This window comes from Lagopus leucura, unplaced genomic scaffold (genome assembly GCF_019238085.1).
Source record: "Lagopus leucura isolate 7727_CA_CO unplaced genomic scaffold, USGS_WTPT01 Super-Scaffold_100002, whole genome shotgun sequence".
NCBI classification, from domain to species: domain Eukaryota; kingdom Metazoa; phylum Chordata; class Aves; order Galliformes; family Phasianidae; genus Lagopus; species Lagopus leucura.
Window position 1 is genome coordinate 31852194 of NW_024962263.1, and position 113458 is coordinate 31965651.

Consider the following 113458-nt stretch of genomic DNA (forward strand, 5'->3'; position numbering starts at 1 on the left):
GAGGAGAGGAGAGGAGAGGAGAGGAGAGGAGAGGAGAGGAGAGGAGATTGTTTTTTAACAGTAGCAAAATATGAAGTCAGCTCAGCCACCTCATCTGATTGCATCTTTAGTCCTGCTGAATATACACTGGTAAAAAAAAATATGCTGAGTTTTTCAAACCATAATCTATGACAGTCAGAACTGTGCCTTTCTCACTCTTACAAGGTTGTATGAAGGTGCAGTAAAGTGTAGTCTGGCTCAAGACGCTTACAATCTCTTTTGCTGATTAAAAGTGGTTTTGCACCAGTGCCAGGTTTCAAGTTGGTTTTGAAGACAACTACAGTTTCTTACTTGAAGTGAAGGACCAATGGCTTAATATTTAACCTGTAGCTGTTGTCAGCTATTTAACCTTGTCCAGAAATGAATAGGTAATTCCTCCTTGCTAACAAAACTTTAGAAAATCTTAAAATGACCTTGTGCCAATTTTATGGTGGAAAGTCACAGTTCAGTAAAGCTACACAGCTAACAAGTGCTGACCTTTTGTTCCTAGCCACTTGAATACATTAAAATCTTACTGAAATACAATCATGCAATGTTAGACAAAAAGGGTAGGAATGGATAGATATTCTGAACTGAAACAAGGAGAAAAAAAAAAAGGGCTGTAGTGAGGATCAGACAGACACAGTCAGAGGGAGCTAAGCCCTGTTTTTGTGGCAGGCCTGAGAAAGAACAGTTCTAATTTTATCTCACTGATTCTTGGCTGGTTGTAACATTTTTGTTATCAGAACAGACTTTATTTGGACAAAGAGTGACTAAGAAGGGGTGATTTATTCACATTAACAGACGGTCACTACTAATGACTCATTAACAAATGATCAGAGAGGGTTTGTAACCCTGCAGACCTGTGAGGATTCGCAGAACAACCAACCACAAGTCTGCCTTTAAAAATTTGTTTTAGGAAAGCAAGTCAGATAAGGAGATTGTTAGTTATTAAGCACCTAGAAGGAATAGTGGAGATGCCTATTCAAGGAATGTGAAGATTGAGATTTCTCAACCTCTTTGAAGTCATATTAAATGTGAGACTGTGCTGCAAATCATGGGCAAAGGACCTTGCATGGTCCTCAGCCCTTAACAGCTTGGAGGTGCCAGCCTCACTACTCACGCATCCAAAAGAAATAAATGAGATTTTCTGAAATGCATTCCACATACCATAAAATCTGTCTGTGACACTGAAGACTGTACCCTGTGAAAGCTATAAGGAATAATCTTTTTAGCACAATGCTCTCCTACATCCTCACAGTAGTTTCAACACAGTTGGGCTTATCTGGGCAAGAAATCCCACTTCTTGCATCTCCTGGTACTGCAGCCCTCCTGGTTTCCACCAAATGCCATCTGTGCAAAACCATGCCACTCTTTTTAGAGAAGCAGAAAGAAGCTGCACAGATCCTTGCAGAGAAAACTTCATTGCCTTCTGACTCATCATGAAACAAGATTTGCTCTTATGCAGAATCGTTCTTGAGAGCACATAATCAGGTGGGATTTGAAATTTTGGTGCAGCATTATCCACTGGGAACAGCTTACAGTCTCAGCCATAATTTTGTTTCGGAATGTTTAATTTCATTATACTTCTCTGTATCTCTGGACTGAATTAGGTCCAATTGAGCTCCTGTCCTCTTCTTCTGTAACCATATAGGCATCACATCTGCCTTAACCAGAGCACAGGCTCTGTATTTTGAACGATGTGAATCTAGCTTTGATCTCCTAGCTCTTGTAAGTGCTAGTCTTCAGAGTCTCTTCATAAGTCTCTAGGAGCTTCTGTAAAACACAAAGTGTCTGAATGTTTCTTCTGATCAAATGCTGAAAACAATGCAGCTCACGAATTCTGCTGGAACAGATGTCTTCCATCTTCCTGTTTACCCTTCTTAGGGCTAACAGTCTAGTCATTAATTCTAAAAAAGAATTGAGACTGTTATAGGGCTCTTTAATTTGCACCCAGCTCCTTATAATCCAAAATAATTGTTCCAGAAACCAAAAATAACTGACGCACATATCCAGCTGTCCTTTTGTTTTACCAGGGGTGACCTCAACACTAGTGGAGACAGAAGAATGCAGCACTATTTTTTGCTAAATCACAGTGTCCCATCATATTCCCTCCCCAGTTATAAAATTTGCTTTGTCTGGCCACCTGGAATGAGTACCCAGCAGTGGTTGGAGCACATTTCACATGGTTTAGTTTAGTTTCATCCAAAAGGAAGCTGCTCTTATGAACCTTGGGAAGACCCAGTTCATAACACTCCAAAATATCTCTGTGATGCAAATAAAAATGTAGTAAATGGGCACAACCAGGAAGATCATTTCAAAAACATAATTCTGATCTGAGCTGTAGCATTAGTGACAACATATTTTGAGTGAGTCTGCTTCTGTCTGGGCTTAGCGAAGCAGAAATAGGTTTAAATGATATTTAAAAAAGGGAAAATTCTGATGCAGTCTAATCTTTGATGGCCGATGAAAACTTGAAAGTGCCAGCACTCCCTCCTGGCAGAAATTTTTTTCTCACCGTGAATACACTCTGTTCTTAGTTTTAAGGGACTTTTTTTTTTATTATTTCATTCACTTGTCAGAAGGCCATGGAGAAATCTGAACCAAAAACTTTAATCAAAAACTACTGGGATGAGCTTGGCCAAGCAATACCAACCAACCAAATTGCTGACTAAATCTTGTTTTAGACTGGACATCTGCCTGACAGAATGAAATCTTGTAAAAATATCTGAAGGCAAAGTCTAGGAAAGAATACCCTTTTCTGTTTTTCTGTGCCTACTCTGAACTGCGTGTTTGAAATATAAGGTCACGGGTGTGGAGTTGTATCTATATGAGCCATTGCCTATTAAAGGCTGATGCTCTCCCACACTTTTATTTCTGCATTTGTAATACAGTGAGGGAAATGACATGCAAGAAAGAAACCTTTCAAAGGCTTCATGTAGAGCTACATGAACAGAAAAGTTACGCTATTTGAAGTCAGTATGTTTTATTGCAAACATGCAGTGTACTGAGGGAAGGGTAGAAACAAACCAGCACTTCTGGTTTCTATAATTCAGGCTTTGACTTTTCAAGAACTTTATGGAAATTTCATAGCAGGCTCAGCATTCTAAAAATAACGGAGAACTTCAGTCACTGAGGGGCTTACTTTGTCAGTGATGTATTCTCCCCCACAAACTACACAGAGAATTATGGCCTTTTGAGAGAACTGCAAGATCTGGGATCCTTCTGAGCCAGGACAAAGACTGAGATTCAGAGACAGCAGAGGTAAAGCACTTTTTGCAAAAAACTCCAAAATGGAAACTCCTTCTCTTTTCTAAAGACTAAAAATAACTGAGAGATGTATAATGAGTGCTTACTCCTACACAGATTTCCAAGTGTTTGAATCCTGAACCCCAAATTTCATTCATTTCATAGCAAACTTCATATGGAAAGAATTTCAGCTGCTGCTGAAAAGAAGATGTATTAGCTGTCTCCCAGAAAAGCTCTGCTCTATTTCCATGACCTTCAGATAAAGTTAATCTCTATAAAGATTTTGCTATTCTGTTTAAAATTTCAAATATATCTATACGTGATGCCCTTCCATCTAATGGAATTGTATACAGGCACTAAAGAGGTGAGTTAGGGATGGCGGTTTCCCTCAAGTATTTGTTTTGTTGAATTATATACATATATGCATGATGGTAAAGACTTTAAAAATGATTCAAGCTTCTCATTAGCAAAAGAACTCATATTTAATACATGCTTACAAACAGAATATTCTAGTATCTGTCTGAATAAATTCAATACTTCCATCTAACTGCTCAGATCAGATGCTGTGCAGTACAACAAAGTATGTAACTGATAACTCTTACAACAAAGTATGTAACTGATTACTCTTGATATGAAAGTTACATAATAAAAAATTCTTGTAAACCAGAAAGTCTAGAAATTTCAGGATGTGTTTCCCCTTGTTGTGAGAGTACACAGATATTCTGAGTTTATTCACAGTGTGCAATGACACTGAAAGGAGACTAAAAACTTGTCTGTTTTCTAGAATAACCTCTAGGTCTTAGGTGAAGATTTTTCCAATGTACTCTTTGAATTGTTTAAAGATGATGAAGGTGCGGATGATGGCAAATAGCCTTTGGTGACTGAACAACTGAACAGTTTTTGTGTATTTTTACAGTATACTAAAAGACTTTTTATTGTGTAATCCTTCAGCAATTTCACTTTATATGCTGAGGTTTCTGCACCTGCACAGAAGTGCTTCCTGGTGTTCAGATGAAATTTCTTGCGTTCCAATTTGAGCCCATTGCCTCTTGTCCTTGCAAAAAGGACCAGTGAAAAGAGCTTGCCTCCATACACACAGATGGTAATGACGCACTGGAACAGGTTGCCCAAGGAGGTTGTGGATGCCCCATCCCTGGAGGCATTCAAGGCCAGGCTGGATGTGGCTCTGGGCAGCCTGGTCTGGTGGTTGGCAACCCTGCACACAGCAGGGGGGTTGGAACTAGATGATCATTGTACTCTTTTTCAACCCAGGCCATTCTATGATTCTGCATCCTCCTGAATCTTCTTCAATAGTATCAATGACCAAGGGTCTTCCAAAAGTGCAATTTTACTTCTTTTACATATTTTGCGCAGTAAAGTCGTTGTTTTTTTCTTAGCCAAGTGGAACTGCTCTCCAGTCAGCTCATTGCAAAAAACATGCCATCTTCTTGTCACTTGAGAGTGTTCATTCCATGCCCCAGACCCGGATGTGGCATTTTATTGTGAGAAACTGTTCATAAGTACCACAAAAATAAAAAGATGCGTATGAAAAACAAAAAAAGACATGAGACAGCTGTAAAAAATAATTCTGCAGCTGTTCATCACAATTTCCAGCTCCACCATTTCCCCCTACTTCACAACAGCTGCTGCATAAACCTTGTGGCAGATTTCCAGAATCTTCAACAGAAGCTGTTTTACCCTGTGAAAAAAATTGACATTTCATTTTTCCAGCTTTCAGAAGAAAACATCATCAGCTTCTGCTAGATTTAACCCACAGTGTCCTAATCCTGAGAAGGCTCACTAAAATTCACCTGGAATTTGCCACACAGAGAGCTGCACTAGAAGTTCAGCACAGCCACCACTGCATAACCCAAACAGTGAGAAGAAGAGTCAGCGGTAGTAAAATTAGTAATATTTAAGTTTTGAGAGGTCTAGTGAAAAGTTTAGCCTAACCGAAAGCACATTCCTTCCAGACAAAGTCTATCATCCTGTGACTCCTCCTCATACATCTTGCCCTCAAGATCCTTCCCCATCTTTGTAGCCCTTTCCTATTCTCTTGTACTTCGGTCTGTTCACGCAGTGTGAATTATAAGCTATGTCATCACAAACATTTTCTTTCACGTAAACGATAGGAATTGCTGGAAGCTGTCAAGGGTAGAAGAGTGGGATGCCTGGACAGACGTAAGCAAACTGTCACAGATGCTGAGTGGTCACATCAAGATGTGGCTGCCTCTAGCTGCTCTGCTCTGCTCTGCCTGCATGATGTTATTGGCCTATCTGTCATAGTAGCTGTTCATTTTGCTCTTCCCCATTCTCTCCATAAATGAAAAGAATCTTTCAAGATACCTGTGTTTTAACGTCAGTGAGAATGGAGCAGTAGTTATGGTATTCAGCACAGCAAAACTTCAGTACTATTTGTGTCTCTTAGTCCTCTGATTAGTTGAAGTTAATTTCAGAAACGTCAAAAATAAGGATGGGCTCTTTGGTAATCATTCCCCAGAAATCTGAAGGATCTTGTGTCACATCCAGAGTATTAGATAGCTACAAGAAATATGTTTGAAAAGAATTCAGGACAGTACCCTGGTCACTGTATGGTCACATCATTTCCTATTCTGTCTTCCCATGCCATGTTATCCCTTGTTTTGGGGGAAATTCTGTTTAAATCCACAAAAACATTTACATGGTGGAAGAAAAGGAAATTGAATGAGTAAATTTTTTCAATGTGCTTGCAGAGAGTTACCTATCAGAAGCAAATTATGCTCCTGTGAAATATCACTACATTTCATGTAGTGAAAAGTGGCTGGGAAAAATACTCTTGGACACTAGCGAAGAAATAACAACAAAATGGGAAGAATAGTGAATGTAAAATTAAACCAGTCAACCAGCAGCACACACACCCTTACATGAAAACAAAGGCAGCTTGTCTCCTTCCAGCACACTCTGCCAGTTCCTAATGTCATGGTTGGTTTGGACCGCTCACATTTACAAAACAACGTACTCTGTAAATCAAAATTGAGTTTGTGAGCTCATTAGATAAAATTCAAACAAGGACTCAGTCTGCTTTTAATGAACTGATCTAACTTGTTAAGACTCTAATTCACTACCTCATTAACTCACTAATTCACAAATTCACCGAGACATTCTTCTGTGCTTTTGGTAAGGTGTTTCCCCAGCCAAGTGCTCATCCCTCATGGTGTGGGCATCCTCTGTATTGCACTAGGGAATGAAGGAGCCTCAGCAGCACTGGATCTACCCCAAAGCCTTTCCAGGTGAGCTGCCATACCTTGTAGCATGGACCTTAGGCCTGTCCTTTTGCTAAAAGTCAGCATACTTAGAAGAAATTGCTCATGGGGACTGTTGCAATCACACAGGAGATGATGGCTGCAGGAGATATCAGCTGCAGGGGATAAGGGCTGCAGGATGGCCCTTATCTCTTCCTTCCCCTGGTGTCACCTGAGGAAGGTGTTGTTCCACAGTGACAGCACTGCTCCAGCATACACCAGGCCGTAGCACAATATTTGTGTTAGGTCAAACCAGGGCAAAAGAGTGAACAGCCAAACTTACCCATAAAGATGCATCAAAATCCCCCACTGTTCTTCCAGTGACCTTGAGGTTTTAATGTTTCTGAAGAACACTAAAAGGTGTTTTTATCTATATTTGAATACTTTTTTTTCCTGCAACCCATTTCTATGCTGAGCTTCACTCTATCTAACTTATTCATGCTTTTTCATGTTATTCATGTTTTTATTCCTCCTTTCCAAAAGTCCTCACTAGCTCTGTTTCTTTCCATGACAAGTATCTTGATACCCAGTTGGTTATGCACTCTCTTCTGTCATCCCAATTTGCCCTTCCTCCTTTCTTTTTTTACTTTCTCCTGGCCTACCACAAGAATTCCCTTCCTTTTCTCTCCTCTCTCTGATGTCTGTCTTGCTTGTTCTTTCCCAGCACACTGCATTCCCAAAGCCAACACATGCCTTCTACTCCAGGCTCTTAATACTTTTTCTTATCAACTTGCCCAGAAGTTGCGTCTCCTCTTCACCTACCCTCTCTCTTTGGCAATGATGCATGAGACCTTCCCGAGGCTTATCCCAGTCAGCCCCTCAACAGTTCCATTATCTTTTCGTCTCTCCTTGGAACCTGGGAAAGCGTCAATCACCTTTCACCACCCAAGTCTTATGAAAAACACAGATAATTCAAAGAGAAAGGAAGTCAATGTCTCACATCCAAGAGTAAGAGTTTGTTAACATTCTGTCCTTCACAGAAACAGAAACCACTGCCCTTGGAAATAAAAATGACAGATTATATCAGACAAGAGCACATCTATGTGGAGACTGTGCAAGACAGTGATGGGAAGACAGTGATTCTTAATAGCGACTTTGGTCTTGTTTAAGAAGAGGAATCTGAAGGGTTATGCTGATTGGAAACAAGGAAAATAAAATATGATTCAGTGAGGGATTAGACAGTTGTCATTAATAGCATAAATACATATTTGAAAGTGAAATACTCAGAAATATCACTTTTGCATAGCATTTCATTCATATATATTAAAGCTTTTGCTATTTTGTATTACATGCACTGTTCTGATTCTGTATGAGCAGAATATACATAAACCAAAATGTAAATGCTCTAAAGTTTCACAGAGTACTGATTACTCTACTACAGAAAAAATACAGAAATGAGAAAGCCTTGGAAGAAGATGAAGAAAGCTGTAGGGGCTAAATTATGAAGTAGTATCCTCAAACAAGATAAATTATTTTCATAGGATTTTCTTGCTTGTAGCAACAACAGAACTTCTTTGCTGATGATTCCTAAGTTCTCTGAGGCCCTCTGGGACCTGCTGTATATGGAATACTGCTAGCTTCTTCCAACAAATGAGATGTGTGGACTGTCACTGCCTTGGATATGAAGTTTGTCTTTCTATGTGAGAATGTAGGCTGACATAAAACAGTGAGTGTAAAGCATGGTGTAAAGCAGTACACTAGGCCATAGAGGGTCAGGATTCTAGGTTTACCTTCCCAGGTTTGGCTGTTTGCTGTATTTCTAAGGCAAAATTGGAATGCAGAGCCTCTGTGGACTAGTCCACCTCTTTACATTTTGACCTCTATTACAGCAGCCTGATTTCCCATTTGAATACCCAAAATACAAAATACTGATTTATTAATTTTCAATTCAAAAATTTCAGCTTAGAAATGTAAAAATGTGTAATTCCGTCTTGACTTGAAATTAACTTGTCCCTTGGCCTTATCTCAATACCTCAGGTGCAAGCAGTATTCACATTCTTCCCAAAGATCTGAGCTTCCCAGGCAGATCACCTTGGCTGTTGCCCATGGCTTCCGCTGTGCAAAGTGTCACCTTAATGAGAAGGGAGACTGTCTGACTCAAACTAACTTTCACTAACAAATAAAAGTATTTCAAACCAAAATGTCTCAATTTAAGTCAACCACACCTGAAATTTCCTAATGAAAAATAAATTATTTTTTTTGGCCTGGATAATGTAAGTAAAGAAAAGGAATCAAGCTGTTTTTAGTACAAGATGATTTTTTAGATATGTATTATTGTTGGAGTTTAACTGGAAAGTAATTTGATCTGTGAATTGATAACATCTGATAACTGTCCTTTAATTTCTGCATTATTTTTCAAAAACATATCCAGAGCACTGATAATTTATACTATCACAATGGATATCTCCAGAGAAGAAAACTTGTGTCCTAAATTAGTGATTTAGAACAACCCTGACACAGTTCATATACATATCTACAGTCCAATAATCTTTTTGTTTCAGTTTTTCTGTCACGTGTACTATCCAGAGCTGCTGCAAAGTACAAACAATGTGTTCAGCATTTTTTCCCTTGATCTTTTCTTTTTATGTTCACGATGGCGGTATGAAGCAATTTATAATGAAAATATGCAATAAGAGAAAAACTGACAGGACATTTTTTATGGAGCATGTCAAAAACTTTACAGTTGAATCTGGATAGCAGTAACCATGAAGTCACTGCCGTACCCATGGCATATTTTAGCAATCTGTCCACAGAATAGTTAAGCTAAGGGAAAAGGATTTTATTTTAGCTTTCCACTTTCCAAGAAACAATGGAAATAAGAAATAAAAATACGAGCTTTGGAGAGTACCATTATGATCACCTCCCTGTAAAGAGCAATTGGAGATAAGAAAGACTGGAATGAGGAAAGTGAGACCTCAGGAGGACTCATGGAGGAACAGGACAAAGGAAAAGGCAATGGTTTGGATTCAAGTAAGTGAAGGACAGCTACATAGTAATCCAAACTAATTTCAGAAACAGAGTGCTATTCCTGGGAACCACAGGATCTAGTTCTAATTGCAGCATTTTTTTCCAGTGCTTTGAGTATGAGGAAAACAGGAAGGATACAATTTGCAGAGGTAGATCTCCAAATTACAGAACTTTGGGCCAGATGAGGAGATCTGCTACAGACCTAGATATGGTTCATATGAGTAGGAGATGTGACCTTCAGGCTGGTATGCAAATAAATAAACAAAAATTACATAGTTTTCTGCACAATAAAGAAATATAATGATTTAAAACTAATACTTAACTGTATTTGCTACTGGGACATAAAAATAGGTCATTGATTTCTTTCTTCAGTAGACAAGAAATGTTCTAAAGAAACATCACACTCTCTTATGCGACTACAGAGAAGTAAAGGAGGCATTATGGTGTCCTAACACAGTGTAGAGGGAAGCTTCCAAATAACGTTGTTATGGGGTTTTTTTTTGGTCTTGCATATGTAAATTTCTTTTACTTTTTTTTTTTTTTTTTTTTACTATACATCTGCTTTCCCTGACAAATTCATTTGCCTCTATGGAGAAACATATTTCTCTCTTTTCAGATACAGGCAACCTATTCTTTGATGCTTTCTCACAGCTTCTTTCCACTCTTAAAGCATGTTTGCCTGCCAAGTTTGCTCCCTGCCTTTTTTTCCCCATAGCATCTAGTTCACAATTCACAGATACAGATCTGTTCAAGATCTCCTTAAGTCTCTGCCATTTAGCCAGGTGTGAGTTTTCTTCAGATTGTAATAGGAACAGTAAAAGTACTAGTAAAACTACCATGATACGTAGAACCAGAGAATCATAGAATGGGTTGAAAAGGACCTCAAAGATCATCTAGTTTCACCCCTCTGCCATGGGTAGGGTCGCCAACCACTAGACCAGGCTGAACATGTTCTTCTGTTTTAGTGTTGGTGATGATAGTGCGTTGTCCACTGTTCTTATTGAAGTTCTTTTTCATCCCAAGTGCTTTTTCAGGTAATGGTTTCAACTGCTGCCCTACGTCTTCTGCTGTGTGTTTTCCTAATCAAAGGAACATCGCACCTTTTTTAGTTCCCCTAGCAGTCCATCAGCCTGAAGTCAATGTTTTTTTATTCAACACATAACATCTTTTTCTTGCATCTCATATAACTCTTCCAGCAGAATTAGATGCTACCATTATGCCTCCTACAACCAGCCACAGCAGAATATTTAGTTATCTGTGCACTAAAAGCAGGATTCTTAGAAACACTGCACAAAAGAGAGGAGTGAATGAAAAGTAACCTCGGGAAGCAGAATATGGAGTGTTTTTTAAGTACCATTTCTTCATGGAAGAGATGTCATTGTAATTAACGGGCTACTGACATGATTGGAGTATATTTAATAATATGAGAGGTAACCAAGCTACAGTGATGTTTAGTGACACAAAGGACTAGTACCACATCAGTAGCTGAACCCTTGATGCTTTACTAGACCTTAAAAATTAATTAAAGTATGGCTAATGAGAGTGTGTCCTTCAATTTAATTTGTTCCACAAATGAGTAGAAGTGAAAACCAGTAAACCAGAACTGAAGATCAAGTTTGGAAGGGCACACATAAAACCTTTTCTACACGTTCAGTCTCATCAACTATATTTGATACACTTAAGTGATATGTACACCTTTTCTGGCACGCATAACAGAGAACATTTGAGATAAACTAAGCAGTAGTCTTCGCTGTATTGAAACTGCTGAAAATGTGCCAAACAGTAACAGTATACTCACAAGAAGGATTAGTCAAATTAGTAACATTTCAACTTATTTCAAGAAGCAAAAACATCACCTAGAATGTCAACATTTGCACAAATATTTGGAGTCCTTTTGTTTCCAACACGGAAAAGTGAGGACTACCTGCTGTCTTACATGAGGCAGGAAGGAGGTGGTGATGCTCTGGTCTAACCTTCCTGATGTGCCCAGAGAATGTAAAGAGCCTCATGGGTCAGCGGGTTGGGCTGCATGCCAGAGTTGGAGGGAGGGAAGCAGACTGTGCCAAGGAAAAGGGTGGTGCAAACTGCTTCCCCTCTCAAACAAGGAGAACACGTGACACTGAGTCAGAGTTCCCAGGGTGGTTCAGCTACAGTTCTCCTTTATGTAGATTGAAAACCGGTGTTCTGGGTAGGATTTTTGTTTTGTTTTGTTTTTAGAGAGAAATCATTTTGTGAAAAGTATCTGCGCTGGGTTTCTGTTGGTTTAGTGTAATAAAATCATGTTATCGTATTATGTGAGGATCAGAGCGGCTCCCCGTGAGATCCAACAACACAAGTGTTTGAAGAGACTTTTCCATTTAACGCTGAGTTACAATGAAGTGTAACTGTTATATTAGTCAACATTCAAATCTGCTTGGCAACTAGAAAACCCTGCCATTCTGTTCAGTCTCTATGCATCTGTCATCAGCATCGTTTGTCTCTGCTGTGATCCTTGTATTTTTTAACAAGACTTTATTAATAATGTCTACCATTTTTTAGCCTGATATAGTTTCCCACTGCATAAATGGTAATACCAGTCAGCATAAAAGTAAGCCTGTAACATCTTTGTACCTTATTATTAATGCATATATTAAGGAACCATCTACTATACACACACTATCTTTTTGTGCATGTAATGTGTTTGGCGCATTTTGCCTTTGCAGACAGAATTGTATTTTATTTATAAGTGATTCTTAGCTGCCTCTTATGTCGCCCTCAGGTCATCTTCCCTTAATCAATTTATTAGAATATCATAAGAGATTTTAGTTTAGTACAGGAGCATGAGACAGACAATACTAAAAATGCTCTCTGATAGCAATAGAAGAAAATGGATGGGCTGCAAAAGAAAGGTACATCCAAATAGATTCTGGATAGAGTAGATGATGAGTTGATGATGCCAGTTAAAAATATCATATACCAATGACTCAGCTTCTACTTGGGCCACTTCCTAGCTATCCAGAATGTTATCTGTTAAAAAAACATGAGCTATTATATACATATCAATAAAACCACAGAGTGAATCTAATTGTTAGAACAGAAGACTGGAGAACAAAGGCTTCTGCTTCTGCCTTGGTTGCAGATTTGTTGTAAACCAAACCTAAGTAAATCAAACTCTTCATGTTCCTGCAACTCAATCTGTAAACCAGAGACAGAAAAAAATATCTAGCTGTTCTGTACAACAAAAGTTTTGCCTTTAAGAAGTTAAAGGAAAAGCAAATTTCTCCAAGTTAGTCCTAAATTACTAGTTCTTTTTGCTGTAGGTACTAGTTGCATCCTCCTTCTAAGAACTGCCAAAAATAATTTAAATTTCACTCTCTTCTAGAGGTTTTTTCCCTTTGAGGAGGAGTGGAAAGGCACCAGTCACATAAAGGCATTCACTGTAGAACTGCAAATGAGTCTGCACAATGTTTTACCCTTCACTAGTCCTCTTTGTCTCCTTCTCTTCGGAACTCGGACTGCCTTCTTGGAACATCTTGTACATTAATTTATAAGACTTTCTGTTTTATTTCCACACTTTTAACTCCACAGGTCACCTTGCACCAGCCTGAGAAATTCGTTTAAAAGGAATGGAAAACTGTTATTTTGGTTAACAAAAAATCTAGCTAAAACTCAAAGCTATTTTTTTTCCCTCACATCAGAATTTTAAAAAGGCATTACTTTGGCAGTAATGACATGAATGGTAACTGCAAAGTTGAATTGTGTAAAGACTGGAAGTGGAGTTTAACTGGAAAGTACAGGATGCCTTATCATTTACAAGGGCTTCCGAGCTTTACCTACATAAAATATGCTGAAGCCATCTCAATTTTCTTACAGTACATAAATAAGCTTCATTTTCAACTTGACAACAGCCATAAATAAATGTAGTATACCTCTTCTGAAGTAGTTACAGTTAACATCAGCCAGAAATGTGTAGAACTTGAGCAACGTTTATATTAAAAACCGAGTTGGATGTTGAAAGCTGTGCCTGGAAGAGAGTAAGCACCAGAACCAGTTCATTGCAAAGAGAATACAGCAGCACTCTGCAGACAAGTTTCTTCCCACTTCACATTGTAGCAGCACAGCTTATGGGCTGATAGTGATAGATTACCCAGTTATCTATCTGGTCATCCTGATCAGGGTATGGAAGGGAAACACCTGAGGCAAAGCTCCTCAAGCAGTCTTTTTACACCAGTTAATATTTCAGTTATGCTGAGTGAATTTCATTTCATGTAAAAACTGACAGAGAAATAATCTAAGAACAGAGATTTTATCAGCAAGCTTTTAGGTATTTCATATTGTGTTGTTGGATGGCATGATCCATGAAAATATATTGAAAATAACAAAGACACTAAAAAGTAATGAAATTAAATTATGACAAAATGTTTGCATCATTCAGGTTTGAGATAAATGTTGCCCATTATAGAAAATAAGTACAGAGAAAAAAACACAGATTAGATAAATAAGAGATTTAAAAATCTTTTTAGGGATAATTAATAAGGAAGGGAAGCTTAGGAGTTGTGGGTTTATACTTCTTGATGTAAAAATATGTTTCATTAACAAAGTCACTCCAATCTCTACTCAGAAGCGTTTGCAGGATTCATAATTTTTTATCAGAAAAAAAATCTTTTGAATAGGGTATTGGAATGGTACTACATTTTTTCCCTGTAGATATCTAACTTTAAATTAATCTGATACATCCATTTTTATGCATTATTTTCTACACCTATTGATTCAAATAGTGCCATCTGTGATATGTTTGCATAAAATTAATTTCAGTCTCACTATGAAATGTTTGTTGAAAATAACCTTGAATTTACTTTGGAAAATGTTCACTGTGGAAATGTGATAAAAGATCAACCAAGTAAAAGAGACCTCCAAGGTGTCTATAAGCAACAAAGTCAGGCTGATTTTGAGCTTTCAAGAAGCTGAGTACAAGAAATTTGAGGAAATCTTGTTTAATATTTTCAAGTTGAGGCTACAGTGGAAAAAAAAAAGAAATGTGTGACATTCACTGTGTCAGGCTGCTATCAATTACTTGATAGGTTGCCAGCAAAAAAACACAAATGGTCTTCATAGTCTTCCTAAGATATCACAGGTACCTGTGCCATATCGCTGCTACTACATAAGTAGGTGCAGCTGCACAAAGACACTTCAGATTTTAAAAGGCTGACTAGTTCAGATTTTCCTGCCCACAAATGTTGCATAGTTCCTGAGTATTCCAGATGCTGTGGCATTTACATGAACCATCAGCTTTTAATTTAGTACTAGAAATAGTAACCTAACCCAGTACCTCTTTGGTTTTTTGAACGAAGGTGTTGCGTACACGTTAACATTAAGATTCCTGTCCATGGACTATCGGGGAATGTAGCCTGCCACAGGATTCTGTTTGAATCAAATTTAATAATTCACTGCTTTCACAAAGTATTCAACTCCTAGGCTGGAAATGGTGATAGTGGAGGTTTCCTTTCTATGTGTTATTCATGAGCAACAAACTCCAGACTATCCATATATATTCAAATTATAGTTTAGCTAAATGTTTTACAGATATTTTTTTCTAAAAAGAAAGGTTTGGATATTAAAATCTTTCTTAGGTTGTTTGTCTTGCATGTATATCCTCTGTTCTTTAGTGATGAAGAACAGGGGATGGTCAGTTATCTCTATTTGCTTATAGTTTAAACGTGTCTGTGACAACACTGAATCCTTCCACTGAATAAATTAAATCTTGCTGAAGAATTCCTTCTCAGACTGTATGATTTACAATGAAATGGCTGAGGCTTAAGATCTGCGTGGCTTAGGAAAGTATGAAAGGTTTAAATGTCCATTTTGGATCATACAGTTTGTGGGTTTTTTTTTTTAAATATGGAAGTGTATCACTTAAAGTTTATGGCTTAGCATAAAGAAAAGCAAGTATCAACAATACAGCCTTGATCTCAGATAAAAATCTGAAAGGAAAGGAATGGGCTAAATTTAACTTTTCTATCATAATTCCCTCTATTGTCTTCTGCCAAGGCTGAATTTAATAGTCTTACCTTTTCAGCTAAAAACTCCTCTAAGTTTCCCTTCAATTACCAGTTTCAAAATCTTGTCTATCATCCATCAGAAAAGGATAAAATTATACACAGAAGCATGTCTCAACCAGAAATCATTAATGCACTTAGCTAAATCATGCTTTTCATTCCTTTCTTGGAGTAGTGTGAGGTCATGTGTGACTCATGTGACTTCTGTCCTGGGATGCTCTCTGAGGCTAGAATCTATAGGAAGTAAATGCCGGAGAATTTAATACATCAATTCCTCTAACAGCTGACCAGAGAATAACTCAAAAAAATATGAGAAGTTATCAGATGATAGGAAGCTGAAAGAAGTTTCTGAAAGAGAGACTGTGAGACTAGAAGAGGCTATAGAATGTAGACATTAACAAAAAAGCCTTTCATTGGCCTGTGACTCTTCCCAGAGGGCTCATGAGATGACAATCAGCTGGCTATCATGGGGACAGTTTTAGGATGATGACTGAAGCTCTCTTACCAAAGAGCTTCATTCAGTGGGATCCTAATGAAGAAACTGTAAGGTTGCAATACAGTTCATTGGGTTTTATTCTTTTTTGCTAGAGAACTGCAACCAAGTACAACAGCACCAACTAAAAGCAGGTTTGCCCTATTAAAAATGAGGAAAACTGCTGATTCTAACCATATAAGCATATTGCTCTGTATAACCTGGAAAATAAACTCCTTAGAGATAACAGTATCAAGATGTAAATTTCAACAGGAATGAAGAAGGAATATGAATAGATAAGTACCAGTATGAATAGAAAAGTAACAGTATGATACAAGCTGCATAGCTATAATGAAATTTCATTATGTAGATTAAGCCCATTGTAATTTGCCCAGATACACCAAATCTCTGTTACAAGAGTGGTACTCATGCCTTTGGGAGCCTATAAACCGTACGGGAGTCAACTCTTTGAAAGAGTAAATAACAGCAGGACAAGGGGAAATGGTTTTAAGTTGAGGGAAGGAAGATTTGGGTTGGATGTCAAGGGGGAAGTTCTTTACTATGAGAGTGGTGAGGTGCTGGAACAGGCTGCCCAGAGAGGTTGTGGATGCCCCATCCCTGGAGGTGTTCAAGGCCAGGTTGAATGGGGCCCTGGGCAGCCTGGTTGGGTATTAAATGGGGAGGCTGGTGGCCCTGCCTCTGGCAGGGGGTTGGAGATTCATGATCCTTGAGGTCCCTCCAACCCAAGCCATTCTATGATTCTGTGATTCTGTGAATGCTTTACTCTTTGAAACTCATATTTCGGATATGGCTTTTGAAGGGTTTTTAGAGAAGGAACTAAAATGATGTATGAAGACAACAGTACATTTTCAATTTCCATTAGGAAGGTTTTTAAGGGGGAAGACCATGTATTAAACTATCTCCAGATACTGAAAAGAATATTAGGAGTAAAGAAAACCCACACATTAATACTTACATTCTGATGTGGAACATATCAATTCTGCCATTTTTTTTGGAAGAAATGTAAACCTGCAGGAATATTAATCAACAAATTATGTGCTGCTCCACATCACATGTTATAGTTCCAATTCTACTCTATGTAAAAAAAAAAAAAAAAAAAAAAAAAAAAAAAAAAAAGCAAATCACAAGTATACAAGTAAAATATTGGTGCTGAAAATCTTTTTTATTCAAGAGTCAGGTAAGAATTGCAAGAATACAAGGATGTCTTTGTATCAGGGTGAAGACAAAACCTGTCTCAGATTTCTTCAAAACAGGACACTACCCTGAAATTTTCCACAGCCAGACATACACATGGGAAGAGAGAATCTAGTTTCAAAGCCATCTTTTGAACTTGGCTTGGGTAGGGATTCAGTCTGCTTTTGAAGGCTGCATATGCGATTGGGATGCAGCCTTGCACTGGCCGGTGTGGATTTTTTCCCCTTGTCTTCTTATATCTGCCTCACCCATTTCTTGGAATCCCAATCAGATTTCCTTCAAAGTTAAGAACAGGCTCTGCTAGAGCTAAAAGAAATATCATCCTACTTGCTGCATTCCCTCAGCACCTCAGTCCTCACTTCTGAGGAGGCAGAGAAGTAGATAAAGCACAGCTGTAGCACAGGTCCTGCTGAAAAGGCTGGGATCCTTGTCCTGCATGTCAGTGTTAGAGCAGACAGAGAGCAGTTCAAATCAAAATGAATACCTCTATATATATGTAGGTAAAAACTCTGAATGAGTTCCTGGGAATCCAAAGGCCACTTGTGGACTGAATAGCAGCTGATGAGAAGTCTGGAGCTCTGAAAACAGAAACTGTTTCTTATTGACTGCTTTCTCTTGTCTTCAGAGAAGCAGGACTTTTACTACGATTGCAAATAATTGGGACCAAAGGAATATTTGGTTATAAAATTGCATTCTCCTCAACCAAAACATGCCACTTCACTTTCTAATCAATTGCTGGAAGAAATTAACTGTGAAGCAGGGGGGCTTGGACTCGGCAGTGATTTCCTTCTATGTTTTGCAAACTTGCTCTTGTTATCAAACAGCAATGTCTTGAGCATATCTGAACGTACAGTCCTCATTTGCCAGTGCACTCATCTACATCATTGGAAGTGTTGCCAAGTAAGAGCTGACATTAGTAGTCCACAATCTACCACCCTACTGCTTAAATATCTCATTTCCCATTGAAAATTTTTGCCTACTAGGGCCTGACTATATTATGACAAGTTGAAATGTCACTAGCAATTCAGTATAAATGCCAAGTTATGTGAAATACTTTTAGCAGTATTTTTTTTTGCTACTTACATTATCTGTTCTGGAACTTTTTGTATTTTGTATAAACTCATAGAATGAGTTCCCTTACCAAAATCCCTGTGTTCCCTTGGCAATAGCTTGCTGCTTCCTTTTCCATTTCAGCTGTACTTACAATTTTCTGCTCCAATTCTGATACTCCAGCATGTACTCTCCTGCTGCCAGAAACAGAATTGAGTCCTAGCAGCTGCCTGTAAGGGGCTAGGCTAGTGATTTCTCCAAATAGTAAAGCAGTCTAATTTAGGAATAATACATCATCTATCTTTAAGATTAAAAGTAGTTTGTTAGCAATGATTTTTAACAATGGCTTTGTTGGGCTAAAACCGGTTTGTAACTGAGAAATTACAGGCCATGTTTTAAAAATAACTGATATTGAAACAATATATTCAGCTTATCTTACCACATCCAGGCTAATTTAACAGCATCACATGGGGAAAATTCCTTAACAAGTATCAACAGTTCAGAGGTCTGTGAGGTATGAGAGGTACAGTGTCCTTGGATGTCCCTGGTTTCTTTCTTCTAAGAAAGAAAAAAAAGGTAGGAAGACAGAGAAACTGGAATACCTGATATCCAGTGAAATGCATTCTTACACATGAGAGCGGTCTGAGCAGAATCCATGTGCATTAGCATCTGTGTAATTTTTACTACTATCTCTTTAGCATCATAAAATGCAGATCAATGGGATTCTGGTAGCCAGCCTGCTCGTGTATGCGGCACTTATGCTTCCTCTCATATTTTTCACATATTTTTCCTACATTCTAATGTACAAACTAACAGGATGTCTGTATTTTTGAATCCTGAACATTGAGAAAGAGTACATTTGAAATAATATGCAAATAATTCAAACTTCTCAAGGAATGCGATGTTTATTGCATGACTAAGCGGTAAATGCAAATTTGAAAAGAAAAGAGCTTCTAATCTAAGTATTCATTTGCTGATGAATTAAAATCACTAAGTTATTCAGCACAATTCCCAGTGAAAAAGCTGACATATCACTTATTGTAAAGCCCACTGCTATAATAGGAACGTCATTGTTTCCCTTTCTGCTGGTCTCACACATTCTTTTTAGTCTTGATTATTTGTCACCCTGTTAGGGACTTCTTATGGTAATGAAATCCCTTTGTCCGTGACGAAACCTGAGTCTTTTGCTGCGTTTTTCCTTCCTGCATAGGTTACAGTTGTGGTTATAAGCAGTGTGGAGGTTTCTTCTGAATCACACAATCACTGATTGTTCTAAGCAGACACATGTTCCTTGCTGTTGCTAGGTGGCAAATTCTCTTAAAGATTTTGCAGGCTGGAGATTTCTTCAAGCCTTTAATCCGCTATATTTATTTTATAGCCCACAGGAATGGTTAAAAAAACACTCCATACTAGCATGATAAAAGACTTGAAACAGAGAAAAAAAAATTCTCTGGCAGATTCATCCAACCCTGAGCTATAGGTCAGCTTAAGAATTTCAAATGGGGTGATTGCACTGTATCGGGAGGCTGCTCGTACCTTCTTCTGCAATCAATGTCTTAGCTATTATTTAGAACAGGATCCTAGATGTAATCAGCCTCAGCTCTTGTCCTATGAAAAATGCAAATATATAAAAGAATAATCTCAGAGACTACAAACAAACAAACAAAAAAAAAGCACAAACTATGGTTTATTATCCAGGAACTGATCCGGTAACAGTAAGCATGGAGAGTCTTGAAATGTACATTAACTGATAAGTCTATACAGTGGTCCTGTACTCCACCACTCCTGGGCCACTATTTTATAAAAATACATTGTAATTTCTACTCACATTTGAAGATGAAACTGTGTTTTTCAGATGTCCCTTTTGAAATAAGGCCAAATTCACAGCTGAAACTAAGCTGATGGGACTCTTAGTCTCCAAAAGCTGCCACATGAGTGTCAGTAAACATTAGGTTCAAGTCCATGTACCAGTAACATTTATAAAGGGCAACATGGGAAAACTATAAATAAAGGAAAAAATTACCACACTTAATTACAGGACTGATTCAACTTCTGCAGTATCTCATAAGTGTGGGAAAGCCAAAAGCCCCTGACTGTCAGACAGACAAGACTTGTGAAGGTAGTTCGTGCAGCTGGAGAATGCTAACATCTAGCACAGATTTGCTTCTTCTTGCACATCCCCCCTATTCTCACATCACTTGTTGTGCCCCCCTTCATCCTGCCATTTTCTTTTTTTCCTGTACCTCACATCTGCCCTGCATGCTAAGCTCTGAAGAAATACTCTTCAGAGGGTTCAGAAAATTTAGTTGTTTGTCTCCAAATAAATTCTACAAAGTATCTCCAAACAAAGTCTTCAGTAAACTATCCTTCCATTAAATTTATGCAAAACTGTTCTGTAAGAGACTACAAAAGGCATTTTCTTGGCTGTCCCATCCCGTTTACATCCATGTAAGCATTCCACCTTCTTGAGACAGCCTGAGTCTTTACCACAAAACAAGGGTAAGAATCATTCCATTATGACAAAGGCAAATTGCAAACCTTGCGATTTCTTCTGAAAATTAAATAATTTATGAGACAAACACCTGTCAGAGAACCACACCGAAGTTTTCAAATGTAGTACATTCATATAAAGCCAAAAGCATAGGACAATTACACTTACAGTGGACAATTTGTACAACTCTAGCAGTATCCACAGCTGTAGATCTTTCCCTGCCAATAAAGCCTCATAGAAACATTAAATAAAAACATGTTGTAGGATTGGAAATTGTTCCTTTATTCTTCCCTGCCTCAGACACACATCGACTTCAATTCCGAGTGGAAGAAACTTCAGTGAGAAGGTGATACATATTCTTCGAATCCTGATTTTAGCTATCTCCCTTTAATTCTGATCAGTCAACTGAAATTCTTGCATGCTTCACAGTCAGCTATGCCACAAGTAAGTTGTGCTGTATATATAGCCTCAAAAATGATCTGCTCATTGCAGGTAACTGGTGACAGGACAAGAGGGAATGGCCTTAAGTTACACCAGGAGAGCTTCAGGTTGCATATCAGGAAAAATTTCTTCTCAGAAATTGTGGTGAGGCAGTGGCACAGGCTGCCCACGGTGGTGGTGGAGTCACCATCCCTGGAGGTGTTCAGGAACCGTGTGGATGAAGCACTGAGTTTAATGGGCATGGTGGTGATGTCTTGGTGGTTGGACCTCATGATCTTAGAGGTCTTTTCCAACCTTAACATTTCTATAATTCTATTCCACACTAGGATTTATAATCAGCACTGAGTCCTTACACTTCTTTGAGATCAAGCAGGAGTAACTGTATTCTCAGGTGCTGTGTAAAAGCAATAGTCAAGCCGTGGTGGGTTACTGATAGCTGAATGTTCAAACAAAAGGCATTTCTCTTGTGAGAGTCATAGCAAACAGAAGTGTTTCAGTAGGGTATCACATTTGGCAGAACAGCCAAATAACTTTTACTTGCTGAAGATTTTGGCAGCTACCACATCATAAATGCAAAGAGAGCCTCAGTTTGAAATCACCCTCTGGCTGTATAGGCATGCAAGAATTCTGAATAAAAATAGACACTAACTGTAGTCCTTGGAATATTTCTACACATTATTTTTATATCTCCTTCTTCTTAACATTCCCTATAATAACTGTTACAGTCACACTGTTAAACTAGTAATTCACAAAATGACAAAAAATGTATAGTAAATATATAGTCACATAAAATAATTCTCCATTTACAAAAAAAAAAAAAATCTCATTTTTTTGTAAAGTGAGGTATTTTTGTAAAGTGAGGTATTTTACTACAAGGTAGGAAGTAAACATAAGAGTTTTTTTGGTTTTATAAAGAAATGTAATGCATTTTGGAGTTTATAGCCATTACTAATCAGGATTAGACATTGCAAATGATTCTTGTCTTTTTTGTCTCTTGTCTCTTGACATTCCTCAAAAGCCAAAAAATTTCAGTCATCTTTAAAATGACTGATTTCACAACTTTGCTCTAAAGCATCTGCACCGAAATAAAAAGAAATATGACTTTGTCAAGTTATAAAGACAACTGGAGGTAACCAGGGGAAAAGTTTAATTTTAGAGAAGATTTCCAAATTTCATCTGGAAAGATGATTGAAGTGCTTTTCCTTCCCACACTGCTCTAACTTCATTCTCACCTGGAGGAAAAAGAAAAGGAGCTTAAGGTGAGCAATCTGACACTCAGCCCACTCAGCTCTGCCTTCCAGACAGCAACTGCAAGATAAGAAAGCAGTGGAGGCACTGCTTCCTCACCTCTGGATATTTGGGATCTTCTCCATGGGAGAATAAAGAGCAATTACCCTCATTTGGAATTCAACCTTAAAGTGTTATTAATTTAGATAATTTCTATGTGTTATCTCATTACTTGTAAGTATGAGTGGAAAAATGCTCATTATCAAAACTTACTGAAAAGTTTTCTGATCCCATCAGCTGGTCTTTGCCAGGATTTCCTTGTTTTCCCTGCAGTTTTTTGCCTACTGCTCCCTGTGGCCAGAAACTTTTAGGCTCCCCTTCACAAAATGCAGGTTCCAACCCGTCTGGACTGGTTAAATGGCATCTGCTCTGCTGCATGCTTTTGCAGTACTCTCACACCAAGGGTGACAACTTGTTTCCTAAGGGTTAGACACAAGGTTTCTTCCAATAGAAAAGGCTTTTGTCCTCATCAAGACCTCAGAATGACCGGATCAGTAAAAACAGTTTAAACTGTTCCAGTGCAACAGATCTTACTTTGGGCAACATACATCTTAGCTGGAAGGTAGCAGCAGATTCATCACACTGGGGCTAACTAGAACCTCTTTGTACAAGCTGTAATGCAGGTGGAATAAGATAAGCTTTTCTGTTAGTAATTTCATGTAATTCCCAGCATCCGTAGTCAGATGCCTAACTGTGCATAAAGACTCAAAGCAGCCTTGCTTCTCAGAAGTACTGTCACTGTCGGGGTGTGGGGGATATCACTTTAGAGGAAAGACAGAGTTTTGGCTCAGCACTGTGCTACTGTGCTGGATATTAATCTTTCCTCCTACAAAAGTTGCTTCTGATAGATAGGGAAAAAAATTAAAAAGATAAAAGGTTAGACTAGGGAAAACTATTTTAACCATTGTGGGGGAAACCTATGCTTGTCATGGTCATGGACAGAGAAGCAGAAGGTGTCACATCCTTGAGTGAAGTCTGGAAACAATATAAGGAGAAACAGATTACTGTGTTCATGCTATGAAAGTATGAATCACTTCCTTCCCTTTGATCACTAGCAGAGTTATGAAGTTAGAAGCATAGTCTAGGAGGTGCTACCATTGTCTTCTATTCTTATATTTCAAGTGCCTTTCAGACGAAAAGTAGAGCTAAAAGGCAGTAGATGTGGGGAAAGTGCTGTGGCCAAGTGGTACACCCCTTGCATATGGGAGTCAAGGACATTCTTTCTGGGCTGATGGACTGTTGCTTTCCTGAACCCATCACATGAAAACAATCATATGCAAAACATGCTAGTGCTCTGCAATGCAAATTTAGAGTACTCCTTCAGAAGTATGTGTTGGCATGCCAAAGGTGTGGTTGTAATTTATCACACTGGCTCATTCAAACTGTCTTAACATAATTAAAAAGCACAATTAGGCTTCAGGCTATCACGTTTGAAGATCTCCTCAAGATGCCTTCAAAGATGTTAGTCTGAGGCATGCTATAGCTATTCAATTGCATTCAGTTAGAACTATTGCAGCAGGCAGGATTCAGAAGCACAGTATGTAGTTTCCATATTTAATCTGGAAGTACTCAGAGAAAGAAAGTGGGAGAACTAGATAATGTAGTCATTAGCACGGCCTGCTAATGTTGCTTCCTTAGTGAAAACAAAATGAAAGCATGGATAGAGAGTTGTAGACTGGGAATAGGACCTCTGCCTGCTGAAAATCATTGCAAAGTTTCTATCATTTGTCCAAATAGTGTAGAAAATTATTTTTAAACTGCTATTTTGCTATTTTTTTATACTAAACTTGTTTTCCTTTTCAATGTGAAGTTAAATATTTACAGTTAACCTCTGCTAATAACTTTGTTTTGAATTAAAAAAAAAAAAAAAAAAAAAAAGTCTATCAGACATAGGACATAAAAGGAAATCAAATGACCTGGAAAATAATGTGATAGTATGTAATACAATGAACAGTATTTGGGAGGAAACAACAACATCAACAAGAAATCTCAAGTGTGCTCTAACCCACTTTGATCTAACATGACTAGCATTTATTTCAAGTCAACACCATCATTTTGATGTTTTTCTACCATGGTAGATTTAAGTGTTTGGTTCTCTCCTATAACATTTAGTGTTATATAAGATGTCATTTTAGAAAATATGAGATCGTGCTGGAAAGCAATTTCCTGAAGTACTAGGAATAGGGTCAAATCTTTATCTAGGGTTGTACTTGCAGTTCTGGCAATTTTCTTTTTTAATAAATATGGATAACTCTGTAGGACAGCAAATGCTGTTCTTCATCTTATGTCGAGGTTTGAAAATTGGGTTGTGTGGAACAGGTTGGATATCTTCTTAAAGACAGAAGATGATACAAAGTTCTTGATCCAACAGTGTAAAAAAGCCAAAGACACATTTACGTGGTTGTGTCATCTGAACCGTGAGCAGTCAAACATAAATCACCAGTGCTGAGGAGGGAACTAAGGAGTCATCGTGATTTACCAGGCTGGACCTTAGGCAAACCTTGTTGACTTGTGCATAGCGCTGCATTAAGTTACCCTAGTGCTGAATGAGAGCTGCTTTGCATCTTGGTAGCTTGTGCCACAGAGCTCTTAAGCTTTCTGAATTTGTTTCCACAAATTTGCATAGACATAGAACCACAGAACATCCTGAGTTCATCAGAGATCATCAAGTCCAGCATCTGACCCCACAGAAGATTATCAAAAATTGAAAACCTATGTCTGAATGTGGTGTCCAAACACTCCTTGAACTCCAGCAGCTTGGGACCCTGCCCACTGCCCTTGGGAGCCTGTTCCAGGGCCTGACCACTGACCACTCTCTCGCTGAAGAACCTTTTCCTAATTCCTTCACAAGGAGCAGGGATGGGGGATGGGAAAGGAAGCCATCCCACAGGCAAGCCTACTGGATGTTAATGGATGGTCTCCCAGCTAATTCTAGCCATGGAGGTTGTGGAGTAGATAATGAGCTGGGTGCCTGGACCTTCAGTGTCGCTCCTGTGACCACACTGATGCGAGCCCTGGCACAATGGCATCATTCTAGGCCAGCTGTCCTGGAGGCAGATCCATTTCCATTAGGTCTTCATCTGGAGGTGAAGGGCCTATGGTGGCATTCCACCTGAGCCTAGCGCAGCAGACTAAAGAAGAAGGGTCTTGTTCTTCTATCTTCTGGCATACTGCTGGGGGATCTTTTAGGCTAGCCTGCAGGATGTCTATAGTTTACTCTTTCTGAGTTAATGGTGAGTGTAGGGTCTGTGGTTTGAGTAGAGAGTTTGTCTCACTCTCCTGCAACTCCTTTGCTGTGATCGCACTGCACAGAGCACAGAGAAGCTGAGGTGGTGCCAAGTCATCTCTGTGGGAGATGGATCCATGGGCTGCTCAGCATTCCCCAGATGTTTGCATGTACTAATGTATATATTTTCTGACTGAAGTTTTTTCTTTCACTGCCTTTCTTCACTGGATGATGGGAAAACTTCAGGTTCACAGAATCACAGACAGTCCCAGTTGGAAGGGTCCAATGAAGATCATGGAGTCCAATCCCTGGCTTGCCGTAGGATCATCCAAAATTCAAACCCTGTCTGATAGCGGTGTCCAGACACTCCCTGAACTCCGGCACTCAGGGCCGTGCCCACCGCCCTGTGGTGCAGCCCCTTTCCCTGACCCCGAGCTGCCCTCCCCTGACACAGCTCCAGGCCGTTCCCTGTCGCTGTCACACAGAGCAGAGCTCAGCGCTGCCCCTCCGCTCCCTGTGAGGAGCTGCAGCCGCCATCAGGCCTCCCCTCAGCTCCTCTGAGCTCCTCTGGACTGAGCCAACACAGGGACCTCAGCCACTCCTCATGTCTCTTGCCCTCTGGAACCTTCACTGCCTTTGTAGATCTCTTTTGGATGCTATCTAATAGCATCAAAAATTTATTGCACTTCTACATGCCTCATGCCAGGATGTGAAATGGCTGTAGACCCAAATTAGAAAAGCAGGCATTTGTGAATTGATGATTTTTGAATACAGGTTGTAAGCTAATGTTGGGAAGTGAGTTTAGCCCATTCCAAAACCAGAAAGGGGGGAAAAAATAATAAAAGAACTTTTATTCCTTTAAAAGTACTTTTGCCTTCTCTGTGCTGATCGGCCACCCACAAGAGCTGCTTTTGCATGAAGGCTGTGTTTAGCAAGATCCAAACCGCAGCCGCTCTCTGGGCACAGCCCACGTTCAGGACACATACATCCCTCGTCCCCGCGGCTGCCGCGGGGCAGTAAACCCCAAACCACTCAGGATTCCCACAGCCGCACCGGGATCCCCTGCATCCCATCCCGACGGCCTCAGGGCACGGCTCTGTGCCCACGGGCGGCTGAGGGCCGCGGATGGGAAGGGCAGGGGGCGCAGACTGACCGGCGGGGCGCAAGAAGGAGGGGGGGGCCGAGTGCTGCCGCTTTAAATCCTATCCCCGGGGGCGGGGAAGGGGCCGCCGGGCGGGGGGGGTGGGGGGCCGAGCGCGCGTCCCGGCGGGCGGGGGAGGGGCGCGGCAGGGGGCGGGGCGGCGGCGTTCGGGGGCCGCCGAGAACGGGCGAGAGGGCGGCGGGAGCGGAGTTTGGCCGAGGGGGAGTGAGGGGCGATAGCAGGGAGCCGGAGGCTCCCGCCATGGCCACGTCCCCGTGCAGCAGCAGCGGCGTCTCCTCGTCGTCCTCGTCGGGGCTGGGGGCGGACGCGGGGCTGGAGATCCGCACGCGCTCGGTGGAGCAGACGCTGGTGCCGCTGGTGTCGCAGGTAGAAATGCGCTTTCCCGCCCTCCCGCTGCCCGGCCCCGCGCGGGCTGCGCGGCTCCGTCCCGCCGCGGGGGCCGGGGCGAGGGATGCTCCCCTCCCGCAGTCCGGCTCCCAGCAAGGTCGCGGGGCCGTTGCGTAACGCCTGGGCTCCGCTCCCCCGCCCCGCGGAGGGCTGAGGGGCGGCTGCGGGGCTCCCCCGCCGTCCGGACTGTCGCGCTCGGTTGTCCCGCCCGGCGTTGGCGCTCCGCTCCGGGCGTGTGGGCCGGGCGGCTTTTGGGAGCTGGCTGCGCGGGGCGGCATCGATCTGAGCTTTCATCGCACTGGGGGTAGCGCTTGAATGCTAAGAAGTTAAATAATGTGTTAACTGTGACCTCCGAACGTATCCCGCACGGTCCGGGCCGATCTCGAAGCAATAAATCGGGTTTTGAATGTTTGTATGCTAACAGCTTCGGTCGGTTTTGTTCATTTGGTCCTTAGTTCCAAAACTGGAGTTTGGAATGCCCAATAAAGCTGTTCTTGCTTGAAGAAACTGTGAATGAAAGTAACGTGTACAGTGTTTGCTTGATAGCGTTTTTGTACTTTGAACGTGGATTGTAAAAGTTAGTTAAAACCGATCTGTGCGTCTGTGCAGAACCTTTTCGCAGCATGTAGCAGCAGTACAAAAACCCCATTAGTCGGAGTGATGCGAAATTGCCTTTGTACTGTGGCAGTCCTCTTGGAAAGATGCCGTAGGCAGCCCCGTTTTGCATGGGCATGGGCAGCCTATCGGAGAGGGTTGTGACCATGGTTCTGTACTTACGGTAGTTTCTTATCCCAGTCAGCTCAGAGAAACCCACCTCAGGGGTTCAGCTGCTTGTTCTGTAGCAGAGCCTCAATACACTTCAGTGAACTTTCTACTCCTGAAACAACAGAGAGGTAAAACATGGAGACTCCTTTTAGGAAGCTTAAGAGCAAACAAAAACCTTTCCAGTTGCCAAGGCTGGGCTTAACAGCTTCTAAATCCCTCCTTTTGACAGGTTTGTGTGATGAGGCGCACATTCTTATTTTGGAATACTCCTTAGGAGAGGCTGTCTTGTATCTTTGTGTATGTATGTAGGTTGCTCCGAAAATAATGCCTCCTGTTAATTTCCATGAACACTCCAACAGATACAGAGAGCACACTATGATTGGTAAAGCAAATTCTGAGCTGCAAAACAGTTTTTTAACATAGTCACAACCATTAGCTCTGCATTTTTGCCAGCAGTGAACAGGAGCCTGCATGTCACACTCAGAAATATCTGTACCAGCGAAGGTGACCCACTGTTGCTGCTGCTGAATTGGACCACCTACCTCCTCACTGTGCTCACATCCACTGTTTGGTCTCCATAAATGTTCAGCAAGCACTGATGAATGTCAACGGGTGCCATTTTTTCACAGGGAGGAATTCAGGCATCTTTTCTTCATATGCACTTTCATGTCAGACGCCATTGTGCCAGACTGCCCCACCGCTGCCATCTATCACACAAGCAATAAAATGTAACGGCATGTTGGTGGGAAGATCCAATGTCTACTGCCATACCACCAACATCTGCCTCTAATGTGTGAGCCATCAGAATAAAACAGGAGGCATTAGTTTCAGAGCATCCTTCATAGTTGGCAGTGCCTATGTTAATGACCACAAAACCTATGATCATCTCTTCCAGACATGCTAAGCATCTTTCATTAATACTATGTTAGGAAGATGTCTGAGCATTTCTAAAAACTCAAAGCTTACTGTTCTCCTAGTGCAGTGCTCCTGACTTGGAACAAGCCTGCGCCTTTGGAACATGAGTGCTGAGCTCCATTCAGATTCAGGCTGAAGTTACTGATGGTATCAGCAGTAGTTCCCTAAACTGGCCTGATACAGTGCCCTACTTATTGTACAGGTTTCAGTTATTTCCATACTTGCTTCATGGAGATTTTTTTAGTAGACATCTCATTGTCTTTGTTTGAGGATTTATGCAGAAATAGTGCTTTATCTCTTATAATTTGTTTCCTATGTTCTGCATAAGCTATGTATCTGCAGCAAGTGCAGGACTTTGGCTTTGCGCTTGTGCAAAATACTCTTGCAAAGGGAATTATTATTCATGCTGTGAAGTAAACTTCATAGGTGACAGTTTTGTTAAAAGCTGGAAAGTGCTATGTGATACTTGCGTGCTACTGAAAAAAAAAGTGAGAATGTTGTTACTGCTTTTCACTACCGCTTCTAAAGGAACAGGAAACCCTAGGTAGCCTCACTTGCAACCTCTTTTGGTTAGCTAAATCTTTCATTAAGCCAAAAAAACAAACAAACAAAAAAACCCCCACCAAACTCCCTGTATTGATTCTTATTTTAACTCATGTCATACTGTGAATGTGCTTGACTACCTTCTCTTACTCAGCATTTATTTTAATGGTACTTTTCCATTTGCTTTTCTTAGACTACATAGTGTCAGAGTAAATTTGCCACCAGCAGTGGTACAAGATTCCTGTTCTCCCAGTTGTCAAAACTACTCTTAGATTCTCTACTGGATATGTTCATGAATAAACTTTTCTAAAAAGTTAGTATTTACAGAGCTAAATTAGATCTTCTTTTTATTTAGATCTATTCTTAGCCTCATGCTTACCTCTCCTAATAGCTCTGCAACTGACAAAAGAAGACTGTAGACTTAAGCCACAGTTTGCTAACCTTTCTTTTTAGCTATCCACATATCTGTGCTGTGGAGGGAATTATTCTGCAGTACTGTACAAAGCATTTGGCACGCAGTTCAGAAAATATGGCTTTATGGGTCAAACCCCGTTGGGTGCCTTTAGTTCTGTGTTTCACATGAAAGTGGCACAGTGTTCTAAAATCTAGACATCTCCTTCACTGCTGCTGCAATTTCCAGACTAATTAAGTTGGTTTTTATTTTTCTATGGAAAGTTTTTGGCAACGTAAGTCAGGAAGGGTGTTTAAAGCGGTCAGTGCTGACTCATTTAATAACAAGTCATTTGAAATAATCGGGGAAAGGCAAAGACAGGGAAAAAGCACTTTCCAGGATGTGGCTCCACCAGCGACTTCCTCAGCTGCCATTATGTATGTACCTGCTTGCTAGTCTAGCAGTAAGCAGGCATCTTCTCAGCTGTCTGTCTGTATGGGTCTGTTCCAAGAAAGCATTCTGACAAACTGTAGACCAGTTTTTTTTTTGTGAACCTTCAGAGTAAGGCACTTGAGAAGTTCAGAAGTGGAAGCCTGAGCTCTGTCTGGTTTCTGAAAGAAAGTCACTTCTCGTAGTTGTAGGGAACCTACCTGCCTGTGTACAGACTCGTGGGATAGCAGCTAACTCCTCAGCTTCAGGCAGTGCATTTTGCCATAGGCACTTTGAAAAACTGTTGTGTTCACATGTTACTGAATGTGATTTTCCAATTTCTGTGATTTGTGGGTGATACTGTCAGAGGTTTGGGGATTTGTTTGGCCAATGTAGTCAAAACTTAAATAATTAAAAAAAAAAAAAGTCAAAGACACAAATGTTTCTGAATTTGTTCTTGTCAGTTTCAGATTCTGAATAAACAGCCAGTGGTATGTGCCTTGAGAAGGAAAAAAAAAAGAAGCCTGTTCTTTACTATGATATTGTTTCCTTGGTTTCTCTGAAGCTAGCTGAAGTAATTCCAATTTCAGTAAACATTACATTTTTATATACATACTGCTCTGCCAGCATCCAGAAAACAGCTCTTGCACTCTCTGGTAAAAGATAAATGTGGATATTAGGAAAACATGTGACATAGGAGGGGTTACAGGAAGCATGTTTGCTTTCCATTGAGCAAAGAAGGCTAATGGCAGAGCTCACTGTTGTCTGCAACTATGTGTGTCAGGCAGATATGGTGAAGGTAGGTCCTTCCTAGAGATGCATGGTGATAGGCAAGAAGAAAATGACAGAAATTGGAACGTGGGAAACCTGAGATATAGGAAAAGGCTCTCTTTTGCTGTCCCAGTACTCAAACACTGGAAGACGTGTGCAGAAAATCTATACCTGCGTTCCTGGAGGCATGAGAAGCTCACTGGGCCAGACCTTTAGCAACATGCAGTAATTGGACCTGGCTGGAGTATGGAGCCAGACTACATGTCACTGGTAGTCTCTTTCATTTTATGCAAATTGCATATTTTTTCATTGTAGCCAGATATTGCACTGAAAAAAGTTGTGCTGCTGAGGAGTAATGGTCAGTTATCATTGCATACAGGAAGATAGGAGTATTTTCGCATCTGTATCACTCTGATCTCTAGTGATTTTCATCTGACATTTTTATCTGGTTGGTTTTGTAAGATGCATCTGCAGTTCTTTAGTTGGATCTTATCTTTACTGCCATGAATAACTTGGGATCACCAGCAAACTTCCATCGTTTTATTACAAACTTATCACCCCTCTCTCTTCACGATCATGTAGAATAATTCATGTTCCAGCAAAGGTTTCTGTGAAACTGCCATTGTTACAATGGGCGATCATTCACTTTCTGCCTTTCTACTCCATCTTTCTCCTCATTCGCTGAAACCCTTTAAATGGACTTTGCTGAAAGAGAATTAAGAAGCAGAGTCTATCCTTAGCCCTATAATCTATGACCTCTCCAGAGAGCTCTGGTTATGTTGTGAGGCAAGATTTCCCTTCAGAAACACCAAATATCGAGTCTTTTCCAGTATGTAATTTTTATTTGGGTGTCCATTACTTCTGTTTGCCTCATCGTTTGTATTAATGTACAAGCATCAGGCAACTTCTATACCTCAACTATCAATCTACTTTTAAGAAGGAGGTTGCATGGAAAAGGCTGATATCATCTGTTACATCTTTGTGTTCCTTGAAATACTAGTGAATGGTATATAAAGTTGTTCTAGTTCATTGTACCTAATATTTTCACAGCCTCTTCTACTGTCACTTTGAATCAGTAACTGATTTTATCAGGCTTATGCTCCTGAAGAAACCAACTATAAGAGCTGGTAAGTTACTTTGTTTAGTGAAACTGCTGTTATTCTGCATGGAACTGAACAAGCGTATTCCATCAAAGAGACAGGTATTGTAGAACTGCAGCCATGGAGTTCAGCGTGCTACTTTTGCATGACATTGAGTGTTATCTGTAGATTAATATTGTGTTTGGGAAAGCTTTTTTGTGTCCTGTTGGCTTAGAAGACCTCAGGTGCCCGGTAACAGCTAGATTGCTTATGTTGTACCCAGTAGCAGCAAAATGTGGGACGGCAGCTCGCGTTCAGTTCTGCACCATGGATGTGGATCTTTCTCTGTGGCCTTACTGAAGAATATTTTGTCAGGATGTGGCAAAGTTGCTTCATAAGGCTTATTTGTGGGGACGCATGCATGTATGGTGCCAAAACCGGTCAAAACTTATGTGAAAGATTCTATTGTCACTTATGTGATAACTAACACATGTGACACATTTTAACAAATATTTGTTTCTTCTAAGCACATGTAGTGTTCTTGAGGATTATTCAGTCATGGATTTGTCTTAATGGGTTTTTACTAGTGACTGTAAAACAGTTATATCCCAAGAGCACACTTAGAATCTATCTTTCTATCACTAGTTTGCAAAAACTGGAAAAAAAAATCCTGCTTTTCCTCAGCATCATGCTTTAGTCATGTATGCAACCTAATGTTCAAAAGTCTGGAGTTGTAATATTATATTGGACTATATTATATTGGACTCATTCACAGACATACTTCTGAGCTTTTTGCATATTGAATATATTGTCTCTTCTTCCTTTAGAGCATATATGTCTACTCCCCCAATTTTATGTTTGTTATTGTTTTTTAATAAAACAAATAAAAAACTAAGTTTTGTTAACTATATCCACTAACTATTTTATATGTAGCACAAGACAATTCCTCTCCACTTGCATCCCAGGCAAGCCAAATGTTGTACATCCATGCTTTAGAGACTAGGTAGAGGATTGTCTCTTACGTTCTTTGGACAACTTTCCTGAAATTAAGGAATGTTTATTTTTGTTTGCTTCCTGAATGTGAAAAAGTCTGAGCTTTTCTCCATTTCGGCTTACTTGCATTTCTCATGCAGCGGGTGCACTGAGAGACTTATTCCATGAAGCCCCCTGCCTGCCTTGTTTTGCTGCATGTTTGGGATACTTCTAGGCCTTTCTCTTCTCCAGAAGGTTTTAACATTTTCTTGTGTTGTTGACTGCGCTTGCTCCAATGTGGTGCCAAACATTGGGAGTTGTTCCTTACGGCTCTTCTTGGAGATGGAAAAAGTAGAGCAGTCCATGTTTGTCTTAAACTTACTACTTTCTTCAGTGCACTTGAGGGGAAAAAAATCTAATGAGTGCTTCCCTTTTAAAATGCTTCTTGGGTACAAATATTTCTCTTTCCGTACTTTAAGAATTCTGCCAACCTCCAAGCTTTGAGCAGCTCCACGATTTTCTTCTTGTGTGAATTAATTTGGTAGTCACTGTAGACTTGGCACTGTTGTAGAGTAATAAAATTACGAATTACTGTGTAGAGGCTTATGTTGTAACTTGTACTGAGTGAAGGAAACTTCCTGCTAAACTAGACAGAATTTGGTACTGCAGGGAAAGTGTGCAGTGATTGCCATCGTACACATTAACTTTGCTGTTGACTCTGGAAGCATGTGGTATGCTGCTTGTTTACAGAGCTGTACCTCATTAGATTCAATTAGCGACTAACTCATTGTCTCCTCCTTTTGGTTCCATAGGTATTTTGGATTAATTTATGACTTTGTGTTTTGTATTATGAATCTTTTATTCTGTACAAACATACATTTTTCTGGAAAATGAAGCTTGCAGCAATTCAGCTGTTCAGTCTACCCTATGTACTCTGTGCCCTTTAAAGAGACTGCTTCTTTCTCTTTGATTTATGCAGGAAAGTTAACCACATGAGTTCATCATCTGACTGTAGATCCTGTGATCAATTCTGTCGTACCACAGCCTCAGATGCATCTCTGGGCTGATGCTGTTGCAGATTTCTCATCACTGAGGCTTGTTCCTAATTGACTGTTTAATTGTTGAAGCTGAGTTGTTAAGAATCGGTGAAAGGGAGATAGTTGCTTACAGTTGTGGTTTTTAAGGTATATTTGAGAGCATAGGAATACCTTAGGATATTTTAAATAAGTGAATATTATTTTAATGTTATGTTAGTTTTTTAATATTAATATCACAAATGATATTCTGCTTTACAAAGAAAATTGCATTGGAACATTTACCACATGAAACCTTAACTGGTGCAATTGGCTTTGAATTCAGCTTAGCGCCTCCATTGTGATATTCAGCTTTGGTAACAAATGAATTGCTGTAACATTTCAAGTAATTGAAGCAAGATACTTCATAGCGACTTTGCTTAAAATCAGCTGCTCTTTTTCAAAGGAAGCTTATCTTTTACACTTGTGAGATCTGATTAACGTCTTTTCTATAGATTAAGCACATTTTTGTAGTTCTCCAGCAGAGTATTACATCAAAACTGCCTCACAGTGGCCCTGCGCGTAAAGAATGAGAGCAGCTTTCTTGCTACTCAGCATTGTTAACAGATGGTTTTCGATTAGGTACTGAAATCCCCAGCGGATGAATTAAGAATGAATGATTGCAAACAATTCTGATTATAGATCAATAAAATTGCTGTATGGTAATATGAGACCATTGCTTTCTGCATTGCAAAGCGTAACCCTTACTAGCTAAAGCCTCATCATTTCTACTTGTTGAGTTGTACTGCCTTGTTTAAAGCTCAAGGGGTAACTGAGCAGTAATGTAGAATCTGGTTCTATTTTTTAATTGATAATTTGTGTAGTGAACCAGATGATTTCTTGTTTTTATACATTACATGAATAGTGAAATGTTAGGATAACTCCTAAACACAAGTTGCAAAAAACATATGAGCAAATACTGTGATTCTTTCAGAATTATATGGAAAAATATTACATGGTTGATTTTGTCATCAAGCAACACTTTGGTATGGACTTTTTATATTAAGCAGAATGAATGTAACCACTTATAACCGCACATTATGTATTTTCAAGTAAAAATGAAGGTGAACATTAGTTCTAGTAACTCAGTGTTGTAAATGCCTTTTTCTTATTCACAGGGATCGAAGCTATTTGGAAAGGACGTACTGTCCCAACTTACAAGGATTTAAAATGTGGGAGTTAAAACAGTGTAAGGAATGTGCCCTTTCATTATCAGAGTTTATTATGTTTTGAAATTCCTTCAGTTGTAAAATTGAAGCATATTTAAATGTAATTTACTCGTGAGCTCTTCAGATAATGGTTCCTAAATTATATGCAAGTTTTGTGTTGCTGTTGTTGTTTACACTTCTCTAAGTGGATAATAGTTACACACAAAGCCTTTTTCCAGAGTACATTGTACTTCTCTGTTAATCCCTAGACAAGCACGAGTTTTTCAAGAAGCAATACCAGATGTTGCTCTGAACTGAAGTGGTATGCCAAAGAACTGCAAAGGTAGCTCCTTCTAAAAAAGGATTGAAAAACTATCCTGTCTGTAACATGCAGTACAAGGCACTGTGTGACTGGCATTCATATCAGTGAAGCTGCCTATGGGGCTAACAGGCAACTATTTCCACATCTGCAGGATCCAGTCCCGACTTGAATTGGAAGAGGTCTCGACTGCAGACTGTATCAGTGTGGTATTTGTGTTACATCCTATGTTACAATATCTGAATTCTTAGTTCCCTAACAGTGACTTTTTCTGATTGAGAAGATCAGAGGTGTCTCAGGCATTGCTTGCACAGAGGTTTAGGTGAGCTAACAGAGGCAAGTTAGACAAGAAAGCCACAATAATTATTTGGCATTCAGTCTTTGGTTTTAGGTTTATCTGATCATGTTTGTAAATTGAGTTATTTCTGAGACTTGCATCTCTCTGGTGCTGAAAATGTGTGCATCTGTTTTGACCACATCTGAAAGTACACCTTAAACAATGGGCTTCCATCTGAGTTGTTCTTGTTTTGTTGGACTTGCTTTTGCCCAGAATTTCAAGGTGCAGAATTAAAAGAGGGTAATAGCTGTATTTTTGAAATCTATCCATTCAGGTTAGAAGGTACTGAACTGGAGAGCAACAGGAGGAGTTGTTGTTGGCTTCTGTACCATTAAGACCAATTATTGCATTCATTAGCTCAAGTTCATTTTCTAGTGAGGAAGTTGTGCATTTCAGTAAAATTTCTGTGTGGTGACTGTTAGAATGCAAAGGCATTAAAGGCCATTTTATTTTTTGATACATCTTAGGATGAATAAGTACATATACCATGATGTTCGGGGCACTTGATTTACATATTTAATCAGAAAATGTTAAATTAGACATTAGAAATTAGTTAAATTTGAATTAAAACAAAATATTTTTCCCAACTTAAGTGTCAAATTGCTCAGAAGTGGGAATCTCATTCTAAATTTCCCCACATCTTTTCAAAAAGGAAATGGAATTGAAACTTAAGTTGTTTAAAAATACATATCTTCCCCACTGTCACTGGTTTTTATAGAAACCTTCTTTTGGGCAAGAAGATAAGTCACTTGTCTGACTTGTAAGGCATATAACAAAAAGATTGAAAACTTCAGTGTTGTTAGATCAGTGGTCAAGCATCGTTGAACATTGTTCAGGGTTCCTTATCTTCCTCTGCTCTGTGTGGGGTGGCGAGAGAGAAAAGAGTGTGGCAGGAGTGTCAATTTTCTGCCAAGTATCTTTGAATCAATGATTTTCAAGGAGTTTGTGAAAACTGCATTTTACGAAGCAAGTGAATTTCTCCTTTACAGCAGTGTTATTTTAGTAACGTTATTAGGATATTTATCAATTCCACATAATGTGTAAGAGTCCATGGATTGTAAAAACTAATGTCTGTTGTTTGCTGTGTTGTTTGCTTCTGTTTCTTCAGAGTTCCTTTTAGCAACTTCTAAAAAAGAAAAGAAGTTAAAAGTTGGAAATAATCACACAGAAAAAAAAAATAATCCAGACTTTTCATTTGTTTGGAGTGGAGAAATCTCAAAAGCCCCCAAAACAGTCTAGAGGAAATAAATTGGTGTCATAGAAGTCTACATCACTACTGAACAAGTTCATCTGTATCTTTGCTTTTTTGGATAATGGTTTTGATGGTGTTGGGTTTTAATCTTGAAGTTTAAAGGACCCTTGTTTTTCTAAAAATGCTTTCAGCACAAAGAAAGGCCATTCCCTGCTTTAGTACAGCCTTGCATTGAATTCAATCCTTTTGTTCACTAAACAATTCCAAGAATGTATAACAAGTGTATAGTAATGAAGCTAATTATCTGAGGTGTGTATTCAAATTTGGAGTTCTGAGTGAACTCTTGTCTTTCCTTGCAAAGTTTACAGAGGTCTGAGGTAGGTTTTGAAGCCTAGATCAGAAAGATGGGAGTGTAGAGAGCTTTTCTGACCTCCATCAAAATAATACTGTCTACATGTGAAGCTGTTTTGCATGAGAAGTACAAGTTTAAATGTTGTTTTAAAATGCAAAGTACAATTTGCAGTTAATCAAAACTCTTGATACAAGTGTAACATAGCGAGTAGTATCTCGTTTGCTTGTTTAATATTCTATTTGGGTTGTTTTTGTTGAATTTTTTCCTAGGTACCTGACATGTTTAGCCCCTGTTGGAGACACTAGTTTAAGTAGGCTGGCAATCTGATTTGGTAGGGCTCTTCTTGTGCTGTTTGCCATCTTCTGCTTGTCACTGCCCACCCTGGATTATTCTTTCTTCCTGTCCAAACTTGGCTTATCAGCCATCAGCTTGTCAGGTGCTACATGTGAAAGATTGCCAGAGGTTCCTATAAGCACTTGCCTGCAGATAAGTGAATTAGCTTACAGGTTGTCAAAGTGGTTTATTTCATTCGCTTTCCTCAAGGCTTTTGAGAAAGAAAAGCAATAAAATGCTTTTGGAAAGTCCTCTTATAAAGATGCAACTACAACAATCTCAATACTGCAAGTACTGCATCCAGATATGTAGTCCTCTGTACAGGAGAGATGTGGACCTGTTGAAGCATGACCAGAGGAGGGCCACAAATGATTTGAGGGATGGCACACCTCTCCTGTGAGGACAGACTGAAAGAGATGGGGCTGCCTGGAGAAGAGACCCTCTGGGGAGACCTGAGAGTGGTCTGTCAGTATCTAACAGGAGGCTATAAGAAAAAAAAGGCAAATTCCTTATCAGTCTGTTGTGGTAGGACAAGGGGAAATGGTTTCAATCTAGAAGGGGGGAGATTTAGATTGGATATAAGAAACTTTTTTTTTTTTTTTGAACAGTGAGAGTGGTTGAGGCACTGGAACAGATTGCTCAAAGAGGTGGTGGATGCCCCATCCTTGCAGACATTCAAGGTCAGGCAAGGTGGGACTCTGAGCAACATGTAGCTGTAGGCGTCCCTGTCCATCGCAAAGGAATTGGACCAGGCAGCCATTAGAAATCCTTTCCAACTTGAATGTTTCTATGATTCTAAGCATAAAGGAACTCAGTATTCTTGGTCATGCAGAGTTTTTGTACTGTCTTTTGCATCCTGTTTATAGGCAAAATATGTAAATATATGGTAGCAGTATTGTATTGCTTCTTGCAAGCTGTTCTTTTACAGAAATAGTGTCTTGAGGCCCTGTACAACGTGTTGAGGTCTGTGGGACTTGTGCAAGAGGGGGTTGGTTGTCCTTTCATACACAGGAACAAAATGTAGAAGAAAATGTTCTCTTTCAATTGTTCATAAAGCAGAGACAGATGTTTCAAATACTATTTTCATGTTAAGTAGAACATGGGTTTCTACATTTAATTAGTGCATCAGTAGCTAATGCAGTTGCATTTCATAGAATCACAGAATATCTAGATTTGGAAAGGACCTATCATTGAGTCCAGCTCTTGGCTTCACACAAGACCACCCAAAACTCAGATCATATGTCTGAGAGCACTGAACAGACACTCCTTGAACTCCAGCAGCCTATTCTATGCCCACCACCCTCTGGTGCAGACCCTTTCCCTAACTCGCAGCTGCCTGGAGCTCAGCGCTGCCCCTCCACTCCCTGTGAGGAGCTGCAGCCACCATCAGGCCTCCCCTCAGCTCCTCAGCTCCTCTGGGCTGAGCCAACACAGGGACCTCAGCCGCTCTTCATACCTCCTACCCTCAAGATCCTTCACCCTCCTTTGGGTGTTCTCAAGTAGCATCCAAAATTTCATTTTTGTGAATCTTTTCTTGCTTTTAAAAACTTTCAGAGTTGAATTCCTACAATTAAAACCTGAGTAGGAAGATAAGGCCTTCTAATTCTTAAAAACAAAAACAAAACAAACAAACAAACAAAAAATACAAGGGTGTGTGTGTATGTGGATATTTTGTAGATGAGTGCTCAAAATCTTAGAAAATAGTAAGACTTCTCCTCATGCCTAAACATGCATCTGATTTTGACAGACTTGATTCCTAGGACAGGTAAGCAGGTAGTCCTTCCTCATCCACCTCTTGAGTTCCCTGAGGTTTGTCTTCTGTGATGAGAAGCATTCCTGGCAGTTCTGCTTGTAGGCCTTTAGGAGTGAATGTCCTGTGTTCCTGCAAGTATGGTTGTATTCTGTAGCAGAGGTAGATGTTAGAGCAATGTCTGCTGCCTTCTGGCTGAATGAACCAGACCTGTCTGTCCTTGGGAAGTTACATAAAACCTAATGAGATACAGTGCCCAAAAGTAATATTAGAAGTCATTTCCCACTCCCTTAGCTCCCAGCTTAATATGAGTTAATAAAAGTTTGAGCTGTGAGGAGACTGCTGTGGCCAAAGTTTTTACTTATCCTGTCAACTGCAACTAAACGTACTTTGTGGCATGCTCCTGTTGTGTTTATATCTTCTTGCCTAGTATGCAGTGCTATTGCATTTTCTTAGCAAAGGCTTTCCATTGCTGTCATTGTATTTATTTCAAAAATATGTTTTCTACGTATATGATATTAATGGAAGATGCGAAGGTGAAAACATGCGATACATAAGATGAGCTGTTAATCTAAGTCTGCTACAAGACTATAGCTAATCCTCAATTTACAGAATAAATACCTTAAGTATTTGCTCTAACAGGAAATCTGATAAGGTGAGGCAATAACAAACATTACTCATGTAGGCCTAAATCATCCTACGTACAGCGTGCAGTGTGAGGAGGCGTGTAAGGTACCTTCCATCATAATTTCCCAGTTTAACTTCTGTGTTTGTGGAAATGGCTGTGAAATAGCTACATTTCCGTTGGTTTTATATATAGTAGTCTATAAACACTTCCTGAAACCCAGTCTCTTTAAGTATCACTTCATTCAGTCATGCAAGACTTAATTACACTGATAATAAATAGACACTATGATATTTTTAGTGAGGCGTGTTGCCATGATGCTTCCTGTGCATGAAGCATATAACAACTTAAATGCCTTATCTGAAAGCCCTCCAAAAGCTAAGAAAACAGCTGCTTGGAAACTGCCACAATTGAACTCATTTCCTTAAATATCAAGTACAGCTTGGTCTGTTATGGCTATATGTTTGTTCCAGTAATGTTGTGGGGGAGAAGGCTGTTTTCCACAAGATGATAAGCGTTGTAACTGACAGTTTCTTGAGATCACACAGTCTTTAAGCTGATCATCTCAATCTCACACAAGTATTTCATGTAAAAGTATGAGTTCTTATTCAACAGAATGTAAACATCGTTGAAAGGTCTGTTTCCTTTCTAGCACATGGCAGGTAAATTCTTAAGTAAACAGTATGTAACGTATTTCTCTTGTTCAGCGAGGCTTACAGGTAATCTCTGCAGTTGTTAACTCCTGCCCAGACACTACAAGTGTTAGTAACTGGGTGATACAGTATGTAGAGAATTAAATATATGGGAGGCCTTAAGTTTAAAGCAGAGCTTAGATAACGCTCTTGGAGGTGCAGGGTATATATGCTTATATATAAGCATATATACGTATATATATACTTATTTTTCTATGCAAAATTTACTGTATCAGTACAGGCTACATTTGCCATATCTAACGTTGTGGTGTTGATAACACTTTAATAGGCATGAAGGTATTTATATCTTGATATAGAATCATAGAATCACCAAGGTTGGAAAAGACTTCCAAGATCATCTATTCCAACTGTCCACCTATCTCCAATATTTTCCATTAAGCCATGTCCCTCAGTACAACATCAAAATGCTTCTTGAACACCTCTGCGGTCCGTGATTCCACCACCTCCCTGAGCAGCACATTCCAGCATCTGACCACTCTATCAGTGAAGAATTTTTTCCTGATGTCCAACCTGAATCTCGCCTGATGCAATTTGAGGCCATTCCCTGTAGTGCTATCGATAGTTATTTGAGAGAAGAGGCCAATACCCACCTTGCCACAACCTCCTTTCAGGTTATCGTAGAGAGTGATAAAGTCTCACTTGAGCTTCCTCTTCTCCAGACTGAACAATCGCTTCCCTCAGCTGCTCCTCATCAGAGTTGTGCTCCAGACCCTTCACAGTTTCATTGCCCTTCTTGGGGCACACTCCAGGACCTCACATTTGTAGTGAGGGGCCCAAAACTGAACACAGTACTCAAGGTGCTGCCTCTTCAGAACTGATTCCAGAGAGGTGATCACTTCCCTGCTCCTGCTGGTTGCACTATTCCTGATAAAGAGGATGCCATTGGCCTTCTTGGCTACCTGGGCACACTGCTGGCTCTTGTTCAGCTGAATGTTGACTAATACCTCCAGATCTGTTTTGTCCACATAGTCCTTCAGCCACTCTGCCCCAAACCTGTAGCTTTGCCTGGAGTTGTTGTGTGCATCAGATCACTTGACTGATGTCTATTGGTCAATGAGTTTCCTTCCATTCTAACATTACAGTGATTACTCAAGTGGCTGTAATATAGCTAGTCCCAAAGAAATTATATTACCCATCTGGGTGTTATCTATTCCAGGAAAGATCTGCAAAGCTTTACCTGCACTTACAAACTACTTCAGTGTGTGTTACAGACTAGATGATGCTGGTGGTGAAACATGCTACTGCTTCTTGCTTCAGCTTACATAGTGGGAATGGAGGGGGCTCTCTCTGTCTGAAATCATGCAGTACTGGTGATTTCTTATCTTCATAAGAGTGCTGAAGAGGTGAACTTCACCCATGTTCTCAAATGAAAATGTTCTAAAAACGTTTAAAAATGATTAAAGCAACTGAAAGTGACATCTTAGTGATTTTTGTCATTTACATACCTCTATGGTAACATATGGGATTAAATGCCCTTGAAGATTTGTAACAGACCGTGGGATTCCTTTCATTCTGCAGTGTTAGTTTTGAATGCATTTTTTCAGGGTTACACAGAACGTGTTTAAACTTCTGCTATTATGAAATGCTGAGGGAGGCAGACTTGCAGACAGGATGTGCATCCAACTTGTATTCTATTTGTTATTCTACATACTTTTGAAAAGTCATTAACTCAGTGAGTGTTTGAGTCCTTTGTTTACATAATGTTAGGTTGCTGTTTGCTTAAATATCAGTTGAGGAAACAGAGTTGTGACTCTTTAGCGAATTGTTTTTTTCTCAGCATTTGGGCTAATGTTCTTTGTACTCTTACTGTCTGTGGTCAGGTACTGGCCTGATGGGATTGGTAGATTACCCATGGGTATTGGACAATTTGCTGTATGATGAGCATTCACAATGCAAGAATTCTGGAAAATGCATATTGCAGTTTTTTGTGTGCTTTTAAGATCCGTTTGACATCAATCTGAATTTCCGATGAAGTAATGGTAATTGGAGGGGAGGAATTAATCCATTTTGGTAATATCACTCCAATTCTAGAATGAACCTGAAAGTGTTGAGATATGTTTGGTTTACTCTCTAATAGGATTTTGTTTTCATCTTAACCTGTGTTTAAGGATTTTTAGGTTTTGAGGAGAGAGGTTGGTGAACTGAAGGACTCTTAGAGGGACAGATTTGTTATGTGAACTGTAGAAAGTGACGTTCCTTTGGAGCTTGTGGTTTGGGTACAGTAGTAGGTAGTAAGTAGGACAGAGGAAAACATACATAAGAAGGTACTGAGTAGATGATGCATTTCAATAATGATGCTTTATTCTAGGACAAAATATTCTTAATTCCCGTAGCAGTTCTTGAATAAAGTAGCACTATTTATTGGGAATGTTTTTAGTATTTTCTAGGGTTTTTTTTTCTTCTTTTCTAGGGGGAGGGACAAGGTGGTGGTGGTGCAGTGTTTTCTGAAATACTGATGTTTTTTTCAATTATAAGGTATTTGATATTGCTAGTATGAGTAAGTCAGCTCCTGGCATTTAAATCTAGCCCCAGTAAGATCTTCACACCTGAAATTTTTTTCTAGAAACAATACTTAGTGATATCTTAGCTGGAGGCCTTGGACATTGACCAAATTGTGAAGCAGAACAGATCTTACACTGTTTCCTGCGTTTTCCTTGGGTGTGATATGAGCATTACAGGCACAGCTTTTATGCTCTTGCTCTACAATAGACTTGACTGGTAGGAGAACCTAGGCAGTTTAGGAGGAAAATACTCCCTCAATTCTTTCGGATCTGGGACAAGCTGAAATCGTAGCAGATGAGCAAATTTAGTTATGTTCTTTCCCCCCCCTTCTCTAACAAGTTAAATGATACATTGTGGTTCCATTCTGTATTTTATTAGTATACTAAAAAACTGTCTCTGAATTCTGCTCAAGACTTGCCAACGATATTAAAAAGACATCTTGTATAGAGTTCTAATAGTTGACTCTTACTTGTTCACAGATAACTACTCTTATTAACCACAAGGATAAACCAAAGCGTTCTGACAAGACTCTGCAGGCAATTCAGCGAGTGGGCCAAGCAGTTAACCTGGCAGTTGGAAGATTTGTTACAGTAGGTGAAGCTATCGCCAACGAAAATCATGAATTGAAAGAAGAAATGAGTATTGCTTGCATTGAAGCAAGGAGAGCAGGTACGTAGTTACTTATGAAATTTGTAACCTGTTGTGCTTGTGCCCAATTTGGATCAGTATTTGTATTGTCTGAAGTAACATAAGAACTTTAGTGTGTTATTTAATTGTTTAATCCTCTTCTGCTGTTTCATTCAAGGCCTCATCTGTTACCTTGGTCACTTGCTTAAATTGTTGTTGTTTTATCAGCAGACGATGGAATTGTGTGGTGGCTTTGATCTTTTGCCAGAAGTAATTACCTGGCTGCTGTTGTTTTGTTTTTTTTTTAAATGATGCTTTTAGAAACAAAGAGCAGAATGTTGAGAGAACATGTTTAGAGTTTATTGCTCTCAAGCTAAAACAGTGGGGCATTTAAAGTAATTTGAGGTCACTGCTTTCTAAATCTGAATGTCTGAATGAAGGTCAGTGTCAACCCAAATTTCATCAGCACTCAGTAAGATGACTCACATCATTCATCTGATGACTCCCCTCAGTAGAACGAAAATATCAAACCGTATTCCTCTTTTTGCTGGATACCGTTTTTGTTGAAAAAATCCATTTGTTGAAAAAACCCAGACTTGCTGGGTGTATGGATTTAATTTGAAGTATGGACAAGGGATCAAGTTGACTGTTGTCATGGTCCTCCTCCTAGAAGCCACCCTGTATGGAAACAGTGGGTTATATTTTCTGATACTGTAAGGCAATTCAGTGTCATGCTAGAGACCACATTCCCAGATATGCCCATTGCATGATGTTTTACTAGACTTCCTAAATGATTATTGTTGTAGTTGGGTGTGGGTTTTTTTTCTTTTTCTTTTTTTTTTTTTCTTTCATATACTTTTAGATAATGGGAAGTTCTGCTTGAAGCAGGCAGAAGTGCCTACCGGCATGACGGGTTGTCTCCCTGAAGCCACAGGAAGCATAAAGTCTATCTTGAGCTTCCAGATGTGCTGACAAATAAATGAGCCTTCCTTCAACACTAATGGCTTGTCAGCCAGCAGGAGCTGTACTCCAAGACCAGCTTATTGTAATTGGTTCTGTTAAGATAAACAAAGGACTTGTGGGTGCTTGTGAGATTTATTTTTATTTGTTTATTACTTTGTTCTATATCTTTTCAATAAGCCCAAAAGCCTGAGGATCTTGCCTTTTGGCTAGCATTCTTCTGGCTTAATCCTTGTGCTGACCTGAAACTTTGGGGATGCGTACCATTAATGTATTTGGCATATGCAGTTAATATTGATTTTGTTCTTAAAATAAAAGCTTACAGATTGAGCATAGTAATATAAGAAATCCTCTGGAAATTCTTCAGCAATGAGTAGCAAAGAAAAACACTGGACTGTTTTTGTGATTTGAAAGACTATTCTAGATAAACTTCAGGCTGAAGTTTCATGGCCGCTCCAGTAAACTTGGCTGCAAACAGAAATGTCCTAATTTGAAAACATTCCACTTGTTATGTAAAGCATGTCTTTTCTCTTCAAAGATCCAAGTAAAATGCTAACAAGCCGAAAGTTTCCATTGATAATCTCAGCTGTTAAAAGACCAGTGCAATGTGAATCTCTGTTTCTTCACTTACCAGCTATTTTGTGGCTAAGTTCTTTTTCCAACCCCTTCCTATCAGTTTATCCAGAAGGAGCTCAGAATCTAAAAATACTCCGGCTGCACTGTTTTATCTCACGCAATGGTTATACTTCTTGTGTTGTTTTTTCTCCCCCTCAGTACAGACGAGTGGGAATATAGGTTATTTACTTTTCTGTCAAGTTTCAAATTGCCCTTGGCATGGGTCAGTTACTCTCAAGCCTATGTGTATTAGATCTAACTGAAGATTTACATGGAATATTCAATATATTATATATGTTTGCTGTTATTGTTCAATTTAGATTTTTTTATTTGTTTTTTTTTTTTTTTTTTTGCTAGTGTAACTCTGTGGACTGTTAAGTGTTGAACAAGGCTAGAGAGTCCTTTGTGCAGACACATTTTTATGGATAGTTGTCCTCTAAATACAGTCTCAAGGTGCAGTTGCCTGAGTGCCATTTTGAAGAACTTTTCTATTCTGAAGCAAGCCAGTAAAATTTCCTGGAGAGTTATATTCAATTAATAACTCGTATAAAGGAATCATCGTGGAAACTATTCATCAGTGAATATGACTAGTTTGAAAAGCCCAAACTGTCAGCTCTTTGTTCTTTTTCTATATCAGCCATCAGTACTGGAGATGTCAACGTTGCACACTGGATTTATACATTACATGTAGCAAGCAAGCATAAAGCTTTATGTGGGGTTCCCACAAAAACTTCAGCCAGCCATGGAACACTGCTGTTTGCACCAACTCTTCTCGTGGGATGAGAAGGATTTTATGAGAAGTTGTAGTTTGCCTAAGGTATTAAGTTCTGTGAGGAGAGAGTGAACTCTTCTTCCCTTCTCCCTTTTCTTTATCTCTGCAAGGGTAAAATAAAGGGAAAAGTAGGAGAAGCCTTCTTTAAAATAGCCTTTGTTTTTCTTTGTTTCTAATTGTACATGCACAATAAGGAAGCAGAAGAATTAGAAATTGACCTGCCATGATCTTCCTGTCCCTAAAGAAAATGTTCTGTGTTGTAAAATTACATATATATTGATGAAGTGTTAAGGAGTGACTATAATAGAGTTAAGTCTGGGATTTCACATGTGAAGTTATGGCTTACCTCTGCACTTGTGAACATTTTACTATAATGAAAACAAAGTTTTTGTAATGAAAATTTGTGTGCAGCTAAAGCATGCATTTCTCATGTCTGTTTGGTTTTGAGGTGTTGAGGTGCCATATTCTGATGGCCTGGGTAGCAGAAAGCCCTTAGCTTTCTAGGTTAGGACAGGATATTGCGGAGTTGTTTATACATCCTTTTAGCCAGTAAATTAGACGATGCCTCAAAAATTAAAGGGAAGTGTTGTTAGATGTATGTTGTGGTTTAACCCGACAGGTAGCTAAGCACCACACAGTTGTTGGAACAAGCAATTGTTCACCGCCCACCTACCAATGCCCAGCCAGTCCCCAAGCAGTGGCTCCTCCCCCAGCCAACTCTGCTGTTTTTCAAGGTGATTTTTGCACAGTGTCATATGGTATGGAATATCCCTTTGCCTGTCCACTCCCACCTCTTTGTAGCCCCTCAGCCCCCATCACTGGCAGGACTATAAGAAGCTGAGAAGCTGAAATGTCCTTAGTACTGTTCAACAACAACTAAAACATCTGTGTGTTGTCAGTTTTGTTTTTCTCATAAAACAAAAACATAGCATCAGATCAGACACTATAAAGGGATAGTCAGTTCTATCCTATCTGAGACCAGGATGGCATAGAAGATATCTCAACTCTAGAGGATTTAGAACTATTTCTATTGCTAAGAAAAGTAGAGAGTCTTTAAATCAATTGTATATCCTGCAAAGGCTTTGAAGGATGATGTGTTGTGTCTGACTCTTGTGAAGAGTATAATCAGTGATCTCAAGTGTTTCAGACTTGTTATGACTATTTCCTTGTAATAAATCTTGTAATTTGATTTACTTAAAAAGAATCATAAAATGCTGCAGAGGGTCGTGTAGCAGATTTTGCCTAACATTATTCTTGCACTGTGTCAGTGTTTACAGTAACAGTATAGTAGTGGAATATAACTCAAAGAATCATGTTTTTAGATGTCCATCTGTGGTATTTTTTCCCCAAAGCTAAGGAGAGACTCGTTAAATTAGAAGAAAAAACACATGTCAAGAATGAGTTAGTGTCATAACATTTTCAGTGCTCACTGCCAGTTGACTACATAACCCTCAAGGAAGACATGGAGTAAAATGGAAGTGATAGCTCTCTCCTATTTTTGTCTTGTCTTTTAGTACAGACAAGGAATAAATTAAACATGTTGAAAAGCAATGTTTTGAGATGGATACAAAGAATCACAAAATAACATTTTGGAAACTGCATTTGTTTTCAAGAATGGAGACACTGCATTTTCTCTTGTATACTGTTAAGTGTTTGGCCACCCATGTATTTGAAAAAACGTTTTCTTATATCTCATCCATCGTTTCTTGTCCTATCACCATGCACCTCTAGGAACAGTCTGTCCCCATCTTTTCTATTCCTGCCCATTGGATAGTAGTATACATCCTTGAGCTCTTTGAGAGTGAACAAATTCACTTCATTCAGCCTCTCCTGTCACATGCTCCACTATGTTAATGTTTTTCTTGGCTAAGAGGCCTAAACAGGGCATGATACCCATATACCATCCCACAGGTACCAAGCAGAAGGGCTGAGTCAATTCTACAGCCTGCTGGTTACTCTCTTGTTGACAGCCTGGCAAGCAGTTAGGCTTCTTTGCCATCCCCAACCCATCATCTACCAGGACCCCCAGATTCTTCCTTATAAGGTTCTTTCTAGGCTGCTGACCACAGTCTGTACTGTTGTATAATGTTGCACTGGCCCAAATACAGGACAAAGTTATATGCCCTTGCAGGCATGCAAATACATTTCATGAGTTTCCTGTCAGATTGCTTGTCCAGCCAGTCCTTCTTTCTCTCTCATCCCTGTCCTCCAGCATATCAGACACGCATATGATTTGGTATTGCTCACACACTTGCTGAACATAATTGTCCAGGGAACCTTTCTGATCCTTTATGTCAGTCCCTGAGGGATGCCACTGGTATCCAGCTGCCAGGGAAATCCTATGTCACTGATTACTACCACTGAGCTTCATGGTCAGGACTGTTTTCTATCCACCTAACTGTTCACTTATCTAGTCCATATCTCATGACTTAGTGATAAGAACACTATGAGAGGTCACATTAAGGACCTTGATAGAGCCAATATACACAACATCCGTTGTTTTCACATCTAGAGAGGGTGTCATCATTATAGTATTTGGGTTGGTAAGTGACTATTCACCCTTGCAGTCTCTGCTTGCTCTTTCCAATTGCTTTCTTATCCTTCATATGGTAAGGCCTTCCATTATGATTTTTAATATTATTCTTGAAATAAGGTCAACTGGTCTTATAGCTACCCAAATTTTTCTTGTTAACCCTTCATGGAAGAGGCTGTGACAATTGTTTCTTTCTGTCATCAGGGAAAAATTTTCCCTAATTTGCCAGTCTTTCAGTCACGGCACCCCTACATGACAAATGTATGCCTAGCTATGTTGCCTAGCATATTACACTAACAACATTTTTTCCTCATAGCTTACTCTTGGGTCACCATTACTACTCCAGTAGCTGCAGAACCATCGGCAGAGAAGAAATCCTTTATTCTGTTGTCAGAAGTCACTAGTTTTTAGAGCTGCCCAGAGCATTTGACAGGCAGTTTTTGCAGCTCTCTCTACATTCTCTGATTACTCTTTGTATGACTTTCTGCTTCACCTATGATTCAGTAATTCATCTTCAAGAAGGTGAATCACTTAGAGTAAGAAATGAGATAATTATGTTGTGCATCTTTTTCCTCAGTTATGAAAAGCACTTTACATCTGTGTTTTTTAGTTTCTGCTTTTACATCCTGACCTGGAAGCTCCTTGCCATAGGCCAATACATATTCAGACAACTTGAGAGCTCAAGGGGTTATAACTATCAGATGAGAGAAGTTTATCCATAAATACTACAAAACATGGAGTCATGTTTTGAAGGATTGTCATTTTTTTTCTCATTGTGTAGAGTTTTTATAAATTATTTTCAGGTTCATTATGTACTCTCAAATTCTTCGTGTGGGATCCCTGACTGTCAGATTTTTGAAGTGAATATCTGAAATGCTTAGGAGTATTATCTTAGTTGTGGTTTTGGAGATGAATCCCAGGGGACTCAATCAAACGTCCTGGGTTCTGTCTTCAAGGAAGATTTGCAAGTTAGCTGTGGTTTGATCATCTTGTCTTGGATGCTAATAAAAAGTATGCCTTATTTTAGAGCTTGCTTGAGTACTGTTTCCTGGCAGTCCTTCTGCAGCTATGGAGTAATGAAAGGCTCTGTGCCTTTCCTCTATTGCACTATTACTTAGGGTACACCAGAAGATTTAGCAGGATGGAGTCCTGTGATTTTCTCAGACAAGGAGATTCATTGACTGCATTGATCTATGAACTTTTTAATTACAATAAAGATAAACGTTGTCAAATGGCCCTCCTTAACTTTTATTATATTAAAAGACAGTTGACTAAAAGATGCTCATGAAATGAAAATCAGTGCTTCATTGTCTTTTTTCTCTTCTGTCTCTGACAATGTACTGTTTGGCATTTCTTTAAACATAAAGCACAGTAGTCTCACTGTAATGTTTCAGTCCTGTAAATTATACAGGTGTTTTTTGTTGGTTTTTTTTTTTTTTTTTTTTTAATCTCTCTAAACTTCACAGAATCATGATTTGTGATAGAAAACTTTACAGAAATATGAAATTAACAAATTATGGAAATGCTAACTGAAATTTGGAAAGCAGAGAGGAATTTGTAGTTCTTTATTTGCTATATACTATTCCCTTAGAATAATGGCTCTGCAAGTGTTGATACTGATTTGACTTTTTCTATGAAAATTGGAGAAGTATTTTCCACGAGTGTTTTCTCATTTGAAACTTTGTAACCCCACCCCTTCCACCTAAATATTTGTACCCCACTCCAAGAAAATCAGTGCTACATACAGATGGATGTATGGGGCAGTACTGAATCATACAGATTTCAATTTGGAGAGGGTGCCACCAACAGTCAACAACAGGAAGCAAAACAAAGTAAAAAGGAATCGTGGATTGCTCTGGAATGCCTCATAAGTACTAATGATGACACAGAGTAGTATGAAACAGTATGAAATGATAATTATTTATTTTTTTCCCTTTAGGTGAAACAATTGCACAGCTTACAGATGTAGCAAGCTTGGATCATCCCGAATCTGATAGCCACATAACGATCTTTACGGACAAAACAGGCGTGGTAAAAGCTGCAAGGCTGTTACTTTCTTCGGTCACAAAAGTGCTGGTGTTAGCAGACAGAGTAGTTATTAAGCAAATAATAACTTCTAGAAACAAGGTATTTATAGCTTCTTTTTTTGGTTTAACTGATATGTGCAGTTAATGCAAAAGAATGTTGCTAGATGAAGTGGTATTTTCATTGCATCTCTAGGGGAAAGGGGAAAATAAAGAGGTAAAAATGTATATTTTACGTATGCCTAATACCAAATATCCAAAGTAGGATGGCTATGAGTAAAGAGGAATAACATTTTCTATGACTTTTTACATTTTACGTGACCTATATTACTCTGTTGATTTAATATGCTGAAGAGAAAGCTGTGTTACTGCTTATTTATCTGTCAGTTAAAAAGCCAATAAAAGCTTCTCCTTGGCAAAGAAGATGTTTCTACTGTCCGAAACAAGACAAGGATACCATTCAGAATTTATCTATGACAAAAAGCTGTGAGGAGAGCTGTTAAAAGCATGTGCTAGTTCAGAGTCTTACAGATTAAAAGTTTTTTGTGCAGTTTAGCTTGTGTCTTGAAACTTAGCTTAAAACTATGTAGCTGATCTAAATAGTGCATGAAGGCCATTAAACTTTGAATAAAATCTACTTCATGTACTGTACTGTCTTGACCATAGGATATTTCTGCCGCACTGCCCAATGTACTGAAATAAAAAAAGATCAAAAAATGCATTTGTAAAATGTAACCCTCAGAATGATGAGTTGTTTTTTTGATTTTTTTTTTTTTTTTTTTTTTTTTTTTGCTCATTAATTTTCAACTCCTTATCCAGAGTAGTGCCTTTTTTTCTTCTTTTGACTTCTCATGCTTTCTATCTTTCTTCCCAGTATACTTTCAGACAGGCTTTGTTTTGTGTCTTATAGGTGCAAGACAGCCAAGCCCAAGATTTGGAAACTGCATTGCCTATAATAATTGCTTCAGTCTGGCTTGAGACTTACGAGTACTGATTTGCTATCTTAGTGCCTTTTCTTCTTCCAGTGGTCTGTCAAAGTGGTGTTAGTTTTATCAATATTAATTTCCTGTTGTTACTTGCAGCCTGGTCTTCTCTTGCAGCAGAGTGGTGCATTTGATTCTTTTTGCTGCCTTCCCTGAGCCCTTTGTCTGCAGCCATTCAGCCAACTAATGTCCAAATGTGATAGTGATATGAATACAATAAGCATAAGTGCAGAAACAGGTTTTGATTTTGAAAGTATTACAAAATAGAAAATCAAGTCATATTCCAAAGCAAGTGTGTCTTACTGTGATTGCTGTAGTCACCTAGTCTTTGTGGTTTACTTTGAGTTTTACTGCATTCTACTTTCTGTACATACTAAAAGAGTTTGAGAATGTGTCTGTTTATGGAACCAATAAGGTAATTCTCTAGGAAGTCAAACAAATGTTGGTTCATTATATAGGCACACTGTTTGAGAGGGTGCTCTGAAAATTGTGTCAGGTCATGGTATGATGGATAGCAAGGCAGGTCTTCCTTTAAGAGATTATGATAGAGAGATCATAGAGTAATAGAATCACCAAGGTTGGAAAGACGTCCAATATCATCCAGTCCAACCATCCACCTACCATCAATATAACTCCACTAAAACATGTAGTAGTAGTAGTAAATGTTTCTTGAACACCCCCAGGGCTGGTGTCTCCTCCACCCCCCTGTGCAGCCCATTCCATCACCTGGCCACTCTTTTCCTAATACCTAGCCTGAACCTTCCCTGGCACATCTTGAAGCCATTCCCTCTAGTCTTATTGTTAGTTACATGGGAGAAGAGGCCAACTCCCACATCACCACAGCCTCCTTTCAGGTAGTTGTAGAGAGCTATAACATCTCCTCTGTGCCTCTTCTTCTGACTAAACAATCCCAGTTCCCTCAGCTGCTCCTCATCAGAGTTGTACTCCAGATCCCTCAGATCCCTCACCAGCTTCTTTGCTCTTCTCTGAGCATACTCCAGGACCTCAATGTCTGTCTTGTAGTCAGGAGTGCAAAACTGAACACAGTCCAAAACAGGTGCAGCCTCTTCAGAGCTGAGTACAGAGGGGTGATCACTTCCCTGCTCCTGCTGGCTGCACTATTTTTAATACATGTGAGGATGCTGTTGTCCTTCTTGGCTACCTGGGCACATTGCTGGCTTGTGTTTAGGTGATCACTAACAGCACCCCCAGGTCTGTTTCTTCCACACTTCTTCCAGATGCTCTGCCCTAAGACTGCAGCATTGCCTGGAGTTGTTGTGGCCAAAGTGCAGGACCCAGCATTTGGTCTTGTTGAACTTCATCCCATTGGCATCAGCCCAGCAATTCAGTCTATGTGGTTCCCTCTGTAGAGCCGTCCTATCCCCAGGCAGATTGACACTTCCTGCCAACTTGGTGTCATCTGCAAACTTACAGGGTCTTAAGCAGTGCGTACGAATAATCAGAGATGGTATAGTATAATTTGACGTAGAGAATAGAGAGGCAGAAGAAGGTTATCATTTGTGTCAACTGGAGCAGATGCTGGCTTTTTGCTCAAAAACATCTCAGCTGCATTTTCATCTTGGAGTCTATTTGGCCATATTGGCTACCACCAATTACCTCATCTTTATTTTCCATGTGTCTCCCAGAGCTTTCAGGAGGATTTGCTCCCATGATCTTGCCAGGCACATTGATGAGATTGGCTGGCCTGTAGTTCCCTGGATATTCTTTTTTTCTCTTCTTGAAAATGAAGATTATATTTCCCCTTTTCCAGTCAGTGGGAACTTCATCAGACTGCTATAACCTTTCAAATGTGATGGCAACTTCATCTGCCACTTCCCTTAGAACTTGCAGATGGATCTCATCAGGTCCCATGGACTTGTGCACCTTAAGGTTTATGAACAGTTTCTTTTTAGTTGTCATAATCATCTTCCTCATGTGAATCAAGAGGAGTTGAGTGAAAAAATGCTGAAAGACAGAAAAATGATTCATAGACTGCTGATTGAGATTTTCTAGAATGGTGATCTACTGCAAAATTGCAATCTCTGCTTGATAATCCTGATGATTCTGTTCCTGCCTGTGCATCCTCTGCACCATCTCTGTTTTTAGATGGTATTTCTTAAATCTGTGCTCACATCTTTCCAGCCTTTCACAATTTATTTCATTCTCTATCAGAATTAGTCACCTCATCAGTAAGTTTACATCTTGCTCCACTTGCTGTCACCAATCAAATCAGAAGCACCAGAACAATGAGTAATGAAGTGACAGCGGGGGTGTTGCTATCCTATGCAGAACAGATAAAAATATGGAAGTGCCCTGAAGTGATGTCAGCCTAAGACTGCAGTCTGAAGAGTGACATTCATAGAGCAGCAGTAGATGTGAAATACTAAATTCTAATTTAATTATTAACATTTTCATATGACAGAATGGATAGGGTTGGAAGGGACTTTAAAGACCATCTAGTTCCACACACTTGTCATATCTTCCACTAGACCAGGTTGCCCAAAGTTCCATTCAACCTGGCTTTGAACACTTCCAGGGGTGGGGCATCCACAGTTTCTCTGGGCAACCTGTCTCAGTGCCTCTCCACTCTCATAGTGAAGAATTGCTTCCTTATATCTAATCAAATCTTTAAGTCGTTACCTATCAATATATGCCCTTGGAAAAAGTTCCCCTCCAGCTTGCCTGTAGCCCCTTTTTAAGCAGTAGAAGGTCGCAATGAGATCTCTGTGGAGCCTTCTCTTCTCCAGGCTAAACAAGCCCAGCTCCCTCTACTTTTCTTCACAGGAGGTGCTCCAACTTTCTGATCATCTTGGTGGTCCTCCACTGGATTCACTCCAACAGCTCCCTGTTCTCATGCTGTGGGTCCAGAGCTGAAAACAGTACTCCATGTTAGGCCTCATCGGAGTGGAGCAGAGAGGGACAATCACCCCCTTTGACCTGCTGGCCATATTTCTTTAGAAGCTGCCCAGGATGCACTCTGCTGTCTGGGCTTTAAGTGTACACTGCCAGCTCATGATTTGCTTGTCATCAACAAAGACCCCCAGGTCTTTTCCAGAGCTGTTCTCAATCTCTGCACAGCTTGTATTTGTGTTTGAGATTGCCCTGACCCAGCTGCAGCACCTTGCGCTTGGCCTCTTCAGCTTGATGATATTCAGATGGGCCACTTCTCAAGCCTTCTCAAGGTCCTCCAGTGTATTGACTATACCACAGAGCTTCTGTGTTGTCCACGAACTTGCTCAGTGTCGTTGTCCATGTTGCTGACAAAGACATTAAATAATGGTGTTCCAATGCCAACTCCCAAGGAGCACCACTCCTCACATTTCATTTAGTATCTGTGTGTTTCATGGTGAAGAAATCTTAAAATAATAATGAAAAAAAAATGAGACATAATGGATATTTTGAATTTTAAGATCTTCTTGAATAAGCTTTAGATAATTTAGGGCTATCTACACTATTTCTGTGTGTAGTTCCTTAGAATGTGACTTCTGCCTGGAATGTCTACAATTGTTAGCAGTAATGGGAATGTGTGCTTTCACTGAAATTTTTATTTGACAAGATTTGTCATGACAAAAACTTTTGCTCTAGGGTAACTGAAACAGAAGTTTCTTGCATCCAAGGCCATACTCATGGAATACTGTAATTGCTTAAACCAAGAAGGATTAGATATATTTACTCCTATATGAGAGTTGCTCGGAAAGTAATGCCTCCTATTTTATTACATTGGCCTACGATGTCAGAGGTGCATGTTGGTGGTATGGCAGTAGAGGTTGAACATTCCCACCAACATTGCCACATTTTGCAAAGAGGCACTCTGACAGAATGGTGTCTGACATGGAGGCGTGTATGAAGCAAAGGTGTCTCACTGAATTTCTCCACGCAGAAAAAATGGCTCCCATTGACATTCATTGGCACTTGCTGAACATTTATGGAGACCAAACAGTGGATGGAAGCACAGTGAGGCAGGGAGTAGTGCATTTCAGCAACAGCATTTCAGTGGGTCACCTTTGCTGGTGCAGTGTTTTACGTGCATAGAGAGCACGCAGGTTCTTGTTCATTGCTGTTGCAAATGCATATCTAGTAGTGGTGACTAGGTTGAAAAATTGTTTTGTAGCTGAGAGTTTGTTCTATCAAATAGTGTTGTTGTGTTCTTTGTATCTCTTGTCATTTTCATGGAAATAAATAGGAAGCATTACTTTTAGATTGACCTACATATTTTTATTCATTTTTGGATAAGAATGTTGGAACCTAACTTGTTTATTTTTTCCTTTCCCCCATTCACTTTTCTGCTTTTACTCTTATACAGCCATTTTTATATCTTCATTGTTGTGTGGCTTCCTTCTAAATTCTTTGCATCCTTGCTCACAGAGATTCAACATCTGAATAATGGAAGTTCTTGTTTCTACAGTGTTTGTGGAACTGGCTGCATAATGTAGCATTCTCAGATAATGCAGTCTAGTATTGCATGGAACACTTGCTGTAGATTGTGGGTTGTAGGGAAAGGGAAATTTGTCAGAAAGAAGGCTGCTTTTTACTTGAGTGGAAAATTCTTTTGCCATAGAAATGAAAAACTGAGTTGAAGTTTCTCCCTTTTAAGTACAGTTCATTAAACTTCCATGGGCTCTTATCTTCAGACTGAGACACAACAAAGAACTACTTTAACTGTCTTTCCTTCTGAAGTCAGTTGGATTTGAAAGATCACTGTGGGATTCTATAGTATACATCTAACCTGCATTACTCCAATGTTAATGTCTGTTGTAAACCATACTGTAAGTGCCTTCAGCAAGATAGCTTCAATAATTTATAGCCTATGTGATAGCTTTTGCTGAACTTTTACAAAAATACTGATTTCACATGTTCCTACATACCTTCAGTAAGAGCTTATTACAACTTTAGTACTTTGCTTTATCTAGAAATAATAAAAAATTGCCACTATTTTAAATTCAGCTGTTATGGGAAGCATAAAGCTATATTAATTCATCTCTATATTTTTTAAATTTTCCTTTGTGAATGCATTTTTTGTGCACGTTGCCAGTCATTAAAACACTTGCTGGACTGTGCAAGCATGGCTTTAGACTTTGAAAACAATGCATCTGAAATTGAACTTTAAAGTTGAGAATTATAATATAGAGTATTATCAGCATATAATTTTTAAGTACTTATGTTTATAAAAGTAATAGGCAGGAATATTTTTCTGAATATGGAAACTGAATCCTGTTGCTCTTGATATTGGGAAGAGTGAAGAAAGTGTGTTTGAGTGTTCAAATGTGTGTAACACATTTTGATTGAAGCATAATTAATAATTTAAAGTTTGATTTCCAGCTTTTGGTTTATTAGTACTTAAATTGTAATGAAATCCATTCATTTCATATGACATTGTTTAGAAGTGTTCACAAATAATAATATTCCTAAATTAGTAATAATGGTTTCTGTTTGGTATCTTGATGGTCTGCAGTTTTTTCCCTTATCTTTCAGGTTCTTGCAACTATGGAACAGCTAGAAAAAGTCAGTAGTTTCCAGGAGTTTGTGCAAATATTCAGCCAGTTTGGAAATGAAATGGTCGAATTTGCCCATTTAACTGGAGACAGGCAAAATGTAAGTGTTAATAAAAGGCTACGAGACATGCTTTAAGTATCACTTTTCACCTGATTTATTAGAAGATTTTTATTCTTCTGTGATCATTAAATATTATAAAGCAAAAAATAGTGGTGTTCTGTCTCTGAAACACACATTTCTTTTTTTTGTTCCACACAAAGTGCATCCTTCTGTTTTAAAACTCAGTTGGATTATTTTCCCTTGTACATCTTGCAGAGTCCTTTGTGTGTATTATCTGAGTCATGCTTTAACTTCATTTGTTTGGCTTCAGCTTTTCTGGCTTTTTGCTCTGGTAGGGAGTTTGTCTGTTACTTCTTGACAGAAACATTTGATGTTTGCACATAGTGAAACACTTTGAAAACACAGTAGTGGCTTCAGAAAACTCAAAACTTGGAATCTCCACATCCCAATAAAGCATCTGCTTAAATTTTTTCATTATTCTGAAACATTTTCATTAGATTTTGTTCAAAACTTTTTTCCTCATTACAAAGAGACTGTTCTCATCTTTGTTGTTCACTTCATAGGGAAAAGGACCTCTCTGTTGAATGATACTTTCCCTGTAAATAAAAGATCTGCTGAGGCTTCAGACCTTTGCTCTGAGCTCTGGTTGCTTCCCCTGGGCAATCAAATCCCCCATTCAGAATTGGACCAGAGTCTGATTGCATCCTTAATATTCAGCAAAATTCAGAATTCAGTTTGTGTAAAAAGATTGCCCAGCATCATGCGTATAGAATTGGCTTTCTGTGACTTGACACAGCATCCCTGAGATAAATAGGACATTGGGGTATTTTACTAAAAACATATAACACTTCTTTTCACTGTCTGCGTGTCCTGAGTCTGTGAAGAACTTGCTCAGTGTCAAATAATCAGGAATGGAAAAGCTATGTGCTACTAAAGGATATCCTGCTTGGAAATGAACCGCTTTTTTTTTTTTTCTTCTCAAATATGCATAGCAGTTGTTTCTCCAGAAGAGAAAACTGTATTGCTAGTAAGTGATGCTCTATTCAACTATTTTTGGTTTTCAGTATTATTTGGGCTTTCACTCTCCCTTTTCCTTGTCTACTTGATTCTTTTGGAAAGAGTACTTCTTTAATATTCTTAAAAATTCTGTCAGGGTTATGGTTAGTGTTCTACACTGTGTGTAGGCTGCTGTGTGATTTTACTGGGAGGAAACCTCCCTCAGGGTATTTTTCTTTAATATAAGCACGTTGGAAACTCTTGAGTGTGATTGGATTTATCCAAATGCAGTGCATAAATTTCTGAAATGAGCTGCTGTTTAAAACCTGGCCACCTCAGGCTTCAAGATTTTCTGTCATTAGCAGACTTTTTGAAAAATGTCAAAATGATTTATCTGCTTATTTGTGTGTACGTTTATCTGTTTTTTAATGTGGTATTAATTCCATCCTGTAAACTGTTCCTTTTTCAGCTAATAATAATTGCTTTCATTCTACCTTCCATATTTTGAGATGAGTAATAAGTCTGGATATACAGTACATGTCACTGTTTTGATCAAAATGGACATATAAACAGAAAATTAGTGCACTGTTGTCTAGGAGTTAAATTTTCTAAACTTGTATAATTAGGAGCTTACACTTCCTAATAGCAATAAGATGCAAAGAAGTTACTAGATCTGAGAAAAAGCTGTGTCCGTTTATAGTAAGAAATACGAGACATGGGTAACTGGCAGAGGAGAGCTAGACCTGGTTTCAGTGGAAGTACCATTTGGTTACTCGTTTCATAACACTCTTAAAGCATTCAGCTATCTTTACTAGTGTTGGAAAGATCCTAAGCTAAGTCCTTCCTCGTGTTACACACTGAGGGTCTAAAATCTTGTCCTCTCTACCTCCCTCCCACCCCAGTCTCACTTTGGACTCCAAGTTCTTCTCTTTTGCTGACTTTCTCTGGAGGTAAAATTTGGTTTTGCACTATATCCCTCACCGTGTAGAGTCCCTGGAAAATTCCTGTATTCAATGCTTTCTACAGAGGAATGGCTTTTTAAGCATATGAACATCTTCTTTATTGTTGGTATATGGTAAATATAACAATATATAAAATATTAATTTTCTATTTCCTTCCCTGCAGTGCAATGAAAGGTCGGTGCTCTCTTTCTCTGCCTTCCGCTCCCCACCATTTCAGACGCTATTTTTAATCATAGGTTTTGTTTTTTGGTTGTGCTTTTTGCTTCCTTTCCTGCTCTATAAATAATGCTATATGATAAGGATACAGAAATTAGTGACCCAATTAGCACATGCTGTATCTCTGACATCTTCCTTCTTTGAAATCTGAATTGAGTAGTGCCTAGAATAAATACATAAATTAAAGTATTTCTGAAAAGCAAGTTCTAGATCATGAGCCAGGCTTAAAATAGCATCTGTCAGACATCATAAAGAAGCTTTCTTACAACCCATCCATCTGCAAGACAGTCTTTTTTTTTTCCAGTCTCATAAGCAGTAAATGTTTTAGTTACTATGCAGTATTCAAATCATTTTTCTTTTGCTGTTTAGGATTTGAAGGATGAGAAGAAAAAGGCAAGAATGGCAGCATCTAGGGCTGTTCTTGAGAAGTGCACAATGATGCTATTAACTGCTTCAAAGGTCAGTGATAATTCACACTTCTACACAACTTAGATAAATCAGGGTATGGCAACTGGCAGGATAGCTGCCTGTTCTTTCTCAACCTCACTTTAAACTTCATACTCAAAGGTAGAAGGTTATAAAATGAGTAGAGGAACATCTTTACATTCTGACTAATTCTATGAGTTCTACTTAACAGCGTTTTAACAGAAAGAATGTTTTGTGTTCTAACACATTCTTCAGACTTGCTTCAGCAGGAAGCATTCATTTCACTCCTGCATTTATCTCCTTTTTACTACTTAATTTTCTTTCTTTTGAAGACTTGTCTTAGGCATCCAGACTGTGAATCTGCTCGTATAAACAAAGATGGTGTTTTTCATCGAATGAGACTGGCTTTGGAACAGGTAATAGAAATTGTAACTGACTCTAGACCAAATGGAGAAAATGAAGTGGCTCCTATCAGTATATATACTGGAATCAGAGAATTCAAGGTGAGAATGGAGAGAGTATTGTTTTCTACAGCTTAACAAATTACCCCCAACTAGAATCCAATCTTTAAAAAAAAATTATTATTTTTAATTCTAAATGGTAGAGTAGCATCTTTTCAGCAATGTAACTTGAATAAATGTCTCAGAATGTAAGAGAATCCAGCAGAAGGTGGTGATAATTTCATTGCTATTGCCAAGATGTGCCTTCTGATATTTCACAATTCCTCCTGCTTTTTTTTGTGAGGGAGTAATGCCTTTAATGTTGAATAAACTTGAGCACCAGGATATCAAACTTCTTTAAAATTGATGAAGAATTCTTACTTCATAAGACTAGCATTTTTAAAACACATACAAACACTCATGCAGAAATTTAAAAGAGCAAACTGGCATTCAAAGAAAATATTATGAATTAAAATTGTATCTTGTTGCTCAATGCATTAACAACCATGTCTTATTTCTTGGAATTTGAGTAACACTTGATTTCTCTCCCTCCATTCTCAATATATCAAATGTAAATATTTAAAAAACACCCTCAAAACTGATCATATGGCTGTGGAAAAGCTTGTAAAGATCAATCAAAAGCTGAATACACAGCTATTTTCTGAAACTTACTTAACCAAAAAGCTTCTTATTGACTGCAGGAAAACAATGCTGATAGTTCTGATAAATGGACAGTAATTTTGTTAAAAGAAACCCACATCCTACACCAGAGGTCTGATACAAGAAAAATATTGGATTACTTTGAAAATACATGAATACTAAAAAACACAGAAGAGAAAAATGAAATGTAAAATGATGCACCTACCTTCTGCTTTACAACAGTAAAACTAAAAAAATTCTCAAGGAATTGATGTGTTTCTTTTTCAGAATAAGGTGGAGGGTCTTCGTGAGAATCTTTATTTTCTCTCAAAAGAGAATCTTTCAACAATGCTGGAGGTTATCCTGGAACATACGGAGGACTTCACAGACTCTGCCTATACCAGTCATGAGCACAGAGAACACATTTTGGAGCTGTCTAAGCAGGCTAAAATGGAACTAGAGCAGCTGGTTTCAGTGTGGATGCAAGCTGTAAGAGCTTTTTAGCAAAGTAAATCTTTTCACCTCTACTTTGGAAAGAAGTTTTTAAGGCCAAATATCCTTTGGTCTAGGAAGAGAGAATTGTGTGTATTCCTCAGAGTAAGTTAGCTGATGAAGGAAGCCAGAGTTTGTAACTGTGCTGTTTTAGCTTCAGTACTGTTTTCACCTTGCCCCAGCGATATCGCTTCAGTCATTCATTGACACCTCAGTTATGTTATTGAAGGTGGACTGGTTTTCATGAAGCTGTAAGTAGAAATGAGATTAATAGAAGTGTCAAAACAGTCTTGAATGGCAAGGCCTTTTGATGTGTTCTTTCAGAGACTTCAGTTGTCTTGATCCCATGGCAGTAATCACAGCTTGTATTTCTTGTTTTCTACAGAATACTGAAAACATTTAAACTATTGAAAAGTGAAATATTATAAAACTTGACTATTTTTTTTGCCTTCTAGAGAGGAGGGAAGACAAGTGAGAAGAGACTTACTGGGAATTTTTGTCCAGCTTTTTCTAAAAGTTTCAGTGATGGCAATTTTCCTTTTTTGTGAAGAAGCACATTAAATCTGTCTCTGTCATTTGTCTTACCTTGTTCCTTGAAGATAATATAAAACACATGCTAAAGGGGGAGGAAAGGGGCAGCAAAGGAAAATGCAGTTTCTGTTCCTGCTACTGACTTGCTTTCAGTCTTGTTCCTGAGGAAAAACATAGCACGAAATCTCAACAGTCTAAAATAATGACAGATATGTATAAGCTACATTAAAACTGAATCTATTTTCTGAGAAAGCATTTTTCTTCCTTTTCTCCTCTTTGAATTAGATGCATCCATCAGTTGTTCTTAATCTAGTGGAACAGTTTGAAGAGAATATAAATCTGACTGATATACAGAGGCATCTAGAATGTTTATTGCATAGATAAAGTAACTGTAAGAAGCTAAAACTCTGCTTAGGTTGAGTAGTTCTAAGCTGTGTTACTGGAGAAACTCATCACCTCCAGAGATTTTACATGCTGCATTTCAGATGATGGAAATGAGAGCCTAGTACAAAAATATGCATGTATATGAGCTGTGAAAATGCTTGAGTGTGCACACATGGGCTTGTGTATTATATATTTACACTAATAAATAATGCAGCTTAGCTATGACTGAAGGGAGCAGTTGAAACATTACTTGCTCGCTGAAGTGGCTCTGCTGTTTAGAGCTTCGTCGGAGGGTGAATATTTTCTGAGGAGCTTAATGTAATTCAAGTGGGATTGTTGATAATCAAAATACCTTGGAATGCATGAATTGAGAGATATGTAGAGCTCTTAGGTTGCATGATTATCTCCCTTTTCACCCATTATACTTCCTTTCAGCAGGCAGAGTAACTGAATCTTCATTGAAGAGTGTATTTTAAAACAGAAGTGTCCTGAAACATAAATCAACTTTAAATCATAGGCTAGCTAGCATCATTGACCTGCTAGTTTGTATTCCTCTGTGTCAGTGCAAAGTAGCTGGAACACACCAGAAAATCTAATGCTATTGATTGAGTTATAAATATTTCTGAAATCCGTGCTGCAAATATTCAAGCTCATAAAATTCAAAGGCAGTATAAAGTAGTGTCCTGTTTTACGTTTTCCTGTGGGCTTATTTGGACTAGAAGATTGTTTTTCAGTTGTGTTTACTGAAAAGGAAAATAATTACACACAAAAGGAGTTATAGTTTGGTAAAAGAATAAAAAAGGACAGGGCAGTGAGTATTGAATGTTAAGATGTGATGTTATAGCAGTCTGTACTTAAAGAATACCTGAGGAAATGCTAATATTGGTTTGGTGGGTTTTTTGCTTTAAAAAAAATGAGAGCATGCTTGTCTTTATCTGCAGACACTTTGTGTTTATGCTACTATGTAGTTTATACTTGAGTTGCTCATATCTTTGCAGCTGTGGGCTTCTTAATGGTCCCACCCAGGATAATTATTTTCACTAGGTTTTGGAGATGGGTGCATACCTACTTCTACGGAACAGTTTTTCCTATTCTATGCCTTTGACATTTGGGTTATTCCATAGATAGTGTTCAGTTTGTTTTGTTGGTTGTTTTTTTCTTTCCCAAATTTGGAGCTCCATCTAGAAGCTAATTCAACAAAGTGAAGATAATGTATTTGTTTAAATTAGACAAAGATCTGAAGTCTTACAGGGAAGATATCTCTTTGTAATTCAATGTAAAACATCCAATATAACTTTTTAGGTACCACTTTATTTGAAAAGGGTGTTGTTGACATTAAATAGGAAAAAAATAAACACCTTTAAACTGTTACTCTACTTTCAGATGTTTAGACAGAAAGTATAAGTTCTTAATCATAAAGAAACCTTTCTGAAGGTGCCATTATGACTCAGAAATAAATCTCTGTTGATCCCAAACAGTCAATTAGTTGTCATCGATATCAGTTTTAGATTCCATCAAGGAATTCTTCAAGCAAAATCTACACAGGATATACAAATGGAAATATTACCCTTAGAAATACAATGCTGTCTTCTAAAGCAATTAAGTAATGTGTCATGGTGGGATCTGCTGTTTTTTTGTGTAATGTTTTGTTTGGTTGTTTTCTTTGACTTCTAGCAAAACCAGAAGACAAAGGATCTCATGGAAGACTTGGAGGTCTCCATTTTAAAAACATGCCAGTGTATGAATGAGCTTAAAAGAGAGGTAAGTGCGGTTCAAACAAGCATAAACTGAAGGAAACCTTGCATTTTGTACTTTTCATATATGAAATTGTAAAATAGGATCCTAGACCTAAAGAGGTTAGAGCAGCTGAATCACAGTTTCATCAGAGAGCTGGTAAGCAATCATATCCTTTCTTCTTTCTTGTAACTAATTAGAAATCTATTGGATACCCAGGCTCTTTGCCAATGCTGACAGCAATCAAATAAAAATACGTTTGAAAGTACCATCATTATTTTAAATGTAGTAACCAAATGTTACTTGAGGAAGCACACATCCCTGTTTTAAATACCTTTTCTTGTTAGAATGTGCTGAAACTTACCTTAGCTGTTCATTTCTATGTGTGTATTTGCATAGCAAAAATGTGTTATGGCTATGCATTATACTCAGGTATTTTTCTGGACTGTTGGCAGTTTGTTGTAATCACTCTTTTCCTGAATGCAAACATGCTAGATGTCACAAATCATGACATGCAATGTGGGATAGCTGCCTTTTTGACACATAAGATTGACTGTGTTTATTAATCTGGATCCTACCTTCTCCCTCTTCTCTCACTTAATAGAGAGCACTGGTGCCTTGTCTGTTCCACAGATTTGAGCCAAATACAGAATTACCGATTTCTGGCAGCTTCCAAAACATTTGTAAAGCATTCAGATATCTCTTAAAGTCCTTCCCATTATTATTCCCTTAAACAGATAGCAAAATGAACACTAAGGCAGTGAAGGTTTCTATAGTAAGCTATAAGGCAGTACAAAAGAGAGGTATGGTGTACTTGCTAAGACTGAGATCTGAGCTGTTCTGACTGGAAATATTTGGCTAACAAACCAATTTCTGCTGGTTTTCTTACCTGTCATGCTACCTGTTGAGCCCCTGGAAAATGGAATATACTTGTGCTCGTTCACTAACAGCTTTTTACTTTGGTCACCATTATGCAGAAAGTCAGTAGCAGAGCTTTTCCAGAGTGACATTCAGCTGCTTTAATCCATTTGGGGTAATGGCATTCCTATGTAGCAAATGAGAAGGAAGGGTTCTCAGTGAAAATAGTATGTGGCTACATAATTACAGAGACCATAAAGCTAAAGGGTCTGGCAAGTAGTATGTAAGAGAAACTGTTAATATCCTTGCTTTTTTTTTTTTTTTTTTTTTTTTTAGCTCTTTAAATGTAAATCTTGCCACAATGTCCTGCCCACAGATTTCTATTTATGAATGTCATGCAAAGACTACATACTTATTACAGTTAAATAGTTTTGTCAGGTATCAATAAAAGAAAATTATCTCCTGTAAAGCAGCTAACAGAGGTGGAGTACAAAACAGTGGGTTATCTATGCCCTACAATTTAGTCCCATATTGAAAGTGAGGTGAAAGTGCAGTAAGCTGTTCTAGAATTTGTGGAACAAACTGAGTGGGTTTGCATTTCTAAACAACCCCAAGCCGTGTTGTATACCTTGCTTTTGTGACACATGGAGAATAAAAGCTTGCTTAGTAAAAGCTTTTTAAGACATACAGGATTTATGCTATCAATAGAAGCAAATCTAGATTATTGTCATTTTCTTTGTTCCTTGTAGAAATTGTAGCTGATCTCCACATAGCCATGTTTTTGAGTGTGCTTGAAGACTGTCCTGTTAGTCCTTGACTTCTGCTGCTGCACTGTATCAACAAACAAGCTCTCTGTGAAATCAAATGTTTAGTGACACTAATTAAAACGTTTTAATAGGCTAAGTAGCTGAGAACAGACAACCATGTTAAATGTAGTATTTTTCCATCTCTTGTCACTTTATGGAAGAAACAAGAGGTACCTTCCTTCCCCAAGATTATGTTTTCCTGCTTGATATTCTGAGACAGAATTGAGTATGTTTCTGTTTTAGATCGAGATGAAAAGAATCTGTAATGAAAATGTAATCACTATTGTATTCTATATGTAAATGAGAATTGCCTGCTCCTATTTTAACATTACAATTTGCAGTTATCTCTTCATTGGAGCTACTTTTCTTTCAGAAGTTAAATATATGAAATATGCATCAAACAAACAAAACCTCTTAATTCTGAATTGCATAGGAAATACTTCTAGAAGAAGAGAAAAGACAGTCCAGAGGGAAAAAAACTGCTAACATTTCTAGAAAACATTCCCTTTCATCCGCAGTCGAGGCCCACATTATCAAACTGTTTATAAGGGCTTGAAAAATCATCTTGAACAGCTGTGTTTCTTATACATTCAGTCTACTAAAACAAATGTAATACTACAAGACTCAGCAGTCACAAGAAAGCTCTCCTATTTCTAAAACAAGCTTCTGTTTGATTTACCTGTGTTTTTAAAATTGAGCTGATTACAGGACACAGGTAAATCTACTGACTGGTCACTAGAAGTAGCAGCAGCTGTTGCTGGTTGCTCTCATCAAGCAGAGTCCTTCAGAACACAATTTCAGTAGTTGCATGCAAATGGATTTAGGGATATGTTTCATGAGGAATTTCTCCTTGCTTGTTAATAGCATGTTTTTGAAACAACTTCATACCTAGTTCTGGCTTTGAGCTTCCTGTAGAACAGGTGCTTTTGACTTTCCTGAAGCTGTGTAATGAGCCAATAGATTATTTTCAAGCTTCTCTTTGGATCGCTGGCAATTTATTGATGGAAACATTTTCTAATGCATTATAAATTCAGATACTGTGCATCTGGTTCTATTCATGTACATTCTTTATGAGAAGTAGAGTGGTTATTGTGTTGTACTTATGCTGAACTTGGTGCTCCACAAATTCATGCACCTGTTTTTTCCATCTGTAATATCATCAGAAAGCAGCCGTGTTATTATCACACATCCTGATTCTACCCAGCTGCTCTTTTGTTTCTCTTTACCTTTGGGTGGGCTATTTTTGAGTGCAGTGGATTTTATCTTTGTATTTTAAATAATAGTTGAAGAATTAAGGCCCTAGGCTGTCTGTATGCTGGTATAGCAGTATACGTTTTTGCTGTATCTTCAAAGGGGTTTGGTTTGGTACTGGCTATATTTCTTTCTTTCTTCAGTTTCTCTCTCCTTCTTTTAATGCTATTCAAGGTCCACAGTGCAGCAACATCTTTGGCAGCAGATCTGCTGAAATACCATACAGATCATATGATTCTCAAAGCATTAAAAATCACAGGAGTAGAAGGAAATCTGGAAGCTGTAGCAGAATATACTTGCAAGCTATCAGAGCAGAAAGAGCAACTTGTTGAGGTGAGTTCACAATTGTTTTGATTTTAATAGGTGAAAATGAATAGCAGGGTTATTTTCATCTGTTCTTTAGGAAGGCTTTTGCCTGTTTTGGTTTTAATTTTTTTTATTTTATTTTTTTTATTTTTTTTTTTAGTTTTTCCTAGTATACTGCTGGATTTCGTGTTGTTCTTGCTATGGTCTGAACCAGGTGTGTTACTGTGGCAAACGGTTCCCACAGTATGGTCTGTTCTCCTCTTGAGTCTAACTTAAACTCATTGTTTGACTCAGTGTTGTATGCATATGTAATTTAGGGCTGAAATACTCATGAAAAAAAAAAGTAGTGTTTAGATCTAACTAGAGATTACAGCCTTTTACTGAAGCATTAAGCATCCAGCAATAGATGAACCCAGGACACGTTTTAAGAATGAAGAGAATTTAAGGTTAGGTTTCTTAATCTAATGAACTTCACTGTTTTGATGGTCTTGTTAAGTTTTTGTCAGTCAGAAGCTTACTGGAAATGTTTTCTTTTTTCATGGATGCTTGGCGTTGATACATGCACAGCTTTGAATGGCAGTGTTCATATATGTGAATAAGAGACTAAGGCCTAGGTGTTTTTTTTTTTTTTTAAATGTATTTTTTGTTCCTCTCCAAGGTGATGAGGATTGCTTTTCAGCCTGCCATGTTTCTGATGTATGGGTTAAGCAGGTGTACTGAGTTGCATGATTGAGTTGCATGAAGAAACACATGATGTGAGAGCAAGTCTTGATAAGATAGTGATGAAGCAAAGAAGAGTTGAGTTTTCTGCACCAGAAATATTTAGTACCATTTCTGGGGTTTTAATGGTGCCTAAGGACTTATTCCAGAAATATGAATATACAGAAATAATATCCTTGAGTTCTGGACAGTTTTATGAACTTCAGAGACTAAGAAATCAACTCATTTTTAATTCAGTTTGTGTCCCTGTATAATCGATGGATATCAAGATGTTACAATCACAAAATAAACAAGAGAGTTAGGCAAAGTGGACAATGATAACAAAAGAGAATAAATGGAAAGCTTACCCTTATGCTGGGCTCACCACAAAACACCAGAAGGAGGGATCTCCAGACAAGATCCTTCCCCCACTGGTAGCCAGCTCTTAAATAGGTCTAGGAGCCAGGCTCCACCCCCTTCCAGCAACACAGCTGAATTGCCTTCACCTGTGCTCCTCTGGCTGACTCATTGCTCACCTCAGGTGATCAATCAGAGGTTCAGGCCGTTACTCAGTAGTTCCCATACAGTCCCCCTGTTTCTAGTTGGTATTAGTGATTCATTGGTGTTCTTTTAGTGAGACCCTGTTTTGTTTCCAGGTGTAACTGTGATTATATGTGCATTTTAGAGCATTTCCAATAACAGTCAAAGTAGTTTAATATATACTGTTTCTGTCTTAAATTCTGTTTGTGATCTGAAATTCTTTGTTCATTCTTAGCCCCAAGTTCACTCTTAAACTTAGTACCAAAAAAAGAAAGTGACTACCTTTTACTACCCATACAGTCTTCTCCTTTCTTCCCTGTGTTTGAGAAAAATAAGGTCATACAAAGATAACTAAGTTCTCTGGATGATGAAAGCCTACATTTTCCGCATGGTTGATGTTTGCTGAGTAAGCTGATTATAGTGACATCATCTCTGCTGTGTTTGCCTCAAGTTCTATAGATATCTGATTACTTTCAGCTTTATTAATTTACTTGTTTATGTATGCGATTGTTGTTTTTGGAATGATTTTATTTAAGATCTTTATTTCTTTGGGTGATTTTGTTTTTCTATACCTTTTAAGCTAGGATTTTTGTTTTCCTTGATTTTAAATGGTTCCTGAGAAACACCAAGCTGTGAGGAACCCAGTAAGTTTTGAAAAGGACTATTAGTAACTTCATTGTATGTGTGCAGGCATGCATGTGTGCCTTTTTTCATTAATCATGAAGACATTACTAATGAAAAAATACTTTTATCATCCTTTTTCTCTTTAAATTTAAAAATAAAACATATTTAGATGTGTCGCTTGTTGAGGCATGTTTCTGGAACAGAGCCCCTTGAGATCACGTGCATACATGCAGAAGATACCTTCCAAGTCACTGGTCCACAGGTATGCTCAGCTTTTATCTGGTCACTTCAACTGGGCATAAATAAAAATTACTTGCATGAGCTTTTTGGAGACATCGTGTTGAACTCTTTGATGTAACTCTATAGAAGAGTTGCAATTCAGTGTTGGATGTTAGCTAAAAGCATTCACAAGGAAGGTCATTGAACTTGCATGTGTCAAATGAATATGCTACAGAAACTTCATAGTGACAATTTAAGTTTGTGTTTTTCCTATGAATGCATTTGTTAATTCGTGTGCAATGCTATTTATCAAGATGTCTTCCACTAACAAATATTTTATTCTCTATATAGATAATTTCTGCAGCAGAAACACTAGCATTACATCCATCTAGCAAGATTGCAAAAGAGAATCTTGAGGTGTTCTGTGAGGCCTGGGAGTCTCAACTGAGTGATATGTCAATGTTGTTAAGAGAAATCAATGATGTGTTCGAAGGAAGAAGAGGTAAGAATGCTACACAGAAATTAAAAAAAAAATGTAGTTTCCTAACCAAAGAAGAATTTTAGCTATAATTTAAGAAATACTGCTTTCTTAGGAGAGCAGCATAGTAAGTGGTCCCGTATCCCTTACAGCAATGTGAATTCTAAGTGGTAATACTCAAATACATTGGTTGTGTGCAGATGCCAAATTGAAGCACTTATTGGATTTTTTTTGAAGAAAAGATAGCCAGAAATGTGAAGGCCTGGTTTGTGTGAAATCAAATATGTTTAACTTTCTGCACTGTCAGTTCCTGTAAAATTGAACTTTTCCAAGTACTGAAAATATTTGACACAACTCTTTGCCAGTGGTGCCCACGAGGTAGAGATGCAGACTTTCATCCCACCTTTTGGTTTGACTATGGCATGTTAGTTAATGACAGTCAAGATGCACATTAATTGTGTGGCATGGTTAATTTATTTTATTCCGTTTTTCTGGCCAATAATATACATTTGTGTATTCTGTCAGATTGTGTTGTATTTACTTCACAATGTAGTGAATGTAGTTATTTGATTTTTAAACTGCTGTCCTTTCTCCTGGATGGAATCTCTGGTGACTCTGCACAATCTTGGGATATTTTCTCTGGTTGGTAAGTTTATTGGTATTTGTACAACATGTAGAAGGGAACAATGGAATTCTGCAAAACAGATGTGTGTTTACTTGTAGGTTCTCTTGATAAATGGAAGCTATTTTTTTTTAATTATTTTTATCAAAAATATTTTTTTCCCAGATGATGTCCTAAATGTAGCCTGACATGCATCTTGTGGCTGTGTGTTTGTTTCAGTCTTTAAAGTACACTTGTGTACAGATAGAATGTAAAATATAACAATTCTGAATGTCTTGTATTTTTAAGAAAATCACTCAGGTGAAGAAGTTCAAATTTAGTTGAATACAGGGACTTCAGGCTTCTGTGCCTAAGATACAGGGGAAAAAGTAAATCCTTATTCAGGTTAGATGACACTTTATCAATGATATAATACTTCAACTTGTTATTAACATAAAACTTTATCATTTTTAGAGTTTATTTTGGCTGCTTAACTTTCTGTTTTGATCACACAAGTACTTCTTTGGCAATTTGTTGTGAGGTCAGCAAACAAGCAACTGCGGGGCAGTAATAGCTCACATCGTTGCTGCTAGATGAGTGTGTGTCTGAGCCTGAAGGCTTGTAAAAGAAAAAGGTGATGAAATTCAGACTGGGTTTACAATAAGTATGGGTAGCACATGTTACTGGGAATTCAATAAGTATGTGATTGTTATCTTTTTCTTCCACCTTGCTCTGGAATGTTATATAAAATATGTAATAATCTACTAGATCAGAGATGCTATTGATACACCTTTTAACTTCTAGTGTCTTTTTTGTTTTGGGAGCCAAGGATTAATTTTCTCTAAATATATATTACATTTTATATAATGTGATAAAAATATGGTATTACTCTAATATTAATATATTGTCATCCATTTGGAATTTGCAGGGCTGATTATTGTTATTTATTTTTTCACATTTATGCAATAATGACTGATAACCTTTCTATATGTATGTTTATATCCATATGAGTATTGTTGTAATTACCAAGAACCTTGCAGCCACAGTGAAACATGCACTTGGCTTTCAAAACAAACAGTTGTTGAAGTGGCACAGTGTATTCCCAGCATCTCCTTGCAGTTTGTAACTTTCCGTTCTCTTGTGAATATTGACAGCAGATAACAGACGTTTTCCGCAAACTGATATCCTCCAGCCTCTTTAGAACATTATTTCATAAGGCTTCTCTAATACTGTTGCTTGAAGGAGACAGAAGAGAATGAGGAGTTGTTGCTGAGCCTGTTAGTGTGTGCCTAGGCCTGAGTACTGTGAAGACTGAGGCTTTTCCTGTTGGGTATAGGCAGATGGGTCTGTCTCAGTGTCTCTTGTTTCTTCAGTCGTTCCTTCAGCATGTAGTGTCCTTACATTCCCCTAGGTAAAGTATTAAGCATGCACTGTATACTTTATATTGCTTTAGCTACATTGCATTTTGTGTTGCCAGAAAGATGCTGAAGAGACTTTGTCTCCCTATTTCTTGTCTCATGGCTCAGCCTGCTAAAGGGATTTCTCTCCCGATGAATCTGGATTGTTGCGTATTAACTGTCAGTTATCTCCTTAGAAGTGACTTCAATCTGCTATATCCACTAGTCTGCTACAAAGTTTTCTTCCCTATTGAGCACTATTTTCTCTTGACATTAACTCTTTGACAAGAGGTAACTCTTGTCAGATAACCCAATTAATAAAATAGACTAAAATATCTATTTGGTAAGAGATTGTAAAGGTTTTGTGAATGTCATTCTCCTCTCCAATGAAGTGGAGTTTCACAGTGTTTTATAAGATTTTATTTTCTTGTAATTCATACTACTTGTCTTGATGTTGGTAAAAAGTATCTTTATTTTAGACGACAGTGTAAAGTGCTTTATTTATAGTAGAACTGTGATGGTGTGTAATGAAAGATAGAATTACAGTCAGAAGGTTGTGTGTGCGTGTGTGTATATATATATATTTTATTCTCCTTTGCTTAAAATCTTGTATTTTTGTACCACCAAAATGTTTGGCTTTGTTAGAGAGTACAGAATACAGTTTAAGAGGCAAAATTTGAATGGTAACTAAATGTGCTGGACACATCTAATAAAACAAGCATTTCTATGATTGCTGTAGATTCTCACTGTATCAACTTGTCTTCTGCTAATCAGTTCCTTGCCTAGTATCCCTGTGCGCTATGCAGAGCTATAGAGTGAGGTAGATACGAATTTCTTTTGCTTAATCCAAAACCACCATTTAATACAGTGGTGAGGAGGCCCTTCCTGAAACCTGCGTGTCTTTGAAATAGCATGTATCTGGTATGAACTAAGGGGAGTGTTGGGCACCTGTAGAGATAGTTCATGTAAAAGAGATTTGGTTCTGCTGGTGGAGGGTGGCTGCCTTCTCCCATTGACTACACAGAAAGCCCAAGATAACTGTTTTAGACAAGGCATTTAAATTCAAGGCTCTTGCACTTTGAGGTGAATCGTCTAACGAAAGTATCTTTTATTGATCCAGTATTGGCCTGTCTTCCTCCCCCTTTAGGTGTGGTTTCAATATGTTGAAAAACAGTGTGAATACTCCTCTGATTGTATCCTTCCTTGTAATTTGATCACAAATGTGAGAGTGATTTCTGGAGATAACAAAAGGGGGGCAGAAAGGAAGATTTGTCCACTCGATTTAAAAGGAGTTAAATGAGCATTACGATTTGAAAGGGCCATAGTTGATGAATAAGGGATGCAGTTCCTAACTTCAAAGGTTTAGACATTAGAATTCTAGAAAGGCATAGCCATCCTTACAGATGAGAAATGAGGTCAAAAGCAACATTCAGAAGTTGAAGTTTAGAAATTGTGGGTAGAAAAATGTGACTAGAACTATAAGAAAGTGGAATGTAAGGAGTGTGTGTATATATATATATATATATATATGTATGTATATATATATACGTAAAGGAGTATATATGTAAGGAGTATATAGGAATAGTAAAAAATGATTTTCTTACACATTCCAGAGAAAACACATTACAGAAAATAAATGCAAGCAGGAATGAATGACAGAAAGAACATAACGTGACAGAATCTTTCAAAATTTTAGTCTACATCTAACTTCTAAAATATGGAAATTAAATACATGAAAATTGTGTGTTCTGTTATGGAAACCAAATATTGAATTTGGTTTTTATACCAATGTAGATTTATTTTCTGTTGAAGGAGGATTATCTCTGGCTTGTGTTGGTCTGCTCTGTAAAGAACAATACTTGAGTCTTTTTTTTTATTTTATTTTATTTTTTTTGGGGGGGGGTGGGAAATCTGTTTTTTTTTAAAAAAAAAAAGAAAGAAAAAGTAACATTGCAAGAAATAGTCAGATCATCTTCTTGCTGTATATAGTCAACAGTTCAATCTCCCAAAACCAAATGAGGGGAGTTGGTAGAAGAAGGAAGGCATTGTTTCTCATTCGTTTTCTTCTTCCTTTGATTTGGTTGCCGTAATTCTGTGTGTTCACCTCTCTTGTGTGTCTCTCTTCTCAGTATTCATCTCATGTCAAAGCTTTCTGGGTTTTGGAACTTTCTTTTCAATAGGACACAGTAGGTTTTTACTGGAGAGATTTTATTTTATGCTCTAGCAGTTCAAACTTAAGATTATTTTTTTTCTTGGTACTTCTTACATACATTGTTATATCCCCTTTAGTTGATGTGTTGATACAGAGAATGCGATAAATCATTTTTGTCAGTCTTTATTGAGGAATCTGACATGTTTGTGTGTGGAGGGAAATTAAACTGAGTAACTACATTCTAAGAAAAACAGTTAGGCAGTTTGTGCCCTGATAACTCTTTTTTCACTTCTTAAAAACTGAGTGAAGAAGGAAGAGTTGATCTCAGAAGGGAAGAATCCAACTTTGTCAAGTGGGTTGAGGGATACTTGTTAATTCACTGAGTTTTGTTTGAAATAAGCCAGTTGTCTAGACACGGAGCTCAGGTGTCAGAAGGTAAAGAACATACTTTGAAAAATCATGAATACATAACAGAACTGTCTTCAGAAGACTCAGAATGGAATTTCTATAGGAGCTGATGCAAGAGGAGGAAATAGTAATGATAGGGGGGTTGTTACTTGTCCATTCCTTGCCCATCTGCGTTATCTCCATGCAAACACGTTAGTGATATCGTTATCTTAGCCCTTTGTTTCTTCAAGCAACTTCTATTTTTCACTAGCTGTAACAATTTTATTTAATTTTTGTTTAGCAGGCTTTCCTCTTTACATTTGAATAAATGTAACTATAGTTATTTAAAACATCTGATAACTGGAGCTTTAATTGTAGGCTGTTAGCTGTGGCACTGTCTCCTGCCAATAAACTCTCATCAGTTTTCAGTTAATGCCAAGAGGGTATTTTCCTCTGTTTCCTTTGCTTGAACTTAGAATGACTGAGAACCTGGGGGATATAGGAAATAATTCAGCAAGTGTGTACAATGCAATAGATTCTTTACTTTATAAAATACAGTGCAGGTGGGATACTCGTTGTATATTATAATGTGAGGGTTTTATTGCTGTTACTTTAGATAGACCTTAGATATCTCTCCTTAGTGGCTTTGCCTACTGCAATTTTTATGCCATCTGAGGCCAAGGAAAGCCTTACATGGAACTACCACAGTATTTGGCACAGGTAGTGATAGCTGTGCAGTCACTGGAGAGAGCTTCTTTAGTCAGGATTGCATGGTGGGGACTAGAAATCTGAAAGAGTGAAGCTGTTCAGATATTTAAGTGCCAGTTACTGAGAGCTAAAATCTAAACAGTAAGAGGTTCTTGACGTTTCTCTCTCTGGAAGCATAAGATAGAATGGCAATTCTCTGCAATATCCAAAGAGTTACAGGTAAGTCATTCACTTTTATGTACAGTACTGAAATTTGAGGAAGGCTGAAGTAAGTCATGCAGTCCTACTGATTACATTTTGCATATGAATTTTGGTGTAAATATGTGTGTTCTTCTAGGAGAGAAGCGTGTCTACCTTTCACTGCCTAGACCAGGGGTAAGTTGCTTTTGAGACTGTTCTATTTACATCATATGCTGCTAACTAGTTGACTTTTCCATATTGCATTTAGTGAGCACAAAGCAATACCTTGGTAACATGCACCTTGACTTGGTGGCTAAATAAAAATCATAGAAAGCTGGATATTTAATCACACAGACTTCAATCACTTACTTTATAGGTGAGCTTTGATCCTTGTTTATTAAAATGACATTTTCACCACATGCTTAACTTTAATGATGTGTAATAATAAATGCATTGTCACTATTAAAACAGTGAGAATACGCTGCAATGCTCTGTAAGATAAGTCTTGGCACTTTGAATTTTTTGTATTATTGTCTGAACTGACCTATTTTGAACACATAGATATGTATGAGCATATTTTTAACTCTTCAAATAATGGATTCTTGTTTCCATATTTGATCCTGAATGCTTATAGTGCAGAGGTTTAGTTGTGAGATAATTTATATCCTTAGCTGACAGTAATTGATATTACATTGCTCCCGAGAGCATCTCTATGTTAAAACTTAAACCCTGTAATCAGTCATTGATTCACTTGTTACATATTGAATCTTTTTGCTGGGAGGAAGAAGGGGAAGAGTGATCTCAGATTTTACTGTACCTTCCAGCTTGTTTCACTCTTTGCTTTCTCTCCTTCAACCTCTGGTGTAGAGGAATTAGGTTGTGAAGTGAACGCCTGTCTCCATCTCCTGCTGCTGTGCAATTCTGTGGCTTCAAATACAATATGTTACTTCCGACCCTTGAAAAGAGAGTGACCCATCATAAATCCAGTCTGCAAGTTTTAAATAGAGTATAGTCTTAGACTGAGTGAGCATGAATGAATTTCACAGTTACAGAACTAAATACTGAGATTGAAAAATAGACTGGTTCAGTGGCTTTTGTTGGGGTTTTCATCCCTGTGGGCTTGTTTGGCTGAGCTACATAGCTTCTGAACTTCAGCCAAAACTTAGAGATGCTTTAAGTGACTTTCCCACATATCAGTTCATATGCCATTTAAAGATGCTTTCAGAAAAATGTTTTCCCCAAGATTTAAACAGTTCTGTCTCTAAAAGGTTGCATGGATCTTCTCCAAGATGCATGGAGCTGGGGGAGTCGGTCTGCCCTCTATGGCTGATGCCCAAACTGTCCCTGCACAGAAGCTGTGCTGCTCCTGTAGATCCAATTAATATACTTTTTTACATTTTTAATTGCGGCTGTGCTGCATGCTGGTTTCAAATGACATCCCAGACTGTCCTAGCTGAGGGCAGAGCAGTAGTAGCACTTAATGCACTTATGTATTTTTCTCTGTAGTATTAGCTTTCAAATCACAGTTTGCAAGCCGAGTGGTAAATGTTCAGATAATTTGTTTGTTTGTTTTTTTTTAAACCAATTTTTCTATTCAAATACAGCAAGTGAACACCAGAGTGGAGAAAACTACAAATATGACAAACGTTCTGAGGCTTCTTTAGTTACTTGTAGATAGAGGAAGTTATGTGCTGATTTTGTTGAATGCCCTTCACTCAGCAACTTAAATTTTTGCCTTATCTTGCAGTCCAAAGTTTGTATGTAGATAGAAATGTAGCTTGGCTTTGTATTTTTCTTCGAGAGTCTGCCTTGAAACTGACATTTCTTGAAATGCATCTGTAAAAATATAATCAAATCACAATTAGGAGCATCAATCTATGCACTTTTTTCTTCAAAATCCTTTGATATGAGAACAGCTTGTCCCATTTGTTCTAATACATTGGCAGAATTACATCTGGGTAGACACTGGGAAGATCCAGAGCTATTAAAAATGTGGGGATAGGGAAAAGAAATGGCATAGCAGCTGAAGTCTGAGCAGCAAACTGCGGTAGAAACGTAAAAGCAGTATTTCATTTTTGCTTAGATTCCTCAAGTCAGAGATGGAGACCACACCTGGAGCTGTGTTTCTTATGCTACTCACAATGGGTAGTGTTTCCCACTTTCCTGTGGCAGGGATTCCTTGGCTTAATTTGTCTGAGTATTCCCACTAATTAATAGCAGCTCTCTTTAGATCCTCAGACAAGGATTCCAACGCTGCATCCTTGTCCTCCAACCTCCTCTAGTGGTTCACACAAACCTCTCCAAGCTATGACACCAATTTTATACTCTTCGTTTCCCTGTACTGCTCTGTGCTTTCTGAGTGTGGACTATGTGGACTATATGTGCTCCCATATTAGTTTCTGTTGTCTTTGCACAGTGACAGCATCAGCACGTGAAGCAAAAGCCTGGAACTGCTGCTTTCTCTGAACATGCAAATTAATTTGCAACAGATCAGATATATTGCTGTGTCTATCTGTTATGCAGTTTGCAAGCTCTGCCGTATTGGATATTCTGCTCACGTCAGTACTACTAATTATCATTTAATCTGAGCCAGTGTTTGGCTTGCAGTCAGACGTATTTTGGATAGCTGAAGACTTAAGTAAGAGAATGAAAGAAAAAAAATAATTCAAAGACTCAGTGTTCATTTCCAGCTATTTCAGCAGACTGACACGGAAGGATCAGTTACGTTGTCATGCCAACATTTACACGTACCCCAGCTCAGCTTGGAAGGTTCACCTAGTCCCAAGTCACTGATACAGCAGTGTGATATTTGTTGGGAAAATCAGTACAGCTGTACTTGATCATGACTGTTCAACAGTAACTAGTACTTGGGGTTTTGAGGGTAAGGGGAAAAGATGGTACTGCATGAGGAAATAGACGAGAGGCTCGAGCCTGAGAATTGTGGAAGAGGTCTTCTTGAAACCTGACTGTCTGGAGGTACAGGCCCTGGCTGCACTTGCCATTTCAAAAGGACGTGCAAATCAGAACAGGTTCTCAACTTCTGTAAAGAAGTTTGTGTGAACTGTTGGAACTCTCCTGCAAAGTCTTAAGTATACAGCCATCTCTTTTCATTTGTTAGCAAAAATAATTATCAATTCTTTTTATTAAAAATTATTATTTTTTGTTTGAAACAGAAGCATAATGCAAATCTGAAAACGTTAAAGCCAGTCAAACTAGATACTGAGGTAAGATGCTATCATTTTAGTAAAAGTTCTTCCAATTTATTTTTTTTCTCCTGTCTGGAGAACGTTTTCATATGTATAAAATATTCTTAACGTTTACAGGAACAGGCAAAAATTGCAAAACTTGGATTAGAACTGCATCTGCTCACATCTGATGTGGATTCTGAGACAGAGAAATGGGAGGACCAAGAGAATGAGATTGTGCAACATGGACAAGGCATGTCAAGTATGGCCTACTCCATGTATTTATTCACCAGGTAATGACAGTGTGTGTGGTGTGCTTCAGTGGGGAGAAGAGAAATAAAACTGTTTATAAGAAGTAAGACCATTTTATTTTCAGAGCACGAGTATTAGGACACAGAAAGGAGCTTTAATTTACAACCTTATGCTTTAACTTTAATGCAACGGACAGTTGGACTGGATGATCTTGGAGGGCTTTTCCAACCTTGGTGATTCTGCAGTTCTGTGATGACTTGACATTTCTAAGCTGTTCAATAATACAATAAATTAGTGGGGGTTTTGTTTAAATGCCAAACATCTGTTTTGTGGCAGAACAACTAATTGTAGATTTCAGGCAGGAAATATATTTAATAACGTTGTTGATAAATATTCTCAAAAGTAAGGGAATTAGCAAATAGGTACATTACTGTAGTACTGAGGATTGCTGATCTTTGCTGTACTGAAAGGTGTTGTTCTGAAATTTGCCTATACAGTGTCAGTCTCTGCAAAGAATTTAGGAAGTAGAAGACCGAAGGTTATGCTTTCTGGCACGGAGTGCTCAGTTATAACATTTTAAGCAGTAACTGAGTAATTTGGTTCTGTGCAAAAGCACTTTGGTTTTTACCTACCTTTATGACTTAACTGCCTGTGGTCTGCTGTTCGCTCTATATCCTCTGTGTTCGTTCTTAAGCATCATGTCCCTGTTCAAATGCAACTTAGTCACTGTTATTAACTAACTGTGAAAATTGAATATTCAGTACTTCACTGTCTTTGCCGGTAGGTTTTCTGCTTTTGATAGTTAGTCATATTCTGTAGCTGCTAAGATTTTAGCATGCCCTCTCTTATTCTTGTGATTTTCAGATCCTTTTATGTGTTGCAGAAATGCTTCAAGGAAGAAGAAAACAGAGGCTTAGTTTCTGGCACAGGGGAGGGGGAGCGTGCAGCCTCTTTTCTAATCAATAAATGAAATCAGATTACCTTTCAGAACCTAAACATCAAAGAGTGTATCAGTGTACACTTCTTTTCAAAGAGAATGGAAGGAAAGTGCTGGAACACTAGCTGCTGAGAATGTATGGCTACTACAACATGCAGGTTTATATTAAGAAAGCTTTGACTGTTGCCTTTTAAACACTCAGAAGTGCTTTTTTACATTTATAATGCCACATACTTGTTTAACAGTTACACGAGGCTTATAAAAGATGTAGACAGCCTCTATCAAGAGGATAGATACAGTACAAAATATCCCACAAGGATTTAGGGATAGTGTTCTGTCTGCTGGTGCTACAGATGTGTCTGTATAGTCACCCCCTTTCCACTCCCCTTGTGTGTTTGAGGGAGTATAAATTGTGCAGGCAAATTATTCTTCAGTCTCTACGTGGCACATAATCTGTTTTCATTGCTTCCCACAGAGGAGAAGGACTTCTGAAAACTACTCAAGATTTATTTCATCAAGCAGAGGTAATACATTTTTAACGAAGTAGGAGCTAGGGATTATGAATGAAGAACAAAATGCAAATGTAACACTTTGATTCTTTATACATCAATACAGTGTATCAGAAATTGTCAACTGTAGGTTTTAAGCAGCGCAACTCTGTACTTCCTGAAAGCTCACGTTGCAATGTTCTTGTAGGTGCTTAATTAAGACAGCTGCTTAAACTGAGATTCCTGTTACAAGTGGGAAATACAGTTGTCTTTAATGAGATAGTTTTCCTCACTATGTCACTTAATTCAGTTCCTGATGGTGTTAACAAGTACTCCATCCTAGTCTGAGCAATGGTATTCTCCTACGGGAGGAAAAAGATTTTTAAAAATAAAAATAAAAAAGAATTGGAATATACAGATAGGGCTTGAAGCTGGTGAAGTACAAGTCTTACTAGGAGCAGCTGAGGGAACTGGGACTGTTCAGTTTGGAAGAGGCTCGGGGAGACTTTATTACCGTCTACAATGACCTTGAATGGAGGTTGTGGCAATGTAGGGGTCGGCATCTTCTCCCAGGTAACAGTGTTACGATGACAGGGGATGGCCTTGAGTTGTGCCATTGGGTGTTCAGTCTGGATATTAAGAAGAATCTCTCAGAAAAAAGGGTGAGGCAGTGGCCTGGCTGCCCAGGGAGGTGGTGGGGTCACTGTTTCTGGAGGTGTTCAAGAACAATGAGGATGTGGCACTGAGGGATGTGGGGGGAGTGGGTTAGGGGTTGGACTTAATCTTATCTTTTCCAACCTTAATGATTCTATGGTTCTAAAAACAAGGGACCAAATAAGGGAATGTAGAATGACATTACCAAGATGTGTGAACGTCTAACAGGAGACTGGTCACAACACATATGGCTGAGAGTCATCTACCCACCAAACTTTTGTGAGTTGCTCCAGTGCAAAACCAAATTAGGTGCTGGAGGTATTTCATAGGTAAAGGGAAAACCTTTCAACTTTGCCATGGGGAAATAACAATTTGTAGTGTTTTTACTTCAAAAGTCACTGCAAATTTTTAAACTACAAATGTGTGCAACTGTCATAAATATTTCCTGTTACTCTTTTATTTTTTCATAAACTATTTATTGAAACAAAGTGGAAAAAGCTTCATTTTTTTGTGGTGCTCTATTTTGTTTTGTTTTGTTTTTTACTTTTTTACATGTTTGTTTGTTTGTTTTTTTTTTTCTCTTTCAGATTTTTGCAACAGAAGGAATTAAGCTTGCTTCAGCTCTTCAAGTCTTTTCTGATCAGGTGATGTATGGCAACTAGGATAGGCATTCAGCTCACAGCTTCAGTGATACTGCTTAAAAGCTGGTTGCTTCCTCCATTAACCTAATAGTGAGTCTGTAACAATGAGTGGTTTTGTTTTCCTAAAATGCATTTCAGGTACATGATGATGACAAACCTTTGCTACTGTTGGAGGCTGAAAAACTGATCCCCATATGCAAGCAGCTCCAGATAACAGCAAAAACTTCTGTTCAGGGTAAAAGTGCTACATTTACAAAGGTAAAGTAAAAATTACCTATGTCTGAAAATAAAACCTAACTGGTTTTGAAATACAGAGACTTACTAGTTTATGGCCCTGATAAAATACAAAACAGATGAACTTCCAGGATTGGCAGAAGGAGGTAGAACTTAAGAGGTACAGAATTGCATAATGTTGTGGAAGCATTTAATCTTTTCTGCTATGCGATACTTCGTGGTTACTGTTCTTTATGAGAAGGAATTTACCTCAAGTTGAAGTACTGTTTTGCTCTTCACATCTTTCAAGAAGCTTATGGGCTAAGTATAGAGGAAGAACAGTAAGAACTGTTCCTCCTAATGAGAATGTTTTTTCCCATCTCTACTGGTAGCTGTAACCCCAGCCATTCACTGCAGAACTTTGTGTCAGAAAGGATCTTCAGCCTTGGTGCAATTGTTTTCTGGACTCTTTTTCCCATTAGCAGAAGGGCTTCAAGGAAGTTTATCCTGACCCCATTATTCATGCTGAGAGTTTGAAGAGAGGCAAAATACAACAAGCTGGCACCCAGTATACATGGAAGTATGCAGGTGGATAGTTTGGGTAGCATTATTCTTCAGGCCTTCATGACTATTTTCTTTAGGGAGCATGGATATCCACATTTTATATAATTAGCCCACTGGCCACAGGCATATCATTAATATCAGGTCAAGGGGAAATGGTTTTAAGTTGATGGAGAGAAGATTTAGGTTGGTTGTCAGGGGGGAAGTTCTTCACTATGAGAGAGGTGAGGTGCTGGAACAGGCTGCCCAGAGAGGTTGTGGATGCCCCATCCCTGGAGGTGTTCAAGGCCAGATTGGATGGGGTCATGGGCAGCCTGGTCTAGCATGGGGAGGTTGGTGGCCCTGCCTCTGGCAGGGGGTTGGAGATTCATGATCCTTGAGGTCCCTTCCAACCCTGGCCATTCTGTGATTCTGTAATATTAATGTTTTTCCCTGCCAGTAGGTTACCATGTGAGCTGCAGAATCAGTATGTAACAGGATTTAGGAAAGATCTTTTCCTTTCTGTTTCTAAAATTACCAAAATTAACATTTTGGTTGAGTTAGAAATGTTTCCCAAGACACTGATGCTCTTAGATGTCTGTAGGGTGCCATTACTGTGTATTACTTTTTACTGCTGGTGACTTTTGTCAAGGAACTTATGTCTAAGTTTTCCTTAACTTACCCACTATCTGTAATGGTGAAACTGAGAATTCTCAGCTCAGTAAGAGATGAATTTATTTTACTGTAACACACAGAACTTTATTTGAAGAAATATGAGCTGTAGTCAAGTGTAACTCCTAAGAAAAGACTTCAGTGCTCAAAGTGTACTAATGAAGGTAATTTGTACTACCGTTGTCATAATTAGTTATGATCTTGTAATTGATGCTTTAGATAAACATAAATTCCAATCCCTAAATACTCTCTGTTATTAAAATGTATGCTGCTTCTCCAAAGGCAGAGTCCATCCTAATAGTTGTTATACATCAACTTTTACATAGTTGTCTTAAAAGTTTCTGCACTGTTACCATGATTACAATGGTCTACAAATGATAGCAGCAAACAGAAGCAGAACTTCTTAAGAAGAGCAGTCCTGTACACCTGGGTGTTGGTTTCCCACTAGCTCTGTAAGAGATGTTTCCACTTTGTAGGAGAAACAGCTCAGTTCTGATACCAGCTACGCCATCCAAAGGAATCAAACCCAAACTGAGCACCTGAGGGCTGTTGCTTGGTTTCTTCCACATGCTCTAGCTAGACTAAACGGGAGCTCCAGACTCTATAGGTACATAGTGCTAAAGGCTATCAAATTAATGCTTCTGGACAGCCTAAACCTAATGATCTGTGCTGTGCTTTTGGCTTAAGTTCCGATAATTGCATAGTTTTAATGTAACTCATATCAAAGTAAGGCTTCTGTGATGCACTGCTTTCTAAAATCATGCTGAAAAGAATTTAAAAAACAAAACCAAAAAACAAACAAACAAACAAAAAAAAACAGATGAAGAGCTGTGATAAGCACACTTAAATAGTGAGAGTTTTATTTCCAAGACATGTATATTACTCTTTTAATATTATTTTTAGCTCCCTCTCCTGGGATGTGCATCATTCTCTTCTCCTTCACAGCTCCTGCCTTGGTTTAACAGAAGGGATGCTGCTGCATCAGGCTACAGGAAGTTGAGCAGGCTGACAAAACCTTTAGACTAGAAAAGATTGGATTTGTGTTTATCCTTCGTATTCATTTCAAGCTCAAAATAGATTTTTCATCTCATGTTGCCTAATGGAAGTGATCAGTGGTCTTACTCAACTGTAACTGTCTTGTATAGGTTGATGCATGCATTCAGAAAACAAGGAATGTGATGACTCTGTTATGTCAACTTCTTCCAGTTTGCAGCAAATTAATGAGAAAGGTGAGTCCTTGGTCTGTCTGCAGTATTTTAAACTTGGGATTTTTTGTTTGTTTTTGTGTATGTTTGCTTGCTTTTTATAATATGTTGTCTTTGTATACAGAATAAAGCAGGGAATGGCTATCTCAAGCCTGCTCCCCCGTGGAAAGAAGGCAGAACAAGAACCAGTACAAACGTACACGCTCCAGAAAGGAGAGTGGAGATGTTTGGTATCAAATCTTTGGAAAATCACGTAACTAAAATGACATTTTTAGAGAGCAAGTAATTACAGCACTTAGAAACTGCAGAAGCTCCATTAGGGAAAATAACTCTTGCTGAAGTTTCAATTTTGCTTTCATTTGTGGAAAGTCAAACCAGGTTAATTTGAATTAAACCTATTGACCTTTGTCACATCTAATAGATGTCCCGTTACTTAGCAATGACAGCACCAACTAGTGTAATCATTATGTATTTTCATAATGTGAATGAATTTCCTACGCTCACTATTGATACTGGTTTTGTAATTAATGCTTACGAATGTCTTAATGGATGTTTCAACCCAAAGATGCTGCTAACAGACCTTTCACGTAAAGAACCCTGTGCTCTGTGTAACACTACTGCTGATGTTTGTAAACTCCTCTCTGGCCCAATTCAGTTTATGGATTTATGAAGCCCATTCAGGAATGTAGTCTGAAAGGTTGTGGCCTAAAGCACTGAAATATTTAGTTATACTACAATGAAGTTCAGTCCTAAGGAAAAAACACTCTGGGGAGAGCTTGACACTGAATCTTAGTTTTGCTGACATTATTCATATTTCCAAAGTGTACTCCTAAGTGATTAAGACTCTTGACTAAAACCCTTTTTCTTTCACTGTCTCTATCTGTAGATGGCAGTTGTTGCTTCCTTTATGATTAAACTTTACCGAGCAGAATTTGAATTGCCTGTAGAACCACTGAAGCTTTACATGTAGACTTTACATTACAGCATTTAAAACTGAAGTAAATAGATACTGATTATGAGAAACCTCTATAAAAAGGGCATTATTTGACTTCAGGATGCTAGGAATCGTAACCTGATGTGAAATGCTTGTTTTCAAGGTTAACTGTTTGTTTTAGGCAGGCTCCTATTGCATTTTATTTTCAATTCACCTTTGGCAAGCCAAACTAATACAACATAGGGCTAAATTACCTAACAGCTCAATTGTGCTTTTTCTCTATGTGTTATGTTTGCATTGAGCCAGGAGCAAAGAGATCCCTGGAACATAACTACTCTCCAAAATTGTGCTTACATAAAAAATTTGTCGTACTACGGCTGTAAGAGAAAACAATTTTAATATACAAACTACAAACTATTTTGCCTGTTTCATACAAGAATAAAACAAATATGTCAAGTTCCACTTTTATAAGTAGACACACCTTTCAATGCCATGAAAGTTACAATGTAAAAGCAGTTTATTTAGCCTGTATAATTAACTTCCTGAAGAAGAATTCTGACGTTTCAGTAAAACTTCCTTGTATTCTTCTGGTGTCAGAAGTCCTTGAGTTATGCTCTTGCTCTCTTCAAATTTGGGTAGAACCACTGCAATGTATCCCTCAGTTGATGGCTAAAATGGAGGAATGATGTTAGCACTGAAGTAGTAAAATAAAGGCTAAGAATTAAAAAGCTTCTCACCTTTTCTTGCAGAAGCGCTGGATTGCTAAGAATGTTTTCATTCACTTCTATCAGTCGCCCTCGTATACAACTGCAAAAGTATTCAGACTCAGTAAAAGTGCACAGTATGTCAGGATGGGGGTGGGAGCGTAAAAATCCTTACCTATAAATGGTATATTCTTCTCCATCTGATGAGGATATCCTGCAGAGCGGGGCAAGTTCTGTTAAAAACTGAGCTCCCTGCATGTGGAAAAAAATACATGTGTGTTTCTAATTATCCAGCTCTTCTTAAAGTTTCATAAACATCAGCAATAACACAAGTTGGTGAATTACAGAACAAAGTAAGGAGAATAGCTACAGGTCATTAGGGGCTCCATATTTATACTTCCTTACAGGAGTAGATGAGAATCATAGAGTTGCTCAGGTTGGAAAAGACCTTAAAGATCATCAATCAAGTCCAACCATGCTTCCCTAACTCTAACAGCCCCCTGCTAAATCATGTCCCTGAGCACCACATCCAGTTTTTAAACACATCCAGGGATGGGGACTCAACCACCTCCCTGGGGAGCCTATTTCATTCAGTGCTTAAAAACCCTTTCTTGTAAAGTTTTTCCTGATATCCAACCTAAAATTACCCTGGTGCAACTTGAGGCCATTTCCCCTCATTCTGTCATCTGTCACAGACCAGAGGTCTGCGATTAAAAAAAGCCACCAAAACAATCTCCAAATCCTTGGCATTTTATGAAAACAAGTTTGTATCTATTAAGGAATATTGAAGTGTCTCTGTATACTCTACAAAATTGACTTAGCAGAGACTGTTAGCAGCAGTTGGAGCAACACTGGCACCCCTCAGTGCTTCAGAGCCTGTACCCTCCGGGCTGGGGGTCTCTCTCTCAAGTCTGAATACAATTACCTGCAGAGGGCTGAAAATAAAAAGGATGGGTCACTGCCAGGGGTCAATCTGGGAAGGAGGGAGAGTCCCAGGCAGTGAGAGAGAGACAGACAAGAACTAAGCAAATCAGAAAGCCCCGCACACGTACCCTTTTGGACTTCCCAGAGACTTTATTCTGAAGCCTGCTACAATTAGGACTGATTTGGTAATTAATGCTTGTAATTGTTCTTCCGTGCTGAAGAAGAGGGTGGGCTTCTGCCAACGTTATGACGCAGATTCTGCAACAGGAACGACAGTTACCGTACCGTAGCGGTGCAAAGCCGTACCCTGAGCGCTCGGAGCAGCTCCAGCGCTGTCTCTGCCCGTACCCGTAGCATTGTAAGTAGATAAATACCTACAGTCGAGCTTCAGGTGCGGGCATCGGGCCCGGCGTCACCCCCACCCCCTCGCAGAGCGGCGGGGCAGCGCGGGCGCAACGCGAACAGTCGGCCCCGTGGCCGCCCCGGCCGCGCAACGCCGCCAGAGGGCGCCGGGCCCGGGGGAGCAATACCCCGCGCCCCGCCCGGCAACTCGCCTGTTGGAGTGCTGCAGCACGCAGAAGTCCTCGCACGGCCGCCCCTTCACGTCTGCGAGAGGCCACAAACACGGGTGAGGGTGACGCCCCGGCAAGCTCCATCCCGCCCGCCCGGCCGCGCCGCACCTGCCTTGTACCAGCGCGTGAAGTACCGCGCCGCGCCCCACGTCTCGGCCGCCGCCATGCTGCCGCTCGCACGGCGCACGCGCAGCCCCGCCCCGCGCCGGGAGCGGTTCCCGCCCTGCGGAGCGGCGCCCCATGGTGGGTGCGCGGCGCCATCGCGCGTAATTAAAAGTGCGCTCCCAAAGCGGGGAAAAGCGGAAGAAAGAATTAACGCTGCGAGGGCACAGCTGCGGTACTGCGTCCAGGACCTCAGCACGAGGAGGAGCTGCTGGAGCGGGTTCAGAGGAGGGCACGATTCTGCACAGGGAGCTGCAGCTATGGAGAGCTTGTTCAGGGCAGAGAAGGCTGGGGAAAGACATCATTACAGCCTTCTGCTACTTAAAGGGAGCTTATAAACAGGAGGGAAATAGACCATGAAGAAAGTCTGATAGATAGGGACAGGAGGAGGGGTAAGGGCAGTAAAATAAAAGGGAGATTTGGATTAAATGTCAGAAAGAAATTAATTACTCAGAGTGCAGGGAGGTGCTGGCACAGCTGCCCAGAGAAGCTGTGGTGCCCCATCCCTGGAGGCACTCAAGGCCAGGCTGGATGGGACCCTGAGCAGCCCTGCCCACGGGGATGGGTGGGCTTTGAGGGCCCTTCCAACCCCAACCCCTCTGAGGTCCCAAATAAACACAAAAACCAGCACTTTGTTCAGTGGTTTATTCCATCAAGCACGCAGCAATACAATGGCAGCAATAACAATTGTTTAAATGTACCAAGACCCCATTTCAAGTAAGAACAACTGCATGAAAACATGGTTTCTGCTTCTATTTGTGGCAAACAGAACAAACTAGTTTTCTACAGAAGTTGTAATTACACTTGACCCTGAATTCATGCAGCAGAAGAGCCACTTGGATTTACACCTTGTAGCCTTGAATGCTTTTTAAACAAAATTCATTATGTGCCGGCACAATATTCCCCATCAATACAGAACAGCCACACTGCTTGACCCAAGCAGGCCAAGAACTCAGGCAAGGACTGACATATGCGCAGTGGAATTCCTGCTGCAAGTAAGGACAGCACATGACTGATGTCACATATACAGACAAGCCAAAAGATTAAGAAGAATGTGGCACAATGCAAATTACTTAGAATCCACCCTTCCTTGCCCTGTTTGCCTAAGGCCAGCGCAGGCACTACATAAGGTGGATACAGCTGCGTTCAACACTCAGCTCTGTACCGTGGTTAACAAGGACACATAAAAAAAGGTGCTCCCATTTATCAGCCACAGCAGGCAGGCACATTACCACAAGCTGCTCAGAAACATCAATGCATAAAAATAAAAGGCAGCTTAGAGACTCTGCTCTATCCCTCTACCAAAGCATAAGAACTTTCACTGCAAGTACCTTTAAGAAGTAGAAGCTTTGCTTCTGCTAAAGGCTGACAATGAAAATGTGGGCCAGCTTTGTCACCTCACTGCTACAAACAGCACATTTCAGACCATCGTTGGTTTGCTCACATAGTGTCTTGCAGTCACTGGTCGCACCCACCAGAGATGAATGTGCTGGAGCACCAAGCCAACCCGAGGGCTCACTGCCAGCTCATCATCTCACCCTCTTTCCCACACCTACTGCAGGCAGGTTTATTTTCCACATTGGTTTATTAGTAATGTATTTTGATCTACAGATATTTTCACGTCAGTTTCTCTCATTGCAAGCCAGCCAACAATTCACAGGAAGCACAGCCCAGAAGCTGTGGATTTATAGCTGTATAGTCATCAATCTAACCATCTCATAGGGGACACTCAGCAAAACGTCTGCTTCCTATCTCCCATCTACCACACAGACAAGAGAAGTCCTTCTGACTTCAGCAATTAAGGCTGTAGGCCAACAGAAACCGCGAGAATTCAAAGCAAACTGAGTCAGGAGCCACCCACATCTGAAATAGCTCACAACCAAGGAAGTGTGTATGTCCAATTTCTCTGATGGCTGAGGGTGCACAGCAGAAGGCAAAAGACAACCATAGTGTCCAAATCCTACAGCACCCACCAGGAGGCTCCAGTATTTATGCATGTAACAGAGCTGTGAGGGGCTCAGAGGGAAGGGGGAGAGAAGACTTGCCGAGTGTTCTGACTGGAAACACATCTTGCTCATGAGAAGCAATGCAGAAGCCAGAACTGGAGCACATCAGCTCTGCCCCAGGAAAAGCAAGACCTGCTTAGACAGGGCACAACCAAAGTCAGATACTGCAATTCTACAATACTCAGAAGAAACTTCCAGAGGGAGAAGAGTGGCTATGTTCTAAGATGTGGATTGACTGGGACCACTCAGGTTAAAGGTCAGTGAAGAAGGCACCAACTGGTCAAGGTATGGAAGCTTCAGTATTGACGGGGGTGTGAGGGGATGGGAGTGTTCTTTCAGACTTGTTCATTTTTCTGAAGAAGGTGGCAGTGATGTGCACATGCCAGCAACTGAACAGCTTACTAGGAGTCAAAGACGATGACATTCAAACACTTGGAGTAGCAGAGAAAAGAGAAAGATGAGCTGTGGGGCTGTAGGCACAGCTTTAGCTGTAAGTTTGGAAATGGTCCTAACTGTGTTAGGGCAAAACTGCCACAAGAATTTAGATTGTTTGAAAGAAATTTGGAGTTACTTTACCTTTAGAGCAAGTTCAAGTGAGCTAACAGTTTATAAGCAGGGAAGAAAGAGAAGCAACAGGTGGGATATGTGTAACTTTCCTAATTCAGTCTCCGGAACGTGAGAATAAGACTGCTGTGAGAACCAGCAAAAAGAGGAAGCAAAGAATGGCAGATCAAGGAGATGCTACAAAAAACATAGCAGATGGCTGTTGTACCACAGTATGGTTCCTCTGCACCACAAACTGCAGGACTCCTTCTGGCAGCCTCCTTCCGCTGTTTGCTCAGAGGTGAGCTTCTGAAGGAAGTACAGAGGGTTCACCAAAAGGCAGAACAAAGGAAAGAAAAAAAGAAAAAAGGTAAAGCACTCGATGAAGGGAAAGGATGCACCTGTGTTTTGTCAGTATTCTTGTTAGAGATGAAACGAGCGCTCTAAAAGAGAAGCCTGTCCTTCTCTCCTAACAACTGCTCAGGTTCATAATGTGCAGATTTGTTGGAGTTGGACAAGACTCCAGCACACCTTAGTGCTCCCCTTAGGATGCATTATTCTTCCTTTGCCTCCTGACTTCAAAGGAAACAAGACAAATCCTGTTCCAAAGACTCTGGCCAAATGCTGACTACAGGAAGATTTAAGAAACAAGCATCTCCTTTGAGGCTGAGGTCCCTTCAGATCAGGCAATCTGGAGAATGATAACAAGCTTTGCTCACGCTGCTTTCAAAAGGAAAAAGTTGCAAGGGAATCATCAGCACAGTTCTCCCAACTTCTAGATATGTAACCTCTTGCAGGATAGGAAAAGTGAGCTTGATTTGCTCCTTTTTCTTCTGTTCCCAATTCAGATGTTGTAAATATTTTACTGAGCACACTAATTTTCCTTCTGTGATTTTCCACTGTTATGGCATGATTGATACCTGACCTTCTTAAAAAAAAGCACAGAAATGAAGTTCAAGCCATAGCTTATTTCAGAGTTAAAAAAAATAAAGGGTAAGTATTCACCACACAAGTCTGAAAAAAATCTGTTCTCATTTAATCCTTCAGTATGAGCTCTGGCACTGGCATCAAAACCTTAACAGATCTATGCTGATTATTTTGGCTTGCTTGAGAAACATTGATAGAACAGTATTTCATCACTGTGGAAAGCAGTTTAAATAAATCTGCCTGCTTAACCTGAGTAAAGAATTGAAGGGAGGTTAAAAAAAAAAAGAAAAAAGTAACAGCTCACTGCCTGCATACACTGTTTCTCATCCAGTTAAAGAAAGAAACAAACAACAAAAACCAAATCTTACAATTCATTCCAAACACCCATTTTTGATGCGACAGTTTTGGCTTTCATTTTAATGACAGACCACCATATGCCAGACTGCTTTAACTTGTCAGACACGGGATCATCAAATACGTCCTCTTCGTTCAAGCTTTTTACTCAGCTGAAGATTTGAAGCAGTGGTAAAGTTGAATCAGAGAAAAACTGTAATTGATTATTTCTGGTTTTAAGTAAGCGAGTTAAGATAGCGTACCTTACTATGTAAAAGTTGAGGCACACAGTAATGTAATGCTCACATTTCCTGCCAATTCTGCAACGTTGTAAATGCAGGATTCTGCTTGTCAGAGTGTGATTATTTTTTTGTTTTGTTTTTGTTTTGACAATTGGCCTTTCCATCTTTCCTTCCTACGGATACTTTCAGGGTGGTTGAGATACTAAGACCATAGCCGTAAGCTCAAACCACACACTCACGTACATACGGTTTACTCTTCATATTCTGCTTCTGTAGACGCGCTGTCAGAAAGCTTGCTTTTTGGATCTTCCAGCTTTAGCTGAAAGGATGCAACTGTTCTGCAAGCACAGGTTTACCTTATGTTATTATGCAGAACTAGATGAATTCAGCTCTCCCAGTCATCCCGTTTCCCAAACCAAATCAAGAAGGCTGAGCAAAGGACTACAAACACTACTCCCCATGATATCAAAAACTGTGATATAACTTCACCCTTTCAGGCAGCATAAATGAGATAGAACACTGCTTTAAAAGTCTCTTTAACGGCATTCAAGTATACTACAGCTACAGGATCATTTTACAGTGTAATGGCCATACTGCTCTTGCCAGTTTGAGGATTCAGTGAAGAGCAACTGCTATCAGTGGGGAAGAAACAGGTGAAACATACTTGTCACAAACACTTCAATCAAACAATTTCACATGAAATCATTTGCAGTAGAAACCAACTGGAGTAGGAAACAGAACCCACAAGGAGAAGCACCACCAAGAGGATGGGGTGAGCTCATCTGCCACCCCCTGTAAACAAAGTGGACAGAGATCAGTTTCTACCAGTATAAATCCACACTACGTACTGCATGTCTTTGTTGCTTTACACTGCTCACTGTGCTCTCTGTTCACTGGTTTTGATTGTGGTAGAATAAGAACCACTGACATTTTATTTCTTTATACCAACAAAAACATGAAGTAAAAAAAAAAAAAGCCACTGTTGCATATATTTACATACAGTAAATAAATTCACAAAAACACCTTGGCCCCCACCACAGGAGACAATGCATTAATAGATTTGGCACTCACTATGACTTACTGAGTTTGTCTTGTCATGGTACCGTATGCAACACTACATTCCGAGTGAAAATCCTTACAGTTCTCATTGCTATGGGAGAGAAAAGGGCTGGAGATTGAAAGACCCAAGGACAACAACAAAACACACCAATAGAAATACCTAGACTATACCAAGTGTACCCCTCCATTATGGAATAAAAACAACAACTACCAATTATAACTTAACACCAATCTTTAGCCTGGCAAAATTACAGGTTTATGCTGAATACAATTTTATGTTCAAACACCGAGATGAGCAGCATTATCCCAAAACCCAAGAGAATCCCAGCATTCTGTAACAGGAAGTATCCCCAGCGGCTACATCCGTGATCACTAGCATCATTGTGGAGCATTTCAGGCACCTAAATGAACAAGAGAGTGTTAAATGCCTTCAAAATAAGCAGTCATTTAGAACAGTTCTTCAATGATGTGGCGCACGATGGCTGAGTCTTACTCCTCAAGACTTTTCTGTTGGCTGCATTAATACTACTTCATGAATCAGGTGTCACTCAACATGAGTAACATTATCTGTCTACTTTCATGTAAGCTATTTACACACACAGTAGTGGTGTGTAGGTCCAGAGTATTAGACCAGGTAGTGGTCTAATTACTGTTTTCATTATAATTATGCTGATGCTTTAATTATGCTTGGAGTAAATGGCTGGCTTATTTACCAACTGATTTTATCAAGCCACACCAAGCATTTTATTCTTAAAACGACACTTAATCTTCCATGAACATCCATTAAGCACCTTGTACTTCTGTACAAGCATAATTCTGAGATACAGGAGAGATTTTAATACAATCTTGGCTTCACCAAAAGAAGTGCTAATGATTTGCTGCAAAATCCAAACCACGTTTGGTGGTGGAAAAAGCCAGCAAGACTACAAGTTGCACACCATCTGCTACATTCTACACCAACAGTCATCTAACTAAAAGCAGTCTTGCATCTGGACATTTAACTGAGCACTTCTGAGTCCCTTCAAGCACCAAAAAATGTTGAAGAAGAGAGAGTAGAATAATTTATGGCCAAAGTTTAATTGATATCAATTCTTACACTATGTTATGTGTAACGCAGGATACGTAAACACAACCACTTACCATATCCACAAGTGCCACATACATGAATAAGCCAGCAGTAAGTGCAAATATCCACATGGAGACATTGTCTGCGTAATGACCAATGAGTATCCCAGTTGCCATTCCAAGGTAGGCCAACATTGCTGACAGGGCATTGTAAAGCACAGCTTGCTTGACGGTCATGCCAGCTTTTAGAAGCACGGCAAAATCTCCTACAGCAGCAGAAAACAGAAGTTTACACCCCCAGGAAGCTATTGCAGCGTGTCATATTTTCTCTTTCTTATAAGATGAAGTGATAAAGTTGTCATTTGCCTTACGTTTTCCTTCAGAAAGTTAGAAAACAGTGGGAAAACAATTAAAATACACAAGAACAAGTGCAGCAAGTTCACAGCCTTATGTTTTCATGATTTTTGAAAGGAAAAGCTTTTAGTGTAGTTTGCCTTTCAACCAACGTACTGCTCTACCTGATATGTACGTGCACCCCAAGTCAGTTCCTAAAAAAAAGCATTCCCACTTATTTGATTAAATCAATGTTACCAAGATAATTCCTTTTATTTTGTAACTTTTCTTAGTATTTTAACTGTAGCTTTCTATTTTTAAGTGACCCTTAAAGCCTTAATTTTGTTTAAAAGACTGATCAGTTACCAGCCAGAAAGATCTCCCATCATTCAGAGTAGAAATCTGTCCTAAGATCAGTATAATGTATCTACACAAAAGGGACTAAAATAATGCAAGCTTACTACTTGGAAAAAAAAAATAATAAATTGGTTCTAATTAAAAAAAAAAAAAAAAAGTAACCTCTCTCCAGTTAAAATAATTAAAAGCAGTTTCCAAAGTGGAGTTGAGAAGTTTGTTACAACAGCTTTTCCCCACAAGATGATACAATTAAGATTAACTGGTGTAACATTATGAACATTGCTTAGCATTAAGAACAAGAAGATCTAATTTCTTCCCCAGTTAATATCAGCTAGCCCAATTTGTTTCATTCCATGTTCTCTGGTAAACAAGGTATTCACAGTAAGTTTTCTGCGTTGGCCGAAATAGCAGGATTTAAATTTTAGAAAGATTTCTTGCCTGAAAGCAAACAACATTTGACTCCAAAGCACTGGATGTATAACATGAACTTATTTTGTACGCTTGTATTAATGACACCTTGTATGTGTAGTTAATACAAGTTGTGTAATTCCTACAGAATTTATATTGAGATGAACAAGATAATTTCTTCCCTGCCATAAAACCACAAATGTTCTCCAGAGAAAGTAATTTATTTCTACAACATGATTGTACAGACAGCCAGATGTATCATTTAATAAATAGTTTGATATATACATGCTGGTTTACAAGCTCCATTAAATGTAATTGAGCAGTCCACTTTCTAGAGGATTAAACCAGTTTAAGAAGTGTGAGCAAACTGTTCTTTCCTCATTCTGTACACCAGGTAAGACCACGGTGACCAAGAAAGAACTATCAGTTACATGTTCAAAATGCTTCAACAACTGGAAAGGAGATCATAGAATCACCGAGGTTGGAAAAGACCTCCAAGATCACCCAAGTCCAACCATCCACCTATCACCAAATCACCATTTCCTCACTAAACCACATCCCTCAGTACAACATCTCAATATTTCTTGAACACCTCTGGGGTTGGTGACTCCACCACCTCCCTGGGCAGCCCTTGCCAGCATCTGACCACTCTTCCTGAGAAGAAATTTTTCTTGACATCCAACCTGAATCTCCCTTGGTGCAGCCTGGGGCCATTCCCCCTTGTCCAATCAATAGTAACAGAAGAGGCCAACCCCCACCTCGCCACAACCCCCTTTCAGAGAACTGTAGATAGTGCTAAGGTCTCCCCTGAGCTGCTTCTTCTCCAGAGCTCAACCAAAAAGTCAAGTTCTGCTCTCAGGAGCAGGGCATAACAGCAAGCTTATGGGCATTCCTATAAGCAATTGTGGTCATGAATTTTGATCACTTAGACTTAAAAAAGAAAGCATTTTAGAATATCTTAAGTAGCTCTAATTTAAGTGAGGAACTACCTTAGTGGAAAAAGCAGCACATACTACACAGAAAGGATTCTGACTAGTTGTAATCTTAATTTCAATAGCACATGAGAATAAAATTAAACAGATATGACAAAAGCAAATGCTAACATGTACTCTTCTGCCATTCGCTATCTGTGCTATGAAGAATAAAATACAAACTAAGCAGAACAATTTGTAAAATTCTACAAGAGAATTAAACATGGTAGCAGAGACGTTTAGATTTTTTTAAAGGAATATTAATGCAGTTCATAAACATTATTTTAAATAAAAGTATCATTGAGTAAACAGTCTGATACGGCTGAATTGACTTATCAAGAAACCGTACTGTAAAACAGAATAAAATAACCTACAATTCCCCAGAGCGCACCTGCGAGTACCTGGGTGGCTGCAGCATACTGAAATATCGGGGTCTTACCTAGCTCATGAGGTAATTCATGGCAAAACACAGCCACAGACGTGCTTAAACCACTTGATAAACCTTCAGTAAAGGCTGCTCCTACAGAAAGGCAGAAAAAGGACATTAGGTCATATTCAGTCATCAAGTGCTGACATACTGTTGCAGCTTCTTATTAAGTTAGGACAAAATTATTCTCACTCAAACCTTCTTATGTTTCAGCAAGCATTCAGAAGTGTCACTGAAGTTTTTAAGATTGATACATGTCACCCCAAAGCAACATAATGCCCTCTAATCCTCTAAAGCAAACCAAATTTCACTGATTTCTGAAATAAGCGCAATACCATGCTGCAAAGAGGAGTCATTTGTAGCTGCTTGCACGCAGGGGATCCAGGAGTAGGGCTGGCAGAGGGATGGCTACAACAGCTGTGAGAGCACAGGAAAGAAGCCCATCTCTCCACCAGTACTCCAACAGCTTCCACCTAGGCAAAAAACTGTCACACTTCTGGCAACAGTTGCCAGGAAAATGAGTTCTGCTCAGCCCAAAATATTCACCCAACACTTCAGATGGTCAGATTAGGGCCAGCACAACGGGAAGAAAACTTTCCAGTGGGAGGCAATTCCCTCTCACATAGGGTAGATGCCTGAGGCAGACGTGCCAACCAGAGCTATTGCATAAGGAAGCCCACTGCTTGCAGTCCTCCTCAACTGCAAGCATGGTGGTATGGAGACCACCAAAGCTCAGTTGATCTAGCATAGAAATACAGCCTAAAACAGATAGCTCAAGGTGGATGTGCATACTGCCCAAAGGCTTACAAGATGATCAGAAGCCTACAGCACATGGTCTAAAAGCTTGAGGAAGCTGTGCATATTTAAATTCCACTTCTTTCACTAGAATAAACAGCAGCCCACAGCCACCTTCAGTGCAAATACAAAAGCAGGAGCCTAGCTCTTCAAAGCAGTGAGAGATAACGAGTCAGAGAGGCTGCAAATTACAACCAGGAGCTTCAGGCTACACATAAATAAAACCTTCATTATTAAGAGAGAGGTGCAACAGCAGACAAGGCTGGCCACAGAAGGGGGGAAACATCCATCCATAGAAGTTTCCAAGGGGTGGCTGTGCGGATCCACGACTGGCTCCACCGAGTGTTTCCAAGCACTGTGTTTCAAGTGACCTCCGAGGAGCATCCCATTTTATGGTTCTATTTTCCAAGTTCAATTCAGTGAGCTGCAGTGTGCAAGACTAAAGCTATTTTGATTTAAGACCTCAACAAGAGTATTTCACACAGCACTCCAAAACACTTAGTCATGGCAGTCTACACAGTAATTAACACATAAGTGACAAGTTACTGCTACTTGACTAGCTAAAGAGGCTATTAGTAAAAACTATCAATCTTCTCTACACATCAATCTGTTTTCTTCTAAATACTGCTTTATAGTTTCTGAGTCAGATTTTGAAAGAGACAGAATAGCTACAGTTATCTCCTAAGACAAGAGACCTCCTCAGAATTAAATTGGGCTTCAGTTCTTGAAGAGAGTAGATAAGGAAAGCAGAAAGTAATTACCTTCTCCCATGCCTGCATCCTCAATAATCTAGGAGTTCCTCTACATTACTGCCTTTATACAATGTTTTCAGTCTTATCACTTATTAGAAGGAAGTGAAAATAAAAGAGTCCAGCTAAGTCACAAAAGGTAAACCTAATTTTGTGGCCATCAAGGCAAACCATACAAAAGCTGACTGTGTTACCAACCATCTAAGTAGTTGAGAAAGCTGGATAATGCACATACTGCACTCATACATAACAACCAAAAGAAAAGCTTAAGAACAGGCATATTTGTTTTTATTTTTCACTGACTACTAATATTTTAACACATTTTCAGCAAACTGAATACTATACTAATGAATCTGATTGATGGTATTCCTCCCCAAGAAGTTGATTTAATAGTGTTATGGTATTTACAACTATATTTGACTCATCACTTCTCTCAAAAAATAGAAGAAAAAATATAGGTAAGATTAGTATGGAAACAAACAGCATTCTGCATGTTAGTTATTTAGTTGAAGCTATATAGAAAAGTTCAAATCACAGAGCATAATTTCATAAAGGTTAGTCAGTGCAAGTGTTCCATGATGCACTTAAATCTCATTGCTATGTAATAATCACAAGAGATTTAAGGGAAAAAGTAACTGACGGAAGTTACCAATTCACAAATGACATGAAATGAACAAACTTCAGTTTAGCCAGAAAGCCCTTCACTTATCTTCACAGAAGATGTTTACATCTTCATATAAATAAGCAGAAATATTATATAAGTAGTGGACAAATATATAAGTATGGACAAAACATCAAGTAGGTGGTTTTCAAACTCATCCAGAACTTAAAAATAATAATAATCTCCACTTTCACTAGTCTGAACATGGCAGAACTTTTAAAGGCTACTGCTCTCGCTTGCTCAGTAAGCTTTTATAAGCCTCTCATAGTTTTCTTTTCATAACTATTAAATCATAGTTCCTTTCTAAACCTCCCAAATGCTAAGAGATAATTGATTCTGCATGTAATTTGAATGCAAATCCTTCTTCTACCACACATTCAGAACTCATCTGCTAGAAAATTTACATTCCACACTTCAACTTTCATAAAGAAATAAAAATAAAAGATTAAATCACAGAAGGTCTCTTCTCACATTATTCTTTGAACTGACTGAACTTGAACAACTGCAAATACTGCTGTAAGAAAACAGTTACTATTGAGCTTTCTGCTTAAACAAGAATGGACTTGTCTATGCAGTAAAAATTTACAGAAAGACTGTTCCTGCTGAACTGACTCTTCATTACTTTGTACAGGCTGGTAATGAATCCAATCCAATAGGTAAAACAAAACAAAACCACCATGTGGAATAGCATTAATTATTGAATTCAAGATCATGAAAGAATAGCATAAGAACTAAGGATGATTACTGATTTAACTTCCCTTTCTATAATTTAGTTCTACCATCAAATTTTTCCTTCTAGAAAGAAGGAGACACCAAGATCCAAGATCAAATCCAGGAGACCAAAACACGAATATTAATCTGTCCATTTGTCATACCAAAAAGGCCTTTCAGTTAAAGCTCTGCCAAAAAAGACTGAAGACTATAATGCATGAAGGGAAAGAAAGGAATCTAAACAAAAAGGAAAGTGTTTTCATTTCGTTTATAAGAATACTGTACCATCTTTAATATAATTAAACTTCGTTGAAATTAAAAAAAAAAAAAACTAAGAGCAAGATTTTGAGTTGAGCAAGATCAGTATTTGAGAAAAACAAAATGCTTTTTAAACATTTTCTCAAAAAGAGAGACTAAGCTTGTTTTGAATCTTTTCAGGACACTGAGTGCCTGAAGGAATGCACTTATTCTATACTTCTACAGTTAATGGAGACATTCTTGAAGCAAAGATCTGCATAAAGGCAGCATACACTGATGTTACTGATATCCTCTCCATGAGTTGTTCTTCTGACAGTTGGTAACCAGTGTCCTACTTAGACACTGCCAGAACATAAAAAGCACTACTCACCTTCCACAGACGTGTACAAGTACGAGGAAAAACTACCACAATATTGCAAAAAAGACACATGGCAGCAATGTTTGGCTACAATCACACCTGACTGCTGTGTTCAAACCAACACTTACCAATTGCTAGGCCATCACTGAAATTGTGCAGTCCATCTCCCATTATCACCATCCACGCTAGAGTTGCTATGCCAGCATCCTTCAGTTCTTCACGTGAATAGCGCTGGCTGTGACTGTGTGGATGATGGTTCTGATGATGATGGTGATGAAGAATGTGATGGTAGTCGTGGTGGTGATGACTCAGATGATCTGTCTGTCCAAGAGTATCGTGTAAGTGAGAATGACATTTGTTCCTACAGCCTCTGGATACATATTCATTATCAGCCTCCTCTGGATGAGAATGAGCTATCATGACTTCTTCTTCTTCTTGCACCGCTGGCTGCTGAGAAATGAAGGGCGATGGATCTTGTGAGTCTGTCCCTAGATAGCCCTCAGACCCTGTTACAAAAACCCAGAGCATAATATTATATATTTTTAAAGTCATCCAGGAAGCAAAGATAAAACGAGCAAGTCGAATAAAGAAAAAAAATAGCAAGTCTGAAAGTTGAAGTTGATAACCCAGTGTGCTGTACCAAATGCTTCCACAACCAATTTTTGTTTTAATCAGATTTGGGGGAAAATTCTTATGTCATGACAATAAAAAGCTTTTACTTTGTCTCCTAACACTAAAGCAGTCCCATACATTGTGGCCACAAATGTCTCCTAAAAAGTCAAAGAAGAAGAATTAAAAAAAAAACAACTTTTCATCTAAGACACAGTGCAATTTAAGTACAACAGCATAAGGCACTATGTTCAAATTTCATAGCGTGAAAGCTGTTAGCTCAATTGCCTCAGAACAAAGAAGACTGAAATGCATATGACATTAACTCATCTTTGGGCTAAGGAGTAAGAATGCAAGAGAACAAGATTATATCATGCAAAATTCCGGCAACCTCCCTGCATTCTGTACAGAAATAAATAATATACACAACTTGTTAAGCTTCAGCACCTGAAAATATACACACAAGAATATAAACACAATGTGAAGCGTCCTCATGTGAACATTAACAGCACACTAACATTGACTATTTTATCTGACAAACTCTCCGGTCTCGTTACGTTCCTTGCCTGCAGTTCTTTTCCTGCACTGCTGAGATCTCTTTCTTTAGACAGAAAACTACCTCCTGAAAAAACTGGAAGCTGCTCTTAACTACAAGAGCTTACAAATACCTAGTGAGGTGTGGCTTTGTTTGCAACATGATCTTCAAGACATCTGACCATTTGCAGATGAAGTACTTGAACATCTTGGATTATGGATTATCAACTTTAAGAATAAACATTCAAACCCCCAGAAAACTGGACTTAAGTATGCATGATCTGTTATTTAGACTTCTGTATCCAACATCTAGCAGTCTAACAGAAGCGTAGAAGTCATTAGGTACGTCTACACATGCAACAGGCATAGCCAGTAGAGCTTCACAGAATGACTTCAAAACACTCGTTTCTGAACTGAATCCACTACCTTCTTTAGAAAGGTTGGATAAGTTGGAAGGAGGTAGAGATCAACCTACAGTAAGAATCAAATGAATAAACTGCCATCAATCAGATACAGTGCTTTTTTAAGCTGTGCTGTTGCACAAGAACAACTGTGCAGTGATATTACTGAGACTTACGATCATCTGTATCTAACTTTTCTTCATTCGCTGAAAACTTCTTACTTTCTCCATCATCTTCATTTTTTTTCTTATTCCAAAAGAAAATACTGTAGTTATGAATATTTTACTTATTTTTCAGGATATACATGAGCAATATTATATTCACAACATTTATGCAGCCTGCACAGAAAGAGGACAGCATGGAAGCCATATAAAGGAGGCCAAAGAGGAACATTAGAAACTCTTTTAAGTACAGTAAAAAGACAAAAGTTCCCCAGGCTCCAAAGGAGTGAAAAAATGAACATGAATAAGTAAATACCATGTACTTCTGTGAAAGGACTAAATAGAAGGGTTCATTTGATAAGTAAAAAACACAAAAATATGCTGAACAACTCTGCTAGATCTGTAACATCAGTGTAATGCTTAATGCTGGCATACTGAAGAAAAGCCAAACAAAAACCTTCATTCATGGCTTGTTAAAGTCAGTATCACAAAAGTTTATAATCAATAGCTATTTAGAAAGCCTTGTGCCATAGTTCAACAGGAAATCCATTCTCAGTGGCTGACATAGGGATACAGAAAATACTAGCTTTGCTTGTAACTCTTCACATCATCTCCTTGTGAATATATTTAACTAAAGATGGTGGAAGTGATCCTGTCACTCAGTTAGTTTCACTTACTCCAGCATCAACCACACTGACAGAATCAGCTGGGATCCAAGTAAAAGAGCTTACAACTTCTGCACCGAATCTGCTGTTCTAGCATTTACAACTCATTGAAATCAATTATTGTTTACACCTTCCACATAAAACAGAGCATAGTAATGTGAAGGCTGTGTTGCACTGTCATTCTGGGAGAGAGTAAAACTTCCAAGGTGGTATTTCCAAGCAAAATGCCAACTAAAGGTATCACCTTCTGTCACCCTCTACAGTGCAGACAGACGCTGAGCTGCCTAAAGAGTGACTGCTGCCCTTACCCATTTTGTGGAAGTGCTCCTTCAGCAGTAATGCAGTAACTGCACAAGGCCATCTTATTACATTTGAATTTTAGATTTAAATGAACAATTTTAAGAATTAGACAATCCTATGATCTCCTTAAGAAGTCAGAAGGAAGTCAATAATGAACAATAACTTCCCAAATTTCTAACTTAAAACAAAGCTGTGTGCTTATTAAACAATTCACACACACTACCTGTCTGGTTAAGGAGATAGTTCTGAACTCTTCCCTGACATGACCACAAAAAAGAAAAAAAAAAAAAAAAAAGAAACAAACCACTGCCTAGTTTGAAAGCCACCAAAAGAAATAGAACAGAGTGCTAATCTAGTCAGCAATTGCTACTTTATCCAATAACAATATACACAATCCTTCTGTTTCTATAAAAGCGTACTCAGAAGTCATCGTGCAACACAACAAATTCAAATTAATTGTTTCTCTACCTTTTTCTTCTTGTCTTTAAACTGCTTTATTAAAGTGATCAAATGCTCCGCTAGAAACATAAAATACAAGCCTCCCAGCGCTGTAAGTCCCTTCCATGTAGAATCCAGGTAAGCACTCTCTTCTGTACTTTGAAAAACAAGATGCTTGAACAGAGGACCTCTGTTCTGTTCAAGCGGAGCCTTTTCGTGGTGATGGTGGTGGTTTCCATGAGACTAAAGGGAGAAGCAAGAGGGGAAATCATTATTATTCAGAAGAATTGACAACAAAAGAAACATACAAAGCTCTCTCTACATTCTCTTCCTCAAATCTTGAGTACAGATTTAGCACTTAGAATGGGATAAATGCTCAGGATACAACCTCAAGCAATTACAAGGAAAATCTCTTGACAGAAACTACTGAGAACAGTCCTGGCTTTCATTCTCCCAGTGAAGTTACTTGCAGATACAATGCACACATGCATTACATTCATACACATACATTTAGATTTTCAAGGACATCACATGGAAAGTTCAAGACAAAGAAATGAACAGAAAGAACTCACAGCTCTGAAACCTGCTGTTTAGTACATCTTACCTGGAAGCTGCGTCTAGAAATGTGATCAAGAGCTTCAAGAAATTTAGAAATATTACGACCATATTCCAATTTTATTGTCTGTATTACCTATCAGTAATGGAACATTTCAGAGCCTATCAAGTAATGTATTTTTAGGACTTTAGAAATGTTCAATTCTGATTAAAAAAAAACAAAAACCATTACAATGGATAAGCAATCAACATACATGTCTGACAACATGAAACAGTGGATTTTCTATTCCCCATCTAAAGAGCACAGTGAACTATTTCTGTTGCCTATAAGGTTCATGAAACTGATGGAGGAAAAAGAGATGGCACTGCAATAAGTGACTAGAAAAGCATTTATGCAAAATTTTTGTGCATGACAAACTGTGAGCAATTTGGCAGCATGCATGACTGAGAAAACAGGATACAGCTTGAGAGAAAGGGGTGTGAAGTTTTACGCTATAAGACTGACAGAAATAATACAAACAGCTCCAAACAGGAAGTTATTAGGAGAAAAAATATATACATTTATATTAAATAATCTATCTTACTAGCATATGTTAATTAATGAAACTACCACTAATAGATACAGCCAGCTGTCAATATGGCCCTCTTGAAATAACTAATGAATCAGCAATTAATACTTACATGTGGAAGGAGATGTAAGAAGGCATCTCCGCTTAAAGTCCCCACAGCCAATGCCACGAGAAAACTCAGAAGAAATTTGAAAAACACACGATTCATCAAAGGTACCAGTATAACCCCCAATAAAGAAAGGAAACTGATGACTGAGATGGATATAAAGCCACCAATCCAAGCTGTTAAAAGAAGAAAAAGAAAATGTAAACAACTGCTACACGAGATGTTGTTTCCTTAACTTTTTTTTTTTTAATCAAATACTCTTATCATCTGATTAGATATTAGCAAGCGTTGGGCCATAAAGACTTATGCCCACATGTGATAAAAAGCCCTAAAAGAAAATCATCAGCTTCGAAAAACATTTTGGAGATTTATAACATGTATGGGTTTTGAGCAGGCTTTTATTTCTCATCAAAAAAAATAACCTACCTATTTGCAGAGAATAACCTTTTGGAGGAGCTTCAGCTTTTTCGCTACTCGCATGGACTATGCAGTATTTCCCATCAATCTGATTAATAAGAGCTGGGCAGAGATAGCTAAATTCTGTGGCAGACAACAGTACTTCAGTGCTTATTCCATGGGACTGCATCAGCTTTGATGCACTGGAGCACTGTGGGAAGACATTTCTTAAAGTTAGCCAGAATCAAAATACCGTACCTTAAAATGACTGCATCTCCTATCTTAATTGAAATCAGTAGCAACTCCACATGACCGCAGCTACACGGACAGTAATTAAAAAGCAGTAACAAATCACTTCAGTAAGAACTACACCTTTATCCTCTCTTCTGGCCCAGAAGGCGAGCTGGGCAGCGCTGACAGGTGATGCGTGATTATCACACATTCTCAGCACAAGGAGAACAGATGGTTTGTTTTGAGATTAGAAAAAGCCTAACAGTTTTGACTCTGTTTTAGAGGCTGGATAAGGAATAATACAAAAAGCTCTTAAGCTTTGTTTTATGTCACTACTGTGAAAGACTTCTGCAGAGCACTACCACCACACGTTTCCCTCAGAAAAGAACTTTCCACTCCATGACCTACAGGCTTCAGTACTCCCCTTGATTCCCACAGCAGCACTTCTGCTCTGATTGTGCAGAATGCAGCAATTACTCACAGATACATCACCCACTAATCAAACGCTGCACATGCCTGCTCTGAACTAACTAGAATAACTACACAATTAACACTCCAGAGGAACACTTGCTTTTTAAAGCTCTTGGTGCAGAAAGATCGTGTAACAACTGTTTACAACAAAATGATTGACTTCATCAGCACTCTTTTTCACTACCTTAAAGTAACAGACATCATTTTGCAGAAAACTTTTCTTCTTCAGTTATTTCCAGATCAGGGGCCCATGCTATTTATTTCCTGGTCTTGTGCACCAAAGTACAAGCTCTATAGTCACAGTCACATGCACGCATGGTTTTTGGCTGCCCTTACACAGCAAGAAATTCATTTCAAGAAAACAGTATTTGAGTATTCACTCCATGGTGCCTTGGGTACTTGAAGTTCCCTTGCTGTTTTTGTATAAAGTAAAAGGGAGTTTTCCTACAGAGTGTTTCTAACTTGTATGTGCTTGCCTAAATAGAGCTCTTCGATGTCACTGCATATTTTAGAGTAAGTAAATAAGTATATAAAAACAAATGTGTGTTTATATTTAATGTAAACGTGCATTTCCTTCTAAGAAAAGAGTATTACATAAACGAGACAGTGTATTTTCTGAGCTTGTGAGCATAACATTTTTTCAAGCCAAAGAGTTATGATTCAAGAAAAGCTATTGTTCCACTTTTCTTCTATGAACACAGTTACACTATAAAGCCTGGACCCAGTTAAACATTAAGCTCCCAGTAAGCAAGCCATAACAATGCTCCTAATGGACCCAGAACACAACAGAGCATCTCACCTCTTGGGTATTTGTGTTTTTAAGTTTGGAATACAGGTAACTTCCTTTTTCCAATTCCTTTGGAGAAACATGAGATTCGTTTGACTTGATGTTTGCAAGCCAACTCGTGCTGCTTCCATTTGTGATATTAATGGAGTTAGATCCAGCCAGGCCTACCTGAGCTACAGACTTGCCTTCTGCAGGTTCCAAGTTCTGCAGTTCAGAACTGCCGTCTGTGGGAGTAGTGTTGATCGACCCAGTGATTTCATTAACGGCATTCTTACTGTAAACAAAGTTGTGCTGATGGTCTGCAGTTTCTGCTTTATGAGGTTCCTTTGAATGATTGTTCCTGGGGTCTTTGTTAGCATCAGATTCGTGGTTCGGACAAACAGTCTTCTCAGAGTTTTTACTCAAGGAAATGTGGTTATGATGAAGGTGATGATCGTGGTCATGATCATGGTTGTGATCTATTTTAATTCTTTTCATTCTATCTATCCCTATGTTCTGTATCAGTTTTCTAAATCCTTCAATTGTCAGAGAGTTGTTTTCTCCATAACGATTAAAAAGTTCTTGAAGGTGATGCTTCTGTCTCAATCCTGCCAAGTCATCATTAATGCCAGCTGCCTTTTCTGGAAAAGTTCTCTCCAGTGTCTGCACAACAGTAGTTGTCTCCACTCCATGATGATAACTTTCACACAACAGTATGAAAAACGATACGAGGAACGTAACAGACACTGTACTCTCCATTGCAGTGCCCTATTAGGCATTAAATGAAAAAAAAAACCAACAACAATAAAAAAGCTTCCAAGTTCGCATAAAACTGGCCTCTTAATCTGTAATATACTCCCAGAACTAGCAAAAAGGCCTTGCTCAAGTTACTAAAGTACCCAGAGAAAAGCCATACAGCCTCCCCAGCACACAGTGCTCTCCCAGCCGTGCAGCCTCACGCAGCACAGATGGAACTGTGCATCACAGCGACGTGCCCGGCCACAATCACTGCTCGGAGTGTAAGCTCACCTCGGTTTAGCTCGGCCTGAGGCAGCTTTCTAACACGAAACAAACTGACAGCATCCTCACATCTGTGCCAACTGAGTTCCTGATGCGGCCAAACCCTGCATTGTTAACTTCTCACTGCTTCTGGCCGACAAAGGAGACAAGCACTCCGCATTCCCCGGCAGTTACTTTAGACACTTCACACGCTGCTATCGCACATCTCCTCCGGCCAGGCAGGCGGACCGCCGCCTCGCCACAAATCAGCCGGCGGGACCCCGCCCCGAGCCGCCGCCACGCGGCTGCCGGCCCCGCCCCGCCCCTCCGCGAAGAGAAGCGAGCGCACGCCTACCCGATCGCCGCCCCGCAGCTCGGCCGCTGCGGGAGAAGGGAACCGGGGAGAAGCAGGAAGCCGCGGCGCCGGCTTGCTGCTAGCCGGTAGGCCGCCGCCGAGACCCGCACCCGCGGCCGCCCCTCAGCCGACGCACACGCGGGTCAGCGGTCGCACCGCCCCTTCCGGGTGCGGCGGCCAATGGAAAAGCAAGGCGGTGTCACGCGGCGTCCAATGGGGTAGCGGGGCGGTGTCACGCGGCGGCGGGCGCCGAGGGCGGGAAGGCCTGGGGGGCAGGTAGGGCTGGGTGTGACTGCGGGCCGGGCTGTGTGCTGAGGGGAGCCTTGGTTCTGAGAGCGTGACTGGTTGTGCAAGTGGTCGGGCTGCTTCTTGTGAGGTGCAAAATGCTCTAAAGGGAGTTAAAGTGAGCCAAGCGTGGTGCATCACGGAATAGCTAGGGTTGGAAAGGAGCTTAGAGCCCCCACAGTTGCAACTCCCTGCTGTGGGCAGGGCCACGCACCAACCGCTACCACCAGCTCAGGCTGCCCAAGGCCTTGAGGTGAGAAGAGACTAGCAGTACTAACTCGAATTAATAGCCATTCCACAGAATCACAGAATCATTCAGGTTGGAAAAGACCACTAAGACCATCTGATCCAACCCCAATCCATCCCCACCGTGCCCACTGCCCATGTCCCTCAGTGCCACATCCAGATGTTCTTGAATGCCGCCATGAATGGTGACTCCACCACCTCCCTGGGCAGCCTGTGCCACTGCCACACGTTCTTCCAGAGAAGAAATTCTTCGTAATATCCAGCTGTACTTCCAGTGTAAGAAAATGCACCAGGTAGAACAGCATTCCTGAGATTCCTAGAAGTGGTCCCACACAAGGACTCCCAGTCCTCAAAGAGGACTGGCACAGGGTATGGATGAGAAATTGGTTCCTGGAGTAGAAAGTGACTGATGAGCTGTAAGTAAAAGGCCTGGGTAAATGGAAAGCAGTGTCACTCTTTGGTGACATACACAAGGGTACTGCAGTGAACATCGGTTGAATCTGTCATTATAATTAACGATCTGGCAGAAGAAAACTGCTTTTCATGCACAGGTGAACAGAGAAAGTAAGAAAGGATAGAGGTCACTCAGGAAGGCTTTGAAACTTGCTGCAAGCTGATAGATGCCCTGTGTTTCTCAAATTCTGCTTTGCAGTACCCCTCTTAAGTGAACTCAGCCCCAAAACATTTATATGCCCTGGCAGTAGGCTCTTGGTATTTCCCCTTTCTTCCTGTACCACTCCCAGAACTTTACTTTCTGCCGTAGCATCATTAATACTGCTGCGGCACTGGGTGCCGTTCTGCTAACACATCCCAGCTGGATTTGGATCTGCCCTCCCCCATGTCACCAATTGCCAAGGCCTCTCAGCTTCCTGGAGTGTGAAGGTAGTACCAAATCCAGCCCTAGAATATGAGGTTTTTTTTGTGTCTCTTGGTTGATTGCCAGCAGCTTGAACTTAACATCCAGTCCCTTCTCAGCCATCTTTCTCCTGTTTTCTGCTGCCACTGTCAGTGCCCCTGGCTTGTCAGATGATTCACATTACAGATCTCCATACCTAATACCTCCAAGCCTGGATGAATTAAACATGTTTGTTCAAAGGTTTGGCTGACTGGAGGGCAGAATGGAGCTATGGGTTGTGAACATTTCCAGAAACAGCAGCAGATCAGGCAATTTATTCCTTGTACTAGCTTTGAAGTACAGGAAGAATACTGTGTCCCTCAGCCTTACTCATTTTTTCCCCAGTGGGTGAGCAAGAGGATGCAAAATGGAAGAAGGGTGTATTTTTTTCATTAATGCAAATTCCCTTTGCATGAATACTGTTGACCAGAAGCCTTTATGATGCTGCAGTGACATAGCATTTATACTTAAGCTGATAATGTTAGACATTTGTTTGTTATAGCTTATTATTACTATTATTACTTCCAAATACAGATTCTGAATGGTGAGCCTGTTTTTCCAGCCTCTTGAATGTATCTGCTGTCTCCCGCTGTTTCATTGTGTCAAATCTGCTATCTCCTCTCGCATCCTGTCAAGGTCATTTACAGATTTAAGCATCAGAGCTTAGGTCACAGGGAAATGGTCTTCAGTGCTAAAAGCGCTATCCTTTTCCTTCCTATTTTAATTTGAGTAGTTAACTGAGGAAAAAAATAATAAAAAGAGGGTAGTAAAAACAATCCTTTAAAAAAAACACCCAAACTTATTTGCAGTAAAACTTGAAACCAAACCTCTTTTATCATACCTGAAATTATCTCAGTAAGTTTACCTCATGCCAAAATCAAAACACCTGAGTTGTCTTTGTTCTTGTTGCTGTCTCAAGGCTTACTCTGAAAACAGGAGCTCTGGACCACACCTAGCTATATAAATCATAGCGATGGCTACATAAAACAAGTCTCTTGGTGTCCCTTGTGGACTGTTCAATGAATGTATAACACATTATAAGACATTATTTCGAGATACAGCGGAGAGCAAATCAGGCAGCATCTCAACTGCTTCTGATCCGCTGTGTGCCTGCAGCTCTAACGCCGCCTGTGGCTCAGGCTTCCAAGAGGGTGCACCAGAGATGGGAAGGCCCACCCTCAATGCCACTTTTGTTTGTTCTGTTTGGAGAGGCTTCCAGGAGACAACAATCTTTTCACCTTGGAAAGAAGGCGAATGAGGAGGAGTACAATGGATGTATGCGATAACTGCTGTGGAGCCCAGGGAAGGTGATTCAGTCTCACAAGGAGCAGGGCTTCTAAGTGTCAGTGTAGCAGGCTGAAAGCAAGCTTGCCTTCCACAAGCAATTATGTCTTTTATAATTGAACTATAGCACTCATGTAGCTAAGATGTTATTCTGGCTAAAGTCAGAAAGCCCATTAACAGCCATTAGCTGAGCTAGATTGTGGTTGTTTTATATAACAGGCCTTGAGTTATTTAAAAAAAGAAAAAACAAAACCAAAAACTTTAGGACCTGTCAGGCCTCATCTGGTCTTGAATCTCTAACCTTAAGCATAGCCTCAAACAGTTGGATGTTTCAGTAGTCAATATGAGCAAAATCTTTAATCCAATCGCATCAACCAATTAAATAGCTGTAGCGTGAGACAAGAAAGACAAGAACAGTGAGTGGTAGGTGAGGAAAGGAGTGTGTGTGCTGTGTCAGAGGAAGTGTTAATGAGCTCTCATTGGATTGTGAGAATCAGTGAACTTCACTCCTTAGCCAACTGCACAGTCCCTACAGATGATTTGTTCCCACCCAGACATGTGAATGTCATGATTGTTTTCCCAGCTAGTCTGCATTTATATTAGAAATGTTTAGGGATAATATAACCTGCTTAACTATTGGCAATAATGTTGCCCCAAAACTTTTGATTGTTTTGCCAAACGTATATCACAAAATCATAGAATATCCCAAGTTGGAAGGGATCGACAATGATCATTGGGTCCAGCTCCTGGATTCATGCATGACTACCCAAAATTCAAACGCTGTGTCTGAGAGTGGTGTCCAAACACTTCTTGCACACTGGCAGCTTGGGGCCATGCCCACTGCTCTGGGCAGCCTGTTCCTGATCCCCCCCAAAATCGTAGTATTTTGGGAACAGTGAGGTGCTGACTGTTTTAATTCAGTTCTAGTCTCTTGTATGTCTGCAATTTCTAGCTGTTGCAGGACCTCATCAAAAATGTGTTGCATGAGTCCGATGTTATACACTTAATGGAGGTGATGATAGGTGGGTAGGGAAAGGATTTTGAGTGTGATGCTGAGGTTCCTCTTAAGAAATATTCAACATATCAGCTTTTATCTCTGGAAGTTTCTTAGAATTTGAAAAGACTGATATTTCCTTGCATTTTAACTTTTCAGTCAGAACAGCTACACAAAATGAAATATTACATTTGTTCTGAATGTTCCAAAGCATACTTGTTTCAAGCTACACAGCCATTATCACATTATTTCTGTTGTGATTCTCTGTAATTTCTTTAAAATCTCCATTAATCCTTGTGTACTACTGATAGAATTTCAGAATTGTAAAGGAAAATCCCCAAAGCCATGATTTCTTCTGTTCCTGTTGCAAAATGTTCCTCTGTCTGGTAGCACACCAAATAACTACTTAACAACTGCATATTTGATGGCACCATATTTTAAGTCTTGCATTTTAATGTAGTCATATCATTAATGTTATTTATGTGTTCCTTACTGATTTTCAAAATACGTAGCATTATATCTAGAAAAAAATAGTATCACTGGTTATGGCTGCCATATGGCTGCGAATGTTCAGCAACCTGCAAGTTGAGTTGTGGTGGTTTTTATTAGCATATGTGCAGAGCAATAACAAAACATAAATAAGCATACGTCCTTCAGCAGAGATGGTAACAAGCACTGTACACAAACGGTTTCCTTATGTAAGGACTGCAAGGACCTTCTGCTCTGTTCCTGTCTCTCTGTAGTGGCTTGTTCTCATTTCAAAGAATACTTTTCCTCTTCCTTCTCATAAGAATAGAGGGAAAACAAAAGAAGTAGTAATTTAAAAGTTGCACAGCATTAGATCCTCTTGTGCTGTGCTTAGATGCACAAGGGCCTATGGAAGAGCTAACTGCTAGGGTAGGTCTTTGGCCCAAGTAATTTTCTTGCAAATCTTTGCTGCATGTTGTTTTAGAGCTGTTTACAAATCACTTTGAAAGAATAAGCCTTGAAATGATTAAAATATTAAAGAATGGAAATAAAATATTAAAGTTACACCATTTTTTTTTCTCTCCACAGAACTCCTTTTACCTTTAGCCTGATCCAACAGCTGCTGAGATCAGTGGAAGAGCTCCTAGTGACTGAGCATGAGATCACCAGGTATTTATAAAGAAGAACTTTACACGTGGTCTGCTGCAATCCTTCTTTTCAGTAGTTTTGATTCTGTTTTCTGGTGTGTGTGTTGATGTATGCTATTGATGTATCCAGAATACCAGTACAGAATGCAGGTGAAAATGACTGGAATTCACAGTAGAAAAGCCCAAATTTTTGTGTGAGTCAGTGATGGAGAAAATGCAAATGATTTGCTGTACTAAAATAACACCAACAGGAAAAAAAAGTAAAAAGAAATTTCTAAATTGTTAAACTTTACTATGACACATAACAAAGACAAAAAATACCCCACCCATTGTATAAGCTCTGTGTGACAAGCTGTGTGATTAAAGACTCATCTCCATGAGCACAGAGAAGCAGTGACAGACAATGTGACAGGGACACAGCAGTGACAGGGATCTGAGTACATGTATATTGTGTTGATGTGTTCACCCATGTGTGTAATTGTAAGTGAATATTAAGCTGGACTAGCAGCATAGTAGGATAAGAGGCTTGAGAGCCAAGTACTGAGTCAGACCTAAGTCTGGTCTGGATATTGGAGAGACATAAACACTGTGAGTGTAGGCTATGGGAGGAACCAGGAGGTCCAGAACAGGTACCAGAAAGTCCCAAGGGATCGAGGGACCAGCTATCAGAGAGCCTGTCTGCATGTGTGTTACATGAGACAACTGAAGACCCAGGGATTCAGGAGGCAGGTACCAGAGAGATTCCCAGTGTGTGCACACATGGAAGAGGGGGTCTGGGCTCCAGCAGCTGGTGTGGAGCAATGGCCCTGAGGAGCTTACATGTCCAGGTGCCAGCAGCTGGAGGAATGGGAGATCAGAGGCCACTTATTGGACAGACTGAGTGCGTGCAGTGTAAATAATGTTATACGCTATTTTTATGCTATTGACTGAAAGACGATTAAGCAAGAGAATAAGAGTATTTATTCATGCATGGCGTGCTTTTAAGTAGCATAAGTTATTACACATCTTTACAGTGGAAACTACAACACAAATACAAGGTATCCCAGGATGGAGATTCTATTCTTTTGTGCCTTAGGAATAAAACGGTTTAAGTGTCTGAGTACAGTTTGTTATCTGGAGTCTAGAGTTTTATTTACTTCTGAAAGTTGCCTAAGAGATGCAACATCTTCAAACATGTACATTTTATATGTCTCTAAAACACAGAAGGTTAGCTA

The 113458-nt window shown here is 39.2% G+C and overlaps 3 protein-coding genes across 6 annotated transcripts; 1 reads left to right on the top strand and 2 right to left on the bottom strand.

Moving 5' to 3' along the window:
* Positions 1-27126: 27126 nt before the first annotated feature.
* Positions 27127-86032, top strand: CTNNAL1 (catenin alpha like 1). Its single transcript, XM_042869282.1, has 19 exons — positions 27127-27260; positions 43970-44159; positions 50937-51124; positions 57477-57596; positions 60101-60190; positions 60490-60660; positions 61525-61725; positions 64318-64404; positions 67467-67625; positions 69631-69723; positions 70032-70182; positions 75741-75778; positions 78757-78807; positions 78907-79061; positions 80433-80481; positions 81687-81743; positions 81879-81998; positions 84311-84394; positions 84495-86032. The coding sequence occupies exons 1-19, from the start codon at positions 27135-27137 to the stop codon at positions 84654-84656; spliced, it is 2292 nt and encodes a 763-aa protein (XP_042725216.1). The 5' UTR covers positions 27127-27134; the 3' UTR covers positions 84657-86032.
* On the bottom strand, positions 85757-87670 carry ABITRAM (actin binding transcription modulator). The gene is made up of 6 exons (XM_042869284.1): positions 87613-87670; positions 87487-87538; positions 87061-87190; positions 86184-86260; positions 86042-86111; positions 85757-85973 (listed from the first exon to the last, which is right to left on the bottom strand). Exons 1-6 carry the CDS (start codon positions 87668-87670, stop codon positions 85839-85841), a joined length of 522 nt encoding a protein of 173 aa, XP_042725218.1. The 3' UTR covers positions 85757-85838.
* Positions 87671-88296: 626 nt separating this feature from the next.
* Positions 88297-107489, bottom strand: SLC39A6 (solute carrier family 39 member 6). Of its 4 annotated transcripts, XM_042869709.1 has the most exons (11): positions 107426-107489; positions 106261-106839; positions 106105-106161; positions 104634-104814; positions 104214-104383; positions 103008-103220; positions 101590-101659; positions 99998-100375; positions 96350-96430; positions 93917-94107; positions 88297-93177 (listed from the first exon to the last, which is right to left on the bottom strand). In XM_042869709.1, exons 2-11 carry the CDS (start codon positions 106828-106830, stop codon positions 93025-93027), a joined length of 2064 nt encoding a protein of 687 aa, XP_042725643.1. In that variant the 5' UTR covers positions 106831-106839; positions 107426-107489; the 3' UTR covers positions 88297-93024. The 4 variants fall into 4 exon arrangements, with proteins under 4 accessions (XP_042725643.1, XP_042725641.1, XP_042725642.1 ...); XM_042869707.1 differs by having other exon boundaries at positions 106105-106839; XM_042869708.1 differs by lacking the exon at positions 107426-107489 and adding an exon at positions 107101-107292 and having other exon boundaries at positions 106105-106839.
* Between the last annotated feature and the right edge of the window lie 5969 nt (positions 107490-113458).

Bases quoted from the DNA above. Each gene is read 5' to 3' on its own strand.
- ABITRAM (XM_042869284.1), bottom strand. From the start codon at position 87,670: ATGGCGGCGGCCGAGACGTGGGGCGCGGCGCGGTACTTCACGCGCTGG. The intron at 87,539-87,612 runs GTGCGGCGCGGC...GGCCTCTCGCAG, and splicing joins CACGCGCTGGTACAAGGCAG to ACGTGAAGGGGCGGCCGTGC. The intron at 87,191-87,486 runs GCGAGTTGCCGG...TTCCTGTTGCAG, and splicing joins GTGCTGCAGCACTCCAACAG to AATCTGCGTCATAACGTTGG.
- SLC39A6 (XM_042869707.1), bottom strand. From the start codon at position 106,830: ATGGAGAGTACAGTGTCTGTTACGTTCCTCGTATCGTTTTTCATACTG. The intron at 96,431-99,997 runs GTAAGTGTTGGT...GCCTTTCTGTAG, and splicing joins CAGTGATGGCCTAGCAATTG to GAGCAGCCTTTACTGAAGGT. The intron at 94,108-96,349 runs GTAAGACCCCGA...CTGCTGCTGTAG, and splicing joins TGAATTACCTCATGAGCTAG to GAGATTTTGCCGTGCTTCTA.
- CTNNAL1 (XM_042869282.1), top strand. From the start codon at position 27,135: ATGGCCACGTCCCCGTGCAGCAGCAGCGGCGTCTCCTCGTCGTCCTCG. The intron at 64,405-67,466 runs GTAAGTGCGGTT...ATGCTATTCAAG, and splicing joins TGAATGAGCTTAAAAGAGAG to GTCCACAGTGCAGCAACATC. The intron at 81,744-81,878 runs GTGATGTATGGC...AATGCATTTCAG, and splicing joins TTCAAGTCTTTTCTGATCAG to GTACATGATGATGACAAACC.